Consider the following 121,969-nt stretch of genomic DNA (forward strand, 5'->3'; position numbering starts at 1 on the left):
CATAAAACGCCTACCCAAAATAAGCACTAAAGTGAAGTTTTCAGGTATGTTTGCAGTAATAGAAAGGAGATTTGTTCAGTGTAGACATAAATGTGTAGCTTCATGTTTGTGCACAAGAACTTAGAGGTAAAATGAACACAAGAAGCAAAAACTCAGAACAAACAAAAAATGGGAAAAGCATTTTATTCTCCTCCGCAACGTCCTTGGCAAATTTCAAAGAAATCTTTGTGTCTCAGCTTGTGTCTGTGCAGGAATATTAGATAAGCATTTTAGTTAGTTAGTTTCAGTCAGCCCAAACCTCCTGGCTGAAACCTGGATGTTTTCCTGTTAAGACACATTAACTCTTTAACAACGACAGTCTTTCCAGCGCTGCATTTTGCACTTCAGAGCATTGAAATTACTGTAACTCCTGAACTGTTTTTGGTATCCACAAAATTCAAATGGCATCGGAAAGCTGAGATCCTGAGCTTTTCGGCACTTTGTAACACTTTACAGCACCAATGTGAGCCTCTATTGCAAGTAGAATGGAACTCTTTTGGAGACTTCCACAAGCTAAAAAAAACACTTGGAAATAACAAAAAATATGAAGCCATAATATGGATACTGAATGTTGAAGACCAAGAAGTATATTTGAGCAGAAGTAAAACAGCTGAAAGTCTATTTCTGCAATCACAAAACGTTTTGTCATGGATATTTACAGTTGTTTCTGACAATAAATATGAAAAAAAAAAAAAAACTTTAAGTCATTTTTTTCTTTTTTACCAAAATACATTGGTTTAAACATGTATTAGTTATAATAATTATCATTAATGGACAGATATTGAAAGTTAAGTTCTTCCTGAAAACAAAACTACAAAAGAATTGACAAAAAACACATTTCATGACACTTTTATTGCAAAGAAAACACAAATACACCCAGGCAGCCTGTTATAATGACAGTCTTAAAAGGGTTAACCAGGTCTATGCAAGGACACACAAGATAAAACAATAGACAGTGACTCTGCAGTTCATATTTATAGTAAATATTGTAGGCAAACATGAGCTGACAGGTATAAAAACAGACAAAATGAGTTTGAGGCTCTCTGATTGTAGTAATTACAAAATTACTTATCTTAGACACCTTTTGTCCGTCACTATATTTTGGAATTTGACTTGTAGCCAAATAGACAGTTGCTGTGTTTTTTAATCTGCATTTTTAAATCTGTGCAGTATTTAACCTGTTTCTGTACTTGCGTTCTTTCCTCAATCAGCACCTCAGTTATTAATTTATGAATTTAAACAATCATTCATTTGTGCATTCATTCATGTATTGATGTATTCATTTTTGCCTTTATTCATTGTTTGACTTAAGTGTTGTACTCATTTTAACAGGCACTTCATATGTTACAAATGAAACAAAATCATTTCAGTTTGAAACAACTCACAATATTGGAGTTATTTAATAATTTAACTTTTATTCCTATTAAATGTGTTTCAAAAGTAAAAACATTACAACATAACAAGTAAAAGAAGTTATAGATAATGGCTGTTTTCTCTTTTCATTCATTTTCCTTAATTGGATTGATTAAAATATATAAAAAATTAAAAAAAAAAAAAAAAAAAAGTGTGTGTGTGTGTGTATGTATGTATGTATGTATGTATGTATATATGTATATATATATATATATATATATATATATATATATATATATATATATATATATATATATATATACATACAAATATATATGTATACATACAAATATATATATATATATATATATATATATATATATATATATATATATATATATATATATATATATATATATATATATATGTATAAAACCACAAAACTATTTGCATGTTCATCACTGTTTTTTCTCTAGAGGCAATTGTGCTTGAATAGTTGTTATTGTTAAATTTTTTATTTGTGCATGTTGATTGTATATGGCTGCTACCTTTGGCCAGGTCTCCCTTGCAAAAGAGATTTTGAATTTCAATGGGACATCCTTATTAAATAAAGTAAATAAGTAAAATTAAATAACAGACTATACAGGCTATGAAGGAAAAATATTTAGGTTTTCACTGTTTCATTATTATACTCCTTCTACTGATGTCAAATTAGTTTTTAGGTGATTTGTTATGCTTTTATGTAGTGTTTCTCACACAAAATGAGGTTTCAGTTGCTATCATTTTTAAAGTATTTTTTAGTATAAATGAAAAATCTAACTGGCAAACATATAAAACTAAAATAATTATAATACAATAATACATTAATAATTATTTTATAAGAAAAAAGGAAATTTTTTTAAATTTTAAATTATTTCATTCCCAGATTTTTATTTATTTATTTATTTATTTTTAATGAACTTTATTGAAGAACCACAACAATATAATCAGACGTTACAGGCAACAGACAGTATAAAAAATATAACAAAAAGACAACACAGTTATTGAAAGAAGGTATAATCATTCCATTTAAAGAATTCTTGGTACTTACGAATAGATTTTATTGCTTGTTAAATTTTATTTTATTTTTTAAAATAATTACTTAGAATTTAGATGTTTTTTAAATTTATGATTCCCAAGTACAATAAAAACATTGATAATGATTTTATTTATTTATTTTAATAAATACAGTATATAGTATTTCCCTTTTGCGTCACCCGATGTAACTGTTCCGACAGTGTTTGTGCGCCTGCGCAGTACGGGACACGCCCCTTCTTCTTTTAAACCATGTGCCTATCGTTGGTAAATAAAGGTCTTTGCTGATTTCCGTCCTGTTTTTATCGGATTTTTTCGGCCTCAAACGTCGACCTCTGCGGAGCCGGAGCCGCCATGATGTCCGGGGGCGTCGTGAACCTTCAGGCGCAGGTAGAGTCGGTGCTGGGGGCGCTGGTCAAAGCTGCTACGATGGAGTTAACCAAACTGTTCGAGAGCTCATACATAGGCTCGGCCGTGGATGTGGACGTGGGCCGCACGGAGGACGGGGCCGAGAAGACACCCCTGAACACACTCACACACTGCTTATTCAGCGGGAAGAATAGACGAAGCATCGGGGTGCAAGTGGACGCCGACGCTGATCTTTCGTTCGAGCTGTATGGTGCGTGTTTTGATGGTGGGGGGCTTTAATGCATGAACTTCCTGTTTGGATTCACAGATGTGCATGAGGAAACTGCAGATCTAACAGTGTGACGTTCTTGCAGGGTTACTTTTCAGTGCATGGTGTTGGTGCATTTTCTTGTTTGCAGCTGTGTGCATATATGGTCCTGCAGGAATGCATTAACCCCTCCCCCCCTTCTGTGTCTGCAGGACCCCTCCTCTGCTCAGATTTAGACTACATGAAGGGGTGCAGAGTGGAGGTAGAGGAGTGTATCATTCCACCAGAGATCCTGCTGGCACAACACAATGGCCTCTCTGACCCTGAGTGGCCACTTCTGAAGGAACAGGTCAGAGGATTTACAGGCTAATAATTCAGTCATGAGCAGTGGAACAAACTAAAGTGAAACTAACTAGCTAGGCATTTCCTCCTGACCTGAAAGTATGTGATGGCTGTACTTCCACTGTTTGATTTGTTTCTTGTCTTGTGTTCAGGCTTTGGCAGAGACTATTGACATGGTGGAGTTGAACGTCCTTGAAACAGAGGCTCCAGTTTATAATCAGCACCAAACAGAGGTTGTTTTGCATGGGAAAGATCAGCACTGTGAGTTCAAATCAGCATGTGTTGTCTTTATTCCACTATTTTTTTAACCTTTATTTAACCAGGAAAAAGATCCCATTGAGATTAAGAACATCTTTTCCTAGGGAGTCCTGGCCAAGAGGCAGCATGAAACACAACACATAATTACAACATACAGTTACAACATACAATAATTTGCAGGATAAGTCAACCTATGAAAAACAAGTGCAAGTTATTGAGTTATTCTCTAGCACTTTGAGTTTGGATTTAAAAGCATTCAGGGAGATCAATTCAGTCAGTTTCCAGGCTTATAGCAACATATTCCATGTGCAAGGAGCAGAGTAGATAAATGCCCTTTTACCCCGCTCTCTACGGGCAAATGGCCCAAAGAAGAACAAATGCTCATTCGATTGCAGACAATAAGAATTCCACTAATATTCCTGTTTACATGGACACATTACTCCCCTGTAAATATTTCTTCATATTTAACTTCTTCGTGAACACTTGTTGAATAATGTTTAGAAACAGGCATTTGACAAATGTGGGCATTTCTATTTTTAGTCATGTCCTAAGAATCCACCTAAAACCAAAATAATATTGATAAATGCCACATTTAATAGGATATGAACTACTGTCATGTAGATAAAGTGACTACTACATGTAGCTACTCGACATGACGCCCAGGAACACAAACTGGGAGTCACCAGAACCCTCAACCACATTGCAAAATAAATTCCTACAGTGGCTGAAGGGAAAAAGATGGAAGAATAACGGGTTAAGGAAGTACTGAAGACATGTGGTTCCTCTAACTGGGCCTTCCTTAAACCAAGAAACCAAAAACCCACCAACAACACAGGGGAAAAGGCATTGTCGTTCCATACACAGTGGGAGTCTCTGAAAAACTATGAAGGATTTTCAACCAGCACAATATCCCAATATATTTCAAACCCACCAACACCCTCAGACAGGCTCTGGTACATCCCAAGGACAAACTGCAGAGGGAGAAGCAAAGCAACGTGGTCTATGCCGTTCAGTGCAGTGAGGAATGTACAGACTTCTACATAGGAGAAACCAAACCCCTCCATAAACACATCAACACAGGAGAGTCTCCAACTCAGGACCAGACTCTGCAGTCCATCTTCACTTGGAAGATAAAGGGCATGTCAGGATATTGGTCAGAGAAGACAAATGGTTTGAGAGAGGAGTCAAAGAAGCCATTTTCCTTGAACAGAGGTGGTGGTCTGAGACACTACTTATCAAAAACCTACAACACCTTTTTAAATAATATTCCCAAACAGTTTTCAACCAACAGCCTTCCACACCTGGAACCAAACCCCCCCTGAAGGATTTGAACAGTGGCCCACCCCTCTCATCAACGACCCTGAAACTCACACACAATACCCACTAAGGACCCTACCCCCCGGCCCCCCACCTTATGACCCTAACACTGAAGATCATTAGCATATGAAGTAACAGCTACACAGACCACCCCCCCTGCAGGTTTATAAATCCAGTTTCCCCCACTAGTTATCAGAACTGAAGAAGTCTCTCAGATGAGAGATGAAACATTTTCAAAAGAGCTAAACCAGTACAGTTGAACTGAGAACTACCAAGAAAAACGATGACCTGGGCAAATGAGAACCTACCCAGACTACTCGACATGGACTTCTCAATCTTATCACTGCAACTTGCATGAAGAACTATAAGCCTGTTTTGAAGAGAGCTGAAGGGCGAATGTGGAAACTATGAACAGACAGATATGTTTGTCCTTCACAGGAAAATAGTTTTCACAATCTGTACAGCCCTGAGAACACAGCACATCACAACACAAACCCAAAAACAGCAATTCCCCAGCTGTATTCTAGCAACCACACATATCCATCTAACACATTACAGTTTCTTTAATGATTTATTCAGTCGTGTTATTGCATTGTAGAGTAGTGGAAAAGAGCTTTCAGGCACCCTTAAAATTTCACATAATCTTAACTATTATCTTGAAATATTTGCAGAAAAATCACAAACGAATGTAAATGATTATTTTTTTGTTTATTATTAATAAGAAAAAAAATAACAAAACTAATTTCAACCTGTCTTGTCCTGGATGTGTTCCATTATCTTGCTGAAACATCCAGTTTTGACTTTGACAGAACAGAGCGTGTGCAGAAGGGAGCATGTGTGTTGCTGTAAATACCTTTTTTACATTTCTTTTTTATACATATGTTGAACATATTGTGTGGTCATACTGTTTGTACTGTCTTCATTTAATAGTTCAGTATTTAGGTTTGTCACCTTAGCCAAGAGCTACCTGTTGAAATTTATGTTAGTTATGTGTACGCATAATGACAATAAATATTCTTGAATCTTATGATGATGATGATGATGATGAGGTTGAGAACAGAACAGTACAGGGCAGAGTTCAGTGACTTTAGACTGGTTCTTTACACAATAAATCACAAATGCACACGGCGTCCAGAAACTTCTTCCCACCATTGTAGGTACAATTTTCATTGGCTGCTGGACAATACGTCAGTGTCGTCATTAGGGGAAGAAAATATCGGTTGCACAATATATTGCAACATTTCATTTCACGATACTGTATCGATATTAAAAAGTGCTGTATCGATATTTTTAGGTATTTATTCAAATGCAGACATGATGAGGGTTGAATTTTGTGTTTGGTTTTTCTTTTTTGTTTATACTTTATTATTATTTAACACTGTTTTGTTAAATAATGGGCATTTCAAGCATCCTAAGAGCACTGAGAAACAGATGTTAGTGCCTTTGTTGGGATGGCACAAAAATAATGTTATGACTTTGGATGGTTCGGGGACTGTCCATTATGCATTCTATTCACAACTAATAGAATATGAACATTTGAGCAGGATCTTAAACTGTACTGTCTCTGAAACATAATTAAAGTTTTTACAGTGAAAGGTTTTGTGATTTAGCATTGGATCCGGTTCTGATCAAATAACAATTTGTTTAGTGTTTGTGCATATTTCTGGTGTAATTAAAATTTTTCCAGGAAATAGTCGATTAAAAAAAAAACAACAAGAAGATATGACCTTGTTAACAGTATTGTGATATATCATATTGTGATTCTAGTATTGTGATTTGTATTGTATCACCAGATTCTTGCCAATACACACCCCTAGTCATCATTGTAGTTATCTGTAAACACATACAAGTGAATAGAACATCTGCAGTTTTTCTGGATTATAAAAAATTCAGCCATAGATGAGGCTGCGTTCTGTGTATGAAACTTTTTGCATGACATAGATCATAAATGTGAAAATAAAACCTCAAATGATGGATGCCAACCATCTACATATAGTAATCTATTGTAAAAGTTGAGAGGAATCACTAAAAATGCTTCTAATCTTTTCCAGATGCCATTAATACAGTACATGATGAAGAAAAGTCTCCGATTAAACAGAAGCCTCTCGTGGTCCTACATGACGTATGTGCCGTTACTTCTCCGGAGAAGGTGAAGTTCGTTTGCCCGTTGGTCCTCAAACCGGAGTCTCCTGCGGCGAGTCTCGACAGTTCAGAGAAGCCAACTCAAGCGGAGCCTCAGCAGGCCGTCGTCAGCACGGCAAAGGGCACGGCGTACAGCCCGTCCCCGTCCGATGGCGCGGTGACACCTGCACAGGTCGGGATCTGGGAACGGATCCACCCCCAGAAGGAGGCCAAGAACCACCTCCAGATGAAGCTGAAGCTGATGTATCCTGACCAAAAGCTTGCGAGTCCGTGCGCGGTGCAGCTGGTGGACCTGTTCACGGTACCTCAGACTGACGGGAAGCTCCAGGAGTATTGTAGTAAAAAGCGCAGTGCCAACAGCAGCACAGGTTGGCCTCTGCCCAAAGATCTGCGCCACCACCAAGGCGTCCACACGGGCCACCGCCTCTGCTGCTTCACCCCATCTGAGAACGGTATTTGGCGGCTCCGGACGGTTGTCAACCACACTCGTGAAGGCTACGCCTGCAGCATTTGCAAGAAGACGTTCAAGCGCAGGAAGATCCTCCGGCGTCACGAGCGCTTCCACTCCGGAGAAAAGCCGTACTCGTGCCCGACTTGTTCAAAGACGTTCGCGCTGAGGAAGAGCCTCCGCCGTCACCTGAGGTTCCACACGGGGGAGAGGCCTCACAGCTGCACACAATGCGGCAAAAGCTTCCGCATCCGAGACAATCTGAAAACACACCTGAGGTTTCACACGGGAGAGAAGCCTTTCAGCTGCGCTACATGCGGGAAGACGTTCAGGATCATGAAGAATCTGGAGAAACACAAACTCAGCATGTGTGCGTATTTTGTCCCTTCGTTCAGGATGATAGCGGGTTTGCCACAGTGAAGACGTCTGCAGCAGGCGGTGCGGAGCCGTTGTTTCTACCTCAAACTAACAATGTTGTGTAGCTTTTGTAGGCAACTTCCAAACATAGTTGAGATTATAAATGTTTATAGTTTAACAGAAAGAGAAACACAAATGCGTTCCTGGCATTAGGAGTCATACAGAGGTTTATACATGACTGATATAAGTTGCAGTGTGGTGAGAGTTTCCTTTTTAACCCATAAAGACCCAAACAGTCACCACTGAACAAAATCATCTACTGATCTAAACTGCTTAATACCAGCTGATCCACTAATCCTATCAATACATGTCAATAATTGGTGTAAAATGCAGTTCATCATCTTTTCATGGTCATCAGATATGACCCATTTGGACGTTCAGAGGCTCTGTAGTTACCATGGAAACACTGTTATCTTCTACAACATTGATTCACCAGTTAAACCCATGGAGTTGGATAAATGACACTTACCTTATGTTCAGTTATTGATATATTTGCAGAAAAAGTCACTTTTTCTTCAGTTTTTTCTGTTTCTGATGTAGTAACTCGTCAACTTTAATCTGAGCTCTAATGAACTATTACTTGATCAGTAAATTAAATATAGGACAATACCTGATTTTCACTGGAAAAATGAAAAATACAGAGGATAATATTATAATAAATTTAAGTAAAGTTAAATGGAGAAAAAAACAAAGTCACTTGGGAACTGCCTCAAAATAGCACTAGGCCTTTATGGGTTAAAGTAGACATACTACTGACTTTTTAAAAATTATTTTTACAAATTCGTCACTGTTTGACTTCTGAGAAATACGTGTACACAGCCACAGTAATCTGCAACTGAATATGTTTGATCATTTGCTGCTTTTTTGAGAATGTATCTGATGTCGGTGGTTTTGAGTGTTATAATTGTTTAGTTTATCCACTCTGCAGTATCATGCAGATTTTCAGCTTTCCCTTTGTGAAAGTTACTCTACATATAAACCGCTGATGTTTGCTTCATATTGTGTGTTTTGTTACACTGTTTTTTAACGTTTAACTTTGTGTCTTTTATAAAAAAAAAAAAAGTGTTTTGTATTCATGGTATCTTCACTGAATATGCGTAGATGTTTCTTTTTTCACAAAATTTATAAGAATAGACAAATGGAAAAATATATCCATATATCATATTTCTATAAAAGGTTCTCTTACATGCTTGTGTTATACTCCTATGATTTCTCATTATATCACTGAGAAAATGTGTATATTTTGCAGTACATAAACAAGAGGCAAATGTTTTGTTTTTTTACCGTTTTGCCAAAGCTTTCGATCTTTTCATTCCATTTAAATAAAAGTTTTTTGCCATTTTCAAACATGTTTTTCATTTCTCTGTGTTTTGTTTGCAGGATTTTGCACATACGAAACAAATCATGATCACCTACAATCACCTTAGCGCACAGCAATATTTCCCAGTAAAAATAAAAAAGAAATATTTTATATGCTCTATTAAACCCAAATGTTTTGATGTTTTTTGCTTCAAAAATTGGATTTTATTAATAATATGTAAAGATTCTGAGTCTTTCCTTTTTTATTTTTAGGAAAGTTAGACTGGTTTTTAACTTTTTGTTTTTCGCTGGAGAAAATATAAATGATGTTATGAACCCTGTGTTTCAAATTGGTCTCATAAATACTAAACTCTTAATTTTTAGCTAAATCTGTTTTTACTTAAATTTCTAATCTGAACATTTAAACTTTCTACTGAGCATCATAACATGACAAGTTTTAGCAGTGAGTCAAAAATCTGATGCGAAATATCAACTTTATAAATTAAATGAAAACATTACATTATTTACAGGAATGGCAACAAAACCTGAATTTCTTCAACAATGCTTCATGAAAGATAAGATGCAAACAATAATATCCCAAGGTATAATATCACATTTAGAATCTAAAACTCAAATATAATCACATCACTGCCACATCGTCTGAATTACAGGAGTTGCAAGTTGTCACAAAAGACATTAGATTGAAAAAAAAAAGAAAAACTACAGTTTAGACTTGATGAATCAGGGCATTTGTACTATAAAGTAACAAAAGGTGGTTGATAAAGTAGAGCAGTGTTTTTCAACCTTGGGGTCGCCTGGAATTTCTAGAAATTGATTCAAATTTCAAAAAAATTACCCATAGAAATATCTTTTTAATGATTCAATATATATTTCATTATAATTAAAACACCACACACCTTTCTTAATAAAAATCAAGTTTAAATAAAATGCAGGATATAATGTCTGAGAGGGCATATCTTGATTGACCTGATCATGTGACCATGTGCGTTACTTCGCTTCAACCTGCCCGGACACAGTCGCAGTCAGAAAACCGGACTGACCAGAGAATGGAAAGATTTCTTCACTCATCTGGCCCCACTAAGACATCCTTAAGAGAAACTGAGAGGCAGACACCAAAATGGTGCATTATATACATTATATAGCCGAAATGTTGTCTAAAATTAATGTTCATTTGCAACATAGTATAGCAAACTATTACATGATCAAAAACAAATTAATTTTGAAAAAAAAAAAGTCTCAGTTTTGAATGTCTGGGGTTTGTGGTGTTATAATGGGGTCACAAGCCAAAAAAGGTTGGGAACCACTGAAGTAGCGTATGATATTTGCCTCTGAAATATCATGAAGTAGACATAAAGGTAAAATATCCATCATTTTGATTGGATTAAACCTCAGCAGACACATGTGACACTGTAAACAATGATCATAACTCTGTGCGTGAAATTCCCGTAACACGTCAGGTACCACCCAATGCTCCAGACATAGCGTCAGCATTTTATCAACGTTACTGTCAGTGAGGAGGAAATTCCCCAACTGACCTATGACCTGCAGAAAAACAGGATCATCTGGTTCATGGTGAATGTGAAAATATTTCTGATTTGTAACTCCTCCCCTTTAATATCACCTTATGTCAGACTTTATGTCTTTATGCAACAGGTGGATGACTGATAGTCACTGAAAATACCGCTGGAATCCACCTCTTGATGCACTCTGCATATGGCATCATCATATCAGTTATAACATAATAAAAGGCCCACAGAAGCCTTAACTAGACTGAGTTCATTGTGAGTAAGTCATTTGTCATGTGGGTTCAGAGACAGTTTTATGACTTAATAGAACATGGGTGGACTGAGTATCAGCGAAGTACAGGTGGAAAAATCAATAAATTCTCTGCGTTCGTGTCCCAGTGAACCACAAAGAGCACTTTTATTATTAAATCTTTTTTTTTTTTTTGCTATTAAATACTTTAGTGTAAATTTGAAGCATCTTTACTCTCTATTTTACTTGAATATTTCCATTTTCTGAAGCGTTTATCTTCTACTTCAGGGGTAAATATTGTACTTTTAAATACTTTTAAATCCACTACATTTATCTGATGCCTTTAGTTCCTTCTATCCATTAAAAGACACATTTCTAGTAGTTGATTTTAAATATTTGTGACAAACTGAAAGATTTAATGTTTCTGTATGGGTTGAATTAATTCCCCTTTTTAAACTAAATAAACTCTTTAAACTTTAAAGATTTATTTATTTTAAATAAATATATAAATATTTATTAACAGGGAGAATATTGTTAAACTTGAACTGCAGACATTTCAAAATGTCCATATTTGCTCAAGTTATTTGCGTTTTTTTGTGTGTGTGTGTGTGTGTGTGTGTGTGAAATGATAGTTTGTTTTAGTGTAAATACAGTAAAATGACATGAAAGTGTTTACATTTACAAAGAAAAAAAATTGGAGTTGTGAGTAGTTATAGGTTATTATGATAGTATTGTACTGATCCGACCCACTTGAGATTAAATTGGTCTGTATGTGGAACCTGAACAAAAATTATTAATATCTTCAGTGTAATTTTTGCATTTCACAAATTCATCCCAGGGGCCAAACTGGACCCTTTGGCGGGCCGGATTTGGCCCCAGGGCTGCATGTTTGAGACTTTTGGTTTGCAGCATACATTGCAGATGGGCATATGCAAAGTATAGAACTGACAGTATGGAAGTGCTGCAATATTTTAGTTATAACAATCAAGATTTCCCTTCCCATGCCCACCCCAGCCCTCAGATGCAGATCTTACATGTGTGGTTGTCCAGTGCATATGGTCATCTTAACCATGAGAAATGCCAAATAGGAACATACATGTCTTGAGATAATATTTCAAATTACTTTCAAAGTAAAGGTGCTGACATATTTGAAACCACTGATAAGAGAAACAAGGGAGAAAAAAGAAAAGAAAAGAAAAGACAAAAACAGAAAAAGAAAAAAGGGGGGGTGGGGGTGGCCTCAATACGGTGGCCCAGAGGTGCAACAGGCCAAAAAATTATCCACTAGACGAAAAAAATTATCTACTACAAGAAAAAAAAAGAGAACAGACTAAAAAAATTATCCACTAGATGAAAAAAAATTATCTACTACAAGAAAAAAAAGAGAACAGCCCAAAAAAATTATCCACGAGATGAAAAAAATTATCTACTACAAGAAAAAAAAGAGAACAGCCTAAAAAAATTATCCACGAGATGAAAAAAATTATCTACTACAAGAAAAAAAAAAGAGAACAGCCTTAAAAAATTATCCACGAGATGAAAAAAATCATCTACTACAAGAAAAAAAAAAGAGAAAAACAGCCCAAAAAAATTATCCACTATAAGGAAAAAAAAAAAGAGAGAACAGCCTAAAAAAATTATCCACTAGACAAAAAAATTATCTACTGCAAGAAAAAAAGAGAACAGCCTAAAAAAATTATCCACTAAAAGAAAAAAAAGAGAACAGCCCAAAAAAAATTATCCACTAGATGAAAAAAAAAAATCCCCTATAAGAAAGAAAAGAGACCAGCCAAAAAAATTATCCACTAAAAGAAAAAAAAAGAGAACAGGCAAAAAAAAATATCTACTAGCCCCAAAAATTATTCACTATAAGAAAAAAAAGAACAGGTGAAAAAAATTATCTACTATGAGAAAAAAAAGAGAGCAGCCCAAAAAAATATCCACTATAAGGAAAAAAAAAAAGAGAGAACAGCCTAAAAAAATTATCCACTAGACAAAAAAATTATCTACTGCAAGAAAAAAAGAGAACAGCCTAAAAAAATTATCCACTAAAAGAAAAAAAAGAGAACAGCCCAAAAAAAAATTATCCACTAGATGAAAAAAAAAAAATCCCCTATAAGAAAGAAAAGAGACCAGCCAAAAAAATTATCCACTAAAAGAAAAAAAAAGAGAACAGGCAAAAAAAAATATCTACTAGCCCCAAAAATTATTCACTATAAGAAAAAAAAGAACAGGTGAAAAAAATTATCTACTATGAGAAAAAAAAGAGAGCAGCCCAAAAAAATATCCACTATAAGAAAAAAAAAAACCATCATCCACCTTTTCAATTACGGGGGCGCCTTGCTTTAAAATTAAGGCCACCACAAAAAATAAAAGGGTAGGCTGAAAAATTTTAAGGCTTTCGGCTAATGTGGCTAATGCTAAGGAAGTACCCCACCGGAAGTGGAGGTCGTGCGCTAAAAAAGAAAGTTATTTTAAAACATAGATATTTCCATTAATATAGTTTGCAAAGCAGTTAAATGATTAAATACGGTTCCAGTGTCTGCTCAAGGTTAGGCATGGGCGTTAAATGGTTAAGGTTAGGGTTAGGGTATGGTTGGGGTTAGTTTTCAGTGGTAAATGGCCCTTGTGTGCACTGTGTGAAGGTTCGTTGCTAAGCTAATGCTAACGCGAAAAGTTGACGGCAACTTTGTGAACTACCAGTGCGAGTAAACAATTGTGTGATTACGGTGTTGAATTGTTCAACTGCCTGACATTCAATATCATTTTTGATGAATATTCGCTACAAGAAGTTCTAAAATTATTTTATTTTGAGAGGAGGAGAAGAGGAGCTTCCTGTGGAGCTCCACTATCATGGCATCGCCCATTTGTTGAGAGACAGCGAGTGCATATTGCGGCACCGACACCTGGTGCCGTGGCACCTTGGCTGGTGCCGCGAGGTACCGTGGCACCTCGGCTGGTGCGGCACCACGGTTGATGCCGCGAGGTGCCGTGGCACCTCGGCTGGTGCCGCGACGTACCGCGGTACCACGGCTCGGTGCCAGGTACCCCAGCACGGCACCGCGTACCATGGCTTGGTACCACAGCTCAGCTCGTTGCCAGGTGCCGAGGCACTGCGGTACCACGGCACACATCTTTATCTCCACAAAATGTCCTTCTTGATCTAGTGTTAGTAAAGACAGTCTGTTCGAGTTGAGGAGGAGAGGTCTACCTGCAAACAAATGGGCGATGCCATGATAGTGGAGCTCCACAGGAAGCTCCTCTTCTCCTCCTCTCAAAATAAAATAACACAAAGTTGCCGTCAACTTTTCGCGTTAGCATTAGCTTAGCAACAAACCTTCACACAGTGCACACAAGGGCCATTTACCACTGAAAACTAACCCCAACCATACCCTAACCTTAACCATTTAACGCCCATGCCTAACCTTGAGCAGACACTGGAACCGTATTTAATCATGTAACTGCTTTGCAAACTGTATTAATGGAAATATTGTGGCGAGGAAAAAGGAGAAACCAGCCAGTTGCTAGCGAGCCAACTTTATTGCTCTCCAGCCACCAGAAAAATCATGGAACTCTGTCAACACTCCTTGTGGGTGCTAAGACCCGCCCCACAAGCCACAACATCCTCTGGGTGAGAGAAACCCCATATCCTGTACACCACAATATCTATATTTTAAAATAACTTTCTTTTTTAGCGCACGACCTCCACTTCCGGTGGGGTACTTCCTTAGCATTAGCCACATTAGCCGAAAGCCTTAAAATTTTTCAGCCTATCCTTTTATTTTTTGTGGTGGTCTTAATTTTAAAGCAAGACACCTTTCGGGTAAACAGCGCCCCCGTAATTGAAAAGGTGGATGATGTTTTTTTTTTTTCTTATAGTGGATATTTTTTTGGGCTGCTCTCTTTTTTTTCTCATAGTAGATAAATTTTTTCACCTGTTCTTTTTTTTTTTCTTATAGTGAATAATTTTTTGGGCTAGTAGATAATTTTTTTTTGCCTGTTCTCTTTTTTTTTCTTTTAGTGGATAATTTTTTTGGCTGGTCTCTTTTTTTTCTTATAGGGGATTTTTTTTTTCATCTAGTGGATAATTTATTTTAGGCTGTTCTCTTTTTTTTTTCTTACAGTGGATAATTTTTTTTGGGCTGTTCTCTTTTTTTTCTTGTAGTAGATAATTTTTTTCATCTAGTGGATAATTTTTTTAGGCTGTTCTCTTTTTTTTTCTTGTAGTAGATAATTTTTTTCATGTAGTGGATAATTTTTTTTAGGCTGTTCTCTTTTTTTTTCTTGAAGTAGATAATTTTTTTCATCTAGTGGATAATTTTTTTAGGCTGTTCTCTTTTTTTTCTTGTAGTAGATAATTTTTTTCATCTAGTGGATAATTTTTTTAGGCTGTTCTCTTTTTTTTCTTATTGTGAATAATTTTTTTGGGCTGTTCTCTTTTTTTTTTTTTTTTTCTTGTAGTAGATAATTTTTTTCATCTAGTGGATAATTTTTTTAGGCTGTTCTCTTTTTCTTTCTTATACTGGATAATTTTTTTGGGCTGTTCTCTTTTTTTTTCTTGTAGTAGATAATTTTTTTCATCTAGTGGATAATTTTTTTAGGCTGTTCTCTTTTTTTTTCTTGTAGTAGATAATTTTTTTCGTCTAGTGGATAATTTTTTGGCCTGTTGCACCTCTGGGCCACCGTACCTCTACTCTGCTACGGGGGCTGTTCAATAAGTTCATGGCCTCACCCAGAACAGAACTACACAGACTGATAATTTATATTTTATTTTTCAACATAATCTCCATTTACAGCAATGCACTTGGTCCATCGATGTTCAAGCATCACTATCCCATCACGAAAGAATGTAACATCCTGGTTGATTTGTACTCAGTATTTCTAGGTGAGGCCATGAACTTATTGAACAGCCCTCGTATTAAGCATCACCTGTTCAGGATCACCTGTAAGCTGCAATTCTTTAGATTTTAAGGTAAAAAGCAGCAAAAGTACACTTTTCAGGGGTAGATTTTTTTCTTGCTGTTTTTTTTTTTTTTTTTATTTCGAATATAACAAAACCATTAAAACCAAACCATAAAAAGATGCATATAAAAAGAGAGGAAAACATTCGAAAAGGACCGCTGTTAACACTTCTTCTTCCTGTTGTGCATGTCAGTCTCCACCCACCTCCCCTTAAGCTCCGCCCACCAGGAAGTACCGATATAAAAACACAGGAGTTCTTTCACTTTTGCTCGTGTGTGCAGGAACCAGACGTCAAGAAGACAAGTGGAAGGGATAGACCGAGCCACAGTTTTAATGGTATGAAGTAAACCTTTGGTTTTTTTTTTATTAAATACTCTACTGTATGTGAATATTGTGCTGTATGTCTTACTGTTGTGCTCTTAAGTTCACTGGTTATCAAAACAAAAACATGTAGGGAGTGTTCAGGAAGTCAGACGACTGCTTCCAATTCCCTGTGTTTAACTCCCTTTTGTCTGTCCTTCTCACTGAAAAAGTTGTGGTGTGAAAAATGGCAGAAGAAGATGGAAATGGACGAATGCAACTGGAGGAGATGCTCACATGCCCAGTGTGTCAGGATATCTTCAAAGACCCCCGGCAGCTCCCATGTGGACACAGTTTGTGTATGGGTTGTGTGGAGAAGATGATTGATCATGCCTCAGATGTTCCCTTTCGCTGCCCAGATTGCAGGGGTTATTTTGGACAGATCATCGGGGTCCAGAAGAGCTACACACTGGCCAACATCGCAGAGGAATTCAGGGTGAACAGGAACAGGATGGTAAGGGTACCCCGAAAAGTCACAGTACTCACACACAAAATAGTCATTATTTTTGTCCAGTTTTAAGGCTGTTTTTTGCTCCTAAGCTGCTGTTTCTTATTACATTTTTTTTTAAATAATCTTTTTATTAGGACACATTAGCAGTATACATATCCTCTCAGCACAGGTATAAGCATGTCCAGTTTTCCAAAAACCAACTAACAACAAACAACTTAAACAAAAACAAAAACAAAAAAACAGAAAAAAAAAGGAAAAATAGTCCCCCCCTTCCCACTCACCCACATTGGTCCACATTCACTTAACCCTTTCATGCATAGTGGTCACTCCAGTGGACAGTTATTCTCCAGCTGTTCTCTTGTATATTCATGGGTTTTGTTGTTTTAGTTCCATATCAACCAACACAGTGGACACTTATGCACCATCCCATACACTGACATTCATACCATTACTGTAACTTTACATTATGTTCTTGATAAACCTGGTGTGCAGTAACATATTTGAGTGTAAATCAATTAGACTGTAATGAGCAGTTTCTTTTAAAACATTAAAAAGTAGTTTTTTTTTTTTTTTTTTTGCATATTATCTGAGTGAGTAATAGCTAGTATTATAGTATGTTAAAATCTGAGAAAGCATCAGATTAGCAGCATTAAAAAAAAATAATTTCATAGTTTTCACATAGTATGACAGTAAATACATGTTTGTTTGCTTCAAAAATTAAAAGAATGATGCCCAGCTGAGTGAATATTTTTGTAACTCAATGAAAAATAGGTTTATAAAAATATTTCAATCGCATTGTTTTTTTTCATGCCTATAGAGGAATAAAAACACTCAGGAAAAAAAAAATCTTGACTAAGGCTCTCATAATTCATGCATGAAAGGGTTAATTACAAGCGTTATAGCTATTCTAGTCTCTTATGTTTTCTTTTTTTCCAACATTCTTTTTATTGAAATCAAGGTAGACCAAAATGGAAGTCATACAAGAAAAAAACAATACTTTTAGATTTTCTACATAAAAAAAAAAAAAAAAGTCAATACCCACCCCATCCCTCCCCCCACCCTACAAAGTCCCGGGCAATGCATCCCCATCTAAGATTAAATAAATAAATAAGTGAAACAAAGAAGAAAAAAAGGAGAGAAAAAAGAAAAGAAAAACATATAGAGGTAATAATATTAGTGGGTATGACACTCATCAGGTATACATAATTAAACAAAACGAAGATAAGAGTGGAGCTGGTCTACAAGGCAGATTTGAGAGCAAGTGAGGTCTTTTATGTTTTCTATAGATATTATGAAATTAAGAGAGAAAAGTCTTCCATGTAACGTGAAATTTCTCAGTTGATCCTCCGAGAGAAAATTTTATCTTTTTCAATTTCAAGAAAGCCATTATGTCCGTTATCCAGGTGTGTTCTGCTGGAAGTTTAGGCAACTTCCGAAGAAGGAGGATACATCTATGGGCAATCAAAGAAGCAAATGCTAACACATTTATTTTCTGTGTGGTGAACTTAGGATAATTCAGGGGGACTCCAAAGATGGTGTTATATCAGTGTCTAAAACTGTAGACATAATCTTCAATAAAATTCTTCCAGAAACCCAACAACCTAGAGCAGGACCAAAAGGTATGGGCAAGGTGGGATGGGACAGAGGCACATCTATTACATGCTTCATTAGTACCAGGAAAATATTTTTGCCCATTTGTTTCTTATTACTTTTAAAATTCACAACAGGACATGTACAACATGAGAGACAGAAGACAGAACAAGACAAAAACACACCTGCAGTTGCTGAGTTTCTAATTTTAGACTTAGACAAACTTTATTGAGGCCCAAGGGAAATTACTTAGTCACAATAGCTCAGTTGCTTACAAAAACACTAGCAAAAAAGTCACAAAAAGAAGGGAAGTGTGTAGAGATAAAAGCAATAAATAATATAAATAGAATACACAAAGCAGAAAAAACTTGTATTCATTCTAAACTCTCCTTCATAAATCTACAGATAGAGCATTCAAAGCTATTTTAGTAATAAAATATCTGTCCAACATCAGAATATACACAAGGTCAATCAACTGAAACAACAAACCACAAAACCATAATCGCCAGGAATGTAATCCAAATAAATCCTAAATAAAAAGAAAATTATTTATTGAGATATTGGGATCATTAGTACAGTCTAATTCTGTGCTAGTGATGGCCAGTTCTACGTATGATGAAGACGATGATGATGATGATTGAGACCAGAGACAATACTGAGGCATGAACATGTAATTTCTTACTTTAGGTACAAACTGTATTTACCATATTTTACATTCTTTATCAGTTCCATATCATTAGCCTCATAGCATAATTGCCTTAATGATATTTTTGGCCAAATTTTAATAACTATACTCTCAACATTGTTGCTTACTTTTATGCAGATATCACAATTTGGCTAAAGAAATGACTATAAGGCAATTATGCCATGAGGCTAATGACATGTATTTATTTCTATCTGATCTTCGTTTAGTCAGATGGTCTAACTGAGGTTAGTATATTTTTTTTACAATTGAGAAATGAGAAGAAAAAACATTCATAAAAACAAACAACACGATAGACAGTTATGAGAAATAAAAACTAAAACAATGCACCAAACCTAATTTATTTTAACTGTTTAAAGCTATTGCATATTGAAATTCTGGAAGGCATTTTTTTATTATAATTTCTGTTACACATTTGAGTATCATACACCAAATTTATGTTTCTGACTGTTTTTCTGTGGCATCTGAGCAGAGCTATTGGGAATTTGTATTTAGACTTCTGGGAAATTGCACATACATTTTTCAAAATTAAGAATAATCTGAATGTGTGATGTTAAACACAGGTACAGGACTTAAAAGGTGTGTGCTGCGACTGCTGCTCAGACAACACCCCTGCTTTCAAAACCTGCCTGAAGTGTGAGGTGTCGATGTGCAAAGAGCATGTGAAGCCCCATCTCGAGCTGCCAGCATTCACCGGACACCAGCTGGTCAAACCGCTTAGCGACCTTGCACAGAGGAAGTGCCCTCAGCACGAGGACGAGGTGCTGCGGTACTACTGCAGGACCTCCGGACGCTACATCTGCAACCTGTGCGCCCTGGAAAACAAACAGAAGAACCTGGCAACGGAAACCTGCACCATCATGCGCAGACAGATCACTGTGAGTTTTCATCAACACACACAGACAAAGTGAATCCAGACTATGAAAGCTAAGAATGAAACCTCATGAAATTAAAATGAATGGAAAAAGTATTCATTCGGAACACGGGGAGGTCTATAGAACGATAAAATAAGTAAATGGAAAAATAAGAATAAAATAAACCTCTGCGTATAGGTAGGAACACCATTGACTGTACATTTTACATCTGTGTTCAGTTCAGGATCAGCTAGAATCCAAATAAAGCCATTTTCAGGTTTTTATATCCTACAAGTAAACAAAAAGCAGATTTCTTTTTACAGCAGAGCAGGTAGGAACATTGACACTAGCGCTACAACTTCAAAGGCATGGATGTCAAATTCATTTTACTTCTGGTGCCACATTCAGTCCAATAGGATCTCAAAGGGGTTGGACCAAGAAAATAATGAGATAATAAGTTATAAATAATGACGATTCCAAATATTTCGCTTTGTTTTAGTGCAAAAAGTGAAATTACAGCATGAAAATGTTTACATTTACAAACTATTCTTTCACAAAAAATGTGAATAAAGTGAACATCCACGAACAAACTGAAATTTTAAAGAAAAATAAGTGCAATTTTGATAATATTATGCCCTAGCCTATAATTTACACATGTTCATTCCAACTTGCAGATCACAGCGGATCTACAAATGCACAGATCATTTAGTAACAGGCATCTAGAACTGAAAAATACAGCATTTAACTTTATGATTAAAACAATATGTCAAGACTCAGTGACTCCCTTGGCTGGTTTTGGCCCGTAGGCTGTATGTTTGACACCCCTGTTCTACACTGGAACAAATCAAAATCTTACCAAGTGTATTTTTCTCATTTCTCGTCAAAATATCTCATCACACTTAAAATATGACATAATCACCTCAAGAGTAACTTTTCAGTGAGATGTAAGAACTTATTTTTAGACAATAGATCTTGAAAATTTTATTTCAAGAAATCTTACTTAAATAATTTTCACTTGTTCCATTGGCAGATTTTTTTTGCTTAATTCAAGCAAAAATATCTTGTATTAATTTTTTTTAAACTTGTTTTTTTTTGCTGCCTCATACTGTCATTATGTGACAGTCATTTTTCTGCAAGATATGATGGCTTTTCTGCACTAACACTACATATATATATATATATATATATATATATATATATATATATATATATATATATATATATATATATATATATATATATATATATATATATATATATATATATGTATGTATGTATGTATATATATATGTATATATATATATATATATATGTATATATACATATGTATATGTATATATGTATATGTGCAGAGGAATACAGGAAGCTTTAAAGAGAGTCTGTGTTAAATTTAGAAGCCAAAATATTTGCTTGTGCACACTCACTGGCCACTTTATTAGGTACACCTGTTTAATGTAAATATCTAATGAGCCTGTCACATGGCAGCAGCTCAAGACAATGTGCTGAAGTCCAAACCAAGCATCAGAATGGAGAAGAGAGGTGATTTAAGTGACTTTAATTGTTTGTGGCAGAGGTGGTTGGTCTGAGTATTTCACAAACTGCTGATCTACTGGGATTGTAACAACAGATAATAGGTCCAAAAAATGCGAAAATATCCAGTGAGCAGCAGTCCTCTGGGGCAAAATGCCTTGCTGATGCTGGAGGTCAGAGGAGAATGGCTAGACCAGTTTGTGGTACCAGATTTTTTTTTTTTTTTTTTTTTTTTTTTTTTGTGGTGGAACGTCATTGGATGTGCATCGGACCAAGTGCATGATGCTAACATGTCAATATGAACTAAAACCGAAGAGGAATCAATTAATGCTATGAAGAGGTAAAGTGGTTCTGAAGTAAACAGGGGGTTCAACCTGCTATTATTAAAGTGTACCTAATAAAGTGGCCAGTGGATGTATCCATCAACACTGTCTGTATTAATACTTGTCATCAGAGAGATCATTGGTTTTATATTGGCTTCAATGTTGAATCTCATAGGGCAGGACAGACAGAAATCCGGAGATGCTAATTTTATGTCTTTCCCACATTTAATCAAAATGTAACTCCTCTTTGCATTATATTTTATGTTGAAATTCATGCCATTTTTGCAAGCAACCTCACAACAAATGCTAAAGAGCTGTGTCAGAGAGGATGAAAATGACAAATGTTAATAAGCAGCCCAACAACCACATATCCTGTGTCACCTAAATGTAACTGCGTTGACAAATCTATAGATAAAAACGGAATAAAATAAAATACCCCCCTGTCAGTCCTTATTTTATGTGCTTTGTCTGGCGCAGCTTACAGACACCCTGACTCATTTACTCTCAACCAGAGCAGTTTCTTGTAAACTGATGAAAACAATCAGGGAGGTCTGTCTTCGCTCTGGGAGGAGTTTTCCCTCTATAGAGGAACAGGACTTTCTGGTTCTGGAGGAACTAACAGTGGACTGATTTGCAGTTCTCACCAAGAGCTGAAAGAAGCATTTGGATCCTTCAGTTCAGTGTACAGAATACAAATGCCATACTGTGAAAACATCCCACTAGAAGAAGACATTCTGCATTTTTATGTTCATATTATCAGTATGAAAAATAGAAATATGTGGTTTATAACCTTAAAAAAACAACCCTGTGTTTAGTTTTGTAACAATGCATTTTCCATCTAATCCAAGAGGGTTTATGAAGAGTTTATTTAGAATAGTGGTTCATGTAGGACCCACTTTTTACTCCAGTCATTAACATACAACACACTTTTATAGAATTCAAACCAAAGAAGTGTATTTTTCAGAAAGTAACCACATACAAATCTTTTTTTTTTTTTTTTTTTTTACTGAAAATGTACAAATAAGTCAAGAAAATACATAAAATAAGCAGTTGTTTGGAATTTGTCCAGTACAATATATTCAGTCACGGGAAAAATTATTAGACCATCAAAAGTCATCAAAAACAACAGTTATGCAATCAAGTACTAACTCCTGTGTGTATCATGTGACTAAAACGGACAGAAAAGAAAACATGGAATGCCTAAAAGCACTGTTTTTGTCAGTACAATGCCATAGATATTAATGTAAGAACTGAAGTGATTTTAGTCATTATCAAGAAAATCATGGAAAATGGATAGATATCAGCTCTGAAATTAAACTCTTATGAGCTATTTTTGTTGTTATCATTATATTTGTCCACACAAATGTACCTTTAGTTGTACCAGGCATTAAAATGAACAAGAAATTGAAGACAACAAGGGTGGTCTAATATTTTTTTCTGCGACTGTAAATTATCAAATATACATTTTTTTTTCCTTTTTTCTTTTTTGAGTGTCCTCTTTGATTATCAGTGTGTCATTCAACTTCTCCATATAAAAATACCTCCAATTATTTTCAGCCATTGATTTTGGGTTGTTTATTCTCTTATTCAATTATTTCATTTAGAGCCTATTAATTGAAAAATAATCTAATTAAACACCTTAACTGGCATCTACAGATTGTTATGAATAAAATTAACATCATACTACATATAAAAAAATAGGAAAGTTTTTCACAGGTTTTACAGTACATTTTTGGAAGCTCATTGATATTTAACAAGCATCTTATAATGTTAACAGAGGTGTTACTATGGCAACAGTCAGCCTACGATACATCTTTTACACATCTGTCAAAACTGAAATCTGATATCAGACACCTTTTAATGTCTCCTGTTTTTTTTTTTTTTCAAGATAAAACCACACACTACAACCTTTGGAGTGATGTAAATAGTACAATATTTGCCTCTTGGATATAGTGGTATAGATGTATAAAGCAGCATGAAATGTAAATATTCAGATACAAATGTATTCACTGTACCCAATATCTTCATTCATTCATTCATTAAAGGTAAAGTTTCATGTTTTCCTTCAACAGGAGTACATGGACGAACGCTTCAGAAGCCTTCAGGAAAAAATTTCAGATTCAACCCACGCTGTGAGACAGCTGAAAGCAGAAATCCGAAGTGATGTGAGTCCCATTTTTATTCTTCTACTACTACTACTACTATTACTATTTCTACTACTACTACTACTACTACTACTCCACATCAGATCATCTACTTCCATCTGACCCTGTCTCCTGGATCACCTGCCATAAAAGAATGTTTACTTCCCCAGTACTGCTGTCTTTACATCAGTTTTGGTTTGTTTTTGGCCAAAAAAAAAAAATCCAGTCAGCCTCTGCCATGTGTGATTAACACTGTCATGGAGGGAGAAGTGTGGGAGTGAAGGGAAAATTGAAGGACAGTACCACAACATATTAAGGAAGATGCATACTGTTGCTGTCGGGTGGAAACCTTGTAAGTCTATTTTTGATTGTATTGGTCAGTCTTGGCCTGACAGTTTTAGAAATATGAAAAGTGTTGAAAACGGCTTGTGACTACATCTCTTAACTGCATTCATGTATTTAGAATACGCATCATTTTTCCAGTTTCCTGAAAAATAACTGTTTTGAACATATAAGGGTTTCTACCCAACAGTGACAATATGAGAATTAAACTTGTACCCATCCAAAAAGTAAAACTATATTTGTAATTGTATGTCAATTTAAATAAATCCAATACTATTTGCATTAAAAAAAATAAAAAATTTAAAATGTGAAAGATGGCACCTGTCTCATCAGTCTTGCCCGAAATGATAAAATCTTTTGCAACCAGAATATTGATCCATGCATGCACAGTGTTATGTTCTTAGAGTTTGCATGAGTTTTGACATTAAAGTAGTGGGTTCCAAAGTGATTTTTTTTTGGTACTTTTCTCCACCCATTCCACCCTGTCTGCACTCTCTTCTTCACCTCCAATCCAACCTCCTCATTACTCTGAATCCATTTTAACAAAGCTTCAGAAATGAAAGTGTTTTTATTCTTCTGACAGAATCAAAGATCGGGTTCCGTCAACTCGTGCTTCAACAGCGTCACTGTGGTTCTGCTCTGCCTGTGGTTCATCGTTCTGTATTATGGTGAGAGGAAGTCTCAGTTTCTGTTCTATGCCAGCCGTCTTATGCCTGTTTTCATTCATGTGAGTTTTACCGACGTCTGTCTATTTCCAACAGCCTACCACTACTCTGTAGAAAACCAGAAACTGACAGAGGCCTGGGACACGCAGCAGAAACACGTGCATCGCATGTATTCCAACATAGCAGGTGAGAAGACGAGATCACTTTTTTCAGTTTCCATGAACGGAACAAAAAATGAAAGTATTTTGGTGCATACCAGAAGTGTTTTAGGTCTTACATTACATACAAATAAAATGAAGTATTGACGTCACTAATGACTATTTGTATTCATAACCTGTACATGTGAATATTATTTCACTTTATCTTCTTTTTCTACTCATTTCTGCAATATTAATGCTTATGTTGCACTTGTAAACCCTTGTATCTTATTCTTTACGCGCTAGTGTAATAGAGGGGTATCAAACATATGGGCAGAGGCCCAAAACTGGCCCACCAAAAGGTCCAATCCGGCCTGTGGGATGAATTTGTGAAATGCAAAAATTACATTGTAGATATTAACAGTTAATAGTGTAAAAATCATTTTAGTTCGGGGTCACATACAGACCAAATCAATCTCAAGTGGGTCAGACCAGTAAAATACTATCATAATAACCTATAAATACTGACAACTCCAAAAAATTTTTTGTTGTTTTATTGTTAAAAAAAAAAGGGAAATTACATGTTACTATCAATTTAATTTATTACAAAATTATTACAACAGTTGTTAATAATAATAATAAAATAATAATACATCGCACTTATATAGAGCTTTTTTGGACACTCAAAGACACTAATCAAGTAAAGATCAACAATTCGTTTACAAGATACATTTTGTAATAGGACAATCCAGAAGCAGTCCTCAGCTTATAAACGGGGGCCCTTAAACATGTGATAAGAGACACAATTTACATTATAATCTTTAACACATTTAAATGTTCTAAATATCTACAAACATATTTTAGCAACAAAAGTTACATGTACAGGAAAATGTTTACCATTTGCTGTTATTATTTTGTGTTATTGGTAAATTACTGATAACTATTGTTATCACTGATCTTTGAACCTGTTTTTCATTACGGTATGGTGTGTGCTGTTTGACCTCTTGGCCAGGTTGCCCATGTAAAAGAGGTCTCAATCTTAATGGGATTTTATCTGGTTAAATAAAGGTTAAATAAAATAGATTGGCAAACTATCCTTTCTCAGCAAATGTTATTTTTTCTCCATTTAATAATTTATTAATTTTTGCAAATTTTGTTTTTAAACAGAACTGATGGTTGATTATTCAGAGAGGAGCCGCAAAGAGACCAAGCCTCCAGAGACACAAGATGAAGGTAGGAAAGACTGAAGCACTGAAGTGTTTTTAACTGTGATGATTGTGATTTTTTTTTCCTACTTTATTAGTGTATTCCATTTGTATTATTTATTGCTTTTATCTCTTCACACTTACTTTCCTTTTTTTTTCTTTTTTGCAAGTGTTTTTTTTTTTAATTCTTTTTTTTTATTAGTATTTTCCATGGTTCACATATTTATTCACATAACAATTCACCATTCTCATCCATTCATCTGAGAATTACAATTGAATCTCACAGCGATACGTCCGTGACTCCACAGACAATACAAATAAGTATGATAGGTCCTCCCTCAGCAATAGCAAAGATGTAATTTTTACAACACAAAATTAAGAACTAAACTCTCTACCACAGGAATGCAGGAATGTGATATTAAAAAAATGAACAAAAAAAATAGCGATACAAAAGGGGTGAAATGGACATAAAACATAGCCTTAGATAAACAATGGTCGAACAGGTGTGACATACCTAATCCACCTTTCCCATCTTTTCAAAAACAAACCTTATTGTAGTCTTATTGCAAAAGGAATTCTTTCCATCTTAAAAATGTCATAAATGATGTCTTGCTAGTGTTTTTTTTTTATGCAACTGAGCTATTTTGACCAAGTAATTTCACTTGTGGATCAATAAAGTTTGTCAAAGTCTAGAATTAGAAACTCAGCAACTGCAGGTGTGTTTTTGTCTTGTTGCATCTTTTGTCTCTTATGTTGTTCGTGTCCTGTTTTGAATTTTAAGGGTAACAAGAAAAGCACTCGAACAGCACAGACCTCTGCCTAGACAGATCTGCCCCCCCCCCCCCCCCCCCATCACCAACAAAATTTGATAATTTCTTCCTTGTGCCAGTATCAACATTTCCTGAAAATTTCATGAAAATCCATCCATAGCTTTTTGAGTTATCTTGCAAACAAACAAACACACACGTAAACACACAAAGCAGCTTAGGAGGAAAAAACAGCCTTAAAACTGGACAAAATCAACACACATTGGTTTAAGTCTTTTTTTTTTTCTGGTCTGTCTGCTTTTTGTACTGGTATATATTTCTTTTCTTCTTCTGGTGTTCTGTTTGCCCATTTGAGTGTGTTTTGTGTGTGTTTGTGGATGTATTTGTGGGGATGTATGTGTGTGTGTGTGGGGGGAGGGTTCACAACTTTTGTAAGAAATGCTTTAATGATGTCAATGTTGCTGATATGGGAAAAATGATCAAATTAAAATAAAAAATAAAAAATGGACAAAATAATGACTGTTTTGTGGGAAAAAAAATCAGTGTCTAAGTCTGTTGTCTATTTTCAAAAACTGCCTCTTACAGGAAACTTCATGCTGGACCTGGACAGCGTCAGTCCGTTCCTGAAAGTGTCCGCTGACCTCCAGACGGTGCAGAGAGTGAAGACCAAGCTGGATTACTCAGTCAGTAAACACCGCTTCACCGAGGCCCCCCAGGTCCTCTCGTCCCACTGCTTCTCCTCCGGGACCCACGTCTGGGAGGTGGAGGCCGAGGGATACTGGGACATCGCCGTGTCTTACAAGAGCATCCAACGACTGGGCAAAGACGCCAGTGCCTTTGGGAACAACCCCAAGTCCTGGAGCCTCATGCATAACGACAAAGGTAAACTGGCTGCCTACCACAACCGGATCAAAATGGCTCTGTCCGGATCCCTGCAGAGCAACCGGATCGCAGTGATGGTCAATTTTGACAAAGGCAGCATCACATTCAGCTCCGTGGACATTAAAACCACCAAGCTGCACGAGTTCAGCGCTGAACTGACTGAGCCGGTGTGCCTGGGGTTCGGCCTGTATCGAGTGGATCCCATCAGCAAAGCCTCCATCATCAGAGCCTCCTGAAGAGACCAATGTGAGTAACCGGGTCCAGTTGGTCAAAAGCAGTCTGATCAGATTGGATCAAGGCTAGGAAATCATTAGCCTCAGAGCATAATTGCCTTAGTCATATTTTTTTTCAGATTATAGAAAATGATGAAAAATGAATATGCAGTGTTAGGAGAGTGAAGTTATGCACGATTTGGCCAAAAATATGAAAAAAAAAATTAAAATTATGTTATGAGGCTAACGAAATGATTTCCATTATTCTGAAATCCTTTAGATCAGTGGTTCTCAACTGGTCCAGCTTCAGGACCCATTATCACCCCTCAATGACAAGCTGGCATTCAATGGGTTAAAATCCTGAAAAAGATTAAATATCTAGTAGATTAATGGAGGAAAAAAATACTGATATATGATCATTTTACAGGAGTTTTTTTTTTTTTTTTTTAAAGCCCAAAGGTTTCCAGAAAGTGCAAAAAGTGTCCGTAGTGCATAATAGGCCTCATTAGACTAAAAGACTATATAAAAAAAGAAATAATAATAAAGAAATTCATGCCATAAGATTAGCAAATCAAAAAGAAAAGATGACAAAAATGGCCAAAGGGGTCCTTGAGGTTAACTGAATGTAATTTTCCCAAATCTTATGCTAAGTGAACACACTTATCATGCGATTGTGCCTTAAGTCACATATTCTGTCCCTTCTAAGTCAAAATATAGGACCATGAAGATGAACAACTTGTCGCCTTAGATGTTAATTTATTTATATTTTTGCACTGTGGTAAAGTAGGTATTAAGTTACTTATTAAGCCTGTTATTTCGCTAAAGTTGTAGCATTTTATGATTGAGTCCTGCATCTTCTTGTTGGGGTTCATTTTACAGTAATTACCAACCTTTATTTACACATTTCTTTGGTAAATAATTGGACACAACAGTGGTTTAAAAAAAAAAAGTCAGGAATAAGACTGAGAATTCAACAAAACAGTCCCATCATTAGTTTGAACTCTCATTTACCACTTTTATTTACTTACAAGACTATAAATCAGTCAAAAGTAGTTTCTAACAAATGCATCTATAACTGCACATCAGTTCAGTCTCTGATTCAGATGAGTCTAAAATCTTTTAATGTCTGTATCTGAAACAATGAAAACCATGAAACCAGGCATAAAAGTAAAATCCAGATCATTCTGAATCTGATCAACTGGCCCCAAATGAAAATAAAGGCTCACTTTCACTGAGAGAACTGAGTTAAAGCAAAAAAAAAAAAAAACCCAAAACCTCTGTCTCAGGTATATTTTTATAATTGAATGTCAATTTAATGAATGTAAATATGTTGATCTTTATTTTAATATAAAAATGTGTGTAATACATGTTAAATACAGCAGTATTTCATGAAACTGGTGGACTGTCTTTCTTCAGCATAAGGGGATGGGGATATGAGAAACTGATCCTAATGTGTGTCAATGTTTTAATAAATGTCAGGTGATATCAGTAAAAACAGATAAAATTTTAGAACTAAGTGAAAGAAATTAAATCAAATCAAGAAGCTTCGAATGAAACAGATTAAGTCACATTATTCACCATCATTTGGTTATAATGGACTGTTTTACTGCAGCTACAAAACCTCTACTTTTCCTAAAGTTTTCCTTTTTAACAAGAAGCACATTCTTCCAGAGCTTCCCCAACTTTCACTTTTAGGAATGCAATAAGAAAAGAGAATACAAGGCTGCTTTGAGCATTTTTTTTTGCTCATTTATTACGAAAACATGGAGATCTGGCATTCCCCCCCCCAACCATAACATTGATCTGATCCAGTTTTTTTTTTTAATATAAAAAGGCAAAATGACATCTTTTAAGCCACTATCTTCGATACAAAAAACAGAGGCATACAATGGTAATAATAAAAAAAACTGCTTGTCTGATCAAAGTAACATCATTTAGCAAAGTCAAGTTCTCTTGTTTTGCCGAAGGACATAAAACCTCAAAAAGAAAAAATCCAGAACAGTGAGAAATGTAGTCACTAATGTTTTACTTAAAACACTTTGTCTCTCTGAAAAAGATAGAATGTACCATGAATGGGTATAAACTGACCTATGTGACCTCTAGTAAATGTCTTGACCTTTCGTTTATCACTACATTGTGCTGATGTTTTTTCTAGCTGCCTTTAAGTCCATCGATGCCAAACAAGCTGTAACACTATGGAATTTTCCAGTCTGTAGATACTCCGACGTCATAATACCAACCATCAGCACTGGCGTTTTTTAACTCGCTGAAGTTTAGTAATACTACTTGTTTATTACCCAGAACGGCAACTATGTCCACATTAACAAAACAGTGACAGAACCATGACCCTCAGCTTATCTGCACTTTGACACCATCATCGTTAAACTGTTAACACCGGCACCCACCACTTCATTTCACTGTCGCCATGTTCTGGTTTCGGATGGAGCACCATGCCTTGAAAACATCCCTGAAATAGGAAAAAAAAAAGTATTTAGCTGTTGGTTTAAAGGGTTCAGAGGGAAGTATAGGGTTTTTTGCCCAGTGATACTAAACACTGTCAGGTACAGCAGCTTTAAAGGAATAATATTTTGCTTTTTTAAATGGAATTATGCATTTTAAAGCATTTCCCTGTGGTCTACATAAAATGTAAATGCTATGCTTGGTCTGAATTCTTCATTAATTCAACTCCACAGGCCCATCTTCAACATTTCTGAGTAATGACACCAGAAAGGTCGTTATGAGCACTGGCCCTTTAAATCCAAATGAGCCACTTCACACTCCACCCCCTCCAGGTTGTTGACCGTGCTGATTTGTCCCGTTCAGCCACTTGTGTTCGTTAATACAACCAACAACTGAACATTTTAGGTAATCGGCTCAAAGTTTAGACATACTTTCAGTTTTTACTACAACCGCTGCTGCTGATAAATAATTGTGGTGTACTCTGAGAAATGTTCGTCGGAAGTCTTGACCTTATATGTGCAAATGTTGTGACGTAACTAGTTATAAAATATAACAAATTAAGCAGGATTTAAAACAAGCTGTAGAAATCCACTTGATTTTTGCCAAAATGAATATAAAGATAGCTTTGCAGCACCTGGAGGGTTCAAATTCAAACTGTATGAACTATTAGGGTCCAAATAACCAAATAAATGAACCAAAGACTAATAAAAGTGGGTTTAGCAAAATATGACCCCTTTAAGTTGAAGTGTGTACACACCTGCAGTGAGTGGCCACACACTCGTTGCTGCAGTATTCTCGATCCCAGTCGTCACTTTCTACGGCGGGGTTGTTACAGCCGGCCCTCACGCACACACTCTTCACGCCATCAGTGGATTCGCTCACATCCATGTCGTCCTTGGAAAGAAAACAAAAAAAAAAGAAAAAAGAGATTTAGAATCATTAATAACAGTTTTTGGTGTTCTGCTTATTAAATTTTCCCTTGAAATGTTGCAAAAATACATTTCAACTCAAACAAGTGGAATGGAAACAGTTTTAATGATTAATTTTTTGAGTCTGAATACATGGAGCAACAAAGAAACTGCAATATATGGACAAAAGTATTGGACAATGTTGAATTCAGGGGTTTCGTGTCTAACAGGTCTGGGATCAATCAAATTCGATCAAATTTTATTTATATAGAGCCAAATTATAACAGAAGTTATCTCATGACACTTTACATGTAAAGCTGGTCAAAACCAGACTCTCAAAAAAACAATAATGACTGATGTCATAATGTAGTTTATATTGTGATAAATATCATTGCATTGGTTAGTTTTGTTTAAATTGCTATCTTTGCTTCTTTTACATAATTTCTCTCAACACACTTATTTTTTTAACCCATGGCTATGATTTTAAATGTTCTACGTCTAAATTTCTAAAATGTTTTTTGTGCTCTGACTGCAAATAATAATTTTCGTCCATAACTAACCATCTACTTTTTCCACATTTTACTTTGGAAGAAAAATCTCCTATTAAATTTTAAGGAAATACTGATGTTTGTATCTCAAATCAGCATGAACAGGGCATCATCTAGCTATGATGTGTCCCAGTATTTTTGTCCATATAGTTTATAAACATCAATATGTTTATAAACTAAATGGAGAACATTTCAAATCATAATCATAGATTAAAAAAAAAAAAAAAAAAAAAAAAAATCAATGAGAGAAATTAAGAAAAAAAAAAAATTCTGGCGCATTTTGGAAGCAAAGATAACAATTTAAACAAACTAGCTAACCAATGTAATGATATTTATCATAATATAAAACTACATTATGAAATTCGTCATTATTGTTTAGTATCCTAGACCCGTTAGAAAAGAAACACCTGAATTCAACATGTCCCAATACTTTTGTCTATATAGTGTACCACATTTGCTTGAATTATTCAAGATGACATGCCCCTGTGTATGTAGTACTAAAGAATCAAAAGTAAAACAAAGGTTTCAACAAACTGAAATTGTAAATCAGGTAACAATGCTTTTGACTCTGACAGTTCGAGTCGGCTGAGTTTACAGGAAAAGAGCTGCCTCTGAAGTACACAGACCGTATATCTATCACTCCTCAAGCACCAGCTCAGGTTAGTTCTGTTAATGCATGAAATACGACTTTAAATGGAGGAACTTTAAACTATGAGGACGATAATATGGAAGAACCAGCTCTTAAAGCACCAAATATTGAAATAACAGAAAAAAAAACCCACCAGTAAATTCACACCCTGCTTCTGTGGCTCCACTCAGACCAAATCAAAAGACTAAATATAATATGAAATATGACATAATAACAAACAGAGGCCATTTCATTTCATGTGGCAATAGAACAAAAAAATCGGACGGATATGAGGTTTCACATTCTCAGACCACATGAAAGACAATATGCAGAGGGAACTACAGGGTTTTTTGCCCAGTGAAACTAAACACTGTCAGGTACAGCAGCTTTAAAGGAGTGGTATTTTGCTTTTTTTAAATGGAATTATGCATTTCAAAACATTTCCCTGTGGTCTACATAAACTGTAAATACTATGCTTGGGTCTGAATTCTTCAGTAATTCAACTCCACAGGTCCATCTTCAACCCAATTTCTGAGTAATGACGCGAGAAAGGTTGTTTTGCGCGCTGGCCCTTTAAATGCAAATGACCCCACCCCCTCCAGGTTGTTGACCGTGCTGCTCTGTCCCGTTCAACCACTTGTGTTCGTTAATACAACCAACAACTGAACATTTTAGGTAATCAGCTTGAAGTTTGGACATATTTTCAGTTTTTACTACAACTGCTGCTGCTGACAAACAATTACCGTAAATTCCGGACTACAAGCCGCCACTTTTTTCCCACGCTTTAAACACTGCAGCTTATACTCCGACGCGGCTTATACGACGATTTTACCTTATTGCTGCCACACCCCAGGGAAGAATCTGTCCATTGTTACCAGGTATGCAGGAATGGATAACATTAACAACTTAACCTTTATAAAGTTAATATTAACACACACAAAAGGGGAACTTTTAAGGAAAAATAGTAAACCTTCAAATGTTAATATTGTTTCACAAATATACAAAACAAAACTCTGAATGAAAACACCCAATAAAGCTCTCCAGAGACCGTCATAAATTTAAAGCATCTCAGAATTAATGCACACGTCGTGCGTAATGTTAAATGAAAATGATATTACAACAGTAGTAATTACTTGTTTTTAATCTTTATATTTTAAAAATAAATTAAAAGTCCTACTCTAACAAAAAACAAATATTTGTTCACTTTCAAGTGTCTTTCAAGTCATTTTAAGTCCGTGAATCCACAGCCGGCGCAAAAGCAAGTCAATCCCGTATCGGCACAAATCCAAAGGAAATCCCAATAAGTCCACCGACAAAAAAAAAAGAAAGAAAATGTGCTTTTATTACTATCCTTTAATTGCCTTGTTTTTTGTCTTTTGTTTTTTAATCATCATATTAACAACGAATCAACCTATAGATATGACAGCAAGCTCACACATATCATACCCATTTACATACAGGGAATAATTTCATTTGAACTCAAAGAAAACCTTTATCCAATTACTGTCCAGTTTTGACGCAATGAAAAAAAAGGTTCCACTCGGTCCCATAGAAGCCAGGCTTCAACGGGGAAATGCATTGACCATAGATCGTATGAGGAAACAGCGCAACGGGAATGTATGAGAAGTGAACAACATCGAGTCTGATGATTTGTGATAAAGCTGATTCTGAACGAACTCGTCTGTGAGATGAACATATTTAAACACATGTGTAGTCAATGAAATGTCAACACAACCAAACATATTTAACCATTTAATTTTCATGATGATAGGGGCAGCCGGGCTTCTCTTGCAGTCTATGAGAAATCGCCACTGGTGGACACCCGCGGCTTATAAACCGGCGCGGCTTATTCATGTACAAAATTGATTTTCTTTCTAAAATTAGGGTCAGCGGCTTATATTCAGATGCGGTCTATTGTCCGGAATTTACGGTATGTCGTACTCAGAGAAATGTTTGTCGGAAGTCTTGACCATATATGTGCAAATGTCGTGACATAACTAGTTATAAAACATAACAAATTAAGCAGGATTTAAAACAGGTTGTAGAAATCCACTCGATTTTTGCCAAAATGAATATAAAGATAGCTTTGCAGCACCTGGAGGGTTCAAATTCAAACTTTTTGAACTGTTAGGGTCCAAATACACAAATAAATGAACCAAAGACTAATAAAAGTGGGTTTAACAAAATATGACCCCTTTAATATTAACATAACAATACTGAAAGACTACGCTCATATAGGCTGTTTCAAAACTCAAGTAAAATGTTTGATTATTTGGATATAAACTCGTCCACGCAGAGACATGATGCCACGTTCAGAAAAACATCCTATGACTCCGAAGTGAAAGTAAAACTACAGTGTTTGTGTATCTGTTGTTACCATTTAATAGTGCTGAGTATCTGTTTGACGCAAGATGGAAAAACAGTGTGAGCTCTAACAATGTGACCGATCTCAGTCATGTGTTTTTTTTCCCCACAAAGCCCGTTGTCATGTGTGAGTGGATACTTTCTCTTTCTGTTGTCTGCGGTTTGTCTCCCAACTGTTACGACCCACTTACCCATTTACCCACTTACATCACTGAACACTGGCATCTGACTCAACGCTGCTCTTTTCACTCAGACTGTTTTGTGGATGACCTTCATACTTTCTCCTCTTCATTACTAAACTGTAAGCACTTGAGGTAGAGTGTATTTAGAGTCAAGAGGCAAAATTACTGATCTGTTCTTCTGTGTAGCAGAAATGGAGGAGGTTAAGCTTGATAATAGTCCTGTTAATGTTGATTTAAATAATGAAAATAGGATTTTTTGTGTAAAATCATATTAACAAACCTATTCACAATAACTTATGAATAATTAACATGCATTTAGTCATGTTTTATATTTAGATTCTCATAAGAACTAATAAAGTGCTTATGCATTATATGTTAATAATACATTTTAAGTGTAAAATAATTGCATGCAATAACTGCATTTAACACAACTGTTTGAGAGAATTAACTGACACATTTATTAACTTATTTATTAATACTGTAACTTTTCTATGTCCACTTGGTGTTTTTGTGGCTTTCCTAAAATTAATTTATAGTTTATTAATTTATTAACTTTTAATTATGCTTTTTAAACCTACTCCATCTAGTTCATGACCACTGTCTCATGAAGATTAATAAATCCAAAAACTAAAGTTAATTAAAAAAAAAAAAAAAAGTTAATGGAATGTTGGATTCTCCCCCTGCTGTTTGTTCTATTACTGTTTGTATTTCTGTTATGTCTTCTCAAAAACAAAATGTAAATATTAAAAAAAAGAAAAAAAAACAAAGATTAAGAAATTCCTTATTATGCACTTATTTTTTGGGCTGAAATTAAAGATAATAAGATTTGGAGCTTAGAAAGTAGTAGTGCTCACAATTAATTCCATAGTTTGTGGTTTTATCTTTAAAATTGTGAAATAAATTTGTAAATGACTACCTGACTTTTTACCCTTTAACTACTGATTACTATAAGAACCTTAAGCCAAAGTGTTGGCAGACTTTCATACTTTACCTCTTCTGAAGGCAGTACATCCTCATCTGCGTGTCCTGTTGTGTGGGCGGAGTTCACCACCTGTACTGCTACAGATGCAGACTGAGCAGATGCGGTGGCGGTAGACGACGCCGTCGCTGTGGTAGGGACAATAATAGGTAGAGCCTCTTTTCCCTGTAAGGAGGCAGGGACTATTTTAATCTGTAGCGGAGGTGGGGGTGTTGCGGTGACAGACACGGACACAGAAAGGCCTGGTGTAGCGTTTCCCTCTCGGGGTTTGGCCTGTAGTGGCGGCGGCGCTGGTGCCATCTGCTGAAGCCGGGGCGGAGGCGGCGCGTTCTGCATCTGCTGCAGCGGTGGCGGCTGACGTGCAGCGCCAGAGACCACAAGTGTGGGCTGCAGAGCACGGACCCCTCCAGGCAGCACCGTCACTACCTGGCCCCCCGCCTGCAGCATGTGCTTTGGGATGATGATCTTTGTGATGGTCTGGGCCGGAGGAACAGCAGCAGGGGCCGAGGATTTGTTTGCCCCCGTACGGGAACGCGTGGCCATTTCTGGGACATCCAGGATGATGTTGGAGGCACAGATATTGGTGATGGTGTTTTCTTCAGGCATGTTATGGGCAACAGAGGCGGGGGCTACAGGTATCTGACTGACGGCTGGTGGGGGTGAAGAGGATTCAGCTTCCATGTCTTCAGAGGAAGGCTGGGATGAAACACATGAAACAGTCACTGCATCCCCTCTCATAATGACGATATAGCAGAGGTTTCAATCCACAGCTGATAAGTAATGTATTGTGGAGTTACTCTTTAGTTCAATTAAAAGTGGACATTACTGAGTAAGTAGAGCTAGGCTATATCCATATATGAGTCAGTAATACATAGCCATAATACAAGGACAATTTGATGTTTTAAAGTCAGAAAAACCGAAACTGTAAGCATCCAGTTCATGTTAGGTTTTTTCTTTTATACTTTTGTATGTATAAAATAAGAAATACGAAAAGGGCTCTAATAGATAATATCTGTTTGAATGGTAATGTTGGAGATATTTTGTCACCTTTTCAATAAAACCAAAATGAAAAAAAAAAAAAAAAACAAGGACAATTTGATGCTCTGTGGCCACCTTCCCCTCTCCTCCATGTGACCCCCCCTTTTTTTTTTTTTTTAAACTTTCTACCTCTTTCTTATTATGTATGTGTATGGAGTTTTTTTGTGTGTATGTGTGTATAAGAAGTGTATTAATGTGAAAAAAATGTTTCAGGTGTTTTCATGTGGTAAAGCCCATATCAAACTGAAATAAAGAAAATGTGGAGAAAAAAAAAAAGTGAACATTACTGTTTTTTTCTGGAGTGTGGTTAATAGACTTCATCTCTATTTCAAGCTCATTCTTATTTCACCCCATTACATTTTACACTGACTTACTACAGTCTTTTGTGAAGCTCTTTGAACTGCTTAAATCCATACAAAACATGATACACAAAGTCAAACTGACTAATATAATAAAAGGTCCATACAGTGATAAAGTAGGTCTTACCTGTGAGAGCTGGTTGGCTTTATAGGCTGCCAGAGCCTTCAAATACTCCTTTTTGGCAGCTTCTGTCTTTCTCTTATAGACCTAGTGGAGACAAAACAAGTACAAATGTGGTACATGTGTTACATCTGTGTAAAAGAATGTAAACGCAGAATGAATAGGACAGAGAGTTATACCTGTTTCTGCTCCTCAGCAAGACTGTCCCACATTGAAGCCACGATCTTTGACACTTCTCCAAATGATGCATTGGGGTTTTGGCCTTTAATGGCTGCCTGTGTGTCTCTGAAGAACAGGGCGTACGCTGAAACTGGCTTTTGGGGCTCGTTGGGGTCTTTCTTTTTTCTTCCTTTCTTTGCTGCTCCTGTTGGGGAGGTCAATGTGGCTGGCTTCCCCCCACCCCTCCTGGCTGTAGCAGAGGAGACTGAAGATGGGCTAGTAAGGTGGGATGACATGTGGGAAAGGGCAGAGGAAGAGAAGGACATGGGAGAGTCTACAAGAACACTCCTCTGAGCATCGGAAACGCAGAGAGAGAAAGAAAGGTAAGAGAGGACAAGAACATGTTAGTTAAAAAGCATTATCTGGCTGTGGTGTACACATATGGGATTTCACTAATGAAACACCTCACCTTGAAGTCGTCCATGTCTTCATCCTGCAGTGAACCTGCTGGAGATGGTGTTGCTGACAGCGGCTGCTCAGGTGTTTCTGAATGTGGTCCCATACTTTCACCTCCAAGGCCCAGTGCCAACTCCGACTGGTTTATAGTGGTCAACTGACTGCTTCCCAGGAGTCCATGGCCGATGTCACCAAGCTGGACATCAATAGTCATGGGAGATGAACTGCTGAAATGTGACCCACTGGAATTGCCCAGTTCCTACCGAGGCATTCAAAGACGGCAGAAGAGCAGGACAAGTTAAAATGTGTTTATAACCAACAGTAAGATGAGTAAGCGCACAGATCTCAGACACACAAGCTCTAAATGAAGAACTGCAGTCATGTTGACATTGAACATGAAGAAAAGACACATTTAAGGGACCAATTCAACTTGAAGTCCAGCATATATAACTGATTCCAAATAAAGTGTGAGCTCTGCCCAAAAATGTGTCAATAAAGCCACTTACAAATACTCTGCATCAAGCCTCTGCAAGCAAACGTCTTTTTGATGTGAATTCACATGGAATCGGTAGAAATTCATTTAATGATCTGTGTTTGTGTAACTCTAACGTCCTGACAAACATTACAAGTGTAACTTACATAAGCTTAAGCAACACTGATGGAAGAAATGTTGCTATTTTGGATCAGTGGGAGATATCAATGTGTGTAAGATTAAAAATTGCGAGACTCAACTCTTCAATACACTGCATAAATGTGATGTGTAAAGTAAAAGTAAAGCATCTTTTAATCAAAGTAAGTTATGTTTAACTTTTACTTAACAGAATTTTACAAAGGTAGTTTCACTTTGTGGGCTCTTGTCTTTTATGCCACCTAATCATAAGCAGGATTTGTGGGATCACAAACATTTTGGAGGCAATCATCTATTATCCAGCTTTTACAAGCTCGTATGAAAACTTCTAATCATCATTGTTCAACCAATGGAAACATGCATTTAGACCAGCAACAACAACATTTTCAGTAGGATCTTAAAGGAGATGGTTAATTTAGTCACAGAACTTGTCTCATAGCATGACCAGAGGGCCTCTTTGAAGCAAACAAGTGCACTGTAATAAACATAAAGTATCATCACATATAAAGTTTTTGTTTGTTTATGTACAGAAACACTCACCAGAGCAGAGGAGCTCAGCAGGGCACCTCCTCCAGCTTGACCTATGGCCCCGAGGTTCAGCTGCTCCAGGCTCTGGGACCCAGAGTTAACGAAGGTGGAAGCAAAGGATGGATCATTGGCTTCCACCACCAGGTTACTGACCAGGCTACGGGAGCCCGGAGGTCCACCGTCTGGACCGTCAGATAACTCGAAGTGGGACACCGCATCACTGATACTCAGAGCCGGGTCCGGGTCAAGGGAAATGGGGGGGATCTCAAAAACCTCATCCCCGAGACTGGGAGTGTGGAAGGTGTGCTGTATGGACAATAAATGAGACAGAATCACTGAACCACGTGCTTTATGTCCAAAATGAAGCAGATTCATCTCCTGTAGCACAAAGCAGCAGCAGCAGCAGTAGATGATGATGAGCCTCACCTCTGCGGACAGAAAAGGGTGTCCACCTCCACTGATGGCCAGATAACTGTCGCTGCCCTCTGAAAACTGAAACATGTAATTTGCAGATAAGCAGTGTGAGTCTGAGATCCAACATACTAGTGCTTTCAATGAAACACTTCAATTACCTTATTTTCCTCTGGGTATCCACCGTACGCTTGTGGGTTCAGAAACTCCGAATCAACATTTTGAGAACATCCATCCGAAAGCTCAGAGTAAAAATTAAGGTCCATGTTGAAGAGCTTTAATTGAACAAATCGTTATCTATTTGAGAATATGAATTACTTAACTTCTTTTGACCCATTTAGGCCAACAAACGTCGCACAAACGAAAGGCTATCAGCTAGCTAACTAGCTAAACACTCCCACCGGTTAGCACACGGTTACGGTCCAGTAGATACGCGAGCATTAGCTACATTTCCTTTTACTGCCAGTGAGAAAAAATGAGGAGAATAATAGGATGTTTGGTGATGATATCAGTAAGCAAAACAACACCAATGTTACCAAAATACTACGTAGCATCCCCCGGGGTACAGAGTTTAAAGGAGGCCCATTCATATGTAACGTTAGCACACCCTCTGTCCGTAACGAACAGGACGCTTTAGCACTAGACGCATTCAGGGTCTCCCGGAAAAATCATGATTGATTCAAACGCCTAACGGAACAAAAGCGTGAGTGACGGTTAACTTCCTGAGATGATGTGTTTAGGAACACAAAGGACCGTTTTGACAAAAAACTGAAAAACCGTAAAATAATCCATTTTTAGTTCATAATCATCTTGTTGGGACGATTGGATGGTCCATATGCCATACTGTTTTCAATTCTCAGTTTTAAGCCTTTATGATACTACAATGCAATGTCACCTTCATTTTTTTTTTTTTTTAGAAATATTTTTCAAATAAGTAGAAAAAAATAACTCCTGAGATATGGCAAACTGATGACAGGACTGTGCAAACTTGTTAGGTCATTTTTAGTTTTGTTGATTTTGAAAGGTTGTCATGCAAATATATTTATTTCTCAAAGTAGGAAGCATATGCTAAATAGAAAATACACATTCTACGAGCAGAAGTCTGTATTTAGTGTGACCTCTGTTCCCTTACTAAAAAATAGTTCAAACAAAAAGAAACTTTTGACATGCCTTGAATGAACCCATTGTAATTCAATATTCGTGTAAATCTCATGTTATGTGCCCTAAATAGTTCAAGACACGTCAGGTGCAAAAGGAGGTCACACTTTACTTTTACTCTGTAGAAGCTGTCTGTTAATGCTGTTAACACATTTAACATATATTCCAATTACATTTTACATATCGAGACTGAAATTAACACAATAAAACAGCAAACTTTAAGATTTAGCCCAAGACTCTTGCACAGCACTGCTTCTCTACTATGGATGTACTGATCTCTGAAAATCAGACAAAACATCTTATCAGCTCCAGATTATGGGGTAGTCAAAGGTCACATTGGTAATCACAAAAACAGATTTAACATATTAGATTTTGGGAGTCCAGACTATCCAGAACACTTGTGATAGAATGGTGGTTGCTATATACCCCACTGTACATCACTTATTTGCTCATCATCTTAAATTGCTTAGATGGTTAAAAATTCTGAATATTATCTGGTTAAAGTAGGAGACTACTCTTTAGGATGTTGTCTACTGCTTAATGGACAAATTCATTAACAAAAGGCTGAAACTTATGTCTATCCTAATCTGAGGATTTTCAGAAAAATGTTGAATCTATAAACATTTCAATATATGATGTCTTTTTTGTGTGATCAAAGTGAATTTGACACTTTAAAACTTCATCAGACCTTCAATAACTGTACAGCAGCGCCCTCATGTGGCCAAATTGTAAAACTACCACAAAGTAAAAACACTGTAAAGGTGATGAAATAACCACAAATTTAAGACATAAAATCACTGTTGTGTAGTGACACCAGTAAAGATATTTAAAGTGGAAACATGTTATCTACAGCATCTTAGAATCATTGAAATATTGGAATAAATACTCATTTTGTAGCCTGGTTTTCACACAGGTGTGACACTTTCCTCCTATGTTTAGATTCCCCTGATAAAAACAGTTAAACAATATTGGTGGGGTGCAGCTATGGAAATAATTATTAAACCATCTGGTAGTTTTCTGTGGCAATACTTTCAAATATTGACACCATTATTATGACCATGAGCTACACTTCTCATGTTAAGACAACCTAAAGTGACTTTCTAACTCAACCAGAAGACAGTTGCTTGATAAGGACAGAGCTTTTGGTTTTTCATGAAGAAGGGGACCGTGATAGACCACAGGTTAACAAAACAGATGATCAAAATACAGTCCAACTCCACCCAGATCACATGAAGGGACAGAAAATGTATTTCACCACATCACAGCAGTCCAGTGATCCTTTCCATGGCTGTAGGTTCAGTCTCAGCTTGGAAACTGCACTTTTTATTGCTGCTGAAGATAAACAGTGATCAGAGATACTTACCGCAATCTGTCAGGTTCAGAATGAGATTATTACATAACCAAAATAAGCTTTTATCATTTGTCAGAGTAGCTTCTGGGACTTTGTTGCTTCGTTTTAAGTCTGACAACAGGACCTGCTGCCAGTATGTGTTACGCAAACATCTCCTCTGTATAGACTCCCACTAGACCTGCAACAACTGATCTCTAAAATTAATTTATGAACATTCCGATTAGAGTAACAGTTTTAAAAGAAAAAAAAAGTCAAATTCCCCACTTCTAGCATGTAAAGAGAGAATATTCTGCATTTACTGCCCTCCTTTGACAGCAGAATGAATATTTCTATGAACCAAAGAAGTCCTTTTATACTTTGGGGAATGCATTTTCATGACTGGCCGTGTATAGACCAAACAATTTAGGAAAAATAAATAAATAAATAAATAAAAAATCAGTAGACAAGAATGAAACTGTTGCTGCCTCAAGTCCAACCATAACACCTGATGACATACATTTATGAATTAAATTTTTACTCCCATCTTCCAGTGTATTCCATGTTCAAGCCTTCTCAGTTTTATTGATACCATGTCTATACAAACTGCTCTAACTACTATACTTAATAGATACAAACTGAGTTGAGAACATCCTTGGTTAAAAAAATAATCAAGTGGATGAATGCTTCTTAGAATGTCTGCTTCATTAAAATCACAATAACACACACAAACTTGCTTTCACTGTAGATTGCTGTTATTCATATCACAGATACAGTCAGATCATAAAACAAGAATAGTAACTCATTGCTGTCACCTTTGCACCATAGTACATAATTGACCAGCTCTACATTGTACAATACACCCATCTCTTCTAGTACTGCTTCAGTAACTAATACGTCACTTTCCCCTCTCCCTCCCTCTCGACCCCCACCCCTCCCACAGAAAGAAAACAATAACAGTACATCCACACACTAGATCCCCTTGTAGTTCACAGACTCATCTGGACAGAGAAGACGTGACCAAACGAGATCAGGGGTTAGTGGGATCTGGGTTCAGGCTCTGCACAGTACACATGTCCAGTTTTCATGTAGCGCTAGAGGACCAGCATTGAGGTTTTTTAGATAAGAAAAGGATATCTGTACAGCAGGGGTCCCCTTTTGGTCACGGCTGGGAATGTGATGGGAATTCAACAGATTTAGAGGAGGAGTAGGTGAGATGAGTTGTGAAATAAGAAAGCTCAGCTTTTTGCCATTTTGTCAGAGGTTAGAGAGAAGGTAGAAGGACAGACAGATGGAACAAGTGTGATGGATGAAAAAAAACAAAACAAAACAGATGGGTGCAAATTCATGGAAAAAAATCCCTATATAAAATAAATGAATAAAAAGAAGCAACAGAGACACATTCATCCATAATTTGATACATAATACAGTAAAAATAAATGAGGAATAACATGATTCGTTTTCAAGAAGGGGACTCAGTCTTATGTGTTCGGGGTGTTGTGTTCAGTCAATCCTCTGAACTTGATGAGGAGTCAGTGTCCTTCTGTGCTATGATCACATCGTCCAATAGCGCTTCTTGATCCGAGCTGTCATAGTCTCCTTGGGAAAGGCTGTCACCGCCCTCCATTTTAACGTCAAAGTCTGGACTGGTGAGGAAGTGATGGGTGGTCTCCAGATCCTCCTCATCCATCATGTATGCACCGTCTGAGACCAGAGTCTCCTCCTCCACTCCATCCAGGTTGGGGTCTTCGGGGGTGGGCTCTGGAGTGTGATGATGGTGGTGGTGGTGATGATGGCGGCGTCTGCTTTTCTTGGGGATCTCCGAGTGCTCAGTAAGCAGTCGGTGGAAGAGGGTCTCAGGCAGGAAACCCTTCAAGAGAAAATACGGAAACTCTCAGTGTGAAAAAACGTGGCAGCTGCTATTCAAGTCACTATTTGCTTTTCTATTGGACATCCGCACAAAATTTTACTGATATTTACTCAATGTTGAAAAAACAGAAGTGTGTAATGTCAGTTTTTCCATTAAATCACAAATGCAATGATTTGTTTATCATCACGGGATGACACGAGAAGTCATTCCATAAACAAGGCGATGAACGTAAACATCATGTTGATTTACAGATATATTCATTATTATTACATACCACCCCTCTATCCCGTACTAAATTAAAAAATGATTTGGTTTCCTGGAGTGTCCACACACACCGCACCATGTTTCTTGTTGTAACGTCTGTCAGCATCTGGTTTTTTCTTCATGTGACTCTAGTTGTGGAAAAAGGTCTTTCCATTGCAGTTTTGCGTGTCATACTATTTGTGCTATGACTGAAAAACCACCTCTTGCCAGCACAAAAACTTTTAATCGAAAAATGAGACTATTAGCGAAATTGTCGTTTTGCCATTAGGTTAATTTTTTAATGCGCAAGTTATATTCATGCAATTTGAGGGTCAATGGAAAAGCAACTACAATTACACTTTGCTGTGAGAAGTTCAAATGTTTCTGCAGTTAATGGAAGCTGCTATAGATTAATGGAAACAAATGGTCTTTATACTGATGCTGACTTTACATCAAAACATTTTAGCTCTGATTTTGCACATTGCTGACAAAAGCCTCAAGATCAGAGGCTAAACTGAACCACTCCCCACAGGAACCATCACCAAATGTAAACTAGATGAAACTGCAGTGAGATGTGCTAATGTGTGGCAGATGCTTGAGAGCTGTGTAGCAGGTTAAATATCTGGACCAGTCATCGAGTCCAAATCCTGTAATGTAAAATGGGTTTTGAGTGGCTACGACAGCAGAAATGCCTGCACACGAGAGCACAAAATCCTCTGCCGTCACCTGTCGCAGCCTGAAACCTGAACGGAATTTAATGTCTATTTCACATCCAAGCTGGCAAAAAAAGGATATGAAGGAAAAATAGCATGATTTCAGCTTGTTGTTCATGTTTCTCATCTGAGCGTTGTCTCGTACAAAGGTACTGAGCTTCAAATTCATTATTTTCTGAGCAATAAATGCACTGTTAGAGCTGAATCTCATGGAATTCGCCCTTTATCATATTAGATGACAGTAATATTAACTAAAAAAAAGTGTCTTATAACTTCTAGAAGCTGCTATTTTTTTTATTATAAACCACATCTAACATGTCTGATCAATTGTGATCTGATGCAGTTTGCATTAGTGGTGCTTAGTGCTATAGCAGTTTTATTTTATAGTTTTGACACAGTGCATTTCCCAAAAATACATTTAAAAGCAAGGCAATATATTAGATAAAAATAACTTTGCAATGCAATAAATTTTCCCAAACATTTTAAGTTACAAAATTCAGATTTCATACTTGAAGACATTTCATAGTTATGTTAAACAGGGTTCCCACAGGTTTCTATAAGTTAAATTAAAGATTTTTTAAGACGACTTTGAACAGAATTTAATGCCGATTTCATGACCATACTGGTAAAAATTCATGACTCCTGGAATTTAGGAAAATGTATTTATTCACTCCAATGTCTTGATTTCCACCATTCTGAGTCATTTCTCACCAGGGGCTGTAAAGTTAGCAATAATTGGTTCCTAATTTCAATATAAATTATGTGTGAGCGAAACTGAGAAGACTAACGTTACTGTCTTTGGACATTTACCAGACACATTTAAACACAACACAGCGAACAAGGCAACAAGTTTATGACAACATAACTTAAGACCTACAACATCAAATTCAAACCTACAAAGCCAAACCTTTTAAAGCCTTTAAGGTATTAAATGCAGATTTGTAAATTCAAGACTTTTAAGGCTTTTTAAAACCCAGTGGGAACCCTGGTTAAAGTATAAAATGTTAACTTACCGATTTGCGAACGATTTCAGACCACTCCGGTGCTACAGCGTTATCAGGATTCTCTTCAAGATATTCCCTCAGGTCTTGCAGCATAGGACAGAAAGCAGCTCCAACCTACAGCACAGACACATTTACATAATTGTCTCTTAGCCAGAGATAACACAACTTTTATGTGAGCACAAAGCTAATTGCACTATGTCTCACCTTCTTTCCTGTCCTCATGTTAATGAGTTTGACCTTTTCACTGCCTGTTATGGCTTTATCTGCCCTCCTCCTCCTCTTCCTTTTGCTCCTGTTCACGAGAAGCTGAAGGAATGACAAAGAGGCAATAAGACAGAGCAGAGATAAGGCACCTGTATTCTACATTTTAACCGAATATACGATTTGTCCAAGACTTGACTACCAATAAGTCTAACGCTCACCTCCAGCATGTCTCCTTCCACCTCATAGTCCGGGTTCTCCTTCAGCCAGGTAGGGGGATCCCTGCGCCGTGGAGTACGTTCCAGTGGATCAAGAATTCCATCTGGGTCTGATAACTAAAAAAACCCCAAATAAACAGGTGTTAACTTTAGAATAGCAACATTAAGCTATGCAGTTTTAGCTGTTTCTCGAACTGTCTGTGCTTTAGAGGAACACATGTCAAGGTCATAAATGTACCTCTTGGTCCTTGCGCCGTTTGCGGCTGCTCTCTCCCCCTGACCCATTGGGCATTAGAGCCTGCTTAGAGAAGGTCAGTTTCAGCCCTTCCTCCTGGCAGAATGAGAGACAAAGAGGTTTCTAATTTAGCCAAAACCTACATAACACCGCTGTTTCTTGATTTAAAATACATATGTTTTGTTGGAATGCTTTACTGCCTACTGTCAAGTCCAATTCAATGCATTTATATTGAATTTTTCAACAATACAGACTGTCGGTGGGGTGGAGGTGGTATAGACTTCTCCTTTCAGTATTGATAGATTTGTGAGATCCAACATAACTGATATAGCTGAAGGTAGGACTTGACTTGAGATCAGAACCCTGACTACAGAGAGGCAGCTGAATTGAGGCCAGAATTGAACACTTAAAAAATATTACTAAAATTGAGAGTAAAAACATAACAACAATGATAAACGGTAAAACTGTTGTCTGCGCTATCCCAATCAGAAAATCACCTCTAACAAATCATGCTCTCAGATCTGTTTTAAATGTTTTTTGGGTGGTATCATTCTTCCTTTTATAAAGCCGACGGACCTAAAATGATGTTATTTCATCCTCCTTTGTACTCTTACCTTAAGGAGTTTGACTGTAAACTCTCCATCTTCTCCTTCTGCCCCCGGGCCAACAGGCATGCCGGGGGGTTTGCGGATCATCCTTGTGAAAGCCATCTCATCTGCCAGTTCTGAGCTTGGGTTGAGCTGAGCCTCTGACACGTAGCGCCGCCCTGATGGCCACTGACCAGTCAGCACGAGTGTACACAAACTGTCCAGACGGTTGATTAACACCCGGTCCTGAAATGAAAAGAACATGGCCATGAATCATTTACAAGGACAGACCCGTGTCTTACTGCTATAAATATCAGTTAAGTCTAGTTATTATTATACCTTGGGCCAGTCAACTCTTAGAGGATCAGGAGGTGGAATGCCATCCTGAGATGGAGTCATAGAGAGTAAACTGTTTTCCTCATCCACATCACAGACCTTCATAGCAGCTAAAAGGAAAAAATGAAAAGAAATTTGAAGTTGACCTTAAAAGTGACAAGCAATGTTTACAAGACTCAAGATTCTTTATTGTCATTCAACACTGGTATGATAAACAAAATTCCAATCGTCAGGATCGATGGTGAATGAACATGTAAAAACACACATTTAAAAAAAAAAGAGAAAACAGGAAACAGAGCACGCACACATTTAAAATGGAAAGCAGAGCAAAGTGCAAATAATAATAAATAAATCAACATAGAAGAGGAGAAATGGCTGAATGTAAACAGATACAAGCAATGTCGATTCAGTAAAAGAAGATTACTTTTAAAAAGTTAAAGAAATGTATGAGCTACAAGAACAGCAAGAAGGAAAATACAATGAAAGTAGAAAATTAAAATTCAGGATATAAAATTAAGAATTCTCATAGGCTGATTTCTTACCTCCTTCCACCTCTTCCTCACTCTCTCCACTTTCATCACTGCTGCCCAGACTCGCTCAGAAGATGAAGAGCCGAGTCAGATTCTGAATCCGAATCAGGCCTCCTTCTCCGCCTCCTTTCCTTCCGTTCTGCTTCCCCTCCCTCTGCTCCTCTTGAAGCTCCATCCTTGCCCTGTGCTTTGTCCATGGTGACTTAACGGCGTGCTCTGCAGGTTGGTTGTGATTTCACCTCCAAGTAACGGGATGTCCTCTTCGGGTCCCATTTCCTTCACACCAGGCATGACGTCCTCAGCCTTTGGTTGGATGAGGGGTATCATGGGCGGTGCCTGGGGCGGAGGAGGGGGTGGAGCTTGCTGGTTCTGGATGAACTCTTCGCGGGCTTGACTGAAGGTGAACTGTGGGTCTGAGTAGATGGAGAGCTCGGTACGGCTGACGCCATGCAGAGCGGCGCCCAGCATGAGCTGCCGATCGTGGTCTGGTATGCTCCACCATGCAGGCAGTTCTGGGGTGGGAGGGGCCAGCGGCAGACGCTCCTCCAGGGAGGGGTGGGGTAGGACTCGTTCACGGAGGCGTCGCAGGAGGCTAATACGGTAAAGTGTACGGGAAGCACGCTCCTCAGTTATGGGAGCCACGGTCTGGGAACCTCAGGTGGTTCTAAGAAGAAAATAATGATTGTTCAAATCATTACTGACAAATGTAGGACTGGCTTTAGGTGCACAGAGAGAAAACTAACATACAAATTAACACAACTAAACACACTTACTAGCCCTGGCCTGTATAAACACTGGAATACCACTTACAATAAACTGAAAAACAGCTGGCTCCAGCCTTTTTTCATTTAAGGCTCAATCATGTATAGCTGGAGTACCCCTATACTATCTGAAAACGCCAATTTATTTCACATAGACTACAACGTTTTAAAGTTATATAGATGTGAAAACTGTTAAACTGTTGTTGTTTTCTTTCATACTGTTACTGCTGATACTGGTAGATTGGATGTTTGCATCGATAACTAATTTAGCCATTTCATTAATCAATTACTTTTGATTAAAACGATAGTAGTGTCTATTACTTTGAGGAAACTACATAAAAAGGACTTATGACTTACATGTAGCTCACTATGCCGACTTATTTTAACTGATATAACCCTCTCGACAATACGTGCAGCAGCAGTTACCTCACCGTGGCCTGGACGCAGGTGGCAAACCCTCCGACACATGGCAACAAAAGAACGGAAATAGCGACTCAGACTCTCATCTGTTTTTTTTGTCCAGTCGCGCAAAAGTACGGAAGCGAGTCTAGTCAAATTCAGGTTCTCCAGGCTCAGGAGGACCAGGTTCTCTTTTTATCTTCTCCACGCCAAATGTTGAGACCACACGGTAGAAGTCACACTCCTCCCTACGTGTCCATCTGTGGAAAACAGAGATGGAAAATCAGAGGAATGCAATAAAAATGTCATTATCTGAAATAAAAATGAGACTTTAGAAAAACAAAAGGATAACTGATACCACTCTATAAATCCAACTAATTAAATAAAATGCACTACACTTATTGAGAAATGTTTCTGCTGCTCATATCTGATGATTTATTTCGTAGAAAAGTCTAGTAACACATAATGTAACACAAACACCTTTTGTAGCCACTTATTCTTTCTATCTTAATAAATACACTTTATAAATTGTTTCTCGTGCTTTTATTTTCCTTTTATAATTCACCATAACTTTCTGTACCTTTGACCCAGAAACTAATCAAAGCTCGACTCAAACGAAGCATTTTCTTGCAAAATGAAAAAAAAAAAAAAAAGAAAGAAAACTCAAATTAAATTGAAAACAAGTGAAAATGAAATAAATGTGGGCATATTCTTTCTCAGTGTACCCTCTGCTGGCGTTCCTGCCGTGCAATCTCCTTCAGTTTGCTGGCCTGTTCACATCTCCTTCAGCCTGCGGTCGCCCTTCGCCTCAGCTTCGATCTTCAGCGCTCCTGCCTGTAGCTCCGCTGGTAAGCGGTGATCAGCCGTCGCAACCGTGCAGTTAGTGATGAGCTGGAAGGCCAGTCACATGGACCACTCTGACTAGACGCGGGTTTCCATGACCACTGGGCCCGTCTTGTCTTCCACAGAAATCTCATCGTCCACGTTCATAGAATCAGCCTTAAAAGCAAAAATAAACACTCACTAAATTACTTACAGCAATAGATGAGTTTTAAGAACGTGTACATTATCTAACAAAATGTGTGATATTCAGCAGTGTTTGGGTGCGGACACTAAAGAGCTCATACATACCTCCTCATAAAGTTCTTGGCGTGTCTTGATGCAGGCTTGAAACTCTGGGGTCCTCCGAGTACTTATCATAATCAGCACTGTACAATGCAAAGAACAAAGCAAGTTTAAGGAAAGATACAAACCTAAGCTGGAAAGCACTTTAATCTCTGGTTTACATAAATACTACTACTACTACTACTACTATATACTCTATAGCTACTTGTACAAAAGAGGTCTAATTTTCGACTATCATTCCTTTAATTTCTCTAGTAAATAAATACAAGAAATCCTGACACAAACTGTGATAATGTCATGTTCACTCACTCATCTCCCAGCTCAGCATCACCAGTGTGCTGCTCTGCATCAATGGCCTTGTCATCAGGCCGACCGGCTCTTTCCAGGAAGCAGAGGCAGGGATCAGCGCGCATGGTTGTGTACATTTCATAACCTGGTGACCAAAGACACAGTACACACCATTACACACAAAAAAATGTAGCAGGGTGCACAAAGAAAGGAATCAGCCTCCACTCAAATTATTTGGACACCTTTGATTCTTAATATCTTCAGTGCAATTTCTGCATTTAACAAATTCATCCACAGGCTGGATTAGACCCTTTGGCAGGCCAGTTTTCACCTATATGTTTGACACCCTGGCCTAGACCATATTCTAACTGTAGTGATGAAACTGTCAACTGAGCAAGAAATAATTTACTATTAAAGCTCAGAAAACCTCATGCAAGTGAAAATAATTTAATGAGAGACAACTCACCATGTTTGAATACACCAGCAAGCAGTGAGCGGTCTGCTTCTGTGTCCCACCAGCCTGCAGGTACTTCCTGTTGCTCCATCTCAGGCATCCAGATATCCACATCCCTGAAAACACAATGACAAGACAGTGAGCCTCACAGAGAACAGCCATGAGTCAACTTTGTTTAGTGTAAGGGCACTACACTCGATACCTGATGTCAGCTCCTTTTAGGACAGAGTCGGCGTGTTCACCAATTACCTCCTGTTTCAGGTAGTAGAGCATACGCACCCGCAGCAACACCCTGAAAGACAAGAGCAGAAGTTTTGTAGGTGAAACACAATGAAAGAAATTCCAAACAAAGAGATAGACGTAATCAGAAATAGCTGAGGCCTCACTCACTTGTTACACTGATGCTTGAGGTGTTTACGGTAGCTGTCGTCCAGCAGCAGGGTGTCAGGGTTGTATTTGCGGATCCACTCCACCTTCTGTACGTCAAAGGTACTCTGGGCCTTTACCCTCTTCCCCTTCCTACCCCTGGGAACAGGGATGGACAGGCCTGTGAAGGAAAAAAAAACAAACAAATGTCACTGATTATTATGGTAGAATATCCCTCATGAGAAAGGACCTACATCTAAAGAAAGTGCTTTATTTGCTCTAAGCAAACAGCGTTTCTGCAGCTTTCAACTATTTAACTTCATCAATGCAATTTTAAGACCTACTATGAGTATCTGTGTTCTCCAGCCAGATCTTGTTTAACTTACACCTAATACATTTAAGTATCATTACCAGAAGCACAGAACTTTTCCTATCAAGAGAAAACAACAGCCCATAGACCGCATTTTATAGTTTTCTGCCCCCCCCCACAACAGATTTAAAATCAAAACTTAAATTAACACAGCATATAATCCAACCAATTTTAAGAGCTGTCTAAAAGCCTCAAATTCAGAATCAGATTTAGAATTTTTAAACAGACCCTGGCAAACTCCTTCACAGTTCTAGTTCAAGACTCGTCCCTGTTCGATGCATCCACCTCCTTACCAGAGTGGTTGAGTAGTGTCTGGGGTTCACGTCCATTCTCTGGGGGTGTTATCAGCTCCCAGATGAAACTTTTGATGTTTTCATCGCCACGGTAGTGAAGCAGACAAAACACCAGGATGACACGGCAAATTGTCTCCACGTCGCGTTCACTCAGACGCCGCTTACATCTGGCATGAGACAGGATGTCCCTCCAACGACCCCAACTGAAAATAATGACAACACAAGGGTCAGACAAAGAGTGGACAGAATAAATTGACAAAATATTTGAAAAAAAAAATACATCTCGCATATCAAGCTTTAGTAAAGCCTGTGTACCCGTAGACAAGCAGATGTTTCTCCACCCGGAAACAGTCTGTTCGACCGTAGCCTCCTCCACTGTGGCGGTCGGATCGTCTGGAGGAACGGGACTGTCTTGAATTCGCAGGTGGATACTCGTCGTCGCTGTCCAGATCAGACAGTTCTCCACCTTCACCTCGTAAACTTGAGTACTGTCGGGTCTGCTTGCGTACTCGTGGAGTGTCGATCACAAGGGTGTTCTGCGGGTGGAGGAACAACTTATTTACATGTCAAATCAAGCAAAATGCAGACACGTATATCAGCTTATGTACATAAAGTACCATCACATGCTTGCTGAATCTATATTAATCACCTTTCGGTTGATGGAGTCCATGTCGATGTCTGCTTTCTTTGCCCACTTCTGCCAGAATTCAGGGTCATCAAGAGCGATGTCGTTGCGGTTTTCTGAGGCCACAAAACTGGCCTTGGAGAACGTGGAACCCTTGCCCTCGCTCTCAATGGTGATGGTAGTGGCTCTTCGCTGAAGGATCTGGTCGATGTCTTCCTCACAGAAGCGGCTACCTTCATCGTTCTCATCCATGATGGCAGCGTAAGCTCCTTTTCTCAGCAGATCTTCGATCTCTTTCTTGGAGAACTGCTGGATCTGTTGCAGGTGACACACAAAGAGCCATTTACACACTGATCCCAAGCTAATTTATAGAATCCTTTCACTATCATACACAATGCAACACAACTGACAAATTTAACCCTGCAACTTTAAGTGTAGAAGCTAAGGCATTAGTACACAACTCACCCCATTGACATTGCTGTCTTTGTTGCCACTCATGCTCTGCAGGACAGCACGGTCTAAACCGAGCTTCAAACTGGCTTTATCCAGCATTTCCCTCTCATACGAGTTCCTGGTGATCAGGCGATAAACTTTAACGGCCTTGGACTGGCCAATACGATGGCATCGGGCTTGGGCCTGGACAGGAAAAACAGGGTCAGAAATAATGCTGATAAATTCAATTGTACAACAGAAAACTTATTATAGTTCAAATCACAACATTACAACAATAAAAAGCTGAGTATATGTCTGAAGGAAGATATATCCACAAACTAAAATGAACATCAAACTGGACAGGGTTGTCTGGTACCTGCAGGTCATTCTGAGGGTTCCAGTCAGAGTCAAATATAACACAGGTGTCAGCAGCAGTGAGGTTGATACCCAGGCCACCAGCACGGGTACACAGCAGGAAGACAAAGCGGTCTGAGTCAGGCTTACTGAAGCGATCAATGGCAGCCTGTCGCAGGTTTCCACGCACTCTACCATCAATACGTTCATAAAGGTATCTGGAAAAAAAATAGGTTAAACACTTAAGATCAGTGAATCCACTAACTTAAACATCTCAAAACATCCATGACTTTTCTATGTGCAGCTGTACATTACAACACTGAGACTCATACCTCTTGTTGATGAGGTAGTCCTCCAGAATGTCTAGACAGCGCACCATCTGGGAGAAGATGAGCACTTTGTGGCCACCAGCCTTCAGGCGTGGCAGCAACTTGTCGAGCAGCACTAGTTTACCGGCTGAACGAATTAGAGCCTGCAAATGGAAGTCGGGGGCCATTGGGTCATACACCTCCCGTAGTTCTGCTACTATCTTCTCTTCTGCGCCTGAGTAAGAGAGAAGGTTTAATAACACATAGATTTACTGTCAGATTTTTAACATTTTTCAGCTTTTCAAAACTGTGCATATTTACATTTTATTATCTCATCCGTTTGGATAAAATATCAGTTATTTATAGGGTTCACTTTAATATTGGTGTTTCTAAAATGTGTAACAGCATATTAGCAGAAAATGTATTCAAACATTTTTCCCTTCAGAACAAGTACTGTTCGCAGCTACATAATCCTAATTTGCCTAACAAAGATCAACAGCTTTAAAATGATCAGAAACTAATCTTTAAGTGAACACTGTTTAGAGTGAGCGTTCTACATATAATTAATGAGCAATCATTTTGCAGTAACTTCAGCTGCTGTTTCTCTATGGACTCTAATTTGCAACACAAAAAAACAGCATGTCAGCATTCAGTTCAACAGTTTGGACTATGTAACAAATAATTTATCTGAATTAGTATTTTATTTCTGCAGCTAATCTCTTACTTAACCTTAAGGCAAATGCAGCTACGGCTTCTTATAGTTCAGTATAAAGGGCTAAACAACCTGCATATACTTTTCCCCCAAGGCTTAATTCCCTTTATATCCTTCACAAAAAGAGGATTAATTAGCTACATTTAAATTAGGTTCTCTGCTGATTTGATGTGATGTTGAAGTTAATGTGGACAGACGTGTAATACCGTTTATGAGGTAGGGGTGGTTGCAGCACTTGCGCAGCTCCATCATTGTGTTGAGCAGATTGGGGACATTGCTGTTACTATTTGCCCCTAAACTGAGGAAACTAAAGTTCCTCTCCAGGATGGCCCGGTAGTATTTCTTCTGGACATCCGTCAATTCAACCTTGGAGAAAACACACATTTTAAACATTTTATTATTTATTTGTAATTGAGAAATAAGTTCTGTTTTTTTCTCATATTTATTAGCTCATTAACTCATGAATTTCAGTGAATGGCTTATCTTAGTAAAACTGTAAAGACAATGTGTTATCGTCATCTCTTTTATTTTACATATTTACACTTACCTCAATGATGGTTTCCTGTTTAGGTGCCAAGTTCTTCTCAACATCTTCTTTGAGCCTTCTCAACATCATTGGTTTCAAAATGGCCTGCAGCTTCTGAACCTGAAGGACCCAAAGAATAAACTGATTAGTAACGGTATACAGAGAGAGCTTCGTCGCTTTCACATTATAATGGAGGAAAAAAAGGATGGGAAGGGGTGTGTAAAGATAAATGTGTCAACATGTGTTTATTTTTGCACCTGTTCTTCTGTTTTGAGGTCGCCAAAGTCTCTGAGGAATTCAGTCTCAGAGGGAAAACTGAGCTGGCTCCAGGAAATGGAGGAGACTGAAAAGTTCCTCCACAGTGTTTTGAAGAGGAGTTCCTGTCAATAAATTTTGTGTTCCTAGTAGAGAAAACACAGTGTGTTAGAAAAGGACAGAGGCAGTAGAAAAGTGGAGCATTTTAGAATAGCAACACAACTTAGAAATGAAAGGACAGGTATTACAGTATAGGTGTTAATGTCAGCTATTTGATAACTGCTCGTTTCCATTGCCCACTCACCAGATCCAGCATTTTCAAGCTGTCCAACAGTTTACAGTTGCGATTCTTAAGGCGGTGAGCTTCATCAATAATCACACAACGCCAGGCGATCTCCCTCAGTTCTGGGCAGTCGGACAACACCATCTCAAAGGTTGTGATGAGAGCGTCAAACTTATATGCACCTGGGATCAATGTTCCTGCAAACACAATTAAGCCATGTGACTTTTATGTTAACACTGTTCAGTTGAATTATTTCAACACCAACAGATAATAAAAAGCCGCTGCAAAATTCACACCTTATCATCCTTGCAGTACATCTCATACTGTTGGATCATTTGTCTGCTGGCCAAGCTGCCGTGGTAGACGATGGCGTTCATGTGCGTCCATGTGGAGAATTCTCTTTCCCAGTTAGTGATAGTTGAGAGGGGGGCAATGACAAGGAAGGGACCCTGGACACCTGCAGCATAGACCTCTGACAGCAGGGCGATGGACTGGATGGTCTTTCCCAGACCCATCTCATCTGCCAGGATACAGTTTTGTCTGAGAAATAAAGAACAGAGAGTGTGAGGATCACAACTCTGCACAGCTGAGACAAAAACAATGAGGTTATACCAAAAATAGGAAAGCTCTATTGTATGGATATGGTTTGGGAATGCCCTATTAGACACAGCTGTAGCCACAGGATATACTTTGCAACAGGTAACCATGTCATCTATTAAGTACAGACAAACAGAAGATAAGTACCTGTTGTACCAGTTGAAGAGCAACCAGTTGACTCCTTCCAGCTGGTACTCTCTGAGGGTGTTGCCATTTTTGTACTCTCTTGTCTCCTCTAATTTCTTCCATGAAGCAGCAGGAGGTCTTGTCTAAAGGAGAAAACAAAAAGCACGATGAAACAAGAAACAAACATTTATCTCCTCGAGAAATTGCAGATTTTCTTTGTAGACAGAACAAATGTTTCTACAATTCTTTATGTGCAAATTAAAACTGAATGAAAACAAAGATAGCAGTTGTAAAACCTAGACCAAATCTGCAATACAGGATTCATGAAGTTAAATCTACCCTCAACCCCTTCACAATCTGTAGTCGTTTTCATATCCCTAATTATACTACATCTCCCGTTTTTCTTTTTCACAGCCATAAAACAAAAATGTGGATTTACTAAATCTTTACATCCTTATGGAGGCAGACCGATGTCCCTGGCAATTGTCCAATTCATTGCTCACCGTTCTCTTCAAGCGAGGCTGCCTGTTTTGGATTTTACTGAACTCCTCAACCTTTCCTTCATCCACATCTTCCTTTAGCTCCCAAGTGGCATCTTCATAAGGCAGAGAGCACCACTTCACCAAGTAGTAGATAACAGGCTGGAGGAGATGAGGAACGAAATATAATTAGTGAATGTATTACAAGGGAGAACATGCCACCACAAATAAAGATAAAACCGTTTCTGCTTGAAAGAGAGAACAACATGAGAATTTAGCTTGACAGCTGAGACAGAAGAATCTCTTTTGTATCTATAGATGTGATTTGATCTCTTACCTCGCCGTTGTCCTTGTCGACACTATGGGACACGTCCAGGATACGGTCCACCTCCACGTAATCCGGGTTGAAAGGCTCCTCATCCTTAAGATAACAGCAGGGTCAGAGACATTAGATGAAAGCACAATGAGATTTCATGCTGCACAAAGAGATATAAATAACTGATTAATTAAAAGCCACGTTTGGGTAACCCCTCTACTCGGGTTGCCTCTCAAACATCTCCAAAAAGACCAGTTTCACCATGTCCTTCTCACCTCCTGGAAAATATGCCTCATCTGTGCGTGCTTTGTCTTGAACCTCTTGATCTTTTGATGGATCCTCTTATCTTTCTCCAGCTGCTCCAAACTGGCCCACTCACAGTGTAGGTATGAACTATGAACAGGACAGGAAAAGAGGTGTCATTCACTGGATATAATGTAAAATGTGAATGCACCAAAGTTTAAGACGTGTCAACTTACTAGTTTTTGTATTTTACAAAGAATTCCTCGACGTTGGTGTACTGGCCTGGAGACACCTTTAGGAGAGGAAATGGTTGAAACTTACAATTCATATGCATTAAATCAAGTTACAACATTTAGCTTAATAAAGGCGTATTATATGAATAGATAAAAACAACCAAACGTACTTCTTTCTTAGTTAACCTCATAGACAAAACTTTGTCTACAATGGCAGCATCTTCTTCACTTGGATTCTCCTGTAAAAATTAAAAAAAAAAAAGCAATACATTCAAAACCATTAAACTATACTCCTTTAATATTTTGCTATTCCGACATATTCTTGAAATTGCTCCTATTGTTTTTTAACTGTAGTCTCTTTTCCATTGACCCTCCAATTGCGTGAATATAACTGGCACATAAAAATTTACCTCATGGAAAAACAACAATTTCGCTCAAACTCTTGTTTTTCAATTAAAAGTTTTTGCGCTGGCAAGAGGCGTTTTTTTTGGGTGTAGCACAATTGGTATATCACACAAAACTGCAATGAAAGATCTTTTTCCGCAACTAGTCACCTGGATAAAAAAAAAAAAACAACAGATGTTGACGTTACAACAAGCGAAGAAGAAGAGTTTTAAAAGAAACATGGCACGTAATGTGTAGACACATGAGGGAACCAACTTATTTTTGAATTTAGTACGGGATAGAGGGGTAATATATAATAATAATAATAATAATAATGGCTATATATCTGTAAATCAGCACGATATTTATGTTCATCACCATGTTTATAGAATGACTTCTCGTGTCATCTCGCGATAATACATAAACAAATTATTGCATTTGTGATTTAATGGAAAAACCGACATGCACTTCGTTTTTTTTCGACATTTAATAAATATCGGTAAAGTTTTGCACAGATGTCCAATGGAAAAGCCACAAGTGTTGTACTCACCACAAAGAACTGCATGCTGGGCAACCCATCGCCATCCAGCTCCATTTCCTGTTTGAGCTGTGGCGCTGGGACACCGCTGATGGAGGCCACGGCTGCTGCGGTTGTAGTAACATCTACATCCTCCTGTTCATCTTCATCATCTGTTATCTTAATGTCCAGGTCTTCTGTGTACTTCTTTCTTTTCACCACACGATTGGAGCGCCTCTTCTGGGCAAAAGAAATAAAGGTTAGTTTAAATGACCTTTTGGTAATGCAATGAAAAATATGGCGGTTTTGGAAATGTTGACCATGTGCTATGTTGTACCGTGATCATATCCTCCTCCAGTGCTGCAGGTGAGGCCGGGCTCAGCTCGCCATCAGAGTGGTCCGAGGATGCATTCCGCTTTCTCTTTTTTGCTCCCACTAGAGTAATAGTGCTGGGGAAAGATAAAGATAGAAGGAAGAACAGTAATACATGTTAGAAAGTTTAAGCAGCAATAGTTTGAAGGATGGCAACAATCACTGGCAATACGACTCTTAGCTTTAGCACGTGCATTAGCTTTTGCAGTGGTCAAAGTCTGAAACTGTACTAAAGCAAATGCAATAGTCCAAATTTTTTAAAGTGGACATGGACAGAGATTTTCAGTGATTTCTAATCTTACTGATGCTTTGGTGGATAAATTATGGTAAAAGGTTCCTACTAGTACAAAATGACAGTGGGTCAACTTAGAGTGTATATTATTCTAAATAAATTGACTTTGCATAAAAAACAGCAACCATTACTTTGAGATATGACTAATACAGATCCAGTTGTGGACATTTCAGTGATAAAGCCATTTTTTACTTGAATATGGAGGATAAATGATGTTGTAAATTGAACCCTTCAACCAGATGCGGTATGTGAAACAATAAAGTTTGTATAAGGGATCGACTGCATTGATGTATTTTTGATTTTACATACCTAAAAAAATTCTAGGAGGTGCTTTCTGTGATGCAGATGTGACTAATGGAGTTAAAGCTCAAGTTTTACTGATCCACAGGAAAAAGCATATGTTAAAAAAACACAACCTCAGGATTTTACTAATTGAACACAGGATCTTTCAAATGAAAACCTAGATCCATTTCCCTTCACAGCACTACTCAAACATTTGGAGCTTAAACCTTTTTTATTTTGTACAAGGCTACATTTTTTTTACACACATAAATGATTTAAATTAAAATGAATCCTGCTCACATTTACACCTCAAAAGCATTCCACTTACTTTGGTTTTGTCTTGCTCTTGCTTTTGTTCCCTGGTGCAGGAATGACTGTGCCTCCTACTACCCCAGCTGTTCCTCCGGGCGTCTTCACTTTACCCTTCTTCTCAGCTCCCCCCACCTGTTTTGGGCGTCGTTCCGGTAGCTATGGGGCTTTTCTTCTTGCTTCCTCCTCCGCTGGTCTTTTTCTTGGCGGTAGAAACCAAGGTCACAGTGCCCCCCATTTCAGGAGAAGTTTGTGTGCTCGGAAGCTCATCCTGGTTCAGGACTCGTGGCAGGTTCTTTTCACCTCGTGCTTTGGCCCGAGCGATGGCTTCAGCCACAATGCGGTTGGCCTTCTCTTGCTTGCACAGGATCTCGACTCGTCGCACAGAGGCGGGCTCTCCGGGGGCTTTAGTAATGCGGATGGCCTGAGACGGAGTGGTGGTTGTAGCTGAGGGGCCGGCCGTCGATGTGTTGATAACCTTCACCACAGACACGGTGCCACCAGCCGAGGACGCTGAGCTCGTCTGAGAAAAATTGTTTACACAAATTTGTTATTTCTAGGTACTGAGACCATGATCTTGTGATGTTGTTGAAAGGTAATTTCTTTTTTTTGTATTCATTGCCCTTTGTAGAATGACTTGAGGAATGACTTGTTTGAAAAGGTCCAGCTAAACACTCCAGATTTGTTTTGGTTACCCTATGCTGATATACTGACTTTGTTTTTTACTGGGGAGTATTTTGTTTTAGCAAGATTTATTGAAGATGCCTGGTAACTGAGACAGGACACTGCATAACAGAGGGCATTTCTGTTAAAAAAATGGAATTTTCTGAAACACACTACTTTATATAATTCTTTGTAACCCATGTTAAAGTGTGCTGTAAACTCAAAAAGGTACAGAACACCCATGATCGACCATATGAAATGTTAACCTATAGCTGAGAGACTCATGATACACATGAAACAAAAACAATCTCTTGCAGTTCTACCTGTGGCTGTAGAAGCATTTTGAGTGGCACAGCGACTCTCTGTCCTCCTTGGCCTTGCGATATCTGCAACACTTGTGGGCTCCCAGTATTCCCAGCTCCTGAAACCAGCTGATACTGTTCAATAGAAGAAGAGACAGATGGATTAAAATTATGAATTTAAGACATTACAGCAAAGTAGAATACTGAATAAACAATCTAGGTGGCCGAAGTGCTCAACTATCTCTACCATCTACCGTATTTCATGACTTATTAAAACAGATGTAACACAGTAATTCAAAGGTAAGTGATCTGGACACTCAGTTATGAGAAGATGCACTTCTATTGATTATTCATTTTGACACAACAGTCAAAAAATAAGATGGAACAAGGTATCATGGAAACTAAAACAAACTTGAGGTCTGTGAAATTCAACCCTCATCCTATATGGTTGCTTCAGTCTGTGGAGGCTGGTTGTACTGGGTGTTGTATCACATGCCTGGTTAATATTTATAGCATTAACTGTTCCTAGTTTTCCATAAGAGAACTGTGAAAAACAAGCCCAAATACTAGATGTGACATGTATGTGGACAGTGCTTTGATTAACAGACTCGTCTCTTACCTTAACCCCTCCCTGTTGGTTGGGCTGCTGCTGTACTTGCAGTTGGATTGTGAGGACTTTGGGTTGTCCTCCTGCCTGACCCGCAGTTCGTGCCTGGGTCAAGGCTGCTAACTGGCTTCCCTGGAGCACCAGCTTTCCCCCAGGGAGCTGACCCAACACTAGTCTAGCTGGGGCCTGGGCCTGCTGCTGTTGACCCCCTTGGGCTGCTTGAACCTGCTGGACCTGTGCAACTTGCGTCTGCTGGGTTGTAACGGTTTGACCTGCAGCAGCACCAGCTTGCGAAGGCTGCTGGAGGACCAACGTGATCCGCTTTGCTTCACTACCCTAGAATCAAATTCATGATGAGACTCATTATGAGAGGAATGGACTGACCTAAATATCATCAGTCTGTGAAACCCAAACCTGACAGCAAACCATAAAATCACTTTAACCAGAAAATAACACTTATTCCTACAAAAGAGGAAAATAAACAACTCCTGTCATTCTGTCGGCAGACAAGCTTGTCTTTCCATTTTTTGTTAATTGTCATGATCACACACAAACAAACCAAAAAACAGGAAATAGTAGGTTCAACTCAAATTCCCCTTTAATAGAATGAACTGCCACCTGGCAGTAGTGCATTGTGCACAACATAAATAAAGAATTAAACTAGTGTTACAAATTGTTCCTGACTTAATAACAATCATCACAATCATAATCCTGCCTGGCCACATACATCCTTTATGTCACAGCAGCTTAAGGAAAAAGGAATGAAAGATTCCACTAGTGCTGATCAGACCTAACCAATAAAAATATAAATACTGCAGAGACATTAAACCTGCACATGAACATATATCATTGCCAATCATACAGTTTAACACTGAAAACAAAGGCCAGATGTTTTTTTCTTATGTAGCACCTGCTGCAACAAAGCACTCGATTAAAACTTAGTGGAAAAAGAAGTGATGCTTACCAGTGTTTGGGCCTGCATGGCTGGCTGAAGCGTCACTTGGCTTGGAGCCTGGACCTGGATCTGAGCTGTCTGGCCTTGTGGCTGTACCTGGATCTGGGCAGCCTGGGCTTGGGGCTGGACTTGGACTTGAGTCTGGCCTTGAGGCATCTGTGCAGGGGCTGGGATCTGAACTTGGACCGGCTGGCCTTGTGACTGCTGCACCTGCTGGGGCATGGAGGTGAGCAGCACCTGTTTCACTGGCCCATTGGGCGACTGAAGCAGCCTTTGCACCCCTGCAGCACCAACTTTGACTTGAGTCTGTCCTGTATTAGCCTGATTCAAGACTGTTCCCCCTTGCAATATAGACATGCCAGGTTTGAGTGGAGTGCCCGACAAGACACGGATGACCTTTCCACTGGCCTGGCCTGTGGCTCCTGATACAGTCTGCAGCACCTGAGCTTGACCCTGGGGACCTTTCAGAATGACAATTTTACCACCAGCCTGCTGTGTGATGGCAGCTAACTGCTGTGGAGTGAGCTGGTGCGTTATCTGTGTGAGCTGCTGTGTGGTGGTGGTAGTGGCTGGGGAGCTGGAAACAGTCAGAGGTGAGCTCAGCAGGACTGTGCTACTGGTGGCCCCGCTGGTGTTGCTGGCAATAGGTATGGTGGTCTGAGCCTGAATCTGAGGTACAGTTTCAACAGGGGCAGAAGCTGCGGTGGGGGCTACAGCTATGGAAACAGTCTGAGCAGCAGCCACGTGCACTGGCTGCTGTGTGGGGACTTGAATAGGGACAGGGTCCGGGAGAACAGGGGCTGCTACAGGAACACCAAGACCAGCACTGACTGTGAGCTCAGGGGTGGGCTCTGGCTCAGTCGGCGGGTCGACCTGGCCCAATGCTAATTTCAGAGCCTCCTCTACAGGATCTGAGGATCCCTGCGAGAAGGAGTCATCTGGTATGGCGTCCAGGTTAAACAGGGGTGTGTCCTCAAAGAGGTCCATGATAGGATCTGCCATTTTGCCCCCTCCACTCAGGGAGATGGGCACAATGCTAGAGACACTCCGAGATGGAAGCTAAAAAGTGGTGGTCCAGTTCTTCTCAGTGTTTAAGGAAACTAGAAACAGATGAGAAAAACATAGGTTAGTGAAACACAATTCAACACTTTCACAGTATTTCACAGATGATTCTATGGAAAAAAATGTTAACCCAAGTTTAACCTTTACGTGTCCCACTGAAAGACAGTAAAAACACAGGTAAATACAGAAGTCTTGTAAAGATGAAACAATGAGGCTGGAATTTAAAAAAAAACCATAACTTTGTTTTTTTTTGTACTAGTTTGTTCTGTTGGGACACCAATACATTTAGGCTGTCTTCACACAATGCTGTGCTCAGAACTGAATGAAGAGGAGGAAAGATAGAAACACCTAACTTTGCTTCAGCCTTGGTTCATTTTTAAATAGTACTTTCAGGCTATATTCTGTAAACAACAGGAAAGAGTGGTTTCTCTGAGCCCGAGCTGCATGACAAACAATCTGATTATCTATAATTTAAGAAACAATACCCCAAAAACTGAACTTTTACTAGGCTGAATGACTGGTTAGAATCATTCATAAATTCCACAATTTTGCATCTTACCTATAGCATACGTCAAGGTCAGGTGTAGTCATTCTTTAGCCTTTCAGAACTTTAATGTGATGAAAAAAAAACAAAAAACAGTGAGTTTCATCAAACCTACCTCCAGACCAATACTTGGTGATGCCTGATAATGCCACACAAATACTCCTACATCATAATATGATGCAGAAAAGACAATGTAAGGAAAAGTAGGGAGGTATTCACCCACTTCCACCCACTACTAAAACAAAACCTACTGTATTACCGATTGCAGAATGAAAAATGAAGAACAAATCAATAGCTATAGTACTGTGATAATGTACTTTTATCTGTTATACTACTTAAAAAGATTTACCACTCAGTCACTTCATCCTGATACCAGGCTTGTGTTTGTTAAAAGGCTGTTAAAAATTAAACTGCAAGTAAGAAATGAAAGCTTAGTTCCTGCAATGTATTCCTATTATCCTGGTTTCTTTTTCAGCTTGGATATTTCTGTGTTGTACTGAACACTAAAATACAACACATCATTCATTTATGATTGATACACAGAACACGCAGTTTATCACAGAAACTCTGATATAAACACACTAATATGTACTCTCTTGTAAGTTGGGAGTGAAATTATTAAGTATATACTAGCTATAGAACTACATTTGAAATAGGATAGAGGGTTAAGTAAACTAATATTTGCCACTGACTTACTGAACTTACAGAGTTTTCAGTACATCACCTAACTCATGGCCATCTCCTACAGAACAGCTAACAATGTGCTGTTATAGGTTGAATTTAAGAAAAATGAAGTCCAATCCATAAGCATTGCACTATGGTAAACTACTGTGAGAAAATTGAGTGACTGAAAAGAGTTGGTAGTGAAGTCAGATGAGGAGGGTACTGATGCTGGTGAGGCAGGATGCTTTCCTCTCTGGTCGTATTGCAGTCTTTATCCCAAAACCGTCGGCTAGCATTAGCTTGTACCGCGACCAAGATGTGTCTATTACAAAAGCGCCCGTGCCAAAGAAAACACTTTGGGGTTCATAAACACGGTGAAATGTAGGTTTAGAGTCGTTAGCTCGCTTCTCAGTCATTTACTACCAACCATTCAGTCTACCGGACTCCTTCTATCTCATCAACAAACCGGACCAAACCAAAGCAACGTGCCACAATAACCACTGCCCGTCAACGTTCAGACACGGGTTAGGCCGCAATACTGTTTCGGTTGGCCTGCGTCAATTTTTCGGCAAAAATACCTGAAAATAACCATCATATCCACTGCCCTAACTCTCACATAATAATTTCGGGGTGCTAAATTTACCTTTGCATCGACACACATGGCTTTCTCCGTCTCACAACACTGTACGATTACAGGAAACGGCCAGGGAAGAGCAGGAACTAACATTCTTACCAGAGAAAGCGTAGAAGGCGTGCCCCCGGAATGCCATCGAGAGCTGATTGGTTTATTTTTCAGCAAGCCGGCAGCATACGGGAATTTAATTGGTTAATGTAGCCATCCGTCACATTATTCGGCGGCGTCTGGGCGGGACCAGAGTTGTAGTTTGGTTGAGAAAACAATAAATGCGGCCTACCTCGGATCATTTGACTGACTGATCTTCCACTTCGCTGTTTTACGCTCAAAGATGCTCATAATAGAGAGCGCTGGCTTTTTAGAGCCGGATTGAGACAGACAAATAGTGTTTTTGTCATGTCAGAAGCATAAACACATGAACAACATCATCAGCCTTTTTGTGAATGACACACCGTCAGTTTTTTCTGAATTTTATTACACAAGCTCCTACCGAAGCGGCCCTCCATAGTAAATGAATGGACATATATAAACATAAGGCTCTGTTTCACACTAAAAATACACATTCAGACCCCATGGGCCTCATATTTTTTATAGGTTTAACAGTTTATATTCAGATGCTAAATAAGGGCTTTTTTTCCTCTATGTAATTCCCTATTTGATGATTTGTGTTTCTATGTCTGTCACTGTGTTTTGGTGCCCTCTAGTGTCATCAGACTAAAATGATATATTTTTGGCGGTTTTATTTGTTAGACTTTCAGTTTTATTTGAAGCATTACCATATTTGTTGCGTATCAGGCAAAAAAAAATAAAATAAACAAATAAATGAATAATCCCTAGAATTTGTATTATTGTTTCCCATGGGTTAATTTCTTTATTAAGGTGAATTTAAAAAGCTCAGACAGGGCTCATGGTGGTAGAATGTAAAATCTCAAGTACTGTCGTAGACTGTAAATGCTTAAGTTTTTCTATTTTGCCATTTTATTATTGTGTACTTTTAATTTTATTATCTATTTTATTATTTCAATGTACCTATGCAAATGTAAGTAAACTTATTCTATTCTATTCTATTCTATTCTATTCTATTCCATTCTATTCTATTCTATTCTATTCCCTGTACTTTTATACTCTTCTTCATTTGAAGTGGAAATATTATAGTTTTTACTGCTCTCCATTTGTTTGACTGCTTCAGTTTCTTTTCACATTCAGTTTTTCATCAGTTCCCTCTACTGTGGAAACAACAAATTTGCTTATTTTTGATGTCTTCTTTTCCTTTAGAGAACATTTGTCACCTAAATGTTTTTGGAAAAACTCTTAGATCTGCTCCAGTAATGTTCTGTGTTCGCAGAACATGTCAACATTGGGGGTATGCAAGTCTATTTTAAAGGATCATGAAAATAATGTACTCTGGCAAAGTGATCACTTCTGAATTTGCTCTGAAATCATTGTTGAACTTGCCTGTTATTAATTTTGACTATTCTTTTATCATCTATCAGATACTGTATTCATTTAGTTGCAATGTAAGGAAGATGACTGTTCAATCATGACACTGTTGTAATTACGTCTCTGCTGCTCTCTGACCTAGGTCACTCTAAGAGAGGAGAATTTTAATCTCAATGAAGATTTCACCTGGTCAAATTAAGGATATATAGAATATGCATTGTCATAAAGATGAAAACAGACTGAAGTTTTCAGAGTGAAATGGTTTTCACAGCAACACAACAAACATGATGATCTTGTATAGTACGAAATATGATGAGCTCCCGCAGATGAAACTACCAACAGTTTATAAACAAACTACAATTAGTTCAACTATAAACATCTATAGTAGTAGAATGCAGCACATATGTTAATATAGCAATAATGTCTCAATGTAGTGCAAAAAAAACCGCACTTTTCATATATTTAGTAAATGTTGCAGGTATATTTACTGTTACTCTACTTCAACGACCTAAAAAACAGACTGATCTAAATGTTTAAGAACTTTTGAACTATTGAATATTGAAATAATTCAGGTAAAATACAGCTTATCCCTAGTATCAGATATGACCAATTTGGACGTTTAGAGACTCCATAGTGAACATGCAAACACTGCCATCATCTTCTATAATACTGATTCACCAGGAAAACCCATATAGTTTGATAAATGACAGTGGTAAGGGCTTGTTTTTACATTCAATTAATGATACGTTTTGTTGAAAAAGGCACTTTTTCTTATAATATAATAACCATAGAATTTATTTTGAGCTTTTATGAACATCTACATAATCAGTAAATTACATATAGGAAAATAATGGATTTTCACTGAAAAATGCAGAGAATGAAATAATAAAGTGATAAATCATTTAGGAAAGGTTAGATGTAGAGGAGAAAATGATTTGGAAGGCCCTGTATAAATAGCTCTAGGATAGAGCTGCTTTAGGATAAATCTTTAGGATAAATTCAAACCCATGCTTCAGGATAAAGCATGGATTTGAATGCAGAAGTTGAACTCACAGTGGTTTAGTGTCTGTGGAAGTTCTCATTTGTCCAGGTTATCCTTAGTTGTTTGTTGAAGTTCAACTGGACGATTTTTATCCTTGAATATGTTTTTCTCTCATTCAACTGCTGAAGTTTCTTGGATGAGAGATGAAGCATTTTCAAGAATAAACCCAGTCCAATTCAACTTCAGAAATGACTAAGGATAAGAGTGGCATGTTTTCACTGTGTAGTTTTTTTTACTACCTGAGCTAATGTCTGAACACTTATTATACTGCACTTGCAGGTGTTAAAATGAAAAGGTAGAGGTAAAAGCCCATCTCACAAAAAAGACCTGTAGGATAGATAGATAGATAGATAGATAGATAGATAGATAGATAGATAGATAGATAGATAGATAGATAGATAGATAGATAGATAGATAGATAGATAGATAGATAGATAGATAGATAGATAGATAGATAGATAGATAGATAGATAGATAGATAGATAGATAGATAGATAGATAGATAGATAGATAGATAGATAGACAGATGATCCCAATCAAATAGTTGCGTATTCTTATTTTACCAAATAAAATAATGTAGTTTTTTCTGGTTTGTAATTCAGTCTGGATTTTACAGTTACATTCTACTGCTTTCTTCTGAATACACTGTGACAGATATGAAATAATTACAGGCCAAGACTTCCTTTTTGCATTGAAATCATTTTTAGTAAGAAAAGCCACTATTACCATTGAAGTTTCTCCAGGTAAGTGCATTAATGTGACACCATGGATAAATGTCTTGATTCTCTAATGCTTACCAATTTGCCTTAAAATCACAAAAGCATGATTTTGAAAGCAAGATAGAAGAAAGAGTACCAAAAAAAAAAAAAAAAAGACGTGGTGGCCATGAAGCAAAGAAGCGTAAATGACTTCATGTGACAGCACACCGCACTTTATCCATGGCAGCCCTGCAGAGATGAGCCTGCCCGTTCGCCAAAGCCTCCATCTGTCTACGGCCCTACGAGGGAGCATCCGCTATTCACCACACTTTACACGCCGCCTCACGCTGGTCTGCTTGGTACACGCCAACGCCAACTCTGCTGGTGAGAGCTATATTTACAAACAGCTGCCGTGGCAATGGGTAGAGTACCATAAGAGGCAGGCAAAATACTGCATGAAGAGATTAAACTGTCACACGCCTTACATATTACCGCATCAGCTCTTCTTCCTAAAACGCCTGGAGCTGACACAGAATGCTAAATTTATGGCAGTGATGAGTCGTCATATGTTAGTCTGGCAATACTAAATAAATCATTGTGTCCATTAAAATATTCAAGCCAAACAATATGCATGATATTATTAGATTTTCTAGTGTTTCATTCAAGAGTTTTATTAAAAGCAACTTATCACATCCAACTTTTAGATGATTTTATTTTGTAATATTTTATCCTCAATAGAAATTCCTCTGTAAATAAACATTTGTTATAGGTTACTGACATACTGACATGGAATATAGAGGAGCATCAGTCATACGACACAGCAGAATAAAGGGCAAAGTTGGCAAGATTCAAGCGAGACAGGAGGCCATGTGGAGAACAGCAGTGTTTCAAACATGGTAAGGATAAAAAAAAAAAACAAACAGATAAAGGCTCTCACATAGTCTTAACACAGAAGCCCACATTGCACATGGCTACTTTATAATTTTGTCACACTTAAAGTATCTCTTAAACAAATTCATCAAATATTTATACGCTGAAACAGAGAAAGAGGTGAGATTTAAGCTTAATTTGCACAATCCTTGATGGTTTCTTGCATAAAACACACGCTTCCATGCGTTTGGGAAAAAAAAAAAAGAGTTAGAAATTCAGCTTCTTTAAACACCCTCCTGCTCTGTCTAATTTCCTCATATCACCTGCAAAGCAAAACCTCATCCTGTTTCCTGGCCTCCTTCCTCACAAGGGGAACACCAGAAACCCAGAGAAGGTGGAGTACTTCCAGCCTCCCATCAGGTTGCCTCTCTCCAGTCTGAGGTAGGCTTTGTCTCCCTTCTCCATGATCACGAGGCCGGCGTTGGTGGCGGCCTCTCTGGTCACGTCCTGGTCTCCGGCAAACGCTGAAATCATGGGCCAGCCGTTCACCATGAGGCTCACCTGACAGAGGAAAGGGATTAAAGTGTAAAAGCTGATCCACTGCAGAGGAATGAGCTGACGGTCCCAGCCCAGGTTTACTACCTGAATAGTTTGTCTATTGTACGCCTTCACAACATGGAAGTTGAAGCTGTACACCCCTCTTCTCGGCGCCAGGAAGACACTGCTCTCTTGGTCGAAGTGAGTGCCTACATTTACCAAAATCTGATCCAACAGGTGAAGGAGGAAGGACACGAGAGAAAAAAAGAATATATGTGATTTACATGTGAAGCTGGAACACAAAAGAACACAGATCATCTGCCTTTATTAAACTCTCCATCTGAGTCTTGTTAACAAATAAGCTGAATATAAATGCCATTAAATGGACATAATAATACACATACAAGATAAAAATACAGCACTGTGCAGATGTCTTAGTTCATCTTTGGCTTTGTTGGGTTTGCAGGGTCATAAATAGCAGAAATATGCAGGAAATATGCATAAAAATATGTGCACAATACATAACACCTTAAAATCAAATACCTTCCATAGACTTAAGTCAGTATGTCTGTATTAATTATGAAACCTGTTAACCATGACAGAAAGTCCCCCCAACCAGACCTGGTGTAAAATAACACCTGATTAGAGCAGTGAACTTCATATAACCTAATTAAAAGAAAAAAAAAGACATGCTACCTGCAAAAGGAGGTCACAGTAGAAGTCGGGTTTATATATACATACATACATACATACATATACATACATACATACATACATACATACATATATATATATTTATATATACACAGTGTGTGTGTGTTTATTTCCTGTATTTTTCAGTTATATTTTGATGCAGAAATGAACTGATACATATGCGTGATCATGAAAATTTGGACACTGTGCGCATGTGTCAACCAGCATGCAGCCTGTTTCAGTTAAATCATTTTCTCCTAAGATTAATAAAGTATTCTGATTCTTATTCTGATTTTCCACAGTACTGTACATTTAAACAAGTTCTTAAAAGCAGCTTTTACCTGACATCGTGATAATGGCACTGTATATGTTCTGCAAATAAATAAATTATTCAAATAATCACACTGTACTGTATTACAGTGTGATTACATTTTACTATTTTCAATTTGCTTTATTCATTTACTTGATGGTAATTCTTTATTTTTTTACTTCATATGATTAACATGACATGATACTTGTCTCTTGTCTATTGCATTGAAACAGCTTGTCCCTATATATAATAAAGTAAAAATTTTTTGCATTGTGTATCTTTTTGGATATTAACCATCATCTGCGAAAATCTTTTTTTTTTCTTTTGTTGTTGCTTTTTTATATTTTCATTTATTCCACACCCCTTTACACATATTTACATTCTTTATATTTTTAATCAGTGCACCACCCATTTCTATTATTTTCTTGAATTTCTCCTCTGTGCCACACTCACTCTCCTCCATATTTGTTTTTGTTGCTCTCAGGTAAACTTCCAGTCTGTATCTAAACCGAACTGTGAAAAAATTCAACCAAAATGATGAAAAATATGACCGTACAATGTATCACAGTAGTATAATCTGAAATAAATTTAGTTTCAGATATGTAGCATATAATTGACAATCCTTGGACATCTGAGAACCGCAGATGTGTTTAGCTCAGACAGTAAAAACTATTCACATAATTGAGCCACATTTTTCCATTTCCAACAGTTACTGCAGTATAATCCAATGTTTTTTGTGGCCAGACGTCTGCATCGCACACCCAAAAGTTCATTGTTTACCTCATTATCAAGTCCAAACTGTAATCATATGTACATCTTATTGGCTGAAGATTTCCTTTCACACAATTCTAGGCTTTTTCTGCACAAACAGTTTGGGGTAGACGGATAAACAATGTATCATTACTGCACTGGAGAGTATTTTCGATTGAATAGCTACAGATAAGGATTGCTGTATGTGTGGTGCATCTTACAACCGATGTTTCAACACACATTGATTAGACTTTTTCCACAGGACATACTGCTCAGCATCACCACTGAACCAGTATATACACCTAAGCCTGAAACAGATGCATTTTTAATGATGCCAGCTCCACCTTAACAAGATAAAATGCGTTGTTGTGGAGGTCTGTTAGACTATGTGTCGTCTGATCCTCCTCATTAGACTCTTCACTTCCTGCTTTTGTGTGTTTCTGTATTATCTGCTCTAATACCCTTTACCCGTGCTTCATTATCTGCCTGTTCCTTATTTATTTGGTCCTTGTCCTCCCTTTTCTTTGCAACTTTTGTCAAACATTCCAATCTTTTCCCCAGTGTTTAGTTCCCCTGGTATTTTTTGACTTCTGATAGTTTTGCCTTCATCCTTCTCCTTTTCAGCTTTTGTTTGCCTACACCTCATGACTGCCCGATTCTTCATTTCTTCATAAAGAGGTTGCAAAGGTACACTGCTGCAAATATGGACTGTTATCTACTGTGTACTACAACAGGGGACAGTTATTGTGACATAATTTTTCTTATTTTTTTTGACTGTTTGTCTTGTTCTGACCACAAACAATAGTTTGAAACAACATCAACCATTTGATTTCTTCAATATTTTATAAAGACCAGCCTTTAAACTTTAAAGAAATAATGGGGTCTGATTTATTATGATGATTGGTGTCCATTTTTAGTTTCATAATATACATTTTAATAGTTTGTTTCACTGCCCTTCGTTTTGATTACTATATGTATTCACTGTGGTGTTGTTTCAATAAGGCTATCCAATATCATCATTTTCTGGACACATATCATTGCTGAACCTAGACCTGACCAACTGGAGCAACCCCAAATCATAACGCTGCCCCTACAGGCTTGTACTAGAGGCACTAGGCATGATGGGTAATCACTTCATCCACCTCTCTTCTCACGTCACTAAAAAAATTAAAATCTTACCAAGTGTATTTTTCTCATTTCCAATCAAAATATCTCATCTCACTTAAAATAAGACATAATCACCTGAAGAGTAACTTTTCAGTGAGATATAAGAACTGATCCTTGCTGAGAAGGAGGGTCTAAGGACAGGGGATGCCCTGGACACTACTCATTTTCTTGCTGTTTATTTGACTGTTGTTTACATCCAACTGACTCTGTAAAGCCCTTTGAGATAACCTTGTTGTGATATTGGGCTATACAAATAAAATTGAATTGAATTGAATTGAAATTGATTTTTAGATGATAGATCTTGAAAATCTTATTTCAAGAAATCTTACTTACAGTGGAACACGAGAAAACTATCTTGGTAAGATTTCTTGAAATAAGATTTTCAAGATCTACTGTCTAAAAATAAGTTCTTATATCTCACTGAAAAGTTACTCTTCAGGTGATTGTCTTATTTTAAGTATGATGAGATATTGTGACTAGAAATGCGAAAAATACACTTGGTAAGATTTTGATTTTTGCAGTGTGTGGAACAGGATTGATCCATTTTTCTATTGAAACACAGTCCAATCTTTATGCTTTCTGTAAAGTTGTTGGTTTAAAAAATGTACTTACTGTATCAGTTAAGGTTAAAGAACTGAAGTATGTTAATCACTGCCGTTGTCAACTGCAACCATTTGATTTCTTCATTTTTTTAAAAATAAAGACCACCCTTTAAACTTTAAAGAAATAATTGGTTGTGATAAGGGACGTGCACAGGATTATAGATGGGCAGGGGCTCAAAGTCAGAAAAGGGCAGTATGTGTGTGCCACATTATTTTTTTCATCTCTCTCTCTCTCTTTCTGTCACTCTCTCTCTCCACATACAATACTGTGACATGCTACTGCAAAGAAATGCATACAATAGATAACCGTGGTGTTTTAAAAAGGGCATTTTTTTCTGCGAGGCAAAAAGGGCAAGGGCTCAAGTGCCCTTTGAGCCCTATGTGTGCATGTGCCTGGCTGTGATTTATTATGATGATTGGTATCCATTTTTAGTTTCATAATACATTTTAATACTTTGTTTCACTGCCTTTCGCTTTGATAACGACATGCATTCACTGCGGTGTTGTTTCAATAAGCCTATCCAACATCACAGCATTTATTTCCATTATTTTTTGGACACATATCATTGCTGAACCTAGACCTGACCAACTGAAACAACCCAACATCATAACACTACCCCCACAGGCTTGAACTGTAGGCACTGGGCATGATGGATAATCACTTCATCCACCTTTCTTCTCACTGTAGAACAGGGTTGATCCATGTTTCCATTGAAATACAGTCCAATCTTTATGCTTTCTATAAAACTGATGGTTGAACAAATGTACTCACTGTGTCAGTTAAGGTTAAAGAACTGAATTATATTAATTACCCAATGGACAGATCTAAACTATTAGCTTAGTTGAATTTAGATGCTTACTTAAGGTGTTCAAAATGTAAAAGTCTGAATGGTGCATGTCCTTCTCTTCCATTTTATTTGTTTGAAAGGAAGCTGATTTATTTATTTCTAAAGAGAGATCACGACTTTGTATAAGTTCTACCGACATTTTCCCCACACATCCTCCTCCTCAGACAGGAGTTGTGTGATTCTCTTTTTTATCTTATTTATCTCTATCAACTTTTTCAATCATAGCAAAGCTGTTGTTACTCTCTGTTTTCTGTCCTTGAAGGGTCAGAGAGATGAGAAATCCATACATTTTGAAAAGGTGAAACTTTGCAAAAAAAAGAAAAAAACAAACATTATTGATTCTGTGAAACTCTCAAACCATTGCAGCCTGACTCAAGAGTTGTGTAACCGAATCCAGTGTTTGTTTGGTTTTCAGTCAAACTGGAAGATGAAGTATTGGGGGACGAATACTCACATTGTCAAAGTAGATGATCATGGTGCGGTTGCTCATGTCTGTAGGTTCGTGGTTTGTCTGGCGACTGGCGGAGAAGGCCACGCGCCCAGATCCGGATCGGACAGACATGCCCAAAGCGTTGCCAGCAGGTTCTGACGAGGGAGTGGAATCACAGACGACCAAGCATTTCCCCTCGAGGATGATTGGCTCGGTGTCATTCTGCCCCCTGGACCCTGAAGGCCCCCACAGCAGGAGCACACCCAGTAATAAGGGGAGGTCAAAGGTTACCCACCTGGGATGCATGACCAAACCTGGGATGTTGAACCAAATATCTCTGAATTCACTACTAAGATCACTCTGGAGAATCTAAAGTAAAAATAAACATGCTATATTTAAGGATCTGTGATTCTGAAACTTCTCCACAAGCTTTTAATAGCAGATTTTGGCAGGAATTAGAATCTAAATCTGTGCAGTTCTGGGGGATAACAGCAAAAGTACAGCGATAAAACCAGAAAAAAGAATATTCAGAACTGTTTCTTGGCCATAGCTGTCAATCCGTCTTTTTGCTGTTTCACTTTATGCTGGTTGTTTGCCCCCAACAAATCCCAAAACTCTTCAGTTTACTACGTGCCGGTTGGCTGCTGTGTCAAAGGGGTCGGAATGACAATGACAAGTGAGCCTCTTCAAGCTGATTCCTTCAGCAAAAAAACTGACAAGACAGCAGAGGAGACGTAGCTGGGGACAGAAAAAGAGGAGAGACGGATCAGCGGAGTGGATGACGGTCCAACTGTCGGTGGAGGATGGAGGACGGAGGGTGGAGGGAGAGGTGAAGGGAGAAAAAAAATAGATGAGGTAAGATTCTGGAGAGCTGTCAGGGGAAGGATGCAGGACCCAGAAGGGAGCGAGAAAGAGAGACGTAGAAGGGGAACAACTCCACTGAGTGACCATCTGTCTTTTACACATATCCCCCTCCCCTCCCAACGCCGCGCTACATGCATTCCCTCACACCACACATGCTCTCACACTTGTGCTTTTGCATCTTCCTTCAAGGCACATGAAGAAATGTCAGTTTCTGCATGTGTCATAATGTCTATTTCAAAGTTTATGGGGGTGGTTTTGTTGCTGTCAGTTTATTTTCAATCTATACCACACCTTACCTAAAAGAAATTCAAAAATGAACATCCCTGAATCCCTGAATTTGCCAATAACACATGACCCCCACAATTAAAAAGCTCCGCTATTCAGGCTAATACATTATCCTTTCTCTTATTGCTGTTGAGTTTTAATATTTCTTGAGCTTAAGTGCAGCATATAAGCCTTACAAGCCCTGTCTTAAAATTCCAGAATTGCTCTATTTTCCTGATTTAAAAAAAAATTTAAATATTAATGTGATGGTTATCAAGTAAATCCATGTGTCTCCCCATAAATGAGCAACAGATTGGATTTAAAACACCTGCTTCTTGGGTTAAATGAGACTAAAACATAAATTCTGCAGAGTTTTGATGCAACAACTCACATTATTGCAGTATTTTCACAATATTAACCTCAAGACAATGTGAAATCCTAGAATTTGAAGTGAATAAAAATCACCTGTTTCCATCTGACTTGGCTCGTATTCCACAACAGGTAGAAACGGCTGCTTCTTCCTCGATGGAGTGTCCTGATATGGTCAAAAAAAGTCCTTGTTTTCTTGCTCTTTTATCAAGGTGTTTCACAGCACGGTAGTCGGTGTGATCACAACAGAGCCAGAATACACTCTGATCCGTCCCTCCCTCCCTCTCTCTCTCTCTCTCTCTCTCTTCAGCTCTATGTGATCCTCCCTCTCTTGGCCACCCCTCTCCTTTTTTGTTTTCTTCTTCCTCCCTGTGCTTCATCCGCCCACTCACCTTTACACCGAAATAAAGAAAATAGCAGGATAATTGTGCATCTGAGCTGCATCAAAGAGTAAAGTTGGTGGGTGAGTGGCAGTTGTTTTCCTTTTTTTCCTGTAAAATCCAATCAATCAGTGAATCTTTCCCGTGTATTAGAGCTGAGATCAAATGCTGCTTCTTATTCCTTGTGCACCTGCATGAAAGAAAAAGCAATTACAGCTCCAGCGCTCTCTGTAGCTGACGTCTTTTACAAGTTATAATGGCACACTAACAGGTTAGACTGTTAAGAGTGTAAGAACGCAAAAAGCAGCCTAATCACATGTTCAGCGCTGATGAGGACTTCATTGAAATGGACCTGATCACAGTTTCACACATACTGAAGCACATACACTAAACTAAATTATTTGGATGAGCTGTTACTTTTAGTTTTGAATTATTGTGGTGTAATTATTTGATAAGGATCTTGTTCGCAAACAACATTTTATCTATTTTCAAATAAATGCCTTCCTTTGGATCCGCTCATGTTTATACATAAAAGCCTCTATTTTCACTGCTCTCTATTAGAAATGGTTTTCACATCAGTGTGGACTGATCGACTTAGAGATTTGAGTTTTTTCCTTTTCACAGAGATATTATACAGTTGATTTGATTTTGTCCTTCACTTTGTTTTTTATTACACCGGGCAAAAAAATCTGCTACTGGTGGAAATACATCTGATTTGAAATGTATAAAACAAACAAAAAAAAAATGTTCCATGACCACTTTCCATTTTCTGTTCAAATCTGACAATAATCTGTGCAACACTGGGAAAATTTAGTTATAGGTATGAACATCAAGCCCATTGAAGAATAAACCTCAGTATCAAGGCCCATCAGACCGGCTCTAAAGGGTACAGGAATGTTTCATAAGTTCAGAAGATGCTTCTGTCTCTCGTTCTTGATGGTTGTGACAGTTTCCTGCTGTAGAACCAACAGTATCACCATCATGTTTGGGTTGAAGCCCTTTGATACCCAGAAATCTCAGCATGAAATCATTCACCTACTCATCACTTACATCAACCAAACTGACTGGAAAATAAATCAGTGAGTGAGTGGAGGAAATTAATTTTGAGTGATATTCTTCAATCTATTCTTTTCATCCTCAACTAGAACATCTTGCACCACTTGTACAAATGAATCCCAGGCTGTTAATTCCAGAGCTGAGCTTCGAGGGGAATACAGAATCAACAATGAGTTCTCCAATTAATTTTTTTCTGCATCAGTTTTGTCTTTCAGGTATTGAAAACATCTGAATTATGATCACTTAGAGTACAAAGAATGAAAAAAACTGGTGTGATTTGCTGCTAATGGATATACATTTACTTTTGCACATATGGAATCTAGTGTTTTATTTTGATTTTGAGGGATTTATTAGCTTTAGTTTAGCCTTTCAGTGTTCATTTCAGTATTTGAGGTATTATGAGGAAAGCTTTGACACCTCGAAAGCTGAAAATACAGAAGGAAAAAATGCATGATAGCACATTAAAACTGTTGTACTGTTAATTATTGTACATCCTGAACTATTAACAGTGGGGAAACAAAGCTGATTATTATTTTATCAGCAATCATCAGTTCAGTTTCATTTTTCTTCATGTTGTTTTGGTTTTCACACGTTCTTATTTTTTATGTCCGTAAGTTATTTTTTGCTAGTTTTATTTTCAGTCTTAGTTTTTGTTAATCATAGTGGGCCTAAAAAACCAAAAGTGCAGGTCTGTCGGTGTATCGGCCTTAAGTCAAACCAGCAGCATTCTCCTCTGGATTCTCCTCCTCTTCTGCCTCAGACTTTGATGACTGAGATTCGACTGTTTAGTTCAGCTTTGTAGAGTCCAAAGCCCAGACACACGGGCTGGGTCAATGTGGCCGAGAAACTGTGGAGGTGGATAAGATTTCCGGACGGTTCCACCTCAGAGAAGGTGATGGTACCGGCGCCGTAATCCAAGGCGATGGCAACTCGGTTTCCTGTCATTTGGTAGGCGAGGCGGGTCTTCCTGCGGTTGTGCCAAGCGGCCAGTTTCTTGTCGTGTTGTTGCGTCAAACTCCAAGATACCTAAAGATTTAACAGAAACAGAAACCCTAATTATCCTCTATTTATTGTCATTACATTTGAAGGAGTGATATTTTGCTTTTTTAAATGGAATTATGCATTTTAAAACATCTCCCTGTGGTCTACATAAACTGTAAATGCTATGCTTTGGTCTGAATTCATCATTAATTCAACTCCACAGGTCCATCCTCAACCTTATTTCTGAGTAATGACACCAAAAAGGTTGTGTTGAGCGCTGGCCCTTTAAATCCAAATGAGCCACTTCACGCCCCACCCCCTCCACGTTGTTGACCATGTTTTCTGTCCCGTTCAGCCACTTGTGGTCACTAATACAACCAACAACTGAACATTTTAGGTAATCAGCTTAAAGTTTGGACATATTTTCAGTTTTTACTACAACCGCTGCTGCTGACAAACAATTATGTCGTACTCAGAAAAATGTTCATCGGAAGTGTTGACCTTATATGTGCAAATGTCGTGATGTAACTAGTTATAAAACATAACAAATTAAGCAGGGATTGAAATTATTTTTTGCCGGAATTAATATAAAGATATCTTTGCAGCACCTGGAGGGTTCAAATTCAATCTTTATGAACTATTAGGGTCCAAATACACAAATAAATGAACCAAAGACTAATAAAAGTGGGTTTAGCAAAATATGACCCCTTTAAAGAAACTGCTAGTAGATTTGTAACAGTGAAAACAGTGGAAACATAAATATCTCATCATCATTGCTGGGTGCATGTGTGTTAACTCTTTATTGCTCAAGTGACTATTTTTGGTAATTTCCACATACATTACAAGACAGTGACAGTGACAGTTACAGTGTGGACAGTGAGTCAACATTCTCAGGTCCAATGTGGTCTACAGGGTCTGTGAGGTCCACCTCTGCATGAACAGTGAGTGTACCTGCTTTGTTTGGTACCATGAAGTAATGGTACTAATGTAAGGAATGATGTTCAAAGGAATCATGTGGATGATCGCAGGTGTCTGGATCAGCACTTACAGTCGCGGAAAAAATTATTAGACCATCAAAAGTCATCAAAAACAGTGGTTATGCAATCAAGTACTAACTCCTGTGTGTATCATGTGACTAAAACAGACAGAAAAGAAAACATGGAATGCCTAAAAGCACTGTTTTTGTCAGTACAATGCCATAGATATTGATGTAAGAACTGAAGTGATTTTGGTTATTATCAAGAAAACCATGGAAAATGGATAGATATCAGCTCTGAAATTAAACTCTTATGAACTATTTTTGTTGTTATCATTATATTTGTCCAAATAAATGTACCTTTAGTTGTACCAGGCATTGAAAGGAACAAGAAATTGAAGAAAACAAGGGTGGTCTAATAATATTTTCCACAACTGTATGTTCGTGTAATGTTCTAAGAGTGATGTTCTTTTCACCTTACATGTGTTTTTCTTGTATTTTTTTTATTATGTACGCTTCTTCGATTTTTTTTTTTTTTTGTCGTCACTTACGGGAAAGGAACCAAAAATGGTAACTTCACTGACCTTGAGTTTCTACATAATAATATAAAATTTTGAAAGATTTCACAAAAGTAATACATTCTTATTATGTCCTCCAATGAAACATTAAGGTTGAAATTTTGAATTTCAGAGTATTTCTATGAGTGATCTATAAATAGTTAAACACACATTCTTATTTCACTTATTTTGCACTTATTTTGTTATTTTCTGGAACATATATTGTACTTAGAATGTTGTAATGTTTTTGTCCTCGGCTGCAGCTCTAGTAGAAGGTTTGTCAGTCATTTCTATTATGATTAAAACACAATACGTCAGAAACACCTTGAGGGAACATCTTCTAATTTGGCAAAGGCATTGACTTGGATTCAAAGATTTTACCAGCCAAGGGTCAAAGATCGAGGCCTTTGTAACCTTTCAAAACATGTTTTTGGTCATAACTACTCATAATAGAGAGAACTAACTGATACAACAATAGTGGACATATACTGTGAAGGTAAAACTAATACTCATGTTATTTTCTATACTATACTCTGTTCTTTAATACACCTAGTCCTTGTATTACCACATACAATATCTACATCTGCTTCTATATAGAGTTATAGGATAGTGTACATATCAAATAATTCTGTGCATGTCCTTCAAACAAATAACCCATGGCTGTAATCTTATTGAATGGATTCTATAGATACAGTCCAAGTGTGTAACTGTGAGATTTCTGCATCTGAGGCAAACATTCTGATTCCGTGGGATAAAATGTGAGTTGTGTCCTGCATTTGTGATCACAAATATATTTATACATATATACATTATATTTCATGTGTGATTCAATTTTTTTGTCGTTTGGAGTAGCTTCACAGACACTCAGAATCTTGCACAACAATTTTATTGAAATAATAGATCTTATTTACTTTGTAGAGCTTTTTTATGGTTCTGGAAGTCTGGTACCAGAATACATTGTGACTACCACAGCCACCAACAAATCAATGCTATTTATCCACAGAGTGTATCACTCACTGAATAAAGTATAAAGCTAATTGTTTACACACATCTGCATTACTGTATCATCAAGTTTTCTTGCCTGCAAGGTTATAATAGTATTGGATTTTTCATTATAATTTAGTTTTATTTAGTTTTGACTTGTTTTTTCTCTAATTCAGTTAGTTTTAATTAGTTTTTAGAGCAGGTTTGCCAGTTTTTATTAGCTTGCGCTTTTTTCTAAATGCTTAGTTTTAGTTTAGTTTTAGTTTTTTCATATCTTTTATCTTCCTCACTGTCATATTCAAAGAAATCCCATACAGGACTTTGCTACTTTCTCCCAATTTTAGTCTCCGTGTTTCAAGGTAGAGTGGGAACAAGAAGACAATTCTAAATGACAAGTGACCAGAGGTGACGGACCGGGAAGTGCAATGTGGTGCCACCAGGTCAAATTGCTCAAGTGAAATAAATCAATTTCATATCAATCCGACACTGACAAAGACAAAAATGAAAAGAATTTTATCCATAATTTTTTATATATTTTGGTTAGTTTTGTAAGCACACAATACAGTTTCAGTTAGTTATTGTTTTTTCTTTTAATTTTAGCTTTTATTCATTTCAGTTAACAAAAACGTTTTTCCAATTCTAGTTTTCATCATTTCATTTTTGTTAACAATAATAACTTTGCTTGCCTGCACTAAAAATCTGTTTGGAATCATCTGAACAAGATGAGAACTGTCACCGTTTAGTATAAACCATGTATTAACACGTATCTAACTTAGCAAAGATAATAACATCACATAATGACTTTATACCTTCATAAACCTCATAAACAAACTCACCCGTGTAGAAAAAACACTGCTATTACATCGTCAAAGTCCATTCTTTTCATTTAGAGCTGTGTCCAGTGGTGAAAACAACAACAATAATTGTAGCTTTGATCGCCAAGTCACTTTCTTTGAGTCTAAAAGTGGTTTCTTAATGATTCTCATCACATCTGGTCACTTTCTGATGCTTTGATCAAAGCCCCCATGGTGTTAGACTCACTACTCCCTCTAGTGGTCGCATAAATCCCCCAGCCCGTCACTGGAAATTCAGTCTATATCTCGCAATGTAATACATTAACATTTTTGGCAGAACTTTAGAGCTCATTATTCTGAACAGTCCAGTGATAATTCAAGTTTTTTTTTTTATATATTTGGAAGAAGAAATACTGCATATAGCCCCCTTAAATCTACTAAGTAACATTTGTGCCTGTCATAGTAGCAGCTATTTTCTAATGGCAGCAGTAAACACACTGAATTCCGATTTTTCATTTCTAACAGGCAGCTACAAAATAATAACAAATGTCCTAAATCACTCCACATCACACTAAATGTTCACAAAATGCCTCATTTCCCATTTACAAGATAATAGACAGCCATCTTTTAAAATGAATGTCTGTCTTTAGCAGCAAACCTACTGTTATGTCATCTCTTATGTCACATCTTAACCCATAAAGACCCAGAGCTACTTTTGTGGCAGTTCCAAAATATTTTTTTCTCCAATATTTGACTTTTCTCAAGTGACTGATCACCCTTTATTATGATATTATCCTCTGTATTTGGCATTTTTTCAGTGAAAATCAGTTATCTTCCTGTATTTAATTCACTGACAATGTAGATGTTTATTAAAGCTCAGAGTAAAGTTGCAGGTTATTATATCAGAAACAGAGAAAACTGAAGAAAAGGTGACATTTTCAGTAAAATAAATCATTAACTGAACATAAAACAAATGTCTCCATCCACTGTCATTTATCAAATTCCATTGGTTTTACTGGTGAATCAACGTTCATTACAGAGCCTCTGAACGTCCAAATGGGTCATATCTGATGACCATGAAAAGACGACAAACTGTATTTTACACCAAGAATTACATGTATTGATAGGATTAGTGGATCAACAGGTATTAAATATTTTACATCAGTAGACTGTTGTTTCTGAATGCTATAGTGTTTCTGCATGGTATGGTGTTCTTGCATATAGACTACTGTTTTACAAATCGGTCCCTCTCAAATGAAACCATACTCAGACAAACAGAATCATTATATAAAAGAGCATTAAAGATAACCAGATAGCCAGAAAACCAATTTCACACCACCATCGTCGCATTCTAGACACATACAATCTTCTGAATTTTGATCATTTTAAATACTTTAAATTTGTTTGTACTGTATATAAAATACTCCATGGAGTTGCATCACCACCACTAAGGGAATTCATAAAACTGAAATCTGCTACTGGCAGAGCCTCTCGGTCTGTGGTCAGAAGAAAGTGCCCTACAGACGGATCACCTTTGGACAGTCTGTTCTCTCAGTTAGGGGTGGTAATATTTGGAACAGCATACTACTCCCTATAAGAGAATGCCCTAATTTTTTAAAATGTTTCTAATTTTGTGAATGCTGGTACTTTACTTCTTACCCAGGGACAACCATTGAAAAATAGCTTTTTTGATAATACTGGCACATTTACAGAAATGTTCATTAATGTGTACAGTCCCTGCTAAATAAACAAATAAATTAAAAAAATAAATAAATTTTTTTGGTGGCCAGAGGCACGTTAAAGTCTTTAAATTCAATGGTTCACAGTAGATGGATGCGCCTTGAAGCGTTTTTTTTTTTTTTTTTTTTTTTTTTTTGCTGATAACACAAAAACTCCAAGCTTGTTTGTTTTTCTCCAACCCTTGTCTTTATAACTGACATGACAGAAGTAAAGCAGTGATCTGAAGTTCAGGTGACACACGTACCTTGTTGTTTCCAAACGCATTGCCTTCTTTCCCCTTCCGTCCTATACTCCTGTAGCAGATGCCGATATCCCAGAAGCCCTCAGCCTCCAGCTCCCAGTAGTGGGTCCCAGATGAGAAGGCCTGGACGGTGAGGACCTGTGGCCAGTGGTCGAAGCGTTCAGGGTGGGAAGCACAGGGGAGGCGATTTTTAACTCGAACGACTGAGCGCAGATCGTCGGAGATGCTCAACAGAGGATGAGCTGTGTTTGTGTCCAGGGATAACGGACTGGTCACTGAAAGACAGGAAATCAGATATGTGACCACCTCCTCCTGTTTTGTGTCACTACTGTTAAAAAACGGCATCTCGAAAAACTTGAATAATGTAAAGAAGCTGCAAATTTAACCCATAAAGACCCAAACAGCCACTAGTGACCAAATCATCTACAAATCTAAAATGTTTAATAACTTCTAATCCACTAATCCTATCAATATATGTAAATAATTACTGTAAAATACAGTTTGTCATCTTTTCATGGTTATCAGATATGACCCATTTGGATGTTCAGAGGCTCTGTACTGAACATGGAAACACCGTCATCTTCTACAACACTGATTCACCAGTAAAACCCATGGAGTTGGATCAATGACAGTGGATGGAGACACTTGTTTTTGCATTCAGTTATTGATATCTTTGATGAAAAAGTCACTTTTTCTTCTGTTTTCTCTGTTTTGATGTAATAACATTGAATTTACTTTTAGTTTTCATCAATATCTTAATAAAATATAAGAAGTGAAATATAAGGAAATACATAATTTAAAGTAAAAATTGCAAAACACAGAGAATAATATTAAAATAAATGGTGATAAATCATTTAAGAAAGGCTAAATTGAGAGAACATTTCATTTTCATAATTCCCACAAAAGTAGCACTATGGGTTAAACAGTTTTGCAGTCTTATACAAGGTTTAAGTGTACTTGTACTGGTCATGCTTACGAAATTAATTGTGCTTTGTGTATTACTTATAAGCAAGAGATGAGCAAATTCAGTAAAAAATCGCCATAAATGCACCACACTGGACCTTTTCGTTATGTGAATAATGGGCGGGGCAGAGCCTATGGGGAGCATCTGTTGCCGGCCAAAAGTGACGTACCTGCGTTGATTTCAGGTGATGAGAGTGAGTAAACAAGCACCAGTCAGTGAGCAAGACTGAGTGAAATGCACATGTTCACGCTTGTTGTTTGTGCAGCCGAAAGTTTTTGTACACCACCACTGTCCAATGGACACGACCCAGCACTGGCCGATAACGTGTCATCTAAGACTGGTGTCTGCTGCACAGGTTCAGTGGCCAGCCCAGGTAATCAGACAAAACAACAACTCTGCATCACTACCGGTGCTGGAACAGCCTATGAAGGAGGCAGCATGTCGCTGACCATGCCTGAGTGACGGAGCAGTGACTTGACAGCGGGCTATGATGGAACCACTACACGATCTTTTGAAATGGCCAGCAATGAACATTCACTACAGGTACCCTTCAAACAGCATATGCATTTCACTTTACGTTGTACGCATTCATTACATTCATTAATTTCTACAATGGTGAAATAATCAACCAAGTTTGTGAATTTATTTTGTTCTTAAATATTCAGATAACACAGGTTTTGAAGACTGCACATGAGCAATATATGGAAAAGACACAGAAGGTTTTACTAGATAAAGATGGCCATGTTGCAGCAACCTCACGGAAAATCAACTGTAACAACAAGGTGTGTCATTAAGTTTAGCACCAGACAGAGGTGTGATCACAGCCTTGGTTTGTCAAAGTGAGTGAGATTTTGAAGTGGACGGTTAATTGATGCATCAGACCACAGATGCACAGACAGAGATGGGGTATTTCTAAATACTGAGCTTCATGTATCTTCCCGGTTTGAAGTGTTTTAACATATGTAACCATGATTTTTGAGAACAACGTGAAAAAGTATTGAAGAGGTGAACAGTCTGGTCTTGTTGAAGCTGCACAGACATTTACAGTGATTCAACACCAACTGCAGAGAGAGAAAATTAAGAAGGCATCATTTCTGTGACTTTCAGGTGTGTATTCTTCATATTTACATCTACCAATTTACAACAAAATGCAGTTTTGTTGATTTGTACAATTATCTTTCAAACTGAGAAATATCATATATGCAAATGATGCCATAATTCATACAAGATAAAACAAACACTTGCCTCTTACCACTGACTGAAATAAAAAACATTTTCCCAAACAAAGCAGAAGTTTGGGACTTTGGCTCTAGAAAGTTTGCCATATACAATTAAGAGTCGATATTACATTATGATTGTACATGTTTGTCACCTATCTTCACTCACAGAGCTCCCTTTTGAGTTCGCTGAGGCAGCGCAGTGTGGCAGTGATGAACTCTCTGTATTTATATTCTATATCCTCCAGGATGGGCTTCCTGTCCAGACTAACAGGATCTGGGATGTAAGGTGGACTGTTCAGGTCTCCTAATAATCTAAAACACAAAAACACAACCAGCAATGAAAATTCTATTTTACAAGTGTGTATTTGTGTCTGTCTGTGCAATAACTGTTTTATATGTTGAAACTGTGTTTATGTTTTGTTTCTGTTTTTGTTCATATTTTTTTTTAACTCCGTGACTCAGGGAAATGCACAAGAATTCCAGTGTACCTATACTGCAATGTATCTGTGCAAATGGCAAATAAATTCTATTCTATTCTATTCTATTCTATTCTATTCTATTCTATTCTATTCTATTCTACAATGAAGTCAGCAAGAACATAATTAATTAAGATCTGCAAGGAAGTAACTATATTCATCTAATTTCTTTGACACTATTTCTTACTCCTACATTTTTACAAACACTCCCTTTCATCACTACCTACACACATTCCCACACATGACAACAGGATACTACACACTACCAGCGGTACATGAAGAGTAGACTCACTTTGTATCATCTGATTGAAAGGCCTACAAGAAAAAGAGTCAAGGACAGATTAGAAAAACATAGAGTAAAAGAATCCACTGATGGAAAGATGCTGAATTGTCTGCACATAATAAACACAAACAACAACAAACCACACACAGACACAAACAGAAAAAGAATAGAAAACAAAAACCCTAAGGATCGATGGCTTTCATTCTAAAGCAACAAAAATACAAGAATAATCCATTAATGACAACTGAATTATGAGTATTATATTCTATTTTTGGCCTTAAATGACTCCTAAATCTCCTCAGTCTTACACACTGGACCTTTACAATTAAAAACATGGGCATGATATTACATAATGCTTCATATTACTCTTTTTAGAATAAAAAAACACTATTCCTACATAACTACAGATGATAAGATGAGATGAGATGAGATGAGATAAGATAAGATAAACAGAAAAAAGGTAAATCTCTATATTAGAAATGGTAAGAGATAGAGATAAAAGCCTCATATAGTTAAAAAAAAAAAAAACAGAAGAAAAATACAGTTAAAAACAGCAAATATTAAAAAAACTTAAGATAATATGGGGAAATGTACTGTACACCTTCTTAACATTGATACCTCTTATCAGCCTTAGTTCACTGTGTATTAAACTCAGCTTCCAGCGTGTAACTCGACACAAAAGATGAGCAATTCAAGGTAAAGTTGAACAAAATAGTATCCCAGCAAATTGTCAGACCACTACCCCTCGCTGTGAAGATAAATGGAGCTACAACAGACTGTGTGATCAGCATCAAATCTTACCCAAATGAGCAGGAAGGGGTCCGTCTCTGCCAGCAGCGAGGCCAGGTAGTGCTGGATGTTCAGCGTCTGGCTCATGTCTTCCTTCACTTTGGAGCAGTCGTCGTGCACCCGCTGAGTCAGCTGCTGCCTCTGCTTGGTGGTCATCTCCTTCAGAGACGTCACCAGCTTCTTCACCTGGACCTGCAGGTCTGAGCCAAGCCGATCCACCTGCTCGTCGTCCTTCTTCAGAGAGTCCTGAAAAGCGAAGTCAGGAAACAGAAATTGGAGAATAAGGATACTGTCGACTGATTTCTGATGAAAGTAATGTTACGTTTTGAATGTTTTGACTCACAGCCATGGTGATGTCCAGATTCTCATGCTCTTTGAGGATCTTTTCGCCATCTTTTAGCTTCTCTTCTGCCCTTTGTAGCAGCGTCTGGAGAATGACCTATGGAGGAAAAAATTATTAGACCACCCTTGTTTTCTTCAATTTCTTGTTCATTTTAATGCCTGGTACAACTAAAGGTACATTTGTTTGGACAAATATAATGATAACAACAAACATAGCTCATAAGAGTTTAATTTCAGAGCTGATATCTATCCATTTTTCATGGTTTTCTTGATAATAACCAAAATCACTTCAGTTCTTACATCAATAGCTGATGATCGTCTAATAATTTTTTCCTTGACTGTAGTGTATTTTAACATATGATGCACAAAACAAAACTATTCTAAACTAGTCATTCATTTAATCTTATGAGAGGATTAGGAAATGCAATGCCAATGTAAAAACAGAAGAAAAAATGTAGAAAGAAAAAAGAGTAATAGAAGGAAGTATAATTTTCTGTTTACATTCTGGCAATACTGATCATTTTTTTCTCAAAAATCAGCTTTTCTTTCATCATCTTTAATTAAATCTCGATCTATCTATCTATCTATCTATCTATCTATCTATCTATCTATCTATCTATCTATCTATCTATCTATCTATCTATCTATCTATCTATCTATCTATCTATCTATCTATCTATCTATCTATCTATCTATCCATCCATCCATCCATCCATCCATCCATCCATCCATCCATCCATCCCCCAAATTTTCCCTGAAAAGAGGAAAAGTAAGGGGGTAGGATTTATCAGATTCCCCAGAATTCTTGGGGGTGAGGCTACTATGTTTTGAAGAACACTAATAGGAGGAACACACTCGCAGCGTTCCACATAATTCACACATAATTTTCATTTGTTCCATTGGCAGATTTTTTTTTTTTTTTTTGCTTAATTCAAGCAACAAATCTGCCAATGTAATAGGTGAAAATTATCTTGGTAAGATTTCTTGAAATAAGATTTTTAACATCTGTTGTCTAAAAATAAGTTCTCATATCTCACAGAAAAGTTACTCTTTAGGGGATTATGTCTTATTTTAAGTGTGATGAGATATTTTGAATGAAAATGAGAAAAATACACTTGGTAAGATTTTGATTTTTTCCAGCGTGAAAGGTATATTTGGCGTACAACGTAACAGAAACATTTGGTGATAAGTTGACATGAGAAATATCCAGTAAAGGTAAGAGAGAAAATGCTCACAAAAACCCACTACTTTTAGTATGTGCCAAAAAAACCAATTCATTTGAAAACATATTGAAGAACTTTAAAATGCGGTGGAAACGCAACACATGCAGATTACCAGTTCTTTTACCCAGGTAATAAAAGTTCCTGGTAATAAAAGTTTCTGGGAATCTGGTGGAAAAGGGGCTCTTATCCAGTGTTTGAGCTCACCTTCAGATCCTCCTCCACCTGCCTCAGAGCCTTCACTTTGTGCTGAGCGTGGCCTCCATCCAGCAGACAGTCTCCACACACATAGGCCCTCTCATCAGCACAGTAGTACCGGAACACCTCAGTGTGTGTTGGACACCTCCGCTGGGAGAGGTCACCCAGAGGATCCACCAGCAGATGGGTGCTGAACGCCGGCCTCTCCAGATGGGGCTGTAGGTGTTCGGCGCACAGCGACACCTCACACCTCAGGCAGGTCTTGACGGCCGCTCGTCCCTCTTTTTCGGGGGGGCAGCAGTCGCACAGCACGTCGCCGGGCTCCTCCTGGCACTGGGGGCAGGTGAAGCGCTTCCATCCGCTCCAGGATTCACGAACGCAGGCGGGGCAGAAGCTGTGGCCGCAGGGCAGAGGCTGTGATGGACTGAAGGTGTCTCTGCACACGGAGCAGGTCAGATCCTCCTCCAGCGTCGCCATGGTGAACCGAGGAAAGGTCACTGAGGTGGAAAAGTTTAAACACTACCCATCAACAGAGTTATAAACACACTGATTAGAACACACTCTGAGGAAGTTAAACAACATTCATTGTCTTGATTATGTTGTTCATTTTCACTTTTTTTTAATCAACTATTTTGTTCATTTTTGCTCATTTTATTGACAATTTTGTCATTTTTCATTCATTATTTGTGTTTTTATGTATTGTTTAAAAAATGCTCGTTGAAGAAATGAGCTACAGGAATCAGTCAAATAATCTAAATGCTTAAGATTTTGGCAGTTTTTTTGAATATTTTGTTCACTGTCTTGGTTTAATACTCATTTAGTTTTGCTCGCACTGTCTTTCATAACATTAACCCATAAAGACCTGGTGCTATTTTCATGGTACTTCCCAAATAAATTTCTCTTTAGATTTCACCCCTTGTAAATGATTTATCACCATTCATTATAATATTTTCCTCTGTATTTAGTTTTTTTTTTTTTTTTTTCAGTGAAAATCACATATCAAAGTTCAGATTAAATTTGACGGTTATTATATCAGAAACAGAGAAAAATGAAGAAAAAGTGATTTTCTCAACAAATCGATCATTAACTGAATATAAAACAAGCGTCCACCTTCATTGATCCAACTCCATGGGTTTTATTGTGAATCAATGTTGTAGAAGATGACGCTGTTTCCACGTTCACTACAGAGCCTCTGAACGTCCAAATGGGTCATATCTGATGACCATGAAAAGATGACAAACTGCATTTTACACCAATTATTTACATGTATTGATAGAATTAGTGGATCAGCAGTTATTAAACATTTTATATTAGTCGATGATTTTGGTTGCCAGTGGATGTTTGGGTCTTTATGTGTTAAGTCATAATGAATAACATAAGTTCAGTCATCATTTTTATGGATCGCATCTTTTACATTTAAAGATAGATTAAAATCATTCATTTTCAGTAAAAAGTAAGACATTATGGCAGTTAATAATGAATTTTTGAAGTTCAGGTAGCTCCAGGTGGTGCAACATCTTTCTTTTGGGTCTGAAATATAGAGAAAAATTCATTTGGGAACTACCACAAAAGTGGCTCTGGGTCTTGATTGGTTAATTTTCTTACTTTAAATATGTTTCTAATAATATTTACATACTTATACTTAAACAGGGTTTTGAATCTAAATCTTTTACTTGTCGTTTTGGATCTTCCCAGTGGGTTTGTGTACTTTTACTTGAGTAAACTGTATTTACTTCTTGCACCACTGACATTTATATAGGCAACATGTTGCTGGGTCTTATAAGACGCACTAATACCCAAACAGGGAATAAGACTCATCTTGTGTTGAACTGGTGGGAAGTGAGAAGCCCTTATTTCACACCAACTGTGCACTCAGACCAGTAATCCTGTCTACTGGGCTTCTGCCTCCTGTGCTCTAGGAATAGGATACTTCATAATATAACCACTAGTATGAGGAAAATGGACCGTAACAGGACAAAGTAGATGCTATGTTCTCATGTAAGGTAATAAAAAGTAAACTAGTGTGAAAGCTACCGTAGATGTTTAGAAACAGAATCAGAATAGTTTATTAATCCCAGGGGGAAATTGTATGTTACAGTTCCTCCACTCGGGTATAATAAGAAGTAGCAGGAAAAGAATAGCAATTTGAACAATATACTAGACAATATATTACCAATAAGATATAAATGAGTGTAAAGTGTATTAAAGTGCTGTTTAGTTTACTGCTGGGTAGAAAATAGATACTTGACAGTTAAATAAAACTTGCTTCTATAAGGGGAAATAGTTTATAACACTGACCCTCCATGAGTATTAACTCCACTCAGAGGCTAAATTCAGCAGAGATCAGGGATCATCCTTGACAGCTTGTTGGCCTCATGTCACCTACACCTCCTCTGCTTTTCCAAGTTAAACCAACAATTCATGAAAGTGAATCCAACAGCTCTGCTTTTGATATTAATGTAGAAAAAAGAGAATAAAAGCAACACTCCTCACCTGTAGATGTCCTGGTGTTTTCACACTCCGGCCATTGATGAGCGTGTGTTGTTGGGCTGCTGACTGTGGAGGCTAATCCTTCAGGACTGTCTTCAGCCAGCTCTCTGGTCACAGAAAGGTCACATGACCTGGGACGGCAGGGGGTAAATGACCAGGTAATCTAAAGTGAACTGGTTCACATTAAACTCAAAGGTGTTGTTCTTAGAGGCCTGGTTTATTCACATATTTCATTTTAGTGAACAGATCTATGAGAAAACTCAGATGTTTTACTTTACACACACTGTAAGGTTTGTTGAGTTCATGTATCTCAAACCCTTGAGTCTTTTTTAAATTTAGACAATTTCATTATTGTTCTTTTGGTTTCCTTTTTCACTGTGAAACTTCATGATCATATCCTTTTACAGCAACAAAAACCAAAATACAAGTTCAAATACACAAATGTTTTTTCAGTTTTTGGACTTTTTTCTATGTTTTTTATTTGTTGTTATTTTTTTGCAAAGTGTCTACTGAAATAAAAAAAAAAACATGTGAGAAGTTTAATCTTTATTTTCTGAACACACTGATTTTTCTAAGACATCAGAGGCAAAACTGAATGTTATCCACTGGTTTAACCTCTAACAGCTGTTGTGTTTCCAGAGCTTCTTACATTATCCACTGTGTGACAGATAAAACAGAAGATCCTATTTACTGTAATATGTACGTAGCCAAGCAGTTTAAACCTCACATAAAATCCTTAAATAGGCCTCGGCAACGACACATGACAACACTGTAATTACATTGTTTCATAACAGTTAGGAGATCTGCTTTTGGTGAAACTCTTTGTGAAGGCAGAGAGGTGATTCCAAGATTGTATCTCAAACAAAAGTAAGGTAGGTCTGAACCTCATTTTAATGTGTGAAAAGGCGCTATCATATGCAAATTATTTACATTTCTTAAAGCAGCCAGCAATGCTTAAGCTGATGGCTGTTGGTCATATGTTGAAATGAGCACCAGACTGGGCTTAGAATAACAGACTGACTGACACTAATGAGACTTTTAAGCATCCAAGTCTTTTAAGGAGAAATAAATTATACAAACCTCTTATATTATTGACCTGATCGTTGACTTTTATCTCACATATATTGGATTTTTTCTGACTTTTACCTAAAGATGCTTGAAGAAAACCTACTTCACACTTAAAAGTAATTTTTATTTATTCTACCGTTTTTATTTTTATTATCATTAGTTTACTTTGCTTGATTAATTTTCATTTGATCTTTGTAAATGTTAAAAGTCTCTACTCTTTGTCTTAGGGAGACATCTAGTGGTGTTACTTTTGTAAGTACAATCTCCAGGAGACTCACCGGCAACATCCATCTATGTAAACAAATTAATGTGCAATATTTAACCCTTTCATGCATGTATTATGAGAATCTTACTTAGTAGATTTTTCTTGAGTGATTTTATTCCTCTTTAGGCATGAAAAAATCAATTCAATTAATTTTTTTATGAGCCTATTTTTTATGGAGTTACAAAAATGTCCACTCAAATAGACACCATGCGTAAAACTTTTGAAGCAAAGAAACATATTTAAAACCCATCATCAGAAAGTGATATACTGTGTGAAAACTATGAAATTAAATTATTTTTAATGCTGCTAATCTGATTTTTTTCTCACGTTTTAACATACTCTAATACTAGTTATTACTCACTTCATGATATGAAGTGATCTAATGTGATCTACATGTAATAAAACGGAAAGACATGTAAAATACACAAGACAAAATCATTTTAAAAGATGACACAGGAGTTTTGAATATGCAAATGAAGTCATATTTAGCTTTCATGTATGTAATCTGTATAAGTTTTTCATGTTTTCTTGCAATCTGTTTTATTTCTAAGAACTTGAGTAGGATTACTTTGTTTTGTTATTCAAAATAAACTAAGACTAACTAACTAACTACCTAACAATGGAATGCAAAAAGATGAAAGCAATATATAAAAGATGATTATGATTTTTTTTATGGTCAGAACAAAAAAATCTTATCAAACAAAACAATTCATTAATCATTTCAGATTTCCAAATAATCATAATGATGAAATGTTCGTTACATATCATAATATGCAGGATTAAAAATAAATAAAAGACTGGAACATTTTGAAAAAATAAACCTAAGTATGTCACGATAATGTCATTATTATTGTTTAATTGCACATACCTATCTAACAGCTTTAAATCATGTGAAAAATATCATCAGAATTACGAGTTTTATGTCAAAATATCACTGAGAAGCACATCCACACTTTCATCTCCAGCAGAGTCGACTACTTTAATGGACTTGTCCAAAAGAAGATCAGACAGCTGCGGATCATTCAGAACGAGGACCAGAGAACAGAACACATTATACCAGGTATAAAACATTTATACCTGTCAGTCAGGTGTAAACGTCTCCAGTTAGTCACAGAATACCTTTAAAATGCTGCTACTAGTTTATGAATGAATGGTTTAGGCCCAGAGTACATTGATGATGTGTTTAAGGACTATAAACCCAGTAGGACTCTTACATCTATGGTCTCAGGTCAGCTAGTCAAACCCAGAGTCCAGACAAAACACAGAGAATTAACATTTAACAACTCAAGCAGTTTGTCAGAACATGTTAGATTTGTCCTACATGTAGACAAATTTTAATCCAGGTGTAAAACATTTCTCCTTCCATGTGTCTGTCAATAAGTTCTATAATTTACACTCTATTTTTATCCCACTGCAAGTCTGGGGGATTGTATATTCTTTAAATCGGGGGGGTCAAACTCATTTTAGTTCCAGTCAAATTTAATCTGAAGTGGGCCGGACCAGTGAAATAATAACATAATAATATATAAATAATATCAACTCCAAGCTTTCCTATATGTTTTAGAGTGAAAAAAGTTAAATTATACGATGAAAGTGTTTACATCTGCCAACTATCCTTTAAAACAATGCGAATAACCTGAACAAAATGAAATTTCTTAACAAAACTAAGTACAATTTTAACAATATCATGTCTCAGTTTATCATTTACACATGTAAATTACAATTTACAGATCACAGTGGATCAACAAATGCGCAAAAAATTAATAACAGGCAGAATATTGGTAAACTTGCATTTCAGACATTTCAAAATGTTCATATTTGTTCAGGATATTCACCTTTTTGTGAAATGATAGTTTGTTTTAGTGTAAATACAGTAAAATGACATGAAATGTTTGCATTTACAAAGAGAAAAATTTAAACTTGTGAGTATTTATAGGTTATTATGACAGTATTTTACTGATCCAACCCACTTGAGATTAAATTGGTCTATATGTGGAACCTGAACTAAAAGGATTAATATTTTCTGTGTAATTTTTGCCTTTCACAGATTCATCCCAGGGGCCAGACTGGACCCTTTGGTGGGCCTGATTAGGCCCCTGGGCCACATGTTTGACACCTCTGCCTTAAATCATTATAAAATACTGGAAATGAGAGTTGAATTATTATTTGAACATAGAAAAGGCAATAGCCAAGGAAAAGAACAAATTAACCCAGTTTGAAATTATATGGGGAAAAGTGTTAGAAAAACTGATAATGTAAAAGGAAGAAAAGTCCAGGTACAAGGATGATCGTGATCGTGTGTGGGTGTGTGTATGTATCTCTCTCTCTCTCTCTCTCTCTCTCTATATATATATATATATATATATATATATATATATATGTTTACACACACACACACACACACATATATATATATATATATATATATATATATATATATATATATATATATATATATATATATATACACACACACAAATTAACCTCCCCACACATATTTATTTTTGGGGGTTTGTTTTGTTGTTGTTTTTTGTTTGTTTGTCTCAAGTTGATTTTAGGATTGTTGTTTTGCTTTGTTTGTACTCATTAAGAGTATATGTCTTGGCTTTGTGGACAGACAAAGTTTAAATAGAATCATATAAATTATTATCAAATAGATTATTTTATATCATTGTTTTATGCATCCTTTATTGTCTTCTAATCATATTTTTTAATTCTCTGATCTTTTATTGTGTACACACTATTATTTCCCTCTTACTCCTTTTATTTATGTAAAGAACGTTGCATAAAAATAAATAAATAAATCTGCTTTACCTATGTGTGTGTATATATTGTGTGTTCTCTCACATTATGTCAGACAATATAAACTAATCCTTCTTTATTCCACTGTAGATCTGTATCATATATTGAGCTGTGGCTGTTTGTCCAAGAGGATAATGAGACAAATGTTAAGACTAAAGAACAGGATAAATGCACATTGAAGGCTGTGATAAGAAGCAATTTGCATCCAGAATAAGTTCAATGTCAGTGATCCAACATGAAGGACAGAGTCTGAGATTAAATATATTCAGGTTAATTCATATGTGCGCGTGTTTAGTATGAATTTGTGTGATGAAGCCAGCCCTCCGTCCACACCTGAGGCTGGATCCGCCGTGTATCTGGGCCTGAGTATGTGAGATGCACACTGAGAGCCAATGTGGAGGTAACCGTGGTCACTGTTTCCCTGAGGACCGTCTGGCGGCGAGGGCCATTAATTATAAGAGACAGGGAGGGAGACAGACAGACAGACAGACAGACGGTACCGCAGAGAGCGCAGACAGGCCGGACAGGAGCAGGGCCCGACAAATACAAAGAGAGGAGGAAGCCGAGGAAAATATAGTCCTTCCCCCCATTTATTTTTTTATTTTTTGCGCACACAGACGTCCTGCAGACAAACGTCGGGGGCGTAATAACCCAAGTAATAAGAGGTTATTTATTAGACGAGACGTGCGACGGGGATAAATAATTGAAACAAAAAAAAAAAAAACAAAAAAAAAAAAAAAAAGCGACTGTCCGACTGCGCATCCCAGGGAGTGAATAGGGAAATGCTGCGCCAGTGTCCCGGCTGAGAGACGGATCTTACCCAACATAAGCTTTTCCCCCTCTCTCTCTCTCTCTCTCTCTACTTCTTGCCGTTACACAATATCGCTGCAAAAAAAATCATCGTTTCCAAAATGGTAAGTTGTTTTTGTGTTTCATCCAAACGTGGTTGTGTCGGCGACGCGCGGCCTGGGAGGGAAATGCACATCCGGGACTGTGTTTTTTGCAGGACTCATATTATTTTATGAATCATAACTTGTTATGATGTGGGAGCGCGCGTGGCGTGCAACAGGTCGCCGTACAGTAGCGGGAACGCGCACTCACCGCCGTATTTGGCTTTTGTTTCACAAGATTAGAGAGAAAAGTCCGACCGTCGAGACACAGACGATCAGTATTGGCAAGATGGCACGAAAAATACGAATGCGATGTTGGCACAATAGAATTTTTAAGAATAGATGATATCTGTCTGAGCTGTTTAGGAATATGTGAAGTTATGAGTTATTCTCTATTCGGCACAATATTATTAACGATTATCTTATTCACATTGATTTTTTTTTTATTTTTTTTTAAAATTTGCAATCACTTTATATTATTTAGAAAATCAAAGCTTTGCACGTACACCCAGACACTAACAGAAATGACAAGTCTACAATATTAAATCTGTCCTGACTTATATTATTAAACTAACAGGTGATGCTGAGTTGGATAGCTCTAAAATCTACATCAAACCTCAGGTCTGATGTTGCCTGTTTTATTATTCTTCCCCAGCCTCACAGAGACAAATTGAGGAAGGTGGAGGGGTGTGGAGTGTCACAGGGCCCAGCTGAAAAATAATTTTTCCTCCTTACTGTGGCTGTGTCTTTCTTTCACTACCTCTCTCCACGTGGTAAGCAGTCGGGATGAGGGTGAAAAGGAGGCATTGTGCCTCCAGTCAGTGGCCTTATGTGTTGGAGAGGCTCTGAGAGGGTGATGTTCACTCAGCTGTGCTCCCTCAACGCCATTGTTGCAAATTCCACCTCATTCCAGCCGCTCTGTTTACTGGAGCCTGTTTAGAGGCAGCAGGATTAATCATGAAATCCCACACACCTTTATGAATAGGTGTGTGTTACGTCCAACTGAGAGAGCTGTGATTCCACATGAACTAAGATACATTTCACCAGATTTGTGCCTGGCCTGACCCTTCACAGCCTCTTTGACTCTTTCTACACTCATATCAGTAATAGCAATCCAGGCCCAGGCTATTATGCGATGAACTTGAGCGTCAATGTATGAGTGTTTCCTAAGAGGCAGTGGACTCTTGGCTCAAAAGAAGGGGTATTCACTCGCCATTTGAATGCAAAGTAGTGGATGAACAAGTGAGCTGTGTGTGCGCAGAGAGAGAGAGAGAGGGAGAGAGAAGGAGAGCCAACGGTGAGTTTTGAGAAAAGGGAGACTTGTTGAGAGAAACTGTCACACATGTCAGTTGGCACTTTAGTCCTCAATGCGTTCTGCTTTTCTTTCTTTGCGCCACAATGCCACCAACGTGGATACGCCTTTTCAAGACCAACCGACCCGGAGCATCACATGTCATATTCCTGGGGAAGATACTTTAGCCTTTTTTTTTTTTTTTAAATTCACTATCATCATTATCTTTCTCTTTAATTAACTTAGGTGCCTACTTTTTTCAGTGTACAGGGAGACAGAATAAAAGTTGTGTGTTGGCCAGTGCGCCCCTGCGTTGGTCCGGTCCAACAGAGGCATGTCCCGTCGGAAACAGAAACGACCCCAGCAGCTTTTGAGCCTGACTCCCGGTGCCTGTCGGATACTTGAGCATGGTGAGAAATAGACCATATATAAAAAGAGTACACTACTGACTGAGGAAGATGGGATTCACATTGGATATGAAGTTTGATGCGTTTTGGAGTAGCTGTACTTATACAAATCCTTAGACAAGATGATTTTTCTTGATATTTTGGGAGTTGATTTTACTCTTCTGGGTGTATCTGACTAAATATTCCACAGCTACTATTAATTGAAACATTGAATGTGGACTCCCAAGAAATCCCAAGAAAAATACGGTTTCTCATGATCTTAAATTCAGTCTTTGCTATACAAAATTAAGTTTCTCCTCCTCCTCTTCCTCACTGTCAGGTTCAAAGACACAGAATATAGAGCTAAACTGTATGCACATATACTGAGGAGCGAAGATCTTGAAAGTATGAACTTATCCTTAAAAGTGGAATCATGTTTGATAAGAAATACGACGAGAGCATGAGAAGGTAATGGAAAAGGAAACTTTGTGAGGCACTGTATAAGGTGTTGTAACTGCAATGGCATTAGACCCTATTGTGCCCTTTGAGCTTTGTTGCCAGGCACTGAAGCATGAACATACCCATGAAGAAGTGAGTATGTGTGTGTGCAATGTGCATGCAAGTGTTCGTCCACTCCAGTTACAGGAATTGGGGGCCATTCTGTCTCATAAAATCCTAGTTTCTAAGTCATGTATGGGTCCACAGAAGGAGCCTTGCATAAACTGCGTATTAACCTTTTTGTTGCGATGTGTTGCACACTGCCACTGACAGACCATCTTTATGTGCTTTCACGTTGTCCACTGTGCTTTTGTAGGCTATGTTCACTTACTGGTGATCTGTGAGTCATCGTGTCTGTTCTGTCGGCTGTTTTGTTTTCTTTGCACACCTCCTGTCTTCCTCTGCCTGGCCCTAAACCGTATCAGGAATGTGACCCAGGCTTGTTTAAGGTCAGGTCTCCCAGCCAATCACGCACCGAGTACAGTGTCCAGTACCTAAGCAGGACCTGACCTCTGGCTGGGGGAAGGGCTCTTAAGGACATAAAAGAAGGATAGACTGAATGCAAGGTGGGGGGTGGGGGTGGGCACGGACGGACGTGTCTTGTGGTTGTAGGCTTTTTTATTGGGGTGGAGGGTGAGGTGAAGTCCATTGTCTTGCGTGTGTTGCCCTGGAAACAAGGTAGGCTCCTCTACGGGTGAGCGGTGTATTCCTTTAGACCGGTGAAATCTCTGTGTGCTTGTGTGTGCGAGCGTTTTTGTCTGTACACATCACGTGTGTGTAGCCACAGTGTTGGGGAGGCTGCAGCTGATGAGGATAGACAGGACAAAGGGGAAAAGAAAGCCACGCCGGATGATAAGACGGCGGAAATTAAAGTAGTTTCTAAGAGGCTCAAGCAACCTCTCACCTGAATTCTTCCAATTTCTAGACATCAGTTGGCCTCTTAATAACATTGTCTACCTTTAAGTACTCCTTTTAGTTCCTTCACATGCAAATGTAAGACATAACAAAGATCCCTTATCAATCGCTAAGAAATAATAATGTTAAACTACTGATTGAAAAATTTAGTGTGCCTCCTTTTTAACTAAAATAAAAGCGTAGACTTTTAAAACTGATGCCGATTTGTTTGTTAATGCCGCTCATTGATTTATCTTAACATTGACTTAACAATATACCACTACCTGTGGTACAGTATCATCCCAACAACGCTTCAAAAGATGTAATAACACTGTTAATATTGCTGGAGTTTTAAGTCATCAACAAAAGTCAGAACACCTGAAGGAACTGTCTGCATCACCTTTTAAGGATTAATTTACAAAAGCTACAAGGTAAAGTTGCAGGAGCTGAAACTGGGGGAAGAATCAGCAGAATTAGACAATAAACTCCTTCCTCTTGCAGCTCTCTCCTCTCAGTCCAAACCAAAAGATGAAAAATAAATACAGATGAATCTGATTTTGTTTCAGGCTGTTATGGAAAAGTGAAGCCAGTTTGTTTCAAAAATGGAGAGCATCCAACAAACTGATCAGCCATTAGTAATTACAGCTGTCAATCTTATATTTAACCCTCTCACCTGTGAGAAAATGCCTGTTAGTCAAAATCTGCAGGCAAATAGTTGAGGCAGAAGTCTTGTGTTCTCTCAGAAAAGTTGAATTACAGTATGCTGAAATCTATTTTTGTAATTTTTGCAGAATAAAATTAAAATTTTCAGGTATTGCACCTTTAACACATAATTTGTCTCTTGAAAAAGTCTACCTCTGAAATGTACATTAGATTTCAGTTTTGGTTACCAGTTGGATATAGGTAACTTCTAAGTTGATGCAAACAATTCCTTTAGGTTTCCCAACTTATGAAACCCTTTTTTTGTGTATAAGCACTGTACATAGAAGCAGAATATGTTATATATCCTATAAAGCATTATTTGGACAATGTCACACAGCAAGAAGTATGCTACAATAATGGTGAGGAGCAAACAAAAAGAATAAAGAAATGAGAACAGGTGATTATATACGTTGAAAGTGTAGTCTGTTGACTTCCTCAAGACAAAATGAAGGATTTTCAAAAACATCTGTGATTCCACACTGTTGAAGTTAATGTTGTTTACATGTCAATTACATTTAGATGATTTCTTTTCCTAGATAACTGCTTGGCAGTGAAGTCAAACATCTCTCCATTGATCCCAGATTCTCCTTTGTGCTCATCCTCCTCTACTCAAAACTCCCAGCTGCCCCTCACTCCCTGTTCATCTTTCAAAGGATCTCCCACCCCCTCTTTGCCCACTGAGGGTCTGCCACTGTCCTGCTCAGCAAGCAAGCCCACTCTACAGGCTATCAACAAAAACCAGCAGCCCTCCCTCTCACCAGACTTCCCTCAGTCTTCTGTCTCTTCTCAAACGCTACAATCACCCACTCTCCAGCTCTCTGATTGCAGTTCTTCTTCTTCTCTAAGTGTCCTCATCCACACTTCGCGTAGCACACACATGGCCTCTCCAAAGCTGGGGCTGTCAGCCACCACCACCACCTCTTCCTCTTCCTCCTCATCATCTGCCTCCTTGTGCCCTCCGCCTCACCCTGGAAGCCCCAGCCGTGTTCCAGAGGGACCCCCTAGTCCCGTTACTCCAACGCCCAGCCCTGGAGTCACCTCTGCCTCAGGTACTCCATCGAGGGCCCAGCTGAGCATCGCCCTGATCCTTGAGGAGCTGCGGGTGCTTCAGCAAAGGCAGATCCACCAGATGCAGATAACAGAGGAGATCTGTAGACAAGTACTCAGACTGGGCGGAGCCTCCTATACCTTAGATACACCCTCCCAGCACCTCCTCTCACCGCTGCCTCAGCTCTGTCTGGAAGGAAGCAAAAGAGCAGCCAGTCCGACAAACCAGCCACCTGCACCTCAGCCGTCGACCTCCATGGCTCCTCTCCTGGCATGTTTCTCCTCGCTGCTCCCCTCTCAGGCAGCCAACAAACCTTCAAAGCCGAGCAGTTCGTTGTCCCAAATCCTTCAGCCTCACAAGCCTCAGATGGAAGGGTCAGGAGGGTCTGCAGGTTATCTGAGGGTTAGCTCTCAATCGTCAGCTCCTTCCACCCCTTCCTCTACTCCAATCTCTATGACTTCCTCCAGCTACCCACTAGCCTTGTCATTAGCTCTGCCCAACCGCTATCTTCATGAGAAATCTCCAAATACTGCTTCCGTGAGTGGGCACAGTGGCCTGTCCTTCCTCAACTCCTCCATTCCCACATCAGTATCCAATGCTTCAAACTCCCAACAGTCTGTCTCTGGAGGAGCAGACACTTCCTCTACATCCAGCTCCACCTCTACTGGTCGTCTGCAGCATGCCTGTCGATTTTGTGGAAAAATGTTCAGCAGCGACTCTTCCCTGCAAATACATCTACGCTCTCACACAGGGGAACGACCCTACCAGTGTCCGGTGTGCTTTAGCCGTTTCACCACGAGAGGCAACCTCAAAGTGCACTTCCTACGCCACCGTGAGCAAAACCCAGAGCTCTCACTTTCACTCCTGCCACCATCTTTGTTTGGGGTAGCATTAGGGGCCAGTGGGGGATCAGATATGGGACAGACTATAAGCAGTGGTAGCAGTGGCAACAGTATTGTTCAGAAAAAGCGAAAGAATAGGTCTGAGGATGAAGCATGTGGAGATAACTTGGAGGTTGGTGGTACCAACACTGGCTTTTCTGTGGGGGGCTCTGAAAGATCCACCCCTTCTTCCCTACCACTTCCCCCCAGTGTGGATTTGGCTCTGATATCCCACTCTCTGCTGCAGCTAAACAGAGCAGCAGCCGTAGCAGCCGCAGCCTCTATAGCTTCATCCAATTCATCTTCCTCTTCAGCTTCCTCCTCTTCAGCTCTAGCTACCTCCCTCCTCTCCAGCCCATCACTGTCTTCATCTTCCACCATCACAGGCCTATTCAAGGGATCCAAACAACAACATTTTGATGAGAACACTCCTCCTCATGTCCCCATTCTTTCTCCTGCTGCCTATTCCCAACTAGCCCAGCTGCCTAAGCTCCTTTTCCCATCTGTCTCCTCTTCTTCTTCCACCCCTGCTGTACATTCATCCCTCTACAACCATGCAGCCCTGGGTCTATTGCGTACTCCACTACCCTCAACTCCAAGCTCCCACCACCTTGCTTCTTCCAGCCATTCTCAACTTTCTTTCCCATTTTCATCCTTTCCTAAAGGTCCAACCACCACCACACAATGCTCCCTTCCTTCCTCGGTAGCCACCTCCACTCCTACATCTGAAACATCAAAGTTGCAGAGGCTGGTGGAGAAGCTGGAGAAGGTGCCTTCTTGCTCCTCTTCTCCGTGGGCTTTTTCATCTGCTTCCACCTCTTCTACCTCTCTAGCAGCTTCAGTCAACAGTTGCTTCACAAATGCCAGCACTTCTACCACATATGTAATGGCATCCCCACCATCCTCAACTTTGGTCACTTCTTCAGTTTCCAGTTTTACCCGTGAGATGGTTGCTGCCCTCGGACTGAATGCAAATGCGGGGGGGATGCTACCATCACTGAATATGACAGGTCCAGCTGGTAACCTAGCCACCAATCAGTGTGGAGTGTGTCTACGAGTATTAAGTTGTCCAAGAGCACTGCGTCTGCACCAGGCTACACATCTTGGAGAGCGACCTTTTCCATGTAAGATGTGTGGACGGTCCTTCTCCACTAAAGGCAGCCTGCGGTCACATCTGGCCACTCATCATGCTCGACCACCAAATGCACGAGTTCAGAACTCTTGCCCACTGTGCCAGCGTAAATTCACTAATGCACTTGTTCTTCAGCACCACATCCGTATGCATCTTGGTGGGCAACTACCCCCAGATGGTGCAGAGGATTCTTCAAGTGAGATGCCATCTGAATACAATGACAAAAGTCTCTCACAATTACAATCCCAGCCCACTGACCCTAGCACATGCCCAAGCAAAACACCTCCTCTTGCTGAAGCAGGACACTCCAAGAGTCCGGCTTCTAACCCACAAACTCCAGCAGCTGCCTCAGTCCCTGTCTCTGGAAATCTGAAATCCACTGAGTACACCAAAAATCAATGTAAGTCTGGATCCTCTAGCCCAGACCTTATTCCCCCCTCTGATCTCAGCCCTGACCCTTTCCTGAATCCCATCACGGAAACTTCGCCTTCAGGCAGTACTGACCCCCCTGTCCTTTGTTGTAGCACCTCCTTGTCCACCTCCCAGCAGACAGATCAAGTCGCTGCAGTAAATGAAGACAACCAAGCTGAGCAACAGACCACTGTCGATATCCATCTCCCTATGTCTTCTTCACCTACTATTCCCAAAACCACAATGTCACCTGTTGCTGTGGTAATTGACTCTGAGAAGGATGGGGCTTCTGCCTCCTCTGATGCCTTACCTGGCTCCAGATCAATCCTGGAGGAATTACAAAGCACACCTGCCCCTGGTGTCCCCTTTGCTTACACCTGTCCCAGTACATCCTCTGAACCCATCCAGAGTCAAGATGTTTCTGATGTGAATGTAACTCCAACCCTGGAATCAGACTCAAAGCCCCGATCACCTGAAACCGCAAAAGAAGACAAAGATCATTCTCCTCCACCAGCAACACCAAAGTCAGACCAAGTGAATGTGTCAGATGAAGATCCTAAAACGACATCCACTTTGGAAACTGCAGACACTGTTGGTGCTGAAATAAGGGGTTCACAGAGAGCTGCCACTTTTGCACGAGAGACTCGTCAGAGCTTTAATTTTGGCTCTTATGGGAGGGAAGACAGAGGGGAAATAAGTGGATTGTCTTCAAGTGAAGCACTGGATTCTTCAGTATCTATCAGCCTCACCCCAACTCTCCCTTCTCCAATGTCTCGTCCTGAGAAGAAGACTTACTGCTGTGCTGAGTGTGGGAAAGAGTACGCCAGCCGCAGTGGGCTGAAGGTGAGGAAAATTACATTTCATTAGAGCTGGATAATATGGGCATTAAAATGAAATTTCATTTTCTATGTAATGGACGATTTTAATTCATTGGTTTTGAATTGAAGACAAAGCTTGACACAAAATTATTATTTCTTCACTCAAACTATATTCCATATATGACTGGAGACATACATTTACAATTAACATAAACAATTGCTAAAAGTAAACTGGTTGCAACTTGAATTTTTGTTTACAAGAAATATCTCCAATGGAATAATGCTGATTTTGCAGTTCAGCATTTTGCATTTTTCACAATTTTTAGAAAACAAAACCTCAGTCATTAAAATGAATTCAACATATTGCCCAGCCCTATATTTATACATATTATTGACATTTTGATAGTTTTTTCTCAATTCATGCAAACTTTTTAGGAGCTTTTCTGGAGTTAATATAAAGAAACCAATTTTGTTGTTAAACAATATAATTGGAGTACTGCTACAGTCATAATTACAATTGGAAATGTCATCATCATGTAAGTAATCACCTGACTTTATGTTGAACTGCATTACACTATGTGTAGATATCTAGCTTTGACCATAGTAGGTGAAAATAGTTGCAGATAGATTTGTGTCAAATGATAAATAGTAAACCATTTTCAGTGATAGTGCAGCCAGGTTCTCTGTGAGTCTATTTCCAGTCAGAAACAAAAGTAAAAACATGCATAAACAAACATCTGTGTCAAGAAATCCCTATGTCTATCACGTACCTCTTGAATGTTTACCAAACCAAGAAAAAAATGAGTCTTACAATACCACATGTGCACATATTTTTTCTAACTATTCATTCACAGGGTCACATGAAGCACCATGGTGTAGTAATGAAAACATCACGTCCAGCAGCTCGTAGCAGTCGCTCCAACACCGACCAGCTTACTTCCTCTACATCTATGACTTCCCTGAACATTCCTGCCACGAGGAGCACAGCAGGCTTTTGGAACCAGTACCAAACCTTCCTCAACACTGTTACCGAGCCAAGTGATGACCCAACAGCTGGCAGCCAAGGAGAAACTGAGTCAGGGAAGACGTCAAAATCACCTGCTCGGTCTAGGATGGAGTCCAGAGTTTCGGAGGAAGCTCAGAAAGAATCTGGCGAAGGGCCGTAAAAAGTGATGGGATGATGCTCTAGTGTTTTCAATCATTGTTTACTGTTTGGTGAAACTGTATGGACTTTTGTGTAGTTCTGCCTCCTCAAACATTTCAAGTAGCCTGTCAGTTTGACAGACAGTTGTTGTAAAAGTTGTGAGTCAACCAGCTTTGTCTTGTTGTGCTTAAAAAGAGACAGCTGTTGTACAAATAAAGATGAAAATATTAAAGGAATGTCAATGTAAAACCAGTAAATGCTGGTTATGTTAAAAAGTGGCTTCACTTTTGTTTAGCTAAAGGTGCACATTCTAACAAGTGTTTGGACATAAAGATTAGGAGCCTTGTTTCTTATCAGACCTGGGTCAAATAATTAACTGTTTAAACAAACCTAATATTATCAGCTTTACAGAGTCTTAAAAATACTAAAAGAATATTAAATCATGCCATTGTAGGTTTTTTCATGTTGAGTCATACACCAAATTTGATCCACAAAGAGGCATAAGCTAACCAAAAGATGTTTCTGAATACTACCTGACCTGGGTCTGTTACATATCTAGATGTTCCTTTTGTTCAGTAACAGAGGAAACAAATACACGTGAGAAAATGAAGCAAACAAGACTAACAAACCGAATACGTCTCTGTGTGGAATATAATGTCTTTTGTCGCCCATTGTGTGGTTCAGATACACTACTCTCTCATGTTGTTGTGGTTTACTTTTCACTATATCGTCCTGTCGAGCCAGAAGCACAGTCTCAATGTTTGTGAAGTCAGTAAGAATGAGGTCTTTTATGTGACCTTTGTGAATATTATGATTGTTGTTTGTTCCAAAATTAATATCCGTAACATTATTTTAGTTACTAAAGTTACTAAAACATTAAGTTACTATACATATATATATATATATATATATGAGAAGTCTATAATGTCTGTTTGTCGTAAGCTGTACTTTCAGTATCTCAACATTAAAAACAATTTGGAAAAAACATCTGTGGTCATGGTGTGTTATTCCCTGCACATGTGGTTGCATGCACGCTGGCGGTTGAATGACAAACAGGTGTCATGACAATCATGTGGAAATATCAGCTGCTTCCTGCCAAAACAATCAGAAGTCCTCTCTCTTGTGTGTGTCAAGTCGACCATAGTCCAGCTGTTTATCCACGGACACGGTCAGAAGAGCAGCTGAGATACAGTCAGACTGTGAAGAAGCTGTTGCAAGTCTTAGAAAAAATCGTGTTTTTTCGTGTGAATACATACAAGAATCATCTTTAATCTCCAAGTATGTAAACACAAACAGGTAATTATTTGCCAAGAGATGTTGTCTCTAGTATATTCTACAAGATGTAATAAAAAATTACAGTAAAATAAAATAAAGTAAAATAAACTCTTCATACACAAAGACAAAATATCAGCTTATATTAAAACACTTGTTCCTGATTTGCAACAAACTGTACATACATGCTGTAACAAAGATTTTCCCTGAAAAAATCATGCAAGGGAAAACAAAGCCAATTTGAGTTGAACTAAAGTCATTGAACGTTAGAGGGCGCAATTTTACCTTTTTAACAAAAACATGATGTATATGCAAAGTGGAAGAGAAAAGTACTAATCTGGTATGTTAAAACATACAAAAAAAGTTGCATCTGACTGAAACTTTAGGTCAGCATTACTTCTTTTATTGGTTAAGTCTTCTTGGAGTAATAAACTGACTTGTATATTTGTGGAAGACAGAAAAATCTCAAACTGATGATACTTTTTTTTTTTTTTTTGTCTCATTTTGCATACAAAAAGGATCAAAGCAAACCCATATTTGCGTGTGTTCACTGGTCATAATAGCAGCTTCGTGCCTTCTTAAGTCAATTAATCACGGCCTAAGGGTTAAAGTGAACTGTGCCAAGTCTAGTGCCAAGGTCACCAAGTTGATTCCAGCCCTCCATGTCAAAGGAGGCGGGCTGAATAAGGAGGGGGGACGTTTGCAACCCTCTACTTTCCAGCGAGAAGTCTCCCGGGAGTATCAAACTACCACGTCTGCAGCGGGGAGAGAGGGGAAGAGGAGAAAGAGATCAAAATAAGCCGAAAGGAAGATAGGGAAAAGAGGACAGCGAAGAGTTGAGACTGCTGCATGAAAACAAAGTCGGCTGCAACATCTGGAGCGAAGCGCAAAGTCAATTTGGACAAAAATTACGCACCGCCTGCAGCTCCAGAGCCTCCCGTTCAGACTTCCTGCTCCAGTAAAGTCCGATAATTTGGTCAAAAGTCACTAAAAACCCGGAAAGAATGCACAGACTGGACAAGTATCAGCTGTGGTTACAGTAACAGTAATCAGTTGCAGAGAACGCGTGGAAACTCTTTGTCTTGTGCGCCAAGTTGATCTCCCTTGTGCCCGGAAATTTGTTTATGGGATAAGGTTTTTTTTTCCACAGATAATGTTTTGACAAACACTGTGAAGGCTACGTTAACTTTCACAAGGAGATCTGTCCGATTTTTAAAACTGTTTTGGGGGGAAGTGAAGATATGGCACCAAGGCTGAAATCGGTTGTCCGACTGCTGCTGCTGGCGCTGGTGTGGGAGCTGAGCGCACAGGGTGCAACGGAGCGACAAATAAACCCAGAGGTGAGGAATGAAGCCAAAAACAACCAAAGTGGAGAATAACCCCGATGTAGAGGGATGAACATGGGCAAATCCACAGATTAAGAACAGATCTAGATAATTAAATACAAGAAAGGTGGATAAATACACCCAGAGTGGAAGAGGATAGATTACATCCACAGATAAGAAAATCAAAGTTTAGTGTGAAGTAATATAAATAAAGACTGTAAGCTGTAGAAATCAAGCAGAAGTGGAGAAAAGAAACTGAAAACAGAGAAATGTAAACTTATTTGGTGATGCAAGACACTGGAAAAATCTGACAAAAACTTAAAAATGTAGAAATATGATACTGTGTGGCACTGATAAAGAGTCACTAAGAATCTTTATGGCTTTATCATTTATATATTTAGTTCAATTTCAGATCAATAACTGATTTTGTTTCATGCAAAAACCACCAGCTGCAAACCTTTGATTAAAACTTTGCATCCTGTTGGATAATGATGTCAACAGTGGCCTGTTGTTGCCATAGGGAAATGGGAATGGCGTTGACCCCGCTTGAGAGGAAGCAGCCCATAATGATGATAACGCTCATGAAAACAGTGAGAAATGCTGAGATGGCAAAACAAAGAGGGCAAGAGAAAGCAAATGAGGAGAAATGCATGAGCTTGTATTGTGGTCGGGGCAGAGACAGAGGCAATTTTTGTGGGAATGGCGAAGGGGGGGAGATTTGGGGGGCTGAGAGTTGTGGGTACAGTTATATTCAGAGGGATGGGGAGATGTAATTGTTGACATCTGTCCTGAGTTATGGCCAACGGACTGGAGGAGGTGGGTTTTACAGTCTCAGAGGTTCTGCAGCATCTTAGCCATGGTCAGCTGTGGAAAATGCTCTCATAGTTTGCGAAGTTACCACTGTTTAGGATCAGGAATGATAGAGCTGAGATTTCTTTGTGTACTCTGAGTCTGACCTGATCTTTCCAGTGCTTTCTCCTGCTTTTACTATATTTCTGTGTCCTGTTTTGTCCACTATCAGCAGTCACACAAACCCCACAGGAAGTGACTTTGCATTGATATGCTTACACACCTGCTTCCTTCATGTAAACACCTAAATCTACCCGATGGGTGCGCACATTCGCATATGCATAAGAGAATATGGCCCTGAATGATGTTGGCGGGTCAGACATTGGTGCCAAACATCTCTCAAATAACTATATCCGGCCTCTGCACTCTGAAGGATATTTCCATCTGTGCCAGTGGAAAAAAGATGGAGTTAACTCTACTGACCTACATTAAACACTGACATTTTACTGGAAGGTTAACCCTCTTGAGATGAGCTGTCTCCCTTTCAAGTGGCTCCCAAAGACAAATATACAGACGACAGACCAAGATAAATACAGACAAAGAAGCTCTCCAGAACCTAACCATCTACAATTAATTGGGTTTTTCTAAGTTGAGGTTTTCTGATGATGATTCCGTGATAAATTCCCACAATTTATGGCCATAAGTGCTAGTTTCTGTGACAAGAGGATATCTAAAAATCTAAATCTAAAAAGATAGATCTAAAAAGATATTAATGACCAAGCGATGCTAGTGATTCCTTTGTTCTCTTTTTTATCTTCTATCTTTTTATAATCCTAATGTTTTTACCACTTCTTCCTCTGTCTCAGATTAAAAGACAGGATGTGTTTGGTGCTCACTTCCACCTCCAAGTGGGATGTTTACCTTTGAATCAATGACAAATTTAATGCAATGAATGGGAGTATGCTGAACAGTGGGGGACATAAACAGGTGGGGGTTGTAAGGATGCAGAAGTCATTTCCTTTGGCCTGTGGTCGAGACAGTAGTGGGCAGTGTTTTTTTTTTTTTTTGTTTTGCTGCTGAAACACCTCAGTGTGTCATCGCCCACCTGATTTTCACACACATTTTCTCAAGCTTGCAAAGATATTTCCTTACAAATCCAGACACACACAAGCACAAAGAAATGGTTTCAGGCTGACGTGGTGTACTACAAAAGAAAGATAGATGGGCATGAAATGAGGAGAAGAAAGCGAGGACAGTGAGGAGGCTGTTGGAGACTAGAATGGGAGGCATTGTGGCAGCCAGAGTGATGCAATGTGGGAAAAAAGACAGTTGGAAATTGAAGCAATTACAGAAATGAAAGCACAGGATGTAAATAATAGTGTCATGCGCAGACTGTATGCAAGTCTGTGTCTGTTGTCTGATGAGTACAGGCTTTGAGGACGTCTTGGTGGTCTATCAGAAGAAAGAACAAAAGAAGGTAGGGAGGAAGGGTGACAAAGCCTCTTCCTGGTAGGTGATCACCAGTGGGTGGTCTATGGGCAGTCTTCCTGAGGAAAGATAGAAGGTGTTACAGGAAATAAGGTAATATGCAAAGTCATTACCTCATTTCCTGTTCAGAAAGGAAACGAGCAATGAGCTAAATTTCAGGGGAATGCCAGTTTTCTTTTTTTTTTCCAGGAACCAAATCATGCCATGGAGATCTGCTCAGCATTGCCTTATTACTTAAATGACACTGGCAGCAAAGAGTGTTTTTCCAATCTTATTGTGTCACTGGGTCTTGTTGTTGTTGGCCAGAGAGAGGTTGTTTTAATAGGCAGCAGCTGGGGGATTACATGCTCACATACACTCATGCATGTCTCTTTCTTTGTTCAGACATCCCATTGGTAGAATGCATCCCAGAGCCCCAAACTCTTAAGTGTAAAACCACCAATTAATCCTAAAAAGATTGTGTACAGTGTCAGCTACAGTGCACATCAATACAAACTCTATATAAATGAATACAGAAAAAAAGCCTTTGTGTGTGTTGAGCAGATCTGAGCCGATGCAGATGGAGAGATTGACACTAAGTCGTTTTGGAGGACAGTGTAGGCTGTAGGTGAACATTCAAAAAGAAGGGTAAAAAATGTACATGCTCAGTCTAGAAAATACACAAATTGTTTCTTTTTACACACACACTCACAGTCACATGTTAATGGCCAATAATGAGTCATCACAAGCAAAGTGGGAGCAATAATTTCATAAATTTATGGCATTTGCTGTTTACGACGTAATGCAGCTCTGGGTAGATTGAGAAGATGTGTAATGAGGAGCAGCCTATGTGTGCGCTGTATACCCAGCATGCCTCAGTTGGACTCCCATCGCTGTTGACCAGAGTTTTTTTCCATTGGCCCTCACCAAACGGAACAACTGACTCTCTTTCTTCTCTGAAATGCAATCCCTCCTTCTTTCTTTTTCATCCTATACGCAGCTCTGCCTCCCGTCATCCATAGCAACCGTTGCTTTATTGTTGTAGATCTTCCATTAAACAATAAATTCACATCACTGCGCATGGGCGAGCTACAGCCTCTACCTCAAAATGCTGCGCCTGGTTTGCAAACCGTACCTTCTGCTCTGTCGTTAGCAATCGCGGCATCAACTGAAGTGACCTGAAGTTTTCCACGTAGGAGTTTTAGGTTTTCTACTTCAAAGTCTTGTATTAGCATGGACTGTCATCTCCTATGCCACTGTAAATAGGGACCATTTCCTCTTCCTGCTACAGGGTTGGTTACTCAGCTCATTACTGTGGTCAAAAATAGGCGAGTGTAATGTTGAATAAGACTTTGTCAAGTCACCTGAGGGACCATCTAAGAGGCGTGGGAGCCTTAAAGTTGAAACAAGTGTTCAGTGTCACTCAACAGCAGTCTTTTGACGGAGCTAAGTTTAGATTTTGTGAGAAAAAAGAAAAGAATATGTTCTGCACAACAGACCCTTATTTTTACAGTGAAATACATCCCAGTTTGGGCTGCAGAGGTACCTTACAGCTTCATTTTCTGCAGGAGAGGCATACCTTACACTAACAAATATTAGAGGGATCTCATTATGAGTCTTAATTACAACGTCTACTTCCAACCAGCCTCCGTCTTTCCTCCTTGTGCTCCTCTCTTTCCCGCCTGTGTGGATGAACTGTAACAGTGGCAAACAGTGAGTCTTTATGTGTCCACTGGAGCTCCATGGGTGAGTCAGAACCAGAAAGGGCTCATTCAGGGGTGAAGTCTAAACACTGAGACCTCCATGTCTCCCTCAGACAGACAGAGAGGGAGAGATTAGACCTTCAGGGGCCTCCTGAACTGTCATTCACTCCAGCCCAAGCTCTCCCAGGCTGGATGAGCATCAGGGCTTTCCATACAGGTATAGTCATGCGTATACATAAACATACAGACCTGTGCACATTTACAGATCTTCGTGCATTCAGCTTGTACTGTACAAAATGTGAAAACCAGACGTTCAAATGTAAATCCCCTTTTTGTCCTTGATAACTATTAACTCCAGATAGGATATAGAGGAATAATCGGCCCTGGGTGTGGTTGTTCATAAGTATTTACCCTCAAGTCTGAGTTTTCCATAAGAGAGGGATGAGGGAGTTGCAAAGGGGTGGAGTGACAAGGCGAAGACAGAGACATGAACGTGGGGGGAAGAGTTTGACTTTGAGGTTTGGATGCGATGAGGAAGAAATTCCCAGTTAAATTACTGACTGACGCTGAAGCTCAACTGGAGACATTGAGGTTGCCCGAGGCCTGAGTCTCACCCTGGGACACTCCCTATCTTTTCTCTCTTCTGTCCGTCAGTTCACTTCTTCTCAAATGCAACCACTGGGACTTGCAAACCAAACAAGTAGTAATAGATCACAGAAGGTGGGATGAAATGAAGCTCAAATTAAAAATTAAAATGTCAATCCAGTTTATGTCCAAACCACAAAACACAACCTAAAAGTGCATTGCAAGCTCAGAAAGTGACTGTGCACAGCAGAATATCAAAGACATCTTAGTTATCACTGTGCTTACAATAGCCCTAGTGTTATTTTTCAGCTTTAGTGTTAAGAGGGAAAGAGTTTAGGAGAAGCTGTGTGGGAGAACCGCTGGCATCACTCCAGATGTCAAACCAGCACCGACGTGAAACAGGTTTCCAGGGGAAAGTAAGGTCAAGCTTCACTAACACTGAGGGACCTAGAAGACCGAAGAACTCAGTGACCAGCGCAATATGTGATTCAGATATTTTCATCATGTACAAAACAAAGTATGTGTGTTAATCTTTAACTCTGAAGGGAATTTCCTTGTTCGGTTTCGGTCTCAGAGAGTTTTTGTTGATCTTTGTTGAAAACTTTCAGGGCTTTAGCTTGGGACTGTTCTTTCATGTTGACCTTAGCTTCAATTAACTGTAGTCGTTCTGGCCAGTGCTGAATGTTGATGGTTGAATAGCTTTTGTATTCAGTCAGTTTGTGGAGAAATGCCAGGTGCACGAAATGCTCCCACTGAATAGAATACCAAAACACAGAAAGACATTATTTAAGAGCTTATTTTTGCTGTCAGTGCGGAATGTGTTTTCACTGCAGTCACAAAAAAAACATCCTAATATCATGCTCTTCCCATTTCTGTAGAGCATAATTAAAACCTTACGAAAGAGAAATTTTTACTTGATCAATCAAACAACAAAGATCTAGTGTTATTTAAAGAGTTTCTGCTTCTAATTAAAATCATCCTACTTCTCTGCAATGACACAGGAGTTTCATTTTGCAACATATCTCATGAGTCATTTGTTGATATGTTTTTTCTAGTCATGGCTGCAGCAGTATGGTTACCTGCCCCCCGGGGACATGAGGACCCACTCCCTCCGTTCCCCTCACTCCATTTCTTCAGCCATCGCCGCCATGCAGAGGTTTTATGGCCTCACCGTCACTGGCTCCTTTGACCCCACTACCATTGAGTGAGAAGCTTTGGACTGCTTTTTTCTTATACACAGTAAAAGTAAATGCTCTTAACAGGGTGGTGTTTTATCTTGTTGTAAGTGGAGTTTGTTTTTTTGTACGGCAGGGCCATGAAGCGACCCCGCTGCGGCGTTCCTGATAAGTTTGGTGCTGAGCTGAAGAGCAACCTGAGGAGAAAGCGATATGCCATTCAGGGCCTGAAGTGGAACAAGAACGAAATCACATTCTCGTAAGTCAGAAATAATCCAAGTGAATGTGCTGGATCTGCAAGGGCATGAAGGAGTAGTGCCTGGACGAGTTTATTTAGTGAACTTCATACACAAAAGCGATGCACTGTGCTTTAGAAAGTCAAAAGGAACAATTACAGTGCAGTAATAATAAGGTGCAAGTTACAGCACTCAGAGAAATGTTTATAAATCCTACTTTCAGGCAAGATTCAACCAATACCAGAGAACCAAGGAATATCTACAGTGATTTTCCTCTAAATAAAATCAAAATAGTAATATATTACTTTCCTGTATGCTCCTTAGAATACAGAACTACACTCCTAAAGTGGGTGAGTATGAGACCCAAGAGGCCATCAGGAGAGCCTTCAAGGTCTGGGAGAGTGTCACCCCACTCCGGTTCCGGGAAATCCCCTACAATTACATCCGGGACAAAGTGGAGGAGTTCGCTGACATCATGATCTTCTTCGCTGAGGGTTTCCACGGTGATAGCAGCCCATTCGATGGCGAGGGGGGTTTCTTGGCCCATGCCTATTTCCCTGGAAACGGCATCGGTGGAGATACTCACTTCGACGCAGCAGAGCCGTGGACTATTGGAAACCGCGACTTGCTAGGTGAGGTTCTGTTGAAATTTGTTGTCATTTTGAGAAATGAGGGATTTATTTCTTGCTGTAGTAGTTTTCTCAAAACTGATGATGCATCAAGAGCTTCAGTGCTGGGACTTTATTTGCATTGTGGGAGTCAGGATTCTTTATTTTGCTTTTGTGAGCAAAACATGGGCAGTAGCAGGTTTGGACTTGTGTGTTGTGTTTTGGGTGTCTGATGCAGTGAATACCCTCGGGTATGTTAACTCCACAGAACTGGAGAAGTTTAAGGTTGCAACATCAGCTCTTTGAGTCAAACACATCTTCACATGACCGTCATTGGGTTATTTTTGATTTATGAACAACACAAGTACATGTGGTTTTGAGCTGTTTTAAAGACATGGAAACTGTTATGTCCCCTTTAAGTTCCTCAAAAGTGTTGAAATGTGAAGTGAACTTTTTGCCTTTACCAAAAAACAGCTTTAACACCACAATGATTTTCTTGTCATTATTACCAGGAAATGATATATTCCTGGTTGCGGTGCATGAACTGGGCCATGCTCTGGGTCTGGAGCACTCCAATGACCCGTCTGCCATCATGGCCCCCTTCTATCAGTGGATGGACACAGAGAACTTCCAACTTCCTGATGACGACCGCAGAGGCATCCAGCAACTTTACGGTGTGTTTCTGAAGACATCATCTGAATCACTGTCCATAATGATATATAATTTACCAAGTACTAGTGGCATTATGTCACTTGGAATTCCCTTCCACTTAAAACAAGTTTTACTTTCTGTACTTTCCCCAGATTTTTTTTTTTTGAGAGCGATGCCAATTTTGACACTTTCAAGATGTATTCACTGTCATCTGTTTTTCTGTCATCGTCGAAAATCTGAAAATGGGCAGATCAGAAACCATCGTTATTCAATTACAGAGAAAGCCGGAAACATCTGGTGTCCAAACGTTACATTGTGGAAATGATGGATATCCGCATATTTAAAGATTTCTCAGTTTATTTTAACATTATGCCAGTTGTTTTTTTTTTATTAAATGGAAGATGTACTGTAAAACTAAAGATGTTTTAATTTATCTTTGTTCATATAGGTTCTGGATCTGGCCCTCAGCCCCCTCCCGTAACACCCCATACCCCGTACCACACCCCCCAACCCCCCTACTCACCAGACAAGCCTCGCTTTGGCCCCAACATTTGCGAGGGCCACTTTGACACAATCGCTATCCTGAGAGGAGAAATGTTTATATTCAAGGTAAACGCCCTCTGACAAAATGGAGTTATTATGACAGATTGTCCATCTGCACATTTATGAATCTAATTTTTTGTTTTGCTTCTGTAGGATAAATGGTTCTGGAGAGTGCGTAACAATCATGTGTTGGACGGATACCCAATGCCGATCGGTCACTTCTGGAGGGGTTTGCCCACGCACATCAACGCTGCTTTTGAGAGGGAGGATGGGAAATTTGCCTTCTTTAAAGGTGAGCCTGCCTCCAGATTAACACATTTACATTCATTCTCTAATCATACTGGTGAATTCTTACAGGTTTTAACTTTGCCTCATCCTGCTTCTCACCGTATCTTCACAGGGGACAGATACTGGGTGTTTAGTGAATCCATCTTGGACTCTGGTTACCCTCGAAGTCTGAAGGAAATGGGCACCGGGCTTCCCAAAGACCGAATAGATGCTGCTCTCTACTACACTCCAACAGGACAGACATTCTACTTCAGAGCAAACAAGTTAGTCAGCTTTATTTTCTGAGTTTGTAACATATTCCAGGAAGAGAGCAAAGTTTATAAAGTGGCCACATCAAGGAAAATCCAGTTGCATCATCCTAACCAAAGATATGTTTGAATCATCACCTTATAAGGTTCAAACGCCGGAGCTCCATCATTTATTTGGAGCTGTACAGTTATAGTCACAGACGTAAATAAATTGTGTCAGTACAGGAAATGAATGCTCATGTTAAAAGCTTGTATTTATAGAAGGACTGTGGTCTTTTACAACCAAATCAGGCTGTTGAGAGAGACCTGAAGAAACAACACAGATAAAAAGAGTTGAAATACAAGTCACATCTGAAGCTGAAAAGTCAAAGTTTGGCCAAAGGCCAAACTTTTGTGAAGTCAAAAACTTATGCTCAAGTGCCAAGACAAGTATTTGGTGTTTTAGGCAAAAAAAAGTCAGATCTTTCAGGACAGATCCAAATCAGATCACAAACCAAGCTTTATGTTTGTCAGAAAAAGTACCATGACTCAGGTCCTTAAGAGAAAGCCCATGTGATGTCTTTAGAAAAAATGTTTTATCAAGTTCTGTAACAAGTTCAAGGGCCTTTACATCATGTTTAAGTGAAGCCTGGAGTAATTCAAGACAAGTTCAGATTTTGAACCAGAGCCAAGTCTCAGGATGTCTAGGACTGATACAAGTTGAGCTTAAGACCTTAGACCAAGTTCGATACAGTTTTTGCATCTGTCTCAGGTCTTGATTCACACCTTTTATGGCAAATGAAGTTTTAGCAACAGTTCAGTCAAGTCCATCAGACTCTCACAACTGTTGGATGTAACAAAACAAAAACCAGACCAGTAGAACTTCAAAAACAACTAAGGATGAATAAGTATCTGGACAAAAGAGAACTTACACAGACAGTTCAGTCAAAGTCAGGATTAAAGTCTCATCAATGACAGACTTAAACATTTTCTTTTTTGAACTTGTCTTTGCTCAGGCTGAACTCACCATAACTTATTTCCTCTTCACTTTTCGCCCTCACTGTCACTCTCACTTTAGGTATTATCGATTTAATGAAGAGTCACGAACGGTTGACGATGGCTATCCGAAGTCTGTTAGTGTGTGGCAGGGAGTGCCCGACAACATTAAGGCAGCCTTCATGAGCAAAGATCAAGGTAAGGCTGGTTGTTATCTAATATCCCTTCCAGTAACTCTCTTTTTTTCTTTGGCTGATGCTCATTTCTTACACTTTTTCATCCACTCTTCAGCGTACACCTACTTCTACAAAGCCAACAAGTACTGGAAGTTCAACAACCAGGTGATGCGCGTGGAGCCAGGATACCCCAAGTCGGCCCTCCGTGACTGGATGGGCTGTCCCAACGAAGACCCCAAGACGGACGGAGGACGAGGTGGAGGCGGACACGACAAGGACAAGGAGAAGGAGAAGGACAAGGAGCGAGAGGATAAGGACAGAACCAGGGACAGGGAAAGGGAAAGGGAGAGGGAGAGGGAGAGAGAAAGGGAGCGGGAGAGGGAGAAGGAGACTGGGAAGGAGGAGGACACGGAGGTGATCATCATTGAGGTGGATGAGGAGGGAGGGTCAAGTGGAGGTGGAGCGGCGGCTGTGGTCGTACCGCTTTTCCTGTTAGTTTGCGTGATTGCGACGCTGGCTGCCTTGGTGTTTTTCCGTCGGTATGGTACCCCACGCCGACTCCTTTACTGCCAACGATCTTTACTGGACAAAGTGTAGACGGAAGAGAATAGGAGGGACGAGGAGAGAAGAAGAAGAAAGATGGAGGGAAAGCAAAAAAATTAGAAGAGTATCAAAAGGGATAAAACAAGAGAAAGAGCAGCGAGAGGAGAGTGCTAGACTTGCATTTTAAAATATTTTTTACCACTGCCAGATTCCTTCTGCTCTATCGCTTGTTTTTTTTCCCTCTCCCTTCTCTCTGCTTCTTTCCTTGTGGTTACTGACGCCAGCTCATTGCTGTTTGTTTTAGCCTTTTTCAATGTCTTATTTTTAGTTTTTGTCAGTGGTCAGTGTTTGTGTCCTTGTGAATTTCCGCTTGAAACCTGCATCTTCACGACGCCCATTCTAGCATGTTCCTTCGTGTAAGCACACAGCGTGTTCGATCGCTCCTCTTTTCCCCAGTCGTCAGCTTATCGCGTAAAGTCACACAAACCACAGTGATGTTTTCACCGTGTTTCTTAATTTTCCAGCAAAGCGACATATCAGAGCCAGTAAGAACAATGAAAGGGAAACCAAAAACTTATCCCACGTCTTAATGAAGCATGAGATACATTAGCAATAAATACAGCTGTGTCTTTTTCCTTTTTTATATCCCTGTCTTTAGTGGTGATTATTATTATAAATGATGTTGTCATTATTATTATGACTATTACTATTATTATTGTTGTCCTCCGTGTAAAGAATGTGTTTTTGTACATTGTCATTAAAACGTCCTGCTGGACAGTGACATACAGTTTTGAAAGTGGCCTTAATTTTATATGTGGGGACAGTGAATGGGAAGGGGGTTATGTATTCTTGAAACTTGATTGTTTTTTTAAATCTTGAATCCATCTCAAATGAAAATAAATCTAAAGATCTGAAAATGACTCCTTTTTGTCATTGTACTTGTTTACAGTTTTCCAATCATGGTGCTCCAGTACTAGTTAGTGGTTCTAAGCAGGTCAACAACAATGGTAATGATACTAGTAATGATGATAATAATGATAATGATCTAGTTTTCTCAATGAGATTGTGTCTGTGGTCTTATTCACTTATTTTTAAGCTTTTCATACAAAATAAAGTAATTGCAAAAGTCTTCCTGTGCTTTCATTTTCACTTAGTAAACTATTCACATCATCTTTCTTCTTTTTAACCTTTAACCTATAAAGACTCAGTGCTACTTTTGTGGCAGATCCAACATATTTTTTTCTGTATATTTAACTGGTTTTAAGTGATTTGTCACATTTATTATGACATTATCCTCTGTAATATGTGTTTTTTTCAGTGAACATCAGGTATTTTCCTGTAATTTACTGATCATGTAAATGTTCATAAAAACTCAGAGGAAAGTTCAGGGTTAATATATCAGAAAAAGAGAAAACTGAAAAAAAGTAACTTTTCCTGCAAATATATCAACTAAACTTAAACCAAGTGCGTCCATCCACTGTCACTGATCCAACTCCATGGGTTTTATTGGTGAATCAATGTTGTAGAAGATGATGGTGTTTCTAAGTTCACTACTGAGCCTCTGAACGTCCAAATGGGTCATATTTGATGACCATGAAAAGATGATAAACTGCATTTTACACCAATTATTTACATGGATTGATAGGATTAGTGGATCAACAGGTATTTAACACTTTACATCAGTAGATGGCTTAGGCTGTCAGTGACTGTTTGGGTCTTTATGGGTTAAAAACATAGAAATATATTTTTTGGTGACTTACAAATAAAGTTTTTGCTACATTTGATCTTCCCTAAGTCATTTATCACTGTTAAAATATTATCCTCTGCATTTTGCATTTTTCAGAGACAATCATGTATTTTCCTGTATTTAATTTACTGATTGAATGCAGACATTCATAAATCAGAGTAAATTCAAAGGTTCGTATATCAAAAGAGACAAAACTGAAGTAAAAATGACTTTTTCCGCAAAATATATCATTAACTGAACATAAAAACAAGTGTCTACAACCACTATCATTTGTCAAACTACATGCGTTTTACTTGTGAATCGATGTTAGAGAAGATGACAGCGTTTTCATGTTCACTATGGAGCCTCTGAACGTCCAAATGGGTCATACCTGATGACCATGAAAAGATGACAAACTGCATTTTACACCAATTATTTACATGGATTGATAGGATTAGTGGATCAGAGGTTATTAAACACTTTACATCAGTAGATGGCTTAGGTTATCAGTTGGTGTTAGGGTCTTTATGGCTTAAAGACGTAGAAATATATTTGTGGTGACTTACAAATAATGTTTTTGCTACATTTGATCGTCCCTAAGTCATTTATCACTGTTAGTTAAAATATTATCCTCTGCGTTTTGCATTTTTCAGAGACAATCATGTATTTTCCTGTATTTAATTTACTGATTGAATGCAGACATCCATAAATCTGAGTAAATTCAAAGGTTCGTATATCAAAAGAGACAAAACTGAAGTAAAAATGACTTTTTCCGCAAAATATATCATTAACTGAACATAAAAACAACTGTCTACAACCACTGTCATTTGTCAAACTACATGGGTTTTACTTGTGAATCAATGTTAGAGAGGATGACAGTGTTTCCATGTTCACTATGGAGCCTCTGAACGTCCAAATGGCGCATATCTGATGACCATGAAACGATGACAAACTGCATTGTACCTGAATTATTTCCATTTACTGACAAGATTAGTGGTTCAAAAATTTTTGTGAATGCTTTTGGTTGCTACCAGCTATTTCGATCTTTGAAGGTTAAACTGAATTACTTTATTGCGGAAGTGTTTAGAAACATATCTGCCTTTATATAACCAAGTACTTACCTGGATGTTTCACTTTTACCTCTCATACTGATTGTGTCTATCCTCCATCTGGTCTTCCCTAGTCTTCCTGGACCTCCAGGTTTCTTGCTCCCCGACCGCACCACTCTGCGTTACTGGGGCTCGGAAACTGGCAGGCCAGAAACTGGGTCGGAAAACACGGACTGGATCCAAAGCTTAAGTAGAAACAGGGATGAAGATGATTG

At 38.4% G+C, this 121,969-nt stretch overlaps 8 protein-coding genes across 9 annotated transcripts; 4 read left to right on the plus strand and 4 right to left on the minus strand.

The window, feature by feature from the left end:
• The first annotated feature begins 2,716 nt into the window (after positions 1 to 2,716).
• On the plus strand, positions 2,717 to 8,337 carry LOC115438009 (zinc finger protein 398). The gene is made up of 4 exons (XM_030161441.1): positions 2,717 to 3,085; positions 3,295 to 3,431; positions 3,577 to 3,685; positions 7,051 to 8,337. The coding sequence occupies exons 1-4, from the start codon at positions 2,821 to 2,823 to the stop codon at positions 8,007 to 8,009; spliced, it is 1,470 nt and encodes a 489-aa protein (XP_030017301.1). The 5' UTR covers positions 2,717 to 2,820; the 3' UTR covers positions 8,010 to 8,337.
• Positions 8,338 to 16,294: 7,957 nt separating this feature from the next.
• Positions 16,295 to 30,101, plus strand: LOC115437707 (E3 ubiquitin/ISG15 ligase TRIM25-like). Its single transcript, XM_030161020.1, has 8 exons — positions 16,295 to 16,379; positions 16,577 to 16,857; positions 19,711 to 20,025; positions 23,927 to 24,019; positions 24,924 to 25,008; positions 25,102 to 25,191; positions 26,310 to 26,375; positions 27,700 to 30,101. Exons 2-8 carry the CDS (start codon positions 16,591 to 16,593, stop codon positions 28,230 to 28,232), a joined length of 1,449 nt encoding a protein of 482 aa, XP_030016880.1. The 5' UTR covers positions 16,295 to 16,379; positions 16,577 to 16,590; the 3' UTR covers positions 28,233 to 30,101.
• tox4a (TOX high mobility group box family member 4 a) lies at positions 29,993 to 40,669 on the minus strand. Its single transcript, XM_030161019.1, has 9 exons — positions 40,139 to 40,669; positions 39,993 to 40,058; positions 39,579 to 39,872; positions 38,424 to 38,669; positions 37,975 to 38,304; positions 37,802 to 37,882; positions 36,290 to 36,973; positions 31,426 to 31,562; positions 29,993 to 30,675 (listed from the first exon to the last, which is right to left on the minus strand). The coding sequence occupies exons 1-9, from the start codon at positions 40,241 to 40,243 to the stop codon at positions 30,618 to 30,620; spliced, it is 2,001 nt and encodes a 666-aa protein (XP_030016879.1). The 5' UTR covers positions 40,244 to 40,669; the 3' UTR covers positions 29,993 to 30,617.
• A 2,362-nt stretch (positions 40,670 to 43,031) lies between these two features.
• chd8 (chromodomain helicase DNA binding protein 8) lies at positions 43,032 to 65,648 on the minus strand. The gene is given in 46 exon segments (XM_030159992.1): positions 43,032 to 44,332; positions 46,302 to 46,406; positions 46,497 to 46,598; positions 46,715 to 46,828; positions 46,950 to 47,042; positions 47,561 to 47,779; positions 47,873 to 47,979; positions 48,412 to 48,462; positions 48,465 to 49,052; positions 49,571 to 49,676; positions 49,678 to 49,819; positions 50,286 to 50,492; positions 50,494 to 50,558; positions 50,687 to 50,734; positions 50,737 to 50,767; positions 50,994 to 51,117; positions 51,439 to 51,542; positions 51,629 to 51,718; positions 51,817 to 51,973; positions 52,456 to 52,658; positions 52,771 to 52,991; positions 53,105 to 53,395; positions 53,546 to 53,716; positions 53,889 to 54,084; positions 54,199 to 54,409; positions 55,093 to 55,252; positions 55,434 to 55,532; positions 55,670 to 55,726; positions 55,728 to 55,804; positions 55,807 to 55,813; positions 55,972 to 56,172; positions 56,247 to 56,490; positions 56,695 to 56,816; positions 57,177 to 57,314; positions 57,490 to 57,573; positions 57,744 to 57,861; positions 57,948 to 58,003; positions 58,115 to 58,183; positions 58,879 to 59,085; positions 59,183 to 59,294; positions 60,120 to 60,241; positions 60,243 to 60,623; positions 61,087 to 61,200; positions 61,685 to 62,008; positions 62,637 to 63,727; positions 65,540 to 65,648. Coding segments are annotated over 45 exon segments (7,794 nt in total). The 5' UTR covers positions 63,630 to 63,727; positions 65,540 to 65,648; the 3' UTR covers positions 43,032 to 43,969.
• Positions 65,649 to 69,410: 3,762 nt separating this feature from the next.
• Positions 69,411 to 77,430, minus strand: cbln12 (cerebellin 12). Its single transcript, XM_030161268.1, has 4 exons — positions 76,511 to 77,430; positions 74,942 to 75,655; positions 70,223 to 70,342; positions 69,411 to 70,141 (listed from the first exon to the last, which is right to left on the minus strand). The coding sequence occupies exons 2-4, from the start codon at positions 75,221 to 75,223 to the stop codon at positions 69,944 to 69,946; spliced, it is 600 nt and encodes a 199-aa protein (XP_030017128.1). The 5' UTR covers positions 75,224 to 75,655; positions 76,511 to 77,430; the 3' UTR covers positions 69,411 to 69,943.
• Positions 77,431 to 78,189: 759 nt separating this feature from the next.
• Positions 78,190 to 92,196, minus strand: trim110 (tripartite motif containing 110). Its single transcript, XM_030161267.1, has 8 exons — positions 92,109 to 92,196; positions 89,625 to 90,134; positions 88,199 to 88,294; positions 87,868 to 88,101; positions 87,076 to 87,098; positions 86,474 to 86,619; positions 84,127 to 84,398; positions 78,190 to 78,876 (listed from the first exon to the last, which is right to left on the minus strand). The coding sequence occupies exons 2-8, from the start codon at positions 90,090 to 90,092 to the stop codon at positions 78,607 to 78,609; spliced, it is 1,509 nt and encodes a 502-aa protein (XP_030017127.1). The 5' UTR covers positions 90,093 to 90,134; positions 92,109 to 92,196; the 3' UTR covers positions 78,190 to 78,606.
• A 4,516-nt stretch (positions 92,197 to 96,712) lies between these two features.
• On the plus strand, positions 96,713 to 106,667 carry sall2 (spalt-like transcription factor 2). Of its 2 annotated transcripts, none has more exons than XM_030161035.1 (4): positions 96,713 to 97,154; positions 98,685 to 98,831; positions 101,438 to 105,216; positions 106,046 to 106,667. In XM_030161035.1, exons 2-4 carry the CDS (start codon positions 98,756 to 98,758, stop codon positions 106,355 to 106,357), a joined length of 4,167 nt encoding a protein of 1,388 aa, XP_030016895.1. In that variant the 5' UTR covers positions 96,713 to 97,154; positions 98,685 to 98,755; the 3' UTR covers positions 106,358 to 106,667. The 2 variants fall into 2 exon arrangements, with proteins under 2 accessions (XP_030016895.1, XP_030016896.1); XM_030161036.1 differs by lacking the exon at positions 96,713 to 97,154 and adding an exon at positions 97,677 to 98,427.
• Positions 106,668 to 108,314: 1,647 nt separating this feature from the next.
• Positions 108,315 to 119,839, plus strand: mmp14b (matrix metallopeptidase 14b (membrane-inserted)). Its single transcript, XM_030161298.1, has 10 exons — positions 108,315 to 108,947; positions 114,532 to 114,680; positions 114,788 to 114,910; positions 115,212 to 115,519; positions 116,008 to 116,169; positions 116,595 to 116,755; positions 116,843 to 116,981; positions 117,090 to 117,240; positions 118,283 to 118,398; positions 118,492 to 119,839. The coding sequence occupies exons 1-10, from the start codon at positions 108,849 to 108,851 to the stop codon at positions 118,971 to 118,973; spliced, it is 1,890 nt and encodes a 629-aa protein (XP_030017158.1). The 5' UTR covers positions 108,315 to 108,848; the 3' UTR covers positions 118,974 to 119,839.
• Positions 119,840 to 121,969: the final 2,130 nt, after the last annotated feature.

Source organism: Sphaeramia orbicularis, chromosome 17 (genome assembly GCF_902148855.1).
Source record: "Sphaeramia orbicularis chromosome 17, fSphaOr1.1, whole genome shotgun sequence".
Taxonomy (NCBI): domain Eukaryota; kingdom Metazoa; phylum Chordata; class Actinopteri; order Kurtiformes; family Apogonidae; genus Sphaeramia; species Sphaeramia orbicularis.

Bases quoted from the DNA above. Each gene is read 5' to 3' on its own strand.
- LOC115438009 (XM_030161441.1), top strand. From the start codon at position 2,821: ATGATGTCCGGGGGCGTCGTGAACCTTCAGGCGCAGGTAGAGTCGGTG. The intron at 3,086-3,294 runs GTGCGTGTTTTG...CTGTGTCTGCAG, and splicing joins TCTTTCGTTCGAGCTGTATG to GACCCCTCCTCTGCTCAGAT. The intron at 3,432-3,576 runs GTCAGAGGATTT...TCTTGTGTTCAG, and splicing joins GGCCACTTCTGAAGGAACAG to GCTTTGGCAGAGACTATTGA.
- LOC115437707 (XM_030161020.1), top strand. From the start codon at position 16,591: ATGGCAGAAGAAGATGGAAATGGACGAATGCAACTGGAGGAGATGCTC. The intron at 16,858-19,710 runs GTAAGGGTACCC...TGTTAAACACAG, and splicing joins GGGTGAACAGGAACAGGATG to GTACAGGACTTAAAAGGTGT. The intron at 20,026-23,926 runs GTGAGTTTTCAT...TTCCTTCAACAG, and splicing joins TCATGCGCAGACAGATCACT to GAGTACATGGACGAACGCTT.
- tox4a (XM_030161019.1), bottom strand. From the start codon at position 40,243: ATGGACCTTAATTTTTACTCTGAGCTTTCGGATGGATGTTCTCAAAAT. The intron at 37,883-37,974 runs GTATAACTCTCT...TGTCTCCACTAG, and splicing joins TTGCTGAGGAGCAGAAACAG to GTCTATAAGAGAAAGACAGA. The intron at 30,676-31,425 runs GTGTGTACACAC...TTCCTATTTCAG, and splicing joins TGTGTGGCCACTCACTGCAG to GGATGTTTTCAAGGCATGGT.
- cbln12 (XM_030161268.1), bottom strand. From the start codon at position 75,223: ATGCATCCCAGGTGGGTAACCTTTGACCTCCCCTTATTACTGGGTGTG. The intron at 70,343-74,941 runs GTGAGTATTCGT...CTGTTGGATCAG, and splicing joins TGATCATCTACTTTGACAAT to ATTTTGGTAAATGTAGGCAC. The intron at 70,142-70,222 runs GTAGTAAACCTG...TTCCTCTGTCAG, and splicing joins ACAATAGACAAACTATTCAG to GTGAGCCTCATGGTGAACGG.
- trim110 (XM_030161267.1), bottom strand. From the start codon at position 90,092: ATGGCGACGCTGGAGGAGGATCTGACCTGCTCCGTGTGCAGAGACACC. The intron at 87,099-87,867 runs GTAAGATTTGAT...TTTTTCTTGTAG, and splicing joins ACCCCTTCCTGCTCATTTGG to GCCTTTCAATCAGATGATAC. The intron at 78,877-84,126 runs GTACGTGTGTCA...TTAAATCTTTAG, and splicing joins ATGCGTTTGGAAACAACAAG to GTATCTTGGAGTTTGACGCA.
- sall2 (XM_030161035.1), top strand. From the start codon at position 98,756: ATGTCCCGTCGGAAACAGAAACGACCCCAGCAGCTTTTGAGCCTGACT. The intron at 98,832-101,437 runs GTGAGAAATAGA...TTCTTTTCCTAG, and splicing joins CTGTCGGATACTTGAGCATG to ATAACTGCTTGGCAGTGAAG. The intron at 105,217-106,045 runs GTGAGGAAAATT...ATTCATTCACAG, and splicing joins CCAGCCGCAGTGGGCTGAAG to GGTCACATGAAGCACCATGG.
- mmp14b (XM_030161298.1), top strand. From the start codon at position 108,849: ATGGCACCAAGGCTGAAATCGGTTGTCCGACTGCTGCTGCTGGCGCTG. The intron at 115,520-116,007 runs GTGAGGTTCTGT...CATTATTACCAG, and splicing joins TGGAAACCGCGACTTGCTAG to GAAATGATATATTCCTGGTT. The intron at 116,982-117,089 runs GTGAGCCTGCCT...GTATCTTCACAG, and splicing joins GAAATTTGCCTTCTTTAAAG to GGGACAGATACTGGGTGTTT.